Here is a 143594-nt window from a genome sequence, read left to right as displayed (position 1 = left end):
AGGGACCCATACGAGTTGGTACAAGCTGGAGAGCAGAAACTCTCCGGATGATGTGTGGGCTGCTTGCTGCCCTACGAGGAAGGGGTTGCAGGCATGGGAGCTACTCATACCATCTACTGCCGGGGCTGTCAGACCATGGCTTTCCAACAGTGGCATGTCAGGCCTCTCTTTTGGCAGACTATTGTAAATAATTTCATTTAAATAGTCTCTTGCATTTTCTTTACTTCACTCATATCTTAGAAGAACACCAAGCAGCAAAATTAGCTGGACTCTGGCCCTTGGCTGAGCACTATGCCCTTCACCTTCATGGTAAAAAGCCAGAATGTGACAAGAGCAGCACTTGTCAGTGGTGATTTTGCTCACAACTGCCTGTAACACAGCCTGGAAGCAAAGCAAATGAGTAATGACACTCCCACACCCAGATGTATAATTGACCATCGATTTATTCAGTACCAGAGGCAGGTGTGCACATCCCACACGCACAGCAGACCCCCTCAAAGCAATCTTCTCCATAGGCATGTCATCAATGTGACCACAATTTGTTTCACAAATAAGCTCGTGTTGCAAGACATAAATGCCTGCTAAGTCAGACAGTCCATCTAGCACTGTCTGCTCTCTGACACCAACAAGAAGTAGATTCCCAGAGGAAAAGGTAGGAAACATGGCAAATATTGAGTTACCTGCTTCCTGCTTATCCTATCCCAGCCTAATTCCCAGCAATTTTAGAGACTGTGAGCTACAGGTAGTGTCTGAACTATCTCATTTAGTAGTTCTCAGTGGATTTATTTTCCCTGAGTTTGTGTAAACCTGTATAGGACATGGGCCTTCACAACATCCTGCAGCGATGAGTCATGATTCAGTTATGTCTTGTGTGAACAAGTACTTCCCCTTGTTTATTTTAAAATAAATCTGTTACTTGCTCTTTTCACTGAGCACCCTTCATTTCTCGTGTATAACAATACAATGATACCCTATTGTTTCTCAGCCACCTTCTCCCCACCATTTTTGGCTGTAAAACTCTCCTGTAAAAAACTCCCTTTAATCATTCCTCATGTCCTTTCTATTTATTGCTATTCAGTCCCCCTGGTACCAGGAATCCAACAAGATCAGTGGTCTCAAATGCAATGCAATATTTTCTGCAGTACTACAGGGGCAGAATAGTCTGGTATCACCTATAAATGCCAACAAGCTTCAAATTAGACAGTAGCAGATAGATTAGACCTATGGCATGAGATACAAGCTTGCTTTCAGTGCTCATTATGGGCAGAATCAAGCTGAACAGAGGATTTATTTGGCTCTGACAGTGCCCTCATTTTGGGAGGCCACATCACATTTTCCTGGCAAGAAGGATAAGACCTTGCCTGCTTTGTGAGCTTTTTGACTGAATCCAAATTCAGACCTGTAATCCTTTCTTCCAGCCTTGTGCTTTCTGAGTAGCATACATGGATGCCTGAAGCAACATGATCCTTATGAAGTGGATCAATCACTTTATGACCCAAAGCTAAAAATAGCCATGAAAAGCTGAAAAAAAAATCCTCAAGCATATCAGTTTAGGATGGTGAACTGTGCAGGAAGACATGCCTCAGCTACTTGTAAATGCACCAGCTCTCATACTCCATTTTACTGCAATAAGTGTAACGACAGCAAAACTGAGCTCAACAGGGCTAATCATCTGAACGCTGTGTCTCCTGGCTAAAACAAACCCATCTTGACTTTGTTTTGTTCAGTAATGAATCCCTGGACAAATTAGTCCAAAGTGCAGCTCAACAGAATCTAAAGGAGATCATTGAAGCCCAGTTATCACCATCATGGCCCTGCTTTCCTTTGAGTTGCATAAATGTAAGATTTTTGAAGTTTAAGATGTGGAAATGCTATTGAAACCGCACATCTCTTTGAATTGTAACCAGAACATTCTTTGGCTCAAGTGTTTGTTGGAAGAACAGAATGAATCTCAAACAACACCAGAAATTGTTTAGGGTTATAGAAAATTAGCTAATTATCCAACATAGTGTGAGGATTTGTTCATTAGAACAAACAAATGCTTGCCATGTTTGTTGACATCTCGTGACCAGTTAACAAGCTGAAACACCCTTCTTTCAAAACAGTTTGACAATGCAATTTGAAATGAGTACGAGTCATAGGACTGACCCCATTGGATTCGTGTAAGATAAGGTTATACCAAAGGAATCTGACAGAAATGCAGAAAAAATGGCCTCCCACCATGCCCACTGCGTGCATGCCCCTGTGAGGCAGCCATTTTAACAAAGCTGGTATTTTTTCTCACTTATTAATGTTACGGCCAGGCAGACAAAAGCACATGTATAAAAGTATAAAAATATTGAAAAGTTCTAAATGCTGGTAGCTGTAGATGAGCCCTTATAATAGTGTCAGAGGTCAGGTAGCATAAAGTAATGTCCTAACGCTGATAGCCAGAGACTGACAGAGTCCAGGCCTGAAGTGTGGTAAAAGAAGAGATGGATTGAGGTTACGTTTCAGCAGCAAGGTCACAGCAGTGAGATAAGGAAATACAAGGGAATCTGCTACTCATCATAGGTTTATCTCACTGGACCACAGTGTTGCTACTTCTGATTTGCACCACTGTAAAGGTGAGATGAAGGAGTTCACCATGGCATGAGCTGTCTTGTAAATAAAATGGGATGTGTTTTACCAGCTATGCCAACACTAAGCTCCTCTTTCACCAGATAAGTGATTCCCCAGGGAGGGAAGGTCAGAAGGGATCTGCAGTGCCCAAACAGGTCTCCTGCTCCAAACAACATGGGCTTTGATGGTGAAGAGCCGTGGGCCAACCTGTGGCACAGCCTGGGCAGAACCCCAGTCCCAGAGCTGTGTCCCAGCCCTGGCCTCGGAGAAGCCATCACGACACCACAACTACAACATGCTGGTGGTTTTTACCTGGGCTGGCAAGCCACTGATGAACTCTTCACTGGAGAGCTGTTCCTGGCATCTGCTGCCAGTGGTACATAATGACTTTGTTTGTGATGGACTGGCTGTTTGGGCAAGGGTGGGATGAGTTGAGATACTGTAGTGGAGGGACAGCTAGAGATCCTCAGAAAAAAATACATGAAAATGTCTTGCTTCTACTCAGAGGGAAATAGAGTGACTAGGAACAGAGAAGTGACCTAGGAGCAGAGCCCAGATGGTTTCTTCTATAGGATGGTAAGACTCTCTCCAGAAGTGCACTGATTTCTGCAAGTCATGTTTTCCTGCCTTCTCAATTTTTCTGAGCCTTTCTATGCACTGTTAGCCTGTGGCTCTGAGCAGAGGGAGAGGAACTTTTTTGATTTAAAAAAAAAGCAAGAACAGACTCTGCCTGCTGCTGGAAACTGAGCATATCAATCCTGATCATGTTTCTGGTGAAGCTGGAACAGAGTTAAGGCCCATAAAGTAAGGCATATCCAACAAAAGCAAGCATGACTGAAATACCCTCTAATCTGAACTGAACTAGATTGGACAGAGATAAAAATGAGATGGAGTCACAGCTCCTGCTCCAACAATGGAGAAAGATGCCACGCTGGTGTTATACTTACCATAGAGACAACTGCTGCCAGCAGAGATTTTTGTTGTGTTTAGTTGTTGTCGTTCCCCAACCCCCCAACTTTCTTTGGTAGAAAGCAATTTTTTTCCTTTCTGAGTTTGGAAGTTTCTGGCCATTGACCTTTGTCTGCACATGAAGCAGTTCAGGGTCAGCTCCTGGGTGAGCAAGGGGTCAAAGGAAGGGGTATCAGAAGGATGGCTCTGCACAGCATCATTGTGAACATTTTTGAGGGACACTGAAAAACTTCCTGCTGTGTCTGGTGCGGAGCCACCACAGCCAAAGAAGATGATCTTTCCTGCAAGAGCAGAGGGTATGTCAGGGAGCTGCCAGGGAACGCTGCTCTACACACACGAGCCCTTGTACTCTCAGAAAAGAAAAAAGGGCCTTTCCCTTTATTCCTCTTTTCCACTCTCCTTGGCTGTCTCCCCTCATTTGCCCAGATGATGTGCTGGAGGGAGGAGAGATAAGAGGTACTGGATTTGTCTGGTACAGAGTTAAATTTCTTCACAGTATATTGTGTGCTTGCTGCCTGCCAGGGTTAAACCTTGACAAAGGGAAAAACAGCAGCTCCTCTCATCTCCTCCGGTACTCCCACACCCTCTCTCCCAATGTCTCCATCTCACTGCTGGAGGAAACCCCCCTGGCAGCCCCATGGGGTGGGATGAAGTGCCCCACGCCCCTGACTCACTGGGGCTGAGAGCAGCCATGCAGTAGGAAGGCTTGGAGAGGCTTATTTTTAACTCTCCTCTGAGACCTTTGCTGCTCTCACCTAAATAAAGCAAATGCTGGCTGAGAGTCCTGCTCCACCTGGGAGCTAAAATGGGGTGGAAAAACCTCCATCAGTCTACACTAAGAGTATTTTCTTTGCTTGTGAATGGCTGATGAACTGTGCAATCGTGTTGACAGGGCTATGGGAAGAACAGCTCCCCAGAAGGAGAAAGCTCTGTCAATCTGGCCCTGAACCATCAGCACAGGCTGCTGTTCAGCTGAAGAGTAGCTTTACAGGGTTTGTGCACCTTCCTCTCAAGTACACAGACCCGTGTGTTGTGTGGATAATGTCACTGAGGGGTGGTAGGGTGATGACCAAGCAGAGGTGCTCCAGGAGGTGTATTTTGCTTTCTGGTCACACCTGGGAAGCATCAATAGCAACAGCTGTGCCCAAACCACCACAGGATTGCATTGACCTAAGCATGAAGTCTGGTGAGCACAGTCGGGATGTGAACATGCAAGCAGTCCTTTGTCCACTTGGGGATTTGAGGGCTGTAGATTCAGATCTGCCAGGATTTAGATGCATCCTGGCCACTCTGGATACCACCAATGGTGCTGCCAGAATATTTGCTGTAGCTGCTAGCGATGACTGACAGCTTCACAGGGGGGTTACTCAGACCCACATGTGGTGAGGAGCTCTCTGTAGATGCATCATCAGCAGAAGGATTCATCATTAGGATTTTGCACACCTCCATAGGTTACTGCTGATGCTGGAGGGATGGAGGGCTGCAGAGCTGAGGTTTATGGGGACACAAGAGGAACTTGGTACACCTCCCCAGAGAGCACCTGCATCCAGGCCAGGCCAGGGAGATGTAGGATGCTGCCGCACCTCCAGCCAGGTCTGTGCAGACAAACTGGCCCCAGCAAGCAGCCCCGGAACTACCCACGCAAATTGTGGTGCCTTCCCACAAGATCAGAATCAATCCCTTCTGCCTTACACTGTCATCTTATTTGCTTGCTTAGCCTTTCCCTATATATCCCATAAGCAGTGCAGGGAAACTTGGTTTTTCTTTCTGGTATGGCCATGTCTATATGTGTCTGAGTAAGCTGACATTGTCCCAGCCTGAACTTTCACCATTCTAATGGCTTCAGGTTTAATCATAAAGCACTGTTATAAATAATGAATTGTGAGAGACGACATCTTCCAGTAAATCCCGCTGTGTCTGCTTATGTTTGGATCACTGCATTATGCTAAAATCAGCTGCTCATAAGCTATTAGTGTGGGGAGGCACAGAATGGATGAGGAGAAAGGGAGAGAGGCATTAATCTGCTTTGTTGGGTGATGATTAAGGGGCAGTGCTGGGGTGACTGGTTTGATGCTCAGAGCAGCCTGACTCTGCTCCATGACAAAACACTGGCAAAAAAAAGGCTCAATCCAGCAGGAGCTGGATCAGACAGTTATGTGCTCAAATCACAGTATAAGGGGGATTTAAGTTGTAAGGGACTCACCTGCTAACTCTGACAAAAGTGTAATTTGACTACTGGGTAAGGGACAGATTAACAATCAGGGGAGGAGGGAAGTGGTAAGGAACCTCAGACAGAGATCAAAGGACATCCACCTCCACTTTTACAGTGCATCCATAGGGATTTCAGGTGGGATCTGCTAACTCCACGGTGAAAATGTTGCTTATACAGCTGAAACACACCAGTTCTCAGGACCAGGGTACACAGGGATCAGCAGTAGGAGCTTGTCCTTGCTGGGAAATGTCTTACATTGTACCGACTTTTCTCTGAAAACAATGTGATGATTAGATGAGACCTGAATAGAATTAAACACAATTCAGAATACGTAGATGGGACTAACATGGCCTTCTTTGAGCAGTACCCAGAGTTTTAGTGGATTAAACCTCAAAACTCCCCTGCAAAGTAAACGTCCTACAGTTCCAGTTTATTACTGAAGAGCTGAAACACAAGAAGCTCTGGCACTGCCCAGCTCAGCTTTGCAAGACCTGCATGATGCTGACAACCAAGAATGGACCCACCTGTGGGACAGATGCTCTGTAGAGACCCAGAATGAGCCCAGGTTTTGCAGGCTGTAGGATCAGAAGCCGCATGGTTGTATCATAGCCCTGCTGTACCCCAGGGAAGCATCTACCAGAAAAGGGGGCTGAGCAGCCCTGGCCTAAAGAAACTTGTGTCTTGGGGGGTCCCTGCTCCTCTCTCTGAGCAGTATGTGCTTTGTGGTATCACGCTACCAGCCTGTCAGGCTCACTCATATCTCACATGCACACAAATGCCCTGAATCTTCTCTTTAAAAGTGGCTCAGTGGAGATCGCCACCTCCAAAGGCTTGTTTTTAGAACACCCCTGCACAGCTAGCCATGTATAATTAATGTCAATGGAAACAAAGGACTTCACAGGCTTACCCAGAAATGGACTGAATGAAAAGTCCTGCTGCTCACTACCCTGTTTTAATGAAAGTAAATGACTCCAACGAAATACTGTGCTGAGAGATCACGTGCTGGCTCCAGACTGATTCAGCACAATTCCCTGGACTCTCTCTGCCCTGCATGGCCAAGACCCCTACCAGCAACCATCCTTGCCGACGGTTGGGGGTCCAGTTCTCAGACTCTTTGTTTCCGGGATGTCCACCCTCGGTCGAGCTGTCCTGCTGCTTGGCCACCACCGAGGGGGCCCTGTCCAGGTTGGGGCTGGAGCTGTGGGTAACGCTGCAGCCATGCAAAGCAAGGAATGGATTGTGTCCCCAAACATCCCATATCCCACCCCTCTGACTTTCACTCAACTCACCCTCAGGGACCTTACATGTTATAGGAATCTGGATGGCAAATTTTCATAAGAAGCGAGTGGAAGACGAAATGTTGTCAGTGAGCAGTGCTTTTGAAATGAGAGCTCACTTTTTAAATAGCACAAGAGCTCTGACTATTTATTTACTTGTTCGGCACTCTAAATTTTTAAACAAAATCTTATTTTGACATAGAATGAAACAATTCATGGTGTTTCAAGATCATTCCTATTCTTTACTCATTTAGGTTTTGTGTGGCTCTTTCTCCTTCTCTGCTCTTCCATCCTGAATGCAATAATGGAACTGGGAGAAAAGAGGAGGAAAAAAAAAAAGTAAAGAAAACCATTACTTGTTTTATGCTTTTATTCACATTGACCCAAAATGGAAAACAGTATTTTACTGCAGATTGGAAAAATTCCATAGGGAAAAGGAAAAAAAAAAAAGAGAAACATAGATTGTTCTAATAATTTCATGGCTAGGATTGGCCCAATTTCCACCAGCGTCCAGCTCCCGAAGCCCTGGCTGAGCACACAGTGCCTGCTGATGGCTGCTGCAGAGGGTTTGTCTTTGACTCCTGCCTGCAGCGTTTCAGCCTCCAGCCAAGACAGAGAGTGCTGCAAACCCAGCATTTAACCTCTCTAACAGCTCCTCTGTCTTGGAGACACATCCTGCAAATCTTCCCTGCTTAATGTGAGTTCTTGGCCTGGCCCCCAAATATTGAGTGTTTATGGCAAAGAAAGAGCCTGTGATGGGTGATCAATTTAAGATGGTAAACAGGCTGTCAAGGACAGTTCCAGGAAATAGAATTTTTTTGAGTCATTTTTATGTGAGAACATGAGGAGGGTAAGTAGAGAAAGCTAACAAGTGTATTTGCTTGGAATTAATAACATCTGAGCGAGATACACAGGCTTCCCATTAGCTAGCAGTAAAACATCCAGGAACCCAGATTTTAGGAATGGGTGAAGAATAACAAATGCAAATGACACAGCTACTGAAGAAAATCAGTTTTTTTGGGACAGCATTCACCTGTTAAACTGGTCACCTCCTTTCAGTTCACCTAGGCACACTCCTGTTTGGGATCACATTTTATTCTCCAGTCAAACCATTCTGGGGTGGGAGAAGCCATAGCCTCAGCTGGTTAAAATCAGCAATATCCCTGTGACCACCCAAAGACAGGGGAGTTAAGGCATTTACACCTGTGGAGTCTTCCTCAGGAGATTTGCCAGATGGTCTTGGGGTGGGCAGACAGCTGGGAAAAGGTTGAGTAACAGCAAAGAGTTTCTGACCTCCTGTCCTGACCCTGGAAGTTGCACCTAGTTTAGGAAAAAATAAGAGGTAGGGCTTTTTTTCTTTCCATTTGTTTCTCTTGGTTTTTTTTTTTTTTTTTCTTTTTCACAGCGCCAGGTAAATAAGGGTTCACAATGGGCCTCTGAACCTTGCCCTACCACATCCCAGGAATGCCTGTAGTTTCCTTCACCCAATTTCATGGGACTCAACCCTTTTTGTAGGGCACAGCCCATGTCCTGGGTGTACTTCCTGGCCAGCCCTCCAGACACTGGAAAGTCAGGTCTCTCCATCACTTTTAACAGTGCTTTCTGTTTTATCCTGGGTGGGAATTTAGATCTTTGGCTTCCATGGGATTTGTGTGGCCTCTGGGTTATGCCTTAGGGCTCCTGGACTCATCTGGTTTTGCTATGGATCAGCTTAGAATGGGCAAGCTGACAACACAGCTTCTGTCGCAGGCTTTGACTAAATCTTGAAGAAAACCTAAACCAGCTCCTAATACCCCTCCCGTACTTGTTCTCTTTCTTTGCTGCATTCTTTATTCTTTTTCCCTTTGCTGTGAGTCAGTGCGGTGAGCCTGGGATGAAAGCAGCATTTAGCAGCAATGATGGGAGTGGGACAGCACTGCTGCCAGTTCACCCATAAATGGTCCTCGGACCAAAGGCTCCCCAGAGCCTGCAAGTGAGAGTCACCCCAGGACTGCAAGCTGACATGGCCTTTATAGGCTGCTCTGCTGTGTATCTGCACCTGTTTAATAAGTTGAGGATTTTGTTCAGTAATTGCTACAGTGAACGCAAGCCAGCAATAATGCAATGCAATCTTCTGACTTATTTAGCTATTTAATATTATCTCAGGGAGGTTTTTTCTGTTTGCCCTTGAACACTCTTGCTCTTATCCTGTCATCATTCTGTCTCTGGATTATTCCTTTGTCTCTAGGTCATGTTTTTCCTTTAGTCCTATGCTCCCTTATTTGCACTCAAGCGTACTGCCAATCTCCTTCACCCTGACCTTGCTTTGTACCACCTTCCACACCATCACCTCCACCAGGAACATCATCCACAAGGTGTGCTGGTAGCTCTTCCATACAACACCATCACAGCAGATCTGCACACTGCTCCTCACTCCTCTCGCTCTTTTGTGCTGTGTTTCTCCTGTACCTCCCCCTGCCTATCATCTCCTCCCATGTTCTTGGATGAGGTGGGTGAACAAAGCAGCTTCTTTGAACTCCTCATCACAATGGGACAGTAACAGAGGTTCAGAGAGGAGAAAGCCTTGGACCTCTCTGGTGACAATCGGGGTGCCCATGAAGCACAAGAAAAGCTGAGGCAAGTGCAGAGCAGTTCCTGGTCAGAATGGGTCTGTGAGTGGTGTAACGGGGGGGGCTTACTGCATGGGGTTGTGACTGCATAGTGTGCTTCACTCATCCTCGCACTTCCAGGCATAGGTTTCTTTGGCTATGAAGTAGTTGTGATAATATTCTAATCTAGTCTATTTGATTCAATTCTATCCTATTTGATCCTGTTCTTCTATGTCATGCTGCCTTGCTCATAACTTAAATACACTCATCTTGGATAAGAGCCTGCTGTCTGCTGGGCATGACCCACCCATTCCATATACTCTTGTCTGAAGTCACCTAGCAAAGCTGATAGAGAGCCAGGATTCAAATCTAGGGATCCTACACTTCAGTTCTCTGTGTCGTAGGTCTTAATATAAAGTGGCACAAAACACCTTTCCCTCAACTCTCAACTTCCTGGAATAACAAGAAAACTACTTTGAAGTCCCAGGTCACCCTTCATGCATTGCCTGCTGTGGTGATGTGTCTGCATCCCCCTGCCACTCTGGGCTGGGACCAGGAGCATCATTCAAAGCAGCAGGAGAGACTACTGCATGGACGAAAGCCCCTGGCATGGACACACAAGGGTTGTTGGAGGTTCAAAACTCATGTGTGAGTTCTGCAGGCTCAATTTGGGCAGGAAGTTTTACAAACGTGACAACTTTCCTGTGTAACTTTGTCTCTCCCAGCAGTTTATGTGTGATTCGTTCAGACATATCTTTACCCGATACTTTTCCCATTCCCTTTCAATTTGTTAGAACTAAGTTCCACTCCTTGCTCTTCCAGAGAATGAGCTTCATTTCACCAAGGCAGAAAAAAATAGATTATTTTTTTAAAAATAAATGAAAAAATAATAGTTTAATTTCTTCTCTGAGTATTATGATGACAGAAATAATCATCAACAACCCACAAGTCTGGAAGACCAGTTACTGTCACACTCAAGCCATTTACCTCTTATTTTTCTCTTTCTTTTCTATATCCTCATTTAGTCTTATAAATCATTCTTTTTACAGTCTTCTTTTCTTTGTAAACACACCACTTTTTATACCTTTTGGATCACAGAGTGGTTTAGGTGTGTATTTCTGCTTTCTTAGGTCTGAAACTGTGTATGGTCTGGTGCTTGGTATGGAGTTACGTCACAGCTAGGGGGTTTTTAGCAGCAAATTAAACAAGGATTAATTCTTCGCCTGCACATTTCTTGCAGTAATCCAGATCTGCTTATCTGTTCGGTGTGATCTGGCAAAAAATACCATGAGCTCTTGGTGTGTCTGTACAGGTAAACAGGAGCTGTAGCAAAATGGCCAGGAAGGATCAGAGGAGGTGACTCAACAGCAAAAGACTTGTAAGTGGGACATTGGTTTGGACAAGTGAAGCCCCAAGAGCTCTGAACAGGGTTAGTAATCTCAAAGGTATTTTTTTAACAGCTAGAGAGATGACTAAAGGTGTACAAGCCTTTCACGGCAACTTATTGTTTCACTGATTGCCAAAGATATAAAGTTTTGCCACAATAATAATTAGCATCCATTGGCTAAAGTTTTGGGGTTTTTTTGGGGGGAGGTTGGATAATGTCAAGGACTTCACAGAGGAGAAGTAGGGAGGAGAGTGCTTGGAAAAAGAAGTTACAAATCCCTAATCTTGTTTTACACTGCCAAGAAGATACCAGAGCATACGACCAGCCCTGGGGCCTGTGCATGGAGCTGGACTCAGAGAGCTGAGGTGCACTACCTGGTGCTAACCTCTTGCCTTCTTCTGGCCAAGCCAACTCCTGCCTCAGTTTCCCCATTTTTAAACCAGTGCTAATTATATGTTTACTCCCTTTGTGAAATACTTTGAAGCCTACTCATAGTAAATGTTACCTACAGGGCTTGGAATGGCTATTATAATGAAATTATAACCAAATTATATTTATATAATTTGTATAAACATCATCATTAACATATAATTAAAACTGCTATTAAAATTCATTTTTGCATGACTTGAGACAACACACACAACAGTTTCCAGTAAGCCAGAAAATAACAAGTTTTTTAAGTATAGAATAAAACCATCATTCATTTCAAGCTGGAGTTTTAGTGTAAACAAACCAACAAAGGAAAGCTTAAATTATAGAAAAGTACCAAAGAATCCAGGATTGTTATTATTCTATTGAGCATTTAAGTTATTCAAGCAGACATGCTTTTCAACATCGTTTTTACAAACATGTAAGAGTATGAGTAATGGAGTTCAGTCATCTGCATCAAAACTGAAGATCCAGATCAGGTTTTGTCCGTATTTTTAGTCTAAGCTCAGCATCCCTAGTTTGTAACTCAGACAGATGTGTAGACTTTTTTGAAACTGTCAAAAGGTTTGATTCTTCCTTAATTTAAGTGGCTACTGGCTGCCAGTCAGAGGAACTTTGCTCATTCCTGCTGGTTTGCAGTATAAGAACAATTCGAGCTTTGCATTAATTTGAAAGCTCTCCTAAAATTCTAACTTCCAGTAGTTGTTCAATTTAATAAAAAAACTGAAATGTAAGCCAGATTGATTTATATACAACTCATATTTCCCAGAAACATGATGTCCAAAAAGAAAAAGAAAAACATTAATATAACACAACCAATGTCAGATGCAGGACAGAGATCTTTAATGGAAGATGAAGTGAATTGCATTTCCAATTTACCAACACATCAGTCACCTTTGTTTTAGAGGCTTTGTGACATTTAATGAGTTTGTTGTTTTAATGAGGCACGGGAGGCATTAGAGAATTAGGGTTAGAGCCAGAAATGCATTTATCTGCCTGATATGCCTAATATCCATTAATTTTGGTAAGAGTGAGGCGCAAATGTTGTGTTGTGGGGTCCCTTTGCATATAGCTGTGATGCCTTTATATGTTAGAGGAACAAGGAACAAAATCCAAACTATTGCTGAAAGTGTTCAACCCCCTTTTTCTTGCATTGCTTTGACATATTCATCAAATCCCACCCCAGCAGTCCCCTCAAGTGGGTGATTTCCCTTCAAATGCCTCTCCAGCTCTCCGCCATGCCTGTGAAGAGCAGGGATGAGGATCACAGCATGGAACAGATAGTGGGACTCCTTTCCCAAATTCGCCATCTAAACCTCCCCTCTGCATCTTGTCTTCTTCATCGCCCCTCACCAGACCATACCAAGATGTTCCTTCAGCTTGCAAGCCTGGGATCTGTACAGACAAATTTGGAACAGTGAATGGGAGAAGGATGATCCCGCTCTGGTCTCTCTTTAACATGCAAAATCTTTAGTTTGTACCATGGACCATGCAGACCTCAGGGCTGAGCCTGTTCCTTCCACTGGATGTTCCCTGTAGGATCTGGGCAGCAGGTATGGTGCACATTAAACCTTCTCCAGCAGTAGAGAGAGCTCAGCTGGACTTGGCTGCAGCTCTTCAGAGCTATTTGTAACACACTTGGCTTATTTACAAAGATGCCCTCAGCTCGCCTGCCTTCAAAAGCCTCTCATTTTGTTTACAAGTGATGCTGTAAAATCACACCAGTTCTCCTGAATTCTCGATGGTGGCAACATGGTTCCCACAGTCGCAGCCCAGGGGTTGCTTCTACTCCAGGAGAAACTCATGACGTGTTTATCTCTTTGTGCTGAGACAGCTATCAACATGGTTCTGCTCTACGGCTACATGATTAGATAAATTACTGTTTTGTGGAAACTACGCCTGTGCACACTTCTAACTTGATATCTGGAGGAAAGCTAAGGCTTTATTTAGGTTACCTGATGGAAAGAGATAAAGTGCTCCATGCACTTCTTGATTAGACATGAAAGGTTTGCCACCACCTATAATTTATGACTACTGTGATGTGGTTGAAGATGTGTTGAATCCCCAAATTGAAATTGGAACTCTCCTTTGGTGGATGCTGCATAGGAGACAGGCTCTGCCACCCAGTCCCAACACATCTAAATAACCAAGAAAGTAATCAGGAGAAAGGGAGGACTGTATAGGCTGGGCTCTGAGGCAAAGCTTGACTACTGCAGAGTTCCTTAGCTCATACTGGCCTAACTCTATGGAAATTAGGAACCTGGGTATTTGAGAAGAACTTTATTCTCAGGGGCTTGCTGAAGGTCACACAGGGAACCTGGGATACAGCTGGGAAGCGAAAGAAAATGCCGAATTGTTGATCAGTGCCTGGAGCACAAGGAAATGATCTGATAATGTTCTTTATTTTGCTTTTAGAACAATTGCACGGCTGCCCAAGAAAGACGGGCAGAGGGTTCAGTTTGGCATCACTCAACTCCTGCCAGTTCTCTGTGAGAGTTTACGCTATAGGACCTATGGGTTTCCTTCTTTCTCTTATCTCTGTGGGTATCTTGGCAGCCATTAAGGCTGAGCAAGTGTTTCCAAGCTGTAATTTCTAGAAATACAGGTAATTATTTTTTGCCTTTAGTTGCTTTTGTCAGCAACAGGTGCTGTTGGAGAGTGGTACAATGGCTCGAGTGGGAGAGGTTCCAGGGAAGAAGAAGGCAAGGAGACTCCTGGGAGATCTGAAGGGCCTTGGGGTTGAGAGAGGAGTTTTTGAAGAAGGAGCAGAGAAGACTTTCACCACAGGGAAAGAGTGTGAGCAGGCAGGAACTATGCTGAAGCAAGAGGCTGTGAGTAACAACAGTTGATAAAGGCACTGCATTCTGTTGAAACCCGGTTCATTTTGCTGAAACTCAGTCAGTGGGAAGCATCACTTTGGGTCTGAGTTTCTTGTTCTCCTGTACAACTCCAAGTGAGCTCTTCACAGTGCCACTAGGTTAGTCAAGATGAATGCTTTCAAGGCTCATAGACAGAGATATCAGGTGTACCTTGAAAACAGAGAGAGGTTTTGCAAGAAGTAGGAAAAATAAAGATTTAGCATGCAAGATAAACGTGGAAGCTGCTTTAATTATAGATTCAGTGCACATTGCATTAAGGATTACTCAATGATGAGATGATCGCTCTGTCCCCGTATAACCTCATTCAAGACTGATAGGCTTGTATTTTAAACATTTGCTCTTCACTGTGCCAGATCTTAAATGGTTCTTTGCCGGTAATGCAGCTGTATCTATTCAGCAGACCTAGCTTTTTTTAGGTTATTGAAGACGCATAAAAAAGTGAACCTGCAATGCTTCAAATCTGGAATTTTAAATGCTGACTGCTTAGCCTCTCAGAGAACCTGTGGAGCAGATTCTGGACTTCTAAAGGTTAAATTCTGCAACCAAACTCCATTATGTTTTTGGCAACATCATCCGAATCTGGCTGGCTTAGTTACTGGGCTGATGAGTGCTGCATTGGCAGCCCAGCATGGTCAATGGTTTGGATCATGCCTCAAGTCTGCATTTTGGTTTGCAGTTGCTTTCCCTGGATCTCCCAAGATCTACAGGTTCTTTCTTGATAGTTGTGAAAGGACCACAGGGGATGCAAACCCACCAGGACACTAGTAAAAATGCCGAGGGGATGGTGGAAGAGTGTTGGAGACTCACCACCAAGCAGTACCTGAGTGTTTCTGTCAAACTCTCACTCATCCTGAAATGAACTTAGCTGGTTTCTTATAGGAAGAAAAAAGGCTTATGCATCTAAGACACTGTATCTGGAGTCAAAGCCACCTTTCCCAACTCCTGCGACTTCAGACAAGTAACATATCTTTTCCTTGCTCCACTCTTAGACAAAATAAGAACAACAAAATTTGCCTATGATTTGTCTCTGCCCAAAGTTAAGTCAAGAGCATCTCAGCTGGAGTCAGTGGTTTTGCAAGGGTGTAAAAACAGGTGAAATATACTGATCGGTTACACGTTTACTTAGGGTTAAGGTGTCCCTGGCTGTGTTTACACCTCGCTGTGTGTATAGTACCTGACACACTACGTCACAATCTCAGCTGGAGTCATTAGATGGTCGTATCCTATAATTAATTAACATGGCTGTGTTTATTGTTGTGCAAATATAACATTAAATTCTTCTAAGAGCAGAATATTTTTCACTTGATAGTCTCAAAACACTCTCAGAACAATCTTCTGATTTCTGCTTTAAAAATCTGTGCTTTTCACTGATCTTGTGTAAAGAAAACAGCCTTCTCCTTTGTCTCTCAATCTAGAGAATGAAGGGAAAAAAAACATTTATATGTCTTTGCGTTCCTGCCAAAGTGATTATCAGAGTCCTTAACATTTACAGCATTTTGAAGTGAATCACCAGCCTGCATCTCATCTGAGCATCTATTTTTTCCCATAATCTGCTTTTAGAGGGGCTTTTAACTGCATCAGACTTTTCTTTCCCATTAAAATGCTGTCTGGATGATTGGAAAATAGAATAGCCAGTCCTCACTGCTTAGTTTCCATAGAGAATGTCTGGAGTAAAGGTCTGTGGGATTATTCAATTACTGCAATAATGGCCTTTGACCTGGTAAAAACAATCCAAAAGACAGAATTCATCTATTGGATTATTTTTAACATTAATCATATTCTATTTAGAAATCACAGTAGAACAGTTAGGTTTCAAGACAGACTGCAAACTATTTGTATGTACTTTATTGAAGTGGCTTAAATTTTTATGTACATAGTCACATAAATTATTTCTTTAGGGATTCCCTCCCCCTGCCCCCTTTGCTAAATGTGCTTCAGACTGCAAAGCCTCCTCTCTCAGCAGCACATTACCAGCACTAAATACAACGACCGGTGTGATCTGAGCTCTCTGTGTAGATATTAAATTGCAGATAAACAAATGTTCTTGATCCTGAAACTGCAGAGGTGAGGGAAAGCAACAACACCTTTTGCTTGAGGCTGAATGGTTTGTTTCCATGGATTAAATGAAGAGCGAACAGACTCAATTCTTCCCCCCTTAACTTTGTCCACATGTCATAACCTTCCCCATGACTTCACTTCTTGCAGGACATGACTTTGGAAAAAAGTGAAACCCTGCTCTAGGAAGGACTTGTCCTTGGACAAACTCCAGGGAAAGATTCCTGGGTTCACCAACACACGCGTCATCTAGATGTGCCCCCCTAATGTCCCCCGAGCCGCTGACCACAGCCAGGGACAGTCAGTGCCACAACAGAGCCATCCCACCACCCCAACACATGGAGCTTACTGACCCACAGCCCAGGTCCTCCTGGAGAAGGAGGAAAGATACAGGGAGAGCAAAGGAGGTTGTGAATCATGTGGGGCTAAGGGTTCAAGTTCAAGTACCAGTTGAAAAACACTCACTGCTCTTGCAAACTAATATAGGATCAGACACCCTCACTGAAATTTTTGGAGCTTTTTGTTGGCGCTACGCTACACCCATAGCAAGGACACATTCAGGACACTGGCAAAACAAATAAACATTGGAAAAAGGAATTCACACAGCAGTAACGCTGGCAATGCACAGCTTCCCACACAGCCATTTCAGCAACTACAAACCACATTTGCTTGGAAACATGGTGGCTGTGAGGAAGGTACACACCTGAGCAGGAGCACAGTGGCCAGCTTCAAACGCCTTCACCCCACCATGGTAAGAAGCAGGTTTATGATTTGGCATGGGAGGCAGTGGTACCACGGGCACCAGGTTCTCCTTGGATGCCCCTGTGGAGGATCAACCACCCAGCTGATCACAGCAGGTTTGGTGGATGCCTGATGGACTTGCTCGGTACATCTTGCTGGTGGTATAACCATGTGGCCTGTTGAATACTGCGCTGATTGAGACAAAGAGATGGGAACACCCTTCCCCCTGGTGAGACCTCCCTCATGCCACTTCTGCTCATCCATCCACCTCCGCTGGCCAAACGTTGGCTGCATCTGCTGCTCCCACATCCCTGTGACCTCCATGACTCTGCATGTGCTTTAAGTGGATGTTTCTTTTGTGTTGCCTCATGCCAACATGCTCATTTCCAGGGAAAACCTCCCCATCAGGAGTATATTTGAGGGAGACGTTTACTTTCAGAAACAGTAAAATGAAACTTTCAGTGCTACAAAGGGACAGAGGTCTGCCCTGGAGCTCCTGAAGTACTAGGATCCTACAAATCCTGCAAATTGCCTGCTACAGAGCAATTGCTATACTGGAGCAAAGTAAAGACCAAAGGGATTTTAGATGCTCAGTCCCTCCTGGCTCTGCCCCAAGGCTGTCTTTCAGAAATCCATTTCAGCCTTTATTTTCAATTATTCTCTGATAAAATTTGAAAGAATGAGGAAAAAGTTTAACTTTTCTTCCCCTGAATGAAAATGAGTACTTTCTTGACAGGGGCATACCAAATAAATCATCGGTGCTCACTCTGACATCAGGATATATGGCACCCTGTGATGGGTCAGTTATAAATGGCCCAGCAGAAGAAACTATTTTGCATGGGGTGAAATCAGAAATAATTCAGTCAGAGTGGGTGACATGACTTTGCTGAGGGAAAAATGAGATGTTAGAAATGTGCTAGCTGACAGATAGCTGCTATCTGGAGGAAGAGACTGAATGCAAAGCAGTTCCCAAAAGCCCAGTTCTTCCCTGAGAGCCCTCCAGGTGCCTCCCAGCTCGCTGACAGCTTCACTGCTGCCCTGCTTGGCAGAAATGTGTGTGTGTATGTTTCTGTGTGCATGGCCAAGATGCATGTAACACAGCATCTGATGGCATCTCTTCCTTTATCAGTCAGCCTCACCACTGCTAAGCGTTGGTGCTGAGAGCAGGGAGGGGATGCTGGTGCTGCTCAGCGCCATTCCTCCAGCCAGCAGTGTGCTGAGGAGGACATCCCTGTGCTGAAGTTTTGGACCATCAGTGATTACAGCAGTCAGGGAGTGTATAGAGAACCAGCACACAGATGGGCATCACTATAGAGGTACCACGGGCATCGCTGCTGCCTCAAGAGCTCACGGTGTGCAGGAGGTGGGAGAGCAAGGTGCAGCCCAGTGTGTGGGAAGCTCAAGGAGGCGTCAGAGGAAGATTTGCACAATCTGAGGGGATACATGCACAGAGCATGGCTTTACAAAAAGGTGTTCATGCTTTACCCCCCTCAAAACGTAACAGGATGGAAAAAGCAAAGCAAACAACCTGGAAGCACACCGCAGAGCGCTGCAGGCACAAACTCCAGGGCAGAAAGGGAGAAAACAGGCCTGCAGCACCATGTCCCTGCCTGAGGAAGCGCCCCCCAGGCTTATGTGGCATAGGGAGTGAGAAAAGCAGCCGATGCACAACACCAGTGATGGCTGACACAAATCGGCAGCTGCCAGAGCCCAGGCTGAGCAACCCTGGGATGAGCCCCGTGCTTAGCTGGGGATGGTCTTCAAAACCCTGCACCTGCACAAGGGTTGTGTTGGGTGCTGCAAACCAGAGCTCTGCTCCAACCCACAGGGTGCAGGCAACACCCACAAATGGGGTCTGCCAGCCCCCCAAAAAACTTAGGGCCCCAGAGCAGCAGCCACATGCCCTCCCTCTGCCCATAGGCTGTTTTCCAAACTCAGTGCTGCAAATGACACTTCTGTCCCCAGAATTATCTTGGGACCAGGAGTTTCCAGTGCCGTGTCTTGGAGCAATGATTTTGCAGCACTTCTGCCCAGTTACCCAGCACCACAACCAGCACTTCTGGCCATCCAGCTCCTCGAAGCGGTATGCAGGTAGCTGGAAAGAAATCAACAACTCCAAGACAGGAGATGTACAGACAGATTATAAAAAAACCAAGCAAGCACACACTAGCACCGACTTCTGTAAAAGTGGTGAGAGCTTATACATCGCATTGTGTGAGCACTGCTTTTGATAGGGTTCTAATTAGGAATTTTTATTCAGTGTTGACTCTCTTTTATCAAGTCCTTGTCTGCATGAGGTTCTTCTAGGCACAGTAAAATGAGATTCATATTACCACAGTTTTGCTCCTCCAGGCATTTTCACTTCGCTTTTCCCCTCTGCAGATGAAAAGCAACACAGTAATGAGCAGCATTTTTGTAGAATATACTGCCTCCAGACACAAACTGCATTCACAATTACTTCTCCCTATGGGGAAAATAAGACAACTGAGGGCATAATGATAACAGCACCTTAACTTTGCAAGGCTGCTGCGATCTGGGAGGATCTCACGCAGTTCCAGAAAATCTGATCCTGAAGCAATAAATCATGAGAACTGGGCTCAGCATTTCCAGGAATTTTTTTTTTTTTTAATACAAACAATGGTCATACATGGACAAAGCCCAAGAGATTCTGGCTGTCATGCGTCTCCCAAGACAGCTGTGCATAAAAAAGGTGATAGATTATGAAAAATGCCCATGGATTACCATATATCCAAACAGTCTGGATTTTCCTTAAAAACTGAGTCCCTTTCTTTCATTTCCTAAATCATGGCAATCTGCTGTTGAGTAGCAAGAGGTGTGCAGGTAGAGAGTGTGGCCATTACGTGGGTAAAGTTATGATTCAAGCAGAGTAAGCGGGGCTGATCACAGCCCATAGAACTGGAATAAAACTCTTTTGTTTCCTCTGTGGCTGTGAGAGACTGGAGTTACATCCTTCTAGCTGTGGGGAGACCTGGGTGCCCATCTCTGCTCCTGGAAAACCCTTATCCCAAGTATCCTATAGTTTGCAGTTAAGGAATTACCCTGCTGCAGAGATGTTTGCCTTGTACTATGTGGTGAAGGGCTTTGTGTATGTGCCTTCTGTATTGAGAAATACAAGCTCTTTGAGAGCAGCTGGTGCCCATCCCTCTAACTTATTTTTTTCAGGGCATAGACAGTCCTGCACAAACCCAGAAAGAAATAGATGTGACGGTGGGGAATGGGGTAAGCAAGAGCTGAATGTCAGTGGCATTGCACTTTTGAATGTGCCTCAATTTCCATTATTAACCTAGCTTAAAGACAGGTGATAACAAACAGGTGCTTTGCAGTCAGATGGTACAAGCTCAGTGCCCAGGCTGTGCCCATGGTAGTAGTTTCAACTGTAGTCATGCAGGAAACATCTTAGCCTGAACTACATACAGCCCTTAGCAGGACACTGACTGTGTCTTGCATTTTTAAGAGTGAGCTGTAAAGAATGGTAGAGTGATTTAAAAAGATATATATATCTGTAAAAAATAGGAAGTCTGGCTCTCCTTATGTAATAAAATAAATATATCGAGCCTGTATGTCAACAATATACTTCAGACCAATAGGAGTTTCTGACCGGCGATTGACTCATGACAGGACACGCTGGCAGAGATGCAGAGATGGTGTATACAAATTCTGCCATCAGCAAAGCTCTGGGGGCTTTCTTTGCTCTCACACCATGTTGGTGAAAAATTTTCCAAGCTCAGGGATGGAAATTGAAGTAAGAAGGAAAAAAACAATCAATCAAACAAACAAACAGTAAGGCAGAGTGGTTTTGCTCATAAGCAGCAAGAAGGTGGTTTCAGAGGCCTGACTGTGAAAGTCTTCCCAAAATCTTCTTTCACGAGCTCTCCAATCTCCCCTCCGCTGTCTGGCTCACAGGCACTTTGCTGGCTCGATAATGAACTGTTATAAGTGAGAGTCCTGTAAATCAGATGACTCTGTAGTCATTCGATGCTTATATTTGGCGTGCTGAGTCATAAGGATGGGGATTACATCATGCCAAGTTAACCATGAAAACTGAATTACAGATGGAACAGCCAACGCCGGGGCGTGGAGGAGCTGGGCAGCCGTGGTCCTGCCCTTGCCCCAGCCGTGTTCACCATTCCTGGGGTTCTGTCCCAAATCCTTGTTCCTGGCATGAGTCTTCTTCCTGACAGGAATATCTCCTGCAAACAGTAGCTAGGACAGACTGCTACAAGACCCCAGATTACTGCTGGTCACACACCCAGGTTCAGAGCAGGGTCGGACAGGGCGTCCCAGCATGGACTTACACAGAGGACACCGTATTTTATTTTAAAACAAAAAAAACCAAATTATGTTGTTTTCCAGTGCAACATTCCCTCTTAACATCCTGTCCCTGACCCCGCCTGTTGGCTGTACACTTGCTTTCTTGAGCTGCGGCTTCATCTCTGTGATCCCTCCTTTTCTGCACCTTCATGCTCCCTGAGTTGTCCCCAGCCTCTTCTCCAGGGTCTTCTTGTCTTCATGCCCATGTGTTGCCTCTTATTTTGTGATAAATGCTAGGCAAACTTTAGACTTCCTAAAGATAGCAATCTTTATTTGACAGCTTAATGCACTAGAGAAGCCACAGTACCCTCTCTCAGCAACCCCTTTGGATAATTATAGTCACTGTTAATTACTGCCCTGTGCTGCAGCTGGATGTACCCCCTTCTCACATGGAGCTGTGGGATGTCTTTGTACCTTTGGCTGCTCAGAGTTCACAACAAAGCCACGTAGGCAAGCAGAGTGTAAACCAGCCATATTATCACCTTCATTTTCCAGAGCGGTGGGGCAGCTTAGAAAAAAGAGCATTTCACTCCATTTGTCTTGGAGTAGTCTTGCACCATAAAATAACTCAAAACTCTGCAACCTGAAACCAGAACAAAAATCCCATAACCTCGCAAAAAAGCGGTGTTATGATAAAACTATTCTGAGATTCCCAGTGAAATATTTTGCAAGTTGCCTCTGACAGAACACTCTCAACTTTCAGTTTTTCCTTCCGATTGCAGAAGGCAAAGAAACCTCAGTGCATCTGCAGCAGGGGAAAAGTGATGACTTTGGTGGTTTAGCAGTCAAGCCACTCACCTAGAGAAGGGGCACTCTGCTTCAGAAAACCATTTCCTTATTTTATGTGCTAAATGTTTAATGCAAAATGCACAACAAGGTTTGGCAGCCACCTCCATACCCTGATCACTAAATCACAGCTGTATTTGCAGCAGTGCTCTCTCTATCTGATCAGCATCTAAGTTCCTTGCTGCACAGCAGACCCGTTTTGAGCAAGAGTGATGGGAAGACCCACCGGTCCCCACTGAACTGACTGTTTAGCAAGCACGGATTTTAATCCCTTCACTCACCAAACCTGCCTCCCACACTTCTTAGACCAAAGCTCCAGTCTCTGCATAATCACTGAAGAGGAGGATTCATTTGGAAAGAACAGAAGCAACGCTGGTGAGGTCTGTGAAAGGTGTTTGTTATGTCTACACCTGCCTTCGGGAAAGGGTCTCGGTTGGTGGATCCCAGCTGGGTGTAGGTGTCTCCTTGCAATCCTGAAAAGGATGCTGGTCCCACAGGGGGACAAGTTTTCAGCTGTACTGGATGGTAATATCCCTGTGGCAATGTCAGGCACTGATAAGCAGTGTGAGGAAACCACTGCAGGTGGAAACCAGGAGATGGGCAGAGGTCAGGTGGCCAGAAGACCCTCTCAGGCTGTTGGAAGGGTCTGTGTTCAAGCACACAGTTAATGGAGTCTCTGCTTGAAGGATCAGAAGGCCCAGTGCTGGGCATGGGGCAGAGATGCCTTCACTTTCCATAGAGTAGGAGGGTGTTATTCTTTAGGGAGTCCCATTACCTCTGAGGGTACAGGAGTTGCCTTCCCTCTCACCAGCTGCTTATTCCTCCTCCAGCCATACACATGTTTCAGTTATGTGACCATTTTTGTGTTTGTAATCACATTTTGCTCACAAGCACAGTGTTTTCCTCTGGAGATCAGTACAGGAGCATCATGCGTTTGATTTTTGTTCCTATTCTCTGGAAAACAACACAGCCCACCCTGCAGTGTCTGCCCAGCCAAGGAGGAGAAAAGCCACCTCTGTGAGCCCTCCTGTCTGGCTTGTGGTCAGAGGAGATGCTGTGCATGACGGCTCCTGTTACCAGCAGTGTGGGAACTGGTCCCAAACTTTCAGGGCAGGCGATGAGCAGCAGCTGCAGCTGACCGTGTGTCCATGTGTGCTGGCAGTGTGGCTGTCCCTCCCCGTGTGCCTGGCTGGAGCCGTAAATCTCTGCAGCAGCAGCTGAGTCAGTCTCACACTTTGCCTTCACAGAGGTACAACATGTATGAAATAAGCAGCAGCAGCCCTGCTGAAAGGCTTCTGGACATGGGGACCAGGTTGAAAGCCCAGCAGGCAGCAAGATCACTTCTTCTGTGCCTCTCCTTCCCCTGGGCTTGGTGTCCCTGCTCTCCTCTGTGAGTGAACAGGGGTGAAATTCCCACAGCCATGGCCAATGCCCACCCCGCTGGGAGAGGGGATGCCTGAGCTGGGAGGAGCACAGCTCTCGCTGCCAGTGTAAGGGCTGCGTCAAACCTCCTTCAGGGCTGCAGGCTTTGGCATCTGTGCTTTTAAGCACAAAGAATAATCCTCTCCCCTCATCCGTGGGAAAGCCCCTGGGGAGGGAAGTGTTTTGCAAGCACATGGAATGCGGCAACTCCACCCAGAGAGATCAGTGGACATGTCCCCAGAGCCAACCTGAGACTGGTCTACAGCACCAATGAGCAGAAAGGTGAAATCTCTTGCACACAGGGAGCAGCTGCTGTGCTCACTGCAGACCAGACCTTGGTTCCCAGGAAGCCAAGAGCATCTTGTGCCCTGAATATCCCATCCCGTGTGAATCACGGCTCTCCCCGCTGCCCTGCAAGCTCAACAGCAACAGCTCAGTCAGATGCTACAGGGGTTGCAACACCAAAACATTCCTGCAGCACCTCTCTGCTGTCTGGGTCTAATAACAGCCCCGGGCACTGTCCCTCCTCTCTCCGCAAGCAAAGCTACTGTGCAGTATGGAAGTGCTCAGGATTTTGGAGAAGAATATCATGCGCAACTCGATCTCCCGAGGATAAGTAATTATAATGTTGTCTGTTGGTGCCTGTGGGGACCAGCAATGCATTTCTTGGCAGCATTCACATGCTGTTCAAGGCAGATTTCCTGCACAGATCCATGCGCTGGCTGTCAGCCACAGGTAGGATGGAGATGAATGTGCCCACTCAGGAAATGATAAAGGAACAGAGTGAATGTTTTTGTTTATGAAGCAGCATCATTTGGACAACTCTGAGACCCCTCTTCCAGAGACAAAGGCAAAGCATGGAAATCCTGAGGAGCTCCTAACACTGTGCCTCTTGTTGGGTCTCACTGAGTGAGCAGCGTGCATGATCTGGTTGCTGCCACAGTGGTAGCGGCATCCCAGAGCTGGCTGTGGGACAGAGCAGCCCCCTGCCCCTCTGCCACTTTCATCCCTGCCCAGAGTCCCATCTAGACCTGACCACCAGTGAGGATCTGGTATCAGCACTATTAGCCACCCTTACAAAATCATGGAAGGACACCATCATGGTGATGTTGTGTGTTCAGTGGTCCCCAGTGGGAAGGGCAGACCCCAGGTCTGTATTGGTTGAAGTTCCAATGCTGAGAACTCTTGTCACCTCAGAAGAGGAGTCCCGAGCATGAACAAGTTTTTGACCTGATACCTTAATCACCAGACAGTTTTATCTCACAGTAGCACTTGCTCTGGAAGCTGTAATGAAGATTTACCTGAGGTGTTACAGATATTTCTATAATCCTCAGTCACAGAGGATGTCTTCTAATTAACTCGGATGTTAACTTTCACCAGTTTTTTGTTCACTAGTCTATTAGTATTCTGACTTACTGGGTGCTTTTTGCCAGCTGATAAGCACAGGTTGAGAGTAAAGTGCACACACAGCATAACAAACCCATCATCCTTCCCTGCCTGGTCACTGAGGAATCACTGTGGCTGCACAAACAGTGCATGCAAGGAGCCAGCAGAAGAAGATGTCAGTCAGCTAGCACTCAAAAGAGCCTTAATTTGTTGTCATCTCCTGAGTGGTCTCTTTGGGAATCTGACTGACAGGGAAGGAAGATGCCCACAGGGATGGTGATCTACTTGTTATGAACTCATCTCTGTAAAAGTGAAAGTTTTTCCTTTACAAAGCCAACCTTAGGGAATCAGGGGAATGATCTTGGCATGGATGAAGCTGAGAGAGAGAGCAGATGAAACAAAGACTAATGGAGTGGCGAGCATTACACAAGTGTCATGTAAGTCTGCACTGGATAGAGAAGACCCATTAGCAAAGATGGACTGGACAGATTTCAGCACTGGGGAAAAACTGGGGCTAAAAGGCCTTTCTCATGTGGAAGATTCCTTTGCAGAAAAGAGTCATGGATGAGCTTTACAAATCAGGTATCCTCCAAGCCTGCAAGCTCTGGAGCGGGGTGTCTGGCAACACAAAAAGAAGAGATGCCCACCTGCTGAATCAAGTGCCTGAGACAGGAGAAAAATGAGTTATCCTTATAACTGGACAAGCCAGAGTATGCAGTATTTCTTACAAAAATGAAATTATGATATAGCTGACATTGATATATTTCACTTGGAAATATTCAGATACATTTTAATGAACCTTTCAAATGTTTTTTTATAGACCACTAAGAGTCTTTCTGGGTAAAACATTGAGACATTACACCTGATTGTCTCAAATAAGAGGCCTGAAATTGAATATATTTTACTAGGAATATCTATACTGCACTTTTGCATTAGTATAGTTTGATGACAGTGAAGGAGACTAAACCTGGCTTAAGCTGTTTCCATGGTTTAGACCAGTGAAATCTCTTCTGTCCAAGCCTTCATCTCTGCCTAAAGGCTTATCAGGAGGAGGATAAAACAGAAAGCAGAGCAGGGACTTTTATAAAGGGCACAAAGAGTAGTAGTAGAAAATTCTCCAAATCAATAGAAATTCTCCAAAAAATAATAATAAAAAAAAAGCTGAAGCAGAGATGGCCCAGTTACATCAGAAGCCAAAGCTGATATCCTTACAAATAATAACCATGGAGAGAATCAGTCTCTACAGGTCTTGTCCAGTCCTCTGTTAGCCTGAGTCAGATGCTGAACTGCATTGAAAAGTCCAGTATCTAAATTTCTCTGAACAGCTAGAGAAAAATCAGCAGTGTAAACAGCTGGGCCAAATTTTCTTAGACCAGCTCCATTTTCATGCATCTGGACTGTGCAAGCTGAAGGACAGTGCACCTGGGCTCCTCCTGTTGCAGAAGGGCTGCAGCAGAAACCATGTGGTGTCTCATGTGTTCACTTTGGATACTGCATGTGCACAGCTCCAGCAGCTGAACAGCTCATGGACATATATAAAAAGGAGAAAGGGCGAAACTGAGAAGGTCTTTTATTTTGGGCAAAATATTTTCATGGTTTGTATCTGTTTTTTTTTTTTTTTCTGTACACATTTATTAGCTTTGTCTGCCTGTAGGAACAGTTTCAGGCAACTTCTAAGCTTTATTATAAGTTCTCTGTTCTGTTCTTGTAGTATTGCTAAAAGCAGAAAGACTATAGGATGGCAGAAATGAATGAGACTCACTTGGCTCCAGTGAACTTTGTTGCCTTGCTTTTCATATCGCATTCATGCCAGAAAAGGTTTGCACATCTGAGACAACTGCAGTTCCCTAAGCAGATTTTTACCTTGGGGATGTGACTGGCTGGATGTTACTGGCAGAGGAGATTGTACAACTCGGCAGATCCCAAATCACAAAAGTCAGGTGGGAGAAGTCACTGCAACTTGTCCACACCACATAGACTAAAACATCTGATTGTCTAGAAAGTTAAGTAAAACATCCTAGAAATAAAGCGCAGAGGCAAATACAACTAATAAGGCAATAGGTAATTCAGTTGCAGGATGCTGCACGTTCTCAAACAGCTGAACCGGTCAGAGCATAAATCTAAGCAGAAGACATGTGGCAAATAAGAATGGGCGCCCTTCAGGAGATCATCGAAGTGGAGGGGGGAGGCTGGGGATGGTCTAGGTGGACCCTCTGTTGGACATGGCAGTGTGAACATGTTTCTCAGGACAATTCAGCTCCCCACTGGCCCCAATAGACCTCAGTGAAAAAACCTGCCACCCATTTTCCCTTTTTACCCATAGAGTGGCAGCACCATCTGACCAGTAAACAGTGACTGAAGATCAGTGCTAAAGAGCCAAGGAACCCCAATAAGGAAGGAAGAAGGGAAGGAGTTGAGGGGGATCTGGTCCCATGGAAATGAAGGAGTTTCTCCCACTTTAGAAATGTACCATTGCAGAGCAGCTGGAGGGCTGGAGAAGACAGTGCAAGTCTCACACAGCCGGGGCAACTGAGAACAGATGCTGGTGGCTGATCAGCCTTTCTCCAGCTCCACGTTTCAAAGGTAATAGCTGTGTTCCCCATGTTTTGCCCATGTATTTGAGGATCAGGGAGGCATTTGGCCCCATTAACCTTTCAGTGGTATGAAAGCTGCCAAGCAACAGGACAGCTGGAATTCTTCCTCTTGTACATACTGTTACTGACCTACAGCAAAGTCATCTGAACATGCTGGTGTGTGGAGAGGTGGTGAGGGCTGACCCAGCCAACACTTGGAGAAATTGCTCAGGATACCTCCAGGAAGTAGATTTATAGACCAAACTCTCTGGTAGTATTTCTAATTTTTGACAAGACTATGGTGTTATTGTGCAGCTGCAAATTGACCATCTGGGTGAGGAGATCAGGTGCACCACAGCCAACACCAGCCAACAGCCAGTCTATGCCCTGCTCATGCGCTGCCATTGTGCTCCTGCCTTACTCCTACAATGCTGAGGAAATGAGGTGTGCTGGGCCAGAGCAATAAATCTCACTGGAAGACCCTTACCCAAGAAACAAACTACAGCACATGTTCAGAGAAGGACATTTTTAACAAGGAGCCCAATTACTATTTCTATCCAGTAACCACATACAGAAAGAAGAGACGCACAAGTGTCACGGAGACACCCCAAAGTCAGTTTTAGGTGGACAACAAGTTCCAAAACAGACTTTATGCTGGCTGGAAAAGTGCAGCCAATAAACCAACTAAAAACAGGGTTTATACAATTAGTTAGCACTCCAACAACATAAAATACAGGTTCAGATATCAGTTGAGGAGATTATTGGGGTACAGCAAAATAAGAATAATGAGGATCCACAGTGTGCACACGTACACTCACAAGAAACAAACCAGAGCCCTTTGACTCCAGGGTACCCACAAGAAATAATCACTTGCCTGGGTTAGGCAAGGACTCATTCAAGGATATAGCCAGTAAATTGCCACTCACCCAGATGAGGAGGTGAGGTGCTCTCAATCCTGGGAAACCTCCTTAGATGGCGTCCCAGTCTAAGGAGAGGGCTCCAGTTCACAGACCCGCTGCTCTGAGAAGGTCACTCCAAATGGGGCGTTTGGTGGCAACCCTGTTTTATAGTCTGGTCAGATTTGGCTGTGGGCATTACAACATGGTCCAGAAGCTTTGCAGCTTCTCTGGGCACCTCCTCTGCTAACAACCCTGTCAAATGACTCAGAGTCCTGTTAAGGACATGGTCAATTGACCAAGGGTCCCACCCCTCCTGTCCCACCAGCTGGTGGAAGTGAAGTCACCCTGCCCCATGGTAGGAGAGGATGTGATGATCAACACCTTGGTACCACCCTAGGTGTGTACGTGGGGACAGGCACAGTGGGTCACAAAAAGTGCTAAAAGAGCCATCAGCTGCCCCATTGAAGGCTTCAGATTGCAGGGGGATGTGCAACTGCCACAACAAGCTCCTTTGAGGAGCTGACTTCACAGGTGCTTCAGTGTTCGGAAAACTTGAACTGAAATGGAAAGAGGAAATCAAACAAAAGAAGTCGGAATGAATGTAGAAAAAAATAAACATACAGCTCAGAACAATTCCAATCTACCCGTTATTCAAATTGTCAAGATCCAGAACAGATGTGCTGACCCAACTTTAACGATGTAAAAGTGAAACCTCCTTGGTGAGGTTCAGTTGTCCAAATGTAGGCAAGTGGTGCTCTCTGAGATTACCAGGGCATCCTGCCTTGCCTCATTTAGCCTCTCTGGAAGGGGACAGGTTTATCCTGGGTCCTGTGTTGGATCTGCCAGCCCCATGCAGATGTCTAGGGACCCTAAAGTGGCTTGGTGGGTGTCGTGGTTGAGACGGACAAACGACATGGACCACGTTCTTCCAGGATGAAAGTAGTAGATGCCATTTATTGCCACAAGTGCATTTTTATACAGTTTTACCAATTCATGTGTCTCTTCACTATTGGTTACAAGTTACAGCAGTAACATCTCATTGGTTAATTTTGCTATCATCAGTGTTACTCTTCTACTCCCTTCTCTCTCATGGGTACATCCTTAACATCTCCGGGTACTCCTTTACTCCCATCTTTCTCACGGGTAGGCCTTCATATCTTCAAGGCTAATTTCTGTTCCCATGCCCTCTGTCGGGGAATCCACGGACCCACCGTAGTCCCCCACAGGTGGGCACCATGCACCCTTGCACATACAAGGAAACAGAGAAGATGGGCTGAACCCATCCTTGGGGCTCCTTGTCCAGACATGGAGAGCTGTGTGTGTTCAACACCTGGCACTGGACATAGAGGAGGAATCTCCCCTCAGAGGTGCATTTCTCTTCCCAGGCACTGTACAAAGATCCTTGAAAATTAACTGACACTCTACATTCTTAGAAAACTAAAGACACTTAATTTATTCCCTTCCTTAGTCATGCAAACATGCTCCCTCCAATAACTCACTTTTGGGTCTTTGTAGAGTCAGTGGGAAACAAAGGTCCAGAAATAGCACACCACCAACCTCCTTCTGATACGTAGTGACTTCACCTTGCTCTGGGACATTGCTCAGTTGGTGGCCAACTCAGTCTGGTCTAGGGTACTAAAATCATGAAAAGCAGCAAAAGGATGCAGAACAGCATGGCTGCACAGCAGATGGAAGCAGACTCCCTGGACAGGCATTTTCCCAATCCAACCCACTTGCAGGAGGGGCTGCTCTTCCCCCACCACAAGCCTTCTAGGGTATAAAATGCCAGGAGAAAGGTCTGGCATTGTCTTTTTCATCTTATTCTTACTTGCAGCCTCCAAGGGAGAGTTAGCACATTGCAATTGCTTTACCCTGTTCTTCCATTACCTGTCAATGTTTCCTTGACAGGCTTGCCCTGAGGCCATCAGTCCTAGCTGCCAGTCCTGCGGGCACCTCCACCTGGCTAAACAGAATGAGCAACGGAGAGAGGTCATTTTCAGAGAATGAGACATTTGGATTATGCTAAGGAAGGGCATGCTCAGAACACTTCAGCATTAGTTCTGTTCACAGGCTGAAAATGCTTGCAAAGAGCTGCAGAAAGGCTGGGAAGAGCCCATAGAGGACAAGCCAAGCTCTGGCTCTGTGCAGATTCGCTGATAGGTCTCTCTGTGTAGTTGTGCAGTTACAACAAACCAGCAGCAAAGCTCCAGGTAGCTGGCACATGCAAACTAAATGCACTGGAGTCCACTAATTGCAGGTGTCTATGTGCTGTGCCATTTCCAAGTCTTGGTCCCTTCCATCAGTGCCTCAGACAACCCCAGGTATCTGCAGCAACAGCCACTGTGGTGACTTCTGGTCCAAAGGCAAGCAGCTGCTGATTTCTCGCCACTTCCTTCATGAAAGGGCTGTCACTTTTTCTTCATCTGCGTTCAGTATGACTCAACCTGATGGAGTGTGTTCACAGAGCTTTCATAATGTCCTCAAGAAAAAATGCTTTCCAGGCCCTATGCTGCTCTTTATTCATATCTTCGGTTCTTCTGAGGTAAGGAAGACGTGGAACCAAACCCTCACCCTCTCAAAACAGACTGAGAACTGAACCCAGACCATCAGCATGCCAGGAGAGTGCTCCATGGACTGAGTGGCTGTGGTAAGAGCGGGTACCATCCTAAACCACTGCAGGTGGAAAACCCCAAACCTGCTAGTGTGGATGAAGCATGCTCCAAGGACACCTAAGAAAACATCTCTGGAGATTCAGTGGCTCAGCAGGCTCAGGAGTCTGGCTGGACTTAACTTCTGCCACAGGACACCACAGGGCACACAAGGAACAGGTCCAATCTCTTGGGCAACAGAAATGAGGTACCTGCAGAGTGCATTTGTGTTCGGCATTAGACAGCAGCCTAAACAGGGAGCTGCAGTGATTGGCAGCACATTGCTGAACTAATTTCTGCACAAATCATGCTTCGATCTCTGAAACCTCATTTTAATCTAGTGTCCAGTTATGGGTCACTTCTTGGTCTTGCCTTGCTTCTTCCTGTGCCACATGGTGGCATATTGGTGCATTCCTTAGCCTGCAAACTTTCTACGCTCTGCAGGAATTCACTAGCGATATCAGAGGCAAAAATAAAGCTAACTAAGAAAAGATCTGCTACAAGAAGAATGTGTCTTTGTAGGTGCAAACGCATGATTGAAATGAGTAAATAAGGGGTATCTTCCAGCTGAGCTGCTCTTCTGTGAGAGTGTGTATGTATGCATGTATGCTTGCATCTGCATTTTTACTCAAACTGTTATAATCTTTGCTAGACATTTTACTATGTTCAACAGCATAATTTTAAAGGTCTGTCAACAGTGGAAAACAACACATGGTTTTTATTCCTCTGCTGCACTAAGAATAATTCGTTTGTCAGATGCCACACCTCTCTCCTGATCAGCTGGTTCTGCAAATAGAGAGAAACTACATCCTATGCAAACAGAGAATCCCTGAGTCACCTCTCAATCTTCTGATTCATCTTCTCCATATTCAAGCAGTGACGAGCTGGGGGGCTTTGGACTGGCTCTGCGATTCAAGGATTTATGCCATCACACATAAGCAGCAGAATAAAAAGCTCAGGAATATAATACTCTAGTAAAATGTTTATCAACTGCCACTACTGCTCCTACCCAAGTGGTGCCCCAATAGGCTGTGCTGAGATGATGAATATCCCATTTTCATGTCCCGTTGAGATCCAGGTGGGTATAAGGGACTTACACAAACAGAGCAGTTGTGATCTTACACTACCATCCTATAGAGAAGGCTGTGTCTGCTGTCATCTCCTGATCCTCTGCAGTAGCTCAACTCATCACGTGCATCTACAGTCCCACAGACACCTACGGTGGCATTCCTCTCACCTAGCTGTAGGTAACTGAAGTGCAGGTGTCCACACTTAAGCTTGTTATCTGGGCTCCCAGGGCAGTTCAAGGAGCCAAGGATCTACAATTGTGGAACCAAGACTGTAGGTTGCATGGTCCATACAGACAGTGAAGTGCACAGTCCCTTAACAGCCACGTATGGCTGGATGACTATAGCCCTTTGACTACAATGGGATACAGACTTTGAGCTTTCATTCTGTAGACATCTGAAACAATGGAAGTTGAACCCTAGCCTCAGAAGTCCACAGGCCCTACTTCTGGTAGGAGTTAAATCTCCTATGATCTTTGAGGCACCAAATCCCCACAATCCTGGCTGGGCCCTGCTAACTGGTGTCACAGGGGTTATGCTTAGCAAAATGAGGTAAGAGATAGGTATGACCTAAGCTGAGTGCCAGAAGCAGTACAGCCACATGTGTTGCCCTCCATGCCATAAATTCCAAGGAAGCCAACCCTTTCATGAAGCCTCAAAGTTCTTTCCTTTCCTGTGTTCCTTACCAATACCACTGCAATGCTCACAATCAGAAGACAGGGGTGATGGTATGGGCTAATTCTCTGCCTTTGTAGCAGCACTTGCCTCCTGGCTCACACTGGTTTATCTCATTTTCTGCTTAGCTCCCACTAGCGTCAGGGAAACCTGTCCCATTGATCTCCATGGGCAGTGGATTGGACCTAATGCACATTCTTGCACAGCAACAGTTTTTGGCCCCAAGCCTGGCTGCATGCGGAACAGGCAGTATGATTTCCATATTCTGCAAAAATTACTGATGAAAGGCATAGAGGAGCTTTTGGATTTCTTTGTCTGATATGCATTGCATAAATGTCTGAGCATTATCATAACACAGAAAAGCTACATATAATTTACATCTTGCTTTTTTTCATCCTTGATGGTGGTAAGTAGCTGCCCACGAATTGAAGTTCAGTTCCAGGATGTGTCCCAAGCCCCTTCATTTGTTGGGTGTCCAGAGTTTAAGACTGTGATTTTAAGCATTGACAGAACAGTGGGATCCCTTCTGCTGGCTTCAGGGGAATTTGGATCAGGCCCTGCCTTGCAGGGAAGCAAAAATCCCAGGGTCTGTTCCCCCTTCTTGCACGCCTCTGTGCGTTCTCCTAGGGAAGCATGCAGAAACCTGCCTTGCCATTTTTCAGTCCTGTTCTCCCCAGGGCTCTCTTGGCTCTCTCCATCACTGGGAGGATGCTCCGCTCTCCGTGTCAGCTTGCCCTCTTGACTGGAGCTCGGGGAGTGCAGCAGCCAATCGGGCAGCCAGGCAGCCCGGGCATCCTTCATCAGTCTCCTTAAGTGTATTTGGGCTCTGTTAGGAGCATCCACATCACTCCTTTTCTCTCTCTGCAATGACCTGAAGCTCCAGATCTGCAAGCAGTGATCAGCCAGGCATAATGCAATGCAGGGCAGCCCAGAATGATCTGGTTGGCATCCAAGGATGTATATTCACCGAGAGGCTAAGGGAGTGTGTCAGCATTTAGTTTCAGTCTAGCTGCACTTTTCCTGCAGCACAGAATCACAAAGTCTCCATCTTCTCCTCTGGATTGGGACTGGTTCTGCACTGGGATCCTCTGAAAAGACAAAGTTTTCCTCTCTTGTTATTGCTGTACCACCATAACCTACCAAGATGTGTGACTGCTTTCATCTAGTTCTTCCTAACTGGCCAGGATCTCCAGCCAGTGGTGGGCTTACATTTTCTATACTTTTCTGTATTCTGCTTCTGCTTTTCTGTGCTCTGCTCGCTGCGATACAACCTCCGAGGCAAACCCTGCAGCTTCTAGGGTGTGGCTTTCTCTGATGCTGCATGAATCAGATAAGGAAAAATAGAGTTAAGAAAAGCTTGTCGTTACCTCCTCTAAACTTTCCTAGGTGCCTGCATTGTGTTGAAGCTAAGCTTAAGGAAGCCTTTGACTTTGTATACAAATTAAATTCAATTGTGTCTCAATTAACTGTTTCAGGTTGCATGCCTTAATTCACACGCTTGCCCTTCATTTCTCACAGTGATTGGGAAGTGCCTAGCAGGATGCAGTGCATGAAACAATCTACTCGACATTTACAATAGCTAAAATCTGTGCTGTGTAGTGAACGTTCACCGTGTCCTGTCTCTGTATTTGATCTGTTGACTGAACAATACAGCACTCTGGAGGAAGGGGTTTTTTTCCCCTGTGTTTCCCTACTGCAGAACAGAAGGAAATCAGCAATTTAACTTCTTTTTTTTTTTTTAAAGGGGAAAATATACATATTTTAATATAAAATAGTGCTGAAGCAGAACAGTGATGATTGGAGGAATGAGTCAAAAGAGTAATGTAAACCAGCTCTTAGTTGGTAGAAGCATATCAATAAATTACAAATCTGCTATTTAGTTTATGCACAGATTAGTCTGTTTTAAAATAAGCAACTAGTAGTCATAAGGTTTTGTCTATAAAAATGCCAAGAATCTAAAATTTCTACAGTATTTTTTTCCCTAAAATACACAAATTCTATGTTTATCTACGTTCTGCAATAAATTTACTCACTATTTATTCTGGAAAAAGAAATTATAATATACAAAACACAGTCTGTAAACATTTTGATACCCTAAAAGTTGAGAGCTTTTTAAAAAAATGTGCCTGATTGTTTCTGCTTTTCTTTTGTAAATAGTTACGGATTATATTTTCCACAACAATGGGAAGTCAGAAACTACTTTTCAGACTCCCAGTCATACAAAGTAGCATCTTATTGCTTAAGTTGCCTTGCTGAAATCAGAGACAACTCCAGGAATAAGTCACTTCTCTCTACCCAATGAAAAGATACAGTCCAACCCTCTGCTCATTACCTGGTATTTAGATTCAGTAATTGAATTGATATAAGGTTATGATAAATATATTAGGACTACACCCAGGTAGTAATTTAAAATGATTTACTCAAATATATTCAATATAAGTTTGGGGGGACAGAATACATTTAATAAATGTGAGTTTTCAGTAGTATGATTCTCCTGACGTTTGTCTGCCTGCACGGGTTTACTTGTTTAGCAAACAAACTAATTTTATGGCTCTGATTTTTTCAACATCGGAGACATAGTTGGGACTTCTAGGTGCTACCTAACAGAAACAAATAAAACCACAACACTAACAGAACACTTCACATAGCCACCCTCCACGCTTTCCCAACTCTTTAGCACCACTTTTTTTTTTCCCCTAAAGAAACAAAACTCTACCATGCCACGAACATGGGTGGTTATCTCTCTGGTACCTGTTTTATGGTGATGCGAGAGGATGCTGCACTGGGTCATGGGTGGTGGCAGCATCTCCTGCACCAGGTCATGTCACAGCACCAACCAGACCCAGTTCTTGACCAGCGAGGTGCAGAGCAGGAGTGGGGCTGTGACAACGACAAGAAGAACTGTGCTGGGAAAGTACATGGCAGGGAAAGGCAGTTGCATGTCAAACTTGACTGGCATCTGTTTTCCAAACAGTTATTGCTGATGTTTCTTGACAACGCGTTATCATCCTCAGAGGTCAGGGCGCGGCAGGGAAAAGCAGGTCTGTTTTTCTCAGGCAGGTAGCCTGGCTGGCTGCCCGGGGCGTGTGATGAGTGTTTGAGACAGCCTGCCAAGTGCAGGAGCAAGAAAGGAGGAATATCAGCACGGTGATGAGGCAGGCTCATCCGAAAAAGGGTGGGGAAACCACACGATGAATCCCACATCAAGAAGTGCAAATTAAATCCTTTGTTTCCTCCACAGCATGGAAGGAAAGCTTGTTAAAAATAGGTTTGTTTCGTAAGCTGCTGTCTCTGTTGCCTATATTCGTCTGGCCTTGCTTTAGCTGACTGTCATGATGACACAGGTGAGAAACAGATAAACGAAAATTTGCCAGTTTTCTTCATTAGACAGGCAAGCACAAGCATGCACTCCGATCTGGCATCTGGAGGATGCCGGGAGCATTTTGCAGTTGTTGATGAACACCAATACAACGTTTTTTATGGATTATTTTTGAGTCAGAACAACAAATAAATAGGAGAAGAGAATGTCTACATCAGCAAACTCTGGTAACTGGCCAAATCCCAAAATAAAAAGGTCTTTCTAGCACAGAAGTTTTGTAAACCTGTTCTTTACCTTGTTTGGGGTGTGATCTAAATCCACAGAAATTAATGGCAGTCTTTAAAACACCCTGTTCAGCAAGACACTTGAGCAAGTTTGTATGGCCTCCTGATTGCCACACGATTGGAGTACAGGGTCAAAGCAAAATGTCCATTTTAGGACTTCGCAGAATGGGCACTTGAAATTCAAGGTTGTTGCTTCTCAGGTGCCGTGTTCATCTTTGCAGTGTGTGAATATATAATCATAGAGTCATAGAATGTCCTGAGCTGGAGGGGACCCACAAGGATAGTGAAATAGCACACAAGTGGGTTCCTGAGATCAGCCAGAGCTGTGAAAATCTGTGGGCAGGACTCCATTGCCAGTTGTGATGACCAAAAGCCACTAAAAACACAGTGATATCCCTTCTCTTCCGTTCTTATCTGCAATGCAAAAGGCACGGCGAAGGTTGGGTGTCCATTCTGTCTTGCGAGCTGCTGAGCACGGCCCACAAATTTTGTAGATCTAAAACAAAATGCCAGCTGAGCTACATTTTTTCTTTGAAATATTTTCTTGATCTGTTTGTCTACGAGCTGCAACAGCATCTATTCCAGCCACATTATGAGACAGAGACAAACAAAAGCCAGACTCCAAGCTCGGGTGAGGAACACCCTCCTTGACTCCCAGGAGAGGCTCTGATCTGACATGCCAGTATATTTCATTTCCCCTCCTTTTACTTCTCTCAGGGCATATGATGCTAAAATGACACAAGCCAGTTCAGTTTTGGCAGACACGTCAGAGTGTCAAACTCACTGTCCAGCAATGTTTCCCAAATAGACGCTACTTCTACCCATGGTAACACCAAAATAACTGTGGTGCCAGCACACACTGAAAGGGAATCTGATTCATCTGGCTCTGGCAGAGAGCTCCCTGCCAGCACCCTGAGTCAGGCTCAGTAAATTGCATCCCTCTGGCTTCTCTCCCTTCTCCCTCCCTCCAGAGTTTTTATTTTTGGTTGGTACTTTCACACTTCTATTTCCAATGGGTACGCACTGGCCCTTTGGTGACATATGAGCACCAAGCAGAAAAGAAACATCAGTATGACAGTCCCACAGGCCACAAGGGTTTCTTTGTCCATCCACTGTGCAATAAAGTGCATTGCTGTTATCCATCTAACTACAAGAACTGAGGATGGTATGTACCCATTAGAGGCATAGCACATTGTGTTTGCCACAGTCTCTTATTCATGAGAGGAATGGACATGCCCTAGGAGCAAACCAAAACCAGCTGAGAAATGTGATTTTTTTCTTTACTGCTGCATTTCAAAACTTCAAGGAGGAGGAAGAATTAACAGAGATCTCGAGTCAGCTTTGGTAGAGCGTTCCTCCCTGAGCAATTTGGACTCATGATGCGTTTGCTCAGTGATTCACGTGTCATCTGTTTCTGTCCAAGCCACTCTGGCTGCAACAGCCTCTCTTGTCAGGGCCCTCGTTGCTGTGCGAGAGGTGGAGGAATGCAAAGCAAAGGCCGGGGAGAGCCCCCGCCGGTGAGGGCCCTGGGACTGCTGCTGTTGCTGCTCCCTCTGGTGAGGTCTGCTGCTGCTGGAGATAAATGACACCCTCGGTTCGATGAGACTCGCTGCCAAGACAAACAATCAACCAAACACCCAGGCTGGGCTGTATAGAGGAGCAGCTGCAAAATAAAACAGGATCTGTGCTTGCAGCACATGTGGTCACCCAGAGCTGGTGTCCTGTGCAGATGGACCTCACAGGTCCTGGGAGCACAGCACTGTGCACCCTCATCCACGTCACAACCCCATTCCCAGCGCGTCCTTCCTATAGCATCTGCTAGCACAGCCACCATGGGTAACCCAAACCTGTGGGATGCTCAGGGCTGCATTATTTAGCAGTGGGATATCCCCATGGATTTTTGGTTGGCAGTGAGGTTGCAGAAGGGTTATTTTCACCCTGATCTGACTTAGGGTGCACCTTTGGGGATGGTGTGGCAGTGAGGAGGTACAGGAGAGGGGATAATGAGAAGCTAAGGCCTGTGATGCTGTCAAAAAAAAGGCACACAGAGCTGGTCTTCTCTATCAGGGAGCTTCCTCCACTCTGGCTGGCCCATGCTAGAACCCGTTCATCCTGGGAAATTTAGGCCACCAATCTATCAGACATCAAGGATAGCCATCTCTCAAAGACACATCCCTGTCTTTATGTCAACACAGACAGATAGATAATTGTATTAGGTTACGAGACACAGATGAGTTTTAAAGTGCCTAGAAGATCTTTAACCCTATGTACTTACTAGTAGTAGATCCTACTACTAAATAGTAGTACCTATGTACCAAAACCTACCGGCCTAACACCATCATTTTGTGTTGAAGTGTCTTTGGGGCCATAAGGGTTGCACAAGCATAACTTTTCATTCCGGTTTCTCCATTTGTTTCTTCCGCTACTAACTCTGCCAGCTTATGTGCCTGCACAGAGGTTTGCCATGAAGATACCAGCCATGTCTGAGGTTAGAGTAATTAGTCCTGGCTGGGTTTGTGAGGTTTTCTTTAGTACAATTGCATCATTAGATTTCTATCAGTGTGAGTTCCTCTGTCAGAATAGGCTGGAAAAAAAGATGTTCAGTTAATAAAACCACTGTGGGAGAAATATCAGTAATCTTATGCTGGTAAATTAATTGTAAATTATAGCATGGACTCTTATCTGCATTTAATGCTGTGTTCATAAAATACACAAGAGAGAAGAAACAGAACTGCTTCATCTGTCTTTCACTACTACATGGCTTTCTATCTCATCTCAACACAAACTTTTTTTAACAAAACACACAGCTGGGATGGACTGGCAGATGAGCCCAGTGTGACAGATGACGAACACCTATGCACCAAGAAAATAAGGGGAAACAGCCCTATGACCTTCACCCTTTTCTTAGGGGACAGAAGGCAGATGCACTGCACAATCTGGGAAGTTTTCCAAACTCGCTATTTTTTTTTTTCAAAGTTCATGACACACAACATGAAGCAGAATACTTTGAGCAACTGTGGCATCACACATTCAGGAGAAGTGCTGTGAATGTGGATGAATACTGAACAGATCATGCTCCCCACAGTTTTCTTTTCAAGGTTTGACAGTATTAAAGCAGTGCTCAGTTTGCACTGATGATCAACACCTGTAAATCCCTTTGGGGCTCAGCAGTGACATGAAAGGCGTAAATGAACCTCAGGTTCCCAAGGGATCAGGAAGCTGCTGCCATGGGTTGGAAGTGGAATTGTGGTAGCCCCCAGTGAAGCCAATGCTGCATGCAATGGTTTGTCCCAGACATTCACATTCAAGTTTCCTCTGCCCCTATTTAACAAAACAACAAGAAAGAATTCTTCCACTAACCCCAAATTCAATACAACTGTTCCATGGAAAAGACCCAGAGATTCTGTGCCACCCGTTTTCGCTGTGGGATCAATGTTCTGGCAGGACCGGGACAAGAGATGGCGACTCTTCTGTTGACTCCTGTCACTGACTGTGAGCTAATAGAATAAATGGGGGATTTTACCACAAAGCCAGGTTGGACCCTTGATAAGTGCCTTTGAGACCATCGCTCCCTGAAAAATTAATACCCTCACCCTGAAAATTAACACCTGTGTCTTTATTTGTCTCCTATATTTAATTAATGGCTGTAAAGCATCTGGAGAAGGTTGGAGCAGGCAAATTGTGCAACTTAACTCTAAGTCTGATGATTAGTATCACCATTCCCAGACAACAGTCTCTCTTTGATATTGGGAGCAACAGAGAGAAAGATGCTGACGACAGTGACATTGGTTTCGGCTCTAGTTGTTGGAACATACAGTCATCTCATATCTTATAATCCAAATGACACCAGCAGATTTGTTCTAGATTCACACCAGTGTAACTGGAAAAGGTAGTTGGTCATTGTAAATGGGAGTTAGAGCAAAGACTAGGAAAAGAAAAAGCACTGGAACAGGAGGTGTGGAAAAAGGTGAGTCTCAGCAGCAAGGTGTGAAGGAGCTGGATCTCAGACTTGTGAAGGACAGAGCAAATGGTTTTCTGGCTCAACAGTCAGATTTTCTGATCCTTTACCAGTTATTCTCTGAATTACAGAGAAGGCCAACAACCTGATGAGAAGAGATAAGCAGGGCTGGACTCCAGTCCCAACACAGATGAGGAGGAGCAGGAGAAAAATACGAGACTTGGAGAGCCATGCAAACCCTGCATCACCAGAAAGGCAGCAGTAGCATTAAAGGGGAGGAGGAAGAAAACAGCCTAGGAAAGCTTTGCCACGAATGATCATGAAATTTTATGTCAAGCAACCTATAAACAATGTCAGAGAGAAGCTAAATAACAAAACTTTTCTTGTCTCCCTCCCTTTCCCTTTCTGTCCTGTCTTAATCCAGAGTGACCTTAGCAAAACAGCACAAGAATAGTTGGGCTCCACCTAATTCAGTCTAAAGATAACTTACCTCCTTCCTACCCTGTTTCCATTTCTTTGCTTGACTTGTGTCATGTTTGTCTCTTACACTCCGATCTCTGCCCTGTGCCACAGCAGGAGTGAGTAGGGGAAGGAGAAATGTTAACCTTTTCCTTGATAAGCAGAAAATGACTGATATGGGGGGAAGCAGGGTGCCTTTGCTTGGCCACTGAATTAGGCAAGCAGAGGAAAAGCTGCCATTTGCATGCCGCTATCCTAATTTCACAAGGGAAAAAATTCATTACAGAGAATATGCTCCTCGCCACCATCAATCCTGCAATTTAACTGAACTTTAGCAAAATATTTGCTGGGTTATGTAATAGAGATGGATTACAACAGCCTGCCACGTGGCTGAAAACTGCAGTTTTAACTCCTGGACAGACTGCCTTGTGATAGGTAAAGATCAGCAACCCCATGGGGATGTGAAAATAGTCCACCTCGGAAAAACCTCTAAAACACAATTTGAGGGTTCATCTGGTAGGACTACTGCAAACACCTTAGGCCACTTTTCTTCCTGATCTTCTTCAGTGTATGAAATCCTTCTGTCTGTCTCTTCACCTCTCCTCCCAAGCAGTCTTAGAGCAGTTCCTTCCATTCCCCAGGTGCCTCTTGCTCAGGCTTCCCACCCTTCCTGGCTGCTGAGGACCACTTGGAGATGTTCCCTCACAGCCAATGAATGTGTAGTGTCATCCTGTCTTTATGTTGCAGCCACCCTTCTGCAACTGCAGGTGTTAGTTACCTCACTATTACCTTAATTCAGTGACCTTTAATAGGGCTAGGAGCAGAGATGTGGTAGTGCGGGGCACTGCAGAAACCAAGGCATGAACCCTACTATGGTCATTAACCCCAAGCCACCACATCTTCTCTGAGATTGTTACATACATGAGATGGATGAATCTGCCATATGCAGAGCAGCACCTTCATTTTTCAGCATAGCTACAGCTTAGGCGTTAAAGTTTCTCGACATCCGATCAGCTATTATTCGGGCGGCACTTAAAAACTGGAGAGGCTGAGTATTGTAGCTAATTAACTGGGCCAGAAAGACACAAAGAAATTTTGAAACAGAAGAGAAAACAAACAAAGCCTTGGCGAGCATTCAAAGGCAAGGCAGACTGGCTGCAATTCACTGCTCAACATGCGGAGAAGTTCTCAAAGGCTTACAGAAACATGAGTGAAGTGAGTTGGCTTTGGGAAGACCTAGACTCACATGATGCAAGGCGGGGTTTGGAGCCAAAGCCGCCCCATCCGCCCCGCCCTGGGACCTGAGCCCATGAATGACCCGAAGCGCCTCATTCATCACAGTGGGGACAGCTGTCAGCTGGGAGACCAAGACCAAGACCTGCCCACAGCTTCCAGGTAGGAGTTTGCTTCTCACAGCTTGGCTGCCGTGTCTTGTCTCATGCTGCCTTGCAATTGCTCCTGCAGTTGTACAGGAGGAGAGATGCGTGGTGCCCTTGAAAAGATACAGTTTCTAGCTTCTCTGAGCACGTATCACATCGAGAGCTTCTACCTGTGTGTTAGGTCTCTTCTCTCTCTTTTCCCTAGCTGCTGGGGTTTGAAGATCTTGCTGGATGTGTGCTAAGGTGATAAACTGGTTTTATTTCCATTCTCCTGATGTTGCTGTCGTGACAAAGGAAAGTAGGATCCCCCCGTCCTGACAGAGCAACCTGCATGCCGCTGTGCCATGTACATTTGCTTTCTTTACAAACGCCTGAAAAATAGAGAGTGGCAAGGAACTTCTTGAAATGGTTATGAATCATTGAACTTAACTGGCACCCACCCAGGCCCCCAGATGGGAGAAGAGGAGCTTTTTCTAAGCCCTTCCCACATTCTTGTGCAAATAGAAGGGATGAATGATTGCCATCCTCAATGCCAGACAGTTTTCTGGGCCAAATTCACAAGTTTAAGAAAGCCAAGGGGAACTGAAATTGGTGCAGCTCTCCTTTCCTTCCGCTTCTCGCAATGACTATATTTCATATGTTCAGATCCTTCTGGGATTGCCTAGACTGACTTTGTGTGATTATTTTCATCCTTGGATTAAAAAGGCCAAATATGTAAGCTGGATTTCAGCTTGCTGAGATCTTATTTTACACCGTATTTTGTACCCCTGACATGTACATTACACAGCAGCAGATTGGATTTAAGTAGTTTTTTTCAGAATAAAACTCTGTCTTTGCTTGAAGATGTCAACTTTCTAGTAATTCTTGCTGCTCTGTCTTGTATGAATGCATCAAAGGATCATGGAAAAATCTTAGATCAGGCATCTACCCACTCTAACTTTCTAGTAAACACTGTCTGATGCCCCTTCAGACTTAGAGCATGCATACATTGCTCTGCCTAGGGATCAGGGGGAAGGTGCGACTTGGTGCAAAAGCCTAACTAACTGTTCTTGTCCTTCATTGCTTCTGATCACCGATGAGATGTGCAGATTCATGGATGTGCCTAAACCTGGAGGATATCCTTATTCTCAAATTAAATGGGGAACAACACTGATTGAGATTAAAGACAAGACAATACAAAGGCTGTGGAACCCCCCAAGAAGGAGCAGTGGCTTTGAAATCAGCTTTTAGTAGCCTTGTTAGATGTTAGTAGATACAGAAGAAAGGGTGGACTTTCAGTGTATCACACTATGGGAAGTCCTGAGTCCATCTTTGTGGAGTGGTGCAGTATTTATGTGTTATGAAGTGTTTAACAAGTTCCATCCGCCACCAGGTCAGGGTCAACAGGTGCAGTCAAAATTAACAACAATATTTTTGATGGGCACCACCTTTCCTTCTGCTGGCAAAGTACCACTTACAAGCTTAAATCTTTCATGGTGGAAAACTATTAGCTGAGCAGCCAGAGATTTCCAGGCTTTCCAGGGAAATAACAATAGTTTTGAACTCTCAAACTGTGGCTCCACCCTACATCGGTCTTTCTTAACTTTTGCTGTGAACACTCGCAGTCTAAAATCGGAATTGTGTTGCTTGACCATCACTGGAGACATCTTGGCTATAATACTATTTCTAGTATTAATATATGTTCAAAGTCTCCCTCTAGGTTCTTCCCCATGATCTCATGTGCTAGAGGATTTCTGAAATGCAGCTGTGATGCATGAGGGGCAAATCTTAGCTACATTCCTTGAGAGCACTGTTTCTCACCAGACCCATCCCTCCAAGACTCCCTTCCTCCTTGCTCCACAAAATAAATTCCACCTTCTTGTGCACTGCTGACATCTGTCTCCAAGAGCTCAGAAGGTTTCCACCATGCTCCTTGATCAGTCCATGTGAACATGTGCTCTCCTTGGCCAAGCTTTGACTAGGGCCAGCCTGTACCTGAGCCAGCATGGTGTTACAGTAATGCCCATCATAGTTTTTGTCCCATGTCTCTCCTTTCCAGCTCTACAATCTGCAGGATTGTTACCAGGCAGGAGCGGACCTGCTGCCAACCCCTCCTGCTCCATGAAATGGGTCTTTCCTGTAGGGATACATTCTGTCCAGAAACAGAGAAGTTTTAAGGGGAAAAAACATAGCCACTGAACTAAGGTAGCTAAGAAAATCTTGTGGTTGTTGGGAAGGAACGGCTGCTTCAGACTTCTGTCTCTCTTATATTGGCTTTATCAAAAGTACATACCCTATTGCCTCACCATCCTGGCTCTGGCACTGCTCTCTTGCTCTGCCTATTGTTTGGTCAGTCTGATCTTCATAAAGTGAATCTTTCTTAAACTCATGGTCTGTCTTGCTGGTAAGGCTCTAGATAACATTTTGCAGGACGACTTTTTCCCTTTTGCAGATCACTGGGTGATGACTGTGAGCCTTGTGCTGCTGGTTCTCAAACCTGCTCTGGTTTGTAGGCACCCCATGGGCTCTTCTGCACTGCTGCTCTGTTATAATGCGTTCCTTTCTTAAAAGACAAAAGCTTCCACAGATTAAAAATGTGTAAACTAAGAAAATGGAAGATAAATGCTGTACCTGAAACTAATATGTTTTTCAAGCTGTCTTTTCTCGCTAAACTTCTTTCCATGCAGTTACCCAGGACCAGTTTCTTCATGCCCTTGCTGATCTATCTCACAGCCCTTGGTTCTCCTCTCCCCAAGTTTACTGGAAAGTTAGGTGGGCACTACAGAGTGAAAATAAATCTTCAAATCTGTTGCTGGCATCTGCATTCTCCTGCCTTCCTCCAAATCAGTGCAGGGAGTTAGATTTGCAGCTCAGTTGAGATTTAGGCATTCGAGAAGCTGTAAATAAAGCATTGTTCAAACTTGTCTGCAATATGCATGGTTATCTGGATTTGCTGATTTTGCACTATGCCTATGCTGCTGTTTAAAAGTGAGTTGACTTCCCTGTCTCATCTCTTCCTGGATAGCGTGGCTTACATTATAAACCTCCTCATGGATTTCTAATAACTTTATTATGGAGTGTTCACATACAACACTTTTTGGTTGATTTCAGTGTCTGTGAGATATGGATAGATTTTTCACAGAGACCACACATAATATGGTGATAAAACTGACTAACTGCACAGTTGGGATGTTTCATTCCTTCATTTCTTTGCCAGTTGTAAAGTTTCAGGTTGTTGCCCTCCAAGGGCTTCTGGTTTTCTGTGGTGCATGATCAGTTTGGAAATGGAGATGGTTAACTGGTCCTTCATTTCTCTCTGAAGGATCTTCAAGGTAGGAATAAAGATCAAAATCCAGGAGAGGAAATTCATTATTTCCCCTCAGAGAAAAGAAAAAAAAATCCATTTCTTTTTGTGTGTTGATTTTATATCTGAATAGAAATTGTGTTTCATTTGCTTTTCCCTGTTGAAATTTCACCGTTCAGCAGAGGTATGAGAGGGGCTTTTGCAGCAAAGAGTGAGCAGGTACTCAGGAAAGACAACCCACAGCCTTTCTGCTGTGATTCCTTGGCAAAATAGACTATAGAAATAGTCTAAAACAGGGAAAGAATAACCCTAGGACACAACACTGTGGATGTGTTTCCAGAATTAGTCTTGGAACTGGAAATGCTGAATGCAAGGCAAAGAGAAAGCTGTCTCTGAAGGGGTCATGCTGGAAATTCTGCGCACCTGATCTGAGGCGCTCAGTCCCTCCAGCTCCCCCCTGCTCAAAAATGAGAGTGAATGAGGAACCCTCCAAACCCAGTGTAACCAGAGAGGAGGCAGCACAACACAGTTAGATCAAATCTGGTTAATTGCTGTTGTTGTGTTGTTGTTTTTACATGCTAGGCCAAATCTGCTCTGCCATCTTATCCACATGCTCAAGGGAACAGAACATAATTGCACCTCCCTCTGCCATTAGAGAGGGCTGAAAGGCACCTGGGGAAACAGATCTGGTGGACCAAGCCTCACCCAGGGTGTGGGTGCTGGTTTTATCCATGTATTTTTCAGGACTGAGAGACAGACAAATATAGTTATTAATGAGCTAAATTATTAGCCCCTGTAGTTGTACTTAATTCTACAGAACTACAGACCTACACTCAGTGAGGCCCATTTTCCACACAGCATGAATCACTTGCTCATTTTTTGTGCTCACTAGTTTCACATTTTAATTTTCCATTCCTCTGGCTTTCCCCATGTGCATGAATAATGGACCATTTATAACACAACAACAATATCAGAGCGTGTGATTATGGCTTCAGCCCATGTAATCCCTTCAGACAGTTCGCAGAGCACGAACGCATTTTCTTTGCGCTGCAGATAAAACCCCTGTCGTGCGAAGCCACATCCTATTTCCACAAAGAAAACAGAAGGGGTTGCCAGCCTGGCAGCTTCCCTCCTCTGACACTCGAAATAGCTCTCAGGAGCTGAGTCATGAAGCGGAGCCCGGAATAACGGGTGATTCCTTTAACTCAGGGACAATAAGCAGCTGTATTAACAATTACAGATGGAATTGGGCTTCGGGCAGCAGTTTATGATAAAACATGTTGAGCCCTTCTATCACTGTAAATAAATGCCTGGGTGAACTTTATTTGAATGCAGCTTAATAAGGCTGTGTAATGGAGCTTTATTCTGTTGCGTGGTGGGCTAAGCCTGCTGCAGGGAGCTGTGACAACTCCAGTGGGTTGTTGCGCATACACAACCCTGAGGACTGAACCCACCATATTCTCACATGGAGCTGCTGGCCCTGTGCTGGATATCGGCACATTCAGCATCCTTACCTCTCATGGATGCTGCTTTAAGAATAACTTCTTTCTTTTCATGCATCCACAGACCTTCATTAAGGACTAACAGATCAGATTTAGGCATGTGAGAGTTGCTAATTGCAGTTCTGCTCTTTTATTTCCTTATCATACATTTTCCTCTGTCATGTATTTGTTGAATATTTGGAAAAGGAATAGTTTCCTGAAAGCAGGGTTTTGAACTTGGAAATCTGTAGGGTCAGCGCTGCTTAATCGAGTGACTCTATACAGAGGGTACAGTCAGCATAGGTGATGAATCACATGTCTATTCAATGTGAAATGGGAAACCTTCACAGGGCTGCTTGTGAGCTGTCACACGCGTTTGTTGCCTGAGTCACTTCCATTACTCAGAAATGAAGGCTGGGATGCAGGACGTGGGTCTGCCCAGGCAGGACCCTGGTCCAGGCAGGATCCTGCAGCTGCCAGTGGGGCTCGGAGGGAGCTTGGGACCATGTGAGTGGGAAGGATGGCATAGGTGATGCCATAGGGAGCACTACAGACATCTATTTTAGTTCCTTCAGCAAGAGCTTAGCAATGACTAAAAAATACGTTTGAACAACTCCCCAGTAACTTCTGTCTGACCTATTTATTCATAGGAATACTCATTTTAAATGAGAAACTTTAAAGGAGACTTCTTCCCATTTTGTAAAAATAAAAGTGTTTAAACAAAGCTAACATAATTAAGCTAACAAAGCATGATGTAGAAAACAGCAAAGCTGCATCCCTTCTAACTTCTTTTTTTGCTGTTGTATTTTTTCACTGGTCAACCTAGGTACATCTTGGGATACTTTAATCAATAACTTAATTTTACATATTTTCTTATTAAAAAAAAAAAAAAAGCTAAACTACTAGTACTTCTTGATTTAGCTTTCTAAAGGAACATTGTGGAAAAAGTCTTTAAAATTCAGTTTTCCTCTTATTTTCTAAATATTTCTGAAAAATTTTTGAAGAAAAGGAAAACTAGAGTATTTTTCTTTACAAGCAAAGAAAGACTGAAAACACAAGCAGTCATGTGAGATAACAGATAATGGTTGAATAGGAATCACTACTGACTGGTTTGTTGTGCTCCCAGAAAAGGCGCTCTTCCCTGGTCCTGATCTGCTGCCCATTTTGGGCTCTGCGGTCTTTTTTCTCAGTCCATGTTCATGGAGTTGGCATCAGAAACGGGGAATACTTTTACTGTCAAAACTCCACAATATATACTACCTCTCCTCCTAAAACAATGTGAATTACTTGCTCTCATTTAATCGATTCCTATCTATGGGCAAACGCAGCCAGAACCAACACAACACTTGTGCTGTGCAAGACTCAACAGCAACTTTGTTTACCATTAGCATCATTATCAAATTAGGAGGAATTTGTTATTGCACATTGGGTTTGTTTGTTCAACCGAGTGGTTGGCAGCTGAACTCAAAGACATTAGCACAGTGGTGGGAAAGGTTTTTTCAGTATGTCACTGGTACCAGAGCTCCTTCCTTCCCTCTGCTCCACACAAATGCTACCTTGCTGCTGAGTACTTCATCAGAACCTGAATAAGTCATACGGATCAAGCTGGTTTTCTCTGCTGACAGCATCAAATACTGTCAAGATTCAATTTCTGGATGCATGTCAAGGAGTCACGCAGCTTCAGCGCTAACCATCAGTAATATTTTACTCTTTTCTGGCACTAGCCTGCTGAAAGGCAGCATGAAGTATTTCTCACCCTTAACTGACGTTGGTTCCTATTGTTCCCTCTCCTGTTCAGAGGGAGTAAGTTAGGAACGAAGCATTAGAGGGCTCAACCTTGCCCCTATTAAAGTCAAGGGTAAAGCTCCAGCTGATTTCAGTGAGAGTAAATAAGATGAAAAAGCCCGAATATACAAAGTGCCAAGATGCCAGGGTGCACATTCCAAGAGGGAATGAATGTCGTTAATGCCCAAAAATTTCATTGCAGTTTTGAGGATGCTGAGAACTGCACAGGATGAAGTCAACACTGCACCACAAATGCATGGTGAAAGGAACAGTCTTTTTCTTATTCCCTCTTGGCTGCCCTTTCCCACAGGTTTCCTTTCTGGGGCACCAGCAAGCCAGTTCAGCTGAGTAAGCTGCAGTACAGGAATCAGATAACTGTGAAGATTATCTGATTTTATTTAGCCTGTACTGCTGGCTTTTCCCTTTCTAAGGGAAGGCTGACGTGTAATGGGATGTAGAGCTTTGAGGTGAATTTCATGTTACTGGGAAATCAATCTCATCTCTGCAAGGAAGCCGGAGACTTTGCAGCCGCAGATTGAATTAACCCAATATATTTCCATCTCTCATGAGTGTTGTTTACACAGCACAAGCCAGTCCAGAGCAGTGAATGGTATATTTAAAACAAGGTCCTCTAACATTTGGATCCACCCCATCACTCGACTTAACAGATACTTGATACCGATCAAGTGACTCACTTCATGAAGAAATAAACCCAGCTGTGTTGCCGACCTCTGATGGCAAACAGTGAGCCCCATTGTCATCTGCTGAGTCCTTTCCCTGTCCCAGCCCACACACCCTGAAGATGCTCATGGAATCGGTAGCACAGCAGCAGCACAGGCCATGTTTTTCCATGGTGCTGTGTGCCAGCCGCAGGCACACAGCAAAGCCCTCTGCACCTGAAATGCTCAGTTTAATCCCCAGATTCCCTGTATGCCTGCAATGAAGGGGCAAAACTGGGTGATCATTCATGATCTGGAGGTAAACAGTTTATTTTTTAGCAAGACTGGAGGTGGTGCTTGTTTATTCCCAGTTTGAGGGAGCTACACCTATTTTTCCCATTCAACTGTGTTTCTTTCCTTGTGCCCAATGGTAGCGTTTGCCAGAAAGAAAATAAAAGGGCGGGGAGAGGGAGTGTCTCACTGGGAATCATATCCACAGTTGGAAATAGGCTTTGTCATAAACCCTGATCATACAAGCTGCCACAAAAAGCAGGAGTTTATACCTCTCCATACAGTGACTGGTAAAAAGGAAAAAGACCCCAAAAAACCATAATGAAGCAACCAAAATGTGTTTTGTTGTAACAGCTGAAAACCTACGCTTTTTCCAGTGGTGAGCTACTACATGAAAAGCTTATGCTTGCCTTTTATCAATGTCTGCTTTTTATATGAGATCTAGAAACATCAGTGGCAACACCCTTTAACTTCAAGCAAGTGTCTCGATCAAACCCGACAAACGTCACACAAAGATTCTTAAAAGTACTGTTCTCTTCAGAAATATCCAACTCAGTAGCCAGCCGCTTGAAAACAAATAGCTTGTGAATCTTATATTCACAGCTTGACAGGCCTTAGGGTTTTATTTCCTCGTTTTCTGAACTGAAGAAAAATGACCAACTTGGTGATAACTAGAAGTATCAAAACTGTGGCAACAAAAGGGCTTAGGACAGCATAATGACATTGCAGAAAGAGAAATAATTTGGTTCCAATCATTATTTTTTCAGATACTTGAGTGTTATCACCTAGTATAATACAATCAGGTTATTTGTAAGTAATTAATACCCATCTTTCCAGCTTGAAAAAATGCTCTTATTCTCATGGCATCAGCTATTTGTCACTAATATTCACTCTTCAGGGAGGAGTCTGGTTCTCCTTTATATCCAATAGGTTTTGAAATAGTAAAATAATAAATGCCAAGGGTCAGCCAGCTCTGAACTCCAGTTGAGCAGAGAATTAAAAACAGAAGAGAGAAGGGGATGAGATTGTTGGGGGCAACACGGAGTAAATATTAACTTTTAATTAAAGTCTGTCATAGCACAGAGCCTGCAGACAGGCAGAGGAGGGGACGTTGATGGTTGGGTGACCCATGGGGCCGGGGTGTGCGAGGAGCTCTGCAGCGGAAGGAAAGCAGCAGGCCCACAAGAAACACGTTTTTCTGCAATTCCTGTACAGCCCTTGCTAATTACCATAGTTTCCCCCCAGGTCTGTGGCCATGGTTGCGTTGGTCTTTGGTCTGGCTGGGTACTTTTTTCTTGTTCATTCTGCCCAGGCTATTTTGGCTGCGGAAGGTCAATGCCAGCACTGTCGGGGCCAGTGGAAACACATTTGGGGGACAAAGAGATGGAGCATATGCCCCAGGACAAAGTAAAAGAAGCTGTCCAGTGTGAATTAGTTTCCTTTTTCTTCTCCTCCTGTTAGTGAAAGGATTGGTCTTGGAAATATCCCATTTTTTTTCATGTCTAAATAATGCTTTCTCTGTTGTTGGTGAGGTTTTTTATTTATGCTTGTTCTGGATCAGCATTTTTAGCTTCCTTATATTTTTTTCGTCAGCTAGAATATTAACCACTAAAGTGAAAAAATATGTGTTTAGGAGTCTCAGAAGAGAATATTCAATTTTCTGAAAATATGTGGCTCTTCCCTGTGTTTGTTTGGACTATCTTCCCTTGAGTTTGGCTTTTACAACTCCATCTCTAGATACTGTGGAACTGACATTTATCTTCACAAAGGAAAAACCATTGAAGCTTACTGTTCATGCAGCATGCAGGTAGTGTTGATAGAACCTACTGAGAGCAGGTAGACACTGGAACCTCTTGAGTAAATTCTCAGATTAAAAGATTATAAAGAACACAAGACTAATCTATTTGAAGGGTAGATTCCAGTTAGGTTGCAAGATATGTGAATGATACCCATTCATTTTTTTTGAGGGGGGAATTCATCTGAATTCACTAACTTCAGAATGAAGTCTTTGAGTCCAACACTGAGGCTTCTTAAAAGAGGCAGTGATAAAACCTCATTTCCATACCTGTCTCTCTCTCTGCTTATGAAGTTATATGCCTACCTGCAGCTGGAAGAGCTTTATGCAAAACTTGTTGAAGCAAATAAATCAAATTAATGGGTTATATATTGCGAAAGAGATGAAATTCTGAGGAAGTGTGTGTGGCTGGCTAGTGTACCTTTTTAGTTTAAACTAAATGATTGTAAAATATCTAAATATATACTTTTCCATTTCTTAACAAAATGTGGAGTCCTGGGAGACAAAGTATAGGAGGTGTCTGTAAATTGGTGATTAATGTTATATTTATCTGCCTCTGGGTTTGATCTGAGAGTTGGTGACCAGATCCCTCCACAGCTGTCTCATTGCTAGTCTAACATTCAGTTCCGTCTATTCCTCTGCATCTTCTGTTCACACTGATCTTGACTTTCCCTTCCTTTTTCTTTCTTCTGTGGCTCTTTCTCTTTGCATCCCATTTCTCTTAAATATGGAGATCCTAAATTTTTTAACTCCTTTCTGAATTGTGCTGAAAAAGTTTGCATTCTGTAACTGTTCTTCTCTGCTACCCAGGCTTGTCTACATGTGGAACTTTGTGACCTCATATTTTTCCCGAAAATATCTAAAGATTAATAATTGTTAAAGTTAAAAATAATAGAAATTATCACCCTTGCATCCTCCAAAATAAACCACAGGAATTTATGTTTCATAGCATGGTTTACTATAATCTCAGTGAACATTTTGTCTCCCTCTCTTTGAACCAAAGAAAACACAAGAAAATTCCCATTGTTTTTCATCTCATTTCTCAATTACTAGTAAAGCAGCACATCCTTATGTGCAGCCTAATATCAGTCCATTCACAGGTCAGGATGTGAATAACACTAATAAAAGAAAGCTTGTGTCATTCGATTGTGTGTTCTCAGCCTTACCTGTGAACTGAGGAACGAAAACAAAGTTGTAATATAAGGAGCTAAGAAACAGGGTTAGAGGTTGGATAGAAAGTGTGAGATACAAAGGTGCTCCCTGGCAAGGCAATAGAGCACAGAGGAACTTCAAATATTGCCTCAGCATAGTTCAAAGAGTTTCTCTTTTGATATTTAGACTTCTATCAAGAAGAGTAAACACAAGGACTCTTTGGAGTACGCCCACTGAATAAGTCATCTCTATTGTGCTGGAATCATTTGGAGAAGTGGAAATTATCAGTTCGGTAGCATTATTTTAATGGCCTAATAGGCAGGTAGTTGATTCAATAACTATTTAGAAATAAACCTAGTGAGCATTATGCATTCGTGTCAGTCAAATAATGTTAAAATAATTTCATATTCACAGAACTCTACCATACTGGCTGACAAGAGGGAAGATTTTAGACTTGAAGTTATGTGGGGATAGAGCTCCAACACAGAAGTTGCATTCACTGGAGTTACAGCAGCAGGACACTGCTCAAACGTTAGGGCTTACATGTTCAGTTCTGACACAAAGCTGAAAAAATGCCAGTGACAATAAACCTAGATTTACCAATACCTTGAAAAAGAATATAGTCATTTCTTCCAGGTTTATGGAAAAGCAATGTGGGCTTTAAAAATTCTTAAAAGATCTAAACGATGCCCATCAATATATTCATCAAAGACAGCTGTAATAAAGCACTGGATGGGGATTGACCACCGTGGTCTGTGCTCTGCTGAAGTGCTGCTGCATGCACTGCAGGCTCAGAGGCAGGAGCCAGATTTCTGCATCCCAGTGAGCTGTCTCTACATGAAAACACCGTGTCAGGTGGGGCTTCTTGTTTTGCATGTCTGTTTCTAAAAGTATATGATGCTTGTCAGGATAATGTTGAAAAATGGTTCAGAATGGCTGGACCTCACTATAGTCCTGAGGACTGAGCAGAGAAACGGCGATGACAGCAGAGAAAGCAAAAAACTAGCTAACTGTTAGAAATCTTGCTCCTCTCCCAGCCATCGCGCTTTACCAATGACCTCTTCTCAAGAGGTATTTATTGCTTCTGGTCACCTCTATCCTTGAGGTAGCTGTGGCAAGTCTTGCTTGAAATATGTTACCTTGAGGAGTCTCACATCCCCTGTGCTGGCACAGTCCCAACACCTGGTCTCCATCCTTCGCTGCCGCACCTCCCTGCATTGCCTACAGCCAACCCATTTTTTCTTTCTTGATGTGGATGCCACACTCACAGGAAGACAGAGGTTGTGTCTGAACTGCATAGTGCCTCACAAAGCATTTACATTAATTGTATATAATTATATAATTATACTGTGTATATATAGCATATATACAGTATATAATAATATAATAAAAATGCACGTTTTAGGAGCCACTAGCCAGTTCATATGCAAACTGTATATTAACGAGATAAAATTACACATTTTATTTCTAAATTATGCTCTATAGGTGATCTTATATAATTAATACATAATATACAATTACATATAATGGTATGCAGCAATTACACTAAAAATAATTTCAGAATTGGCTTTAATATAAATACTGAGTTCCGTTAAGAGTGACTTTTCACAAATGCCTGTGTTAAGTATCCACAGAGGATGGGAGCAGAGCTGCACGCTCAGTTTTCACTGTCAAATTTCCATGCACCCTTTGTAGAAATGGTGGGTGCTCGTTCCAAAGCTGGGTCCAGAAAGCAAACATCTGCAGAGTTTCGGGTACTGAAACATAGTCAGAGGCAGCACATCCCCAGCAGAACATTTGCTCTGACACAAAATGAGGCTGCTCCATAAATGCAGGGGTTTTCCTTCAGCTGGTGTGGTTTTTACCTGTTTGGGTTCTGCCTTGGTGCATTGGCAAAGCAGTTGGAGTGATTGCAGGACACTCCCAGGGCTGCTTATGTGTTGTTTGCATTTTGCACCCTCTCTCACCTCATACCTACCTGACAGCATGCAAACGAGCAGCCGGATGCTTCTGTGAAACAAGGAAGTGCCGACTGAAATCTGTTGCTGTGATTTCTTTAAAGCTTCAGTGAGGAGGGATCAGAGAAATTCCTCAGAGAGGGAAGAATCAGCTGTATCACAGAGTTTTTTCCTTTGCAGGGGGTGGAGAAATGGAAATAGGTGAGAGGAAGGGCTGGGAATTTTAATAAATCCATTTCTACTGGCACTAAGCAGCTTTCTTCATGTGTTAGTATCACGACACACTGCAAGGCAGCTTGGAGCACACCGGCACTCCCACGCTACAAGTCTTGATAACACTTCCTTTGGTGTAAGGTCTGTCAACTCAGCATTCAGGCTTTTTGGGGAAAGAATTAAGCAGCTGATCAAAAATGACAAGGAAAAATTAACTTAAAGAGGACACTAGAACAGCCTTGAAACCCGTTTGAACCATGTTGTTGTGACAGCTTGCATCCTGTGTGTGTGCATGCTTGCACGAGAATTTATTGATACGTATAATGCTAATTGCCCACTTGTGTCCCGAAGCCAGGGTGGGAATGAATTTCAGGAAAAGACATGTTTGTTTTGCACGGGCGCCCACATCCCATATACTTTCAGTCCTGAGGAAATTACCCCGTATCTCCACCCTGTGTACGCTCGTGCCTGTAGCTGGAGGCAGCAAGCGGGGAGAAGACGGGGAGCACCCAGAAACACATGTACCCCCATTCCTCCACGTTCCACGGTGTGGAAAGCCTGACCAGCAACACACCCCAGCTCTGACCGCTGCTCCCGCCTCGGCTGAAGCCGTACAGCTGTTGCCTGGTAGAGAAAGGGATTGAATTTCACGGGCTGTGAGATCTGCGACAGCCCTCCTTGGCTTGGGGATAGCAACAAGCCTCACCCAGGCTTAGCCATCCCCTTTCTGCCCGGAGAGGAACGCCCCGGTCGACATAGAAGGAAAATTGTTTGCTGAATTTCTGCACAGCCCTCCTTCCAATTGCCAGAGAGAGAGGGGGAGTGAGAAAGAGTGAGAGTTCAAGGCAGGCTCTGCACTGGTGTTCTGGGCTATTTCAACTTCAGGGCAACTTTAGAGAACTTCAGTTATTTTTGGTAAGTTTTTTTGTTTGTTTGTTTGTTTGTTTGTTTAAAAAAACTTCCTCTCCTTTCCCCTCTTTTTTTTTTTGGTCTTTTTAGTCCCTGATGCAAATTGTACAAGTTTGCAGTAGATGATGGGCTTTTGTAAATTGCAAAGAGATGTGGGCATGTGCATTTCACATCCTTTGATACAGAAACTGGACTTTCTGATTATAAAGACATCATGTTCCCAGCTTCTGTACTTGATAAGTGAAACCTGAAGACGCTGCAGGCTGAGTGATACTGCTGGGGAAAAGTACGGCCAGAACTTCAGCCAAGGTGCGTTCCACCTGGTGCAAAGCTTTGTCTCTTTCTTTTATAAGGGAAGAAGAGAAATCAGGGATGAACAAATGTGTTCAGCCTGCTAAAAGGTTTCTGATCTACATTTTCAATGCAGGGGTTTCAAGCTTGTGCTCTAAACCTCCCAAAGCTTTCAGGGGGATTTTGGTTATCAGTCCTGTACACACCCCTCCATTCAGTAATCTTTGTTCCAGATCATGCATGTTATTTTTCTTACTTCCTCTGTCTGTATACTTAAGTCATCATATGATCTCAATGATAGCAAAATTCTTTCGTACTACAAAGAGCCATAGTCGCAGTTGTTGCAATGAATTGCAAGGTGCAAACTGCAATTTAATTATTGTGAAGTTTGAAGTTGATTTCTGATGAATTTGGGTCTTCTTTTATGTGTTTTCCCCGTAGATACGTTTGGATTTTTATAGTATCTGTGCTTCTACAAGAGGAATTCTGTTTGTGTGGATATTATATCTCAATAGATACCACTTGCCATATATATATCATAATGTACTGACTTGGCACTAGGATCTCTGTATGTTAGTGGTATTTGAGACTAAGGTTAACCTTGATGCATTTAAGCAACAGATTCATAGCCCTGTCAGTAGAAGTGGGATCCTGTATGTGGTCGCTGCAAGGCAGCTGAGGTTAGTTCACAAAAATGCCAGGAAATTTTTCTGTCCACCTGTCAAGGTTCTTTGCCCCATCCACATACCTGTTTCTGAACACATCAATACAGATGTTTGGAACGAGGGTTTCTATCTGTAGCCACCTGTAGAAAGAATGAAAACTACATGTTCTCAAAGCTTTGATAGAAAAGAGAAAAAACATTGCTCACATGAGAAAACACCAAAAGTTTGCCCCTCTACAGCAAAAACAACCATTCTTCTTTATAATTTATGAAAGAAACAAAGTTGAACGGTGACTGTTAAGGGATACAGTACTTAGCTTATTATCACCTGTTGCATGCACAAGAGAAAACTTTTAAGTATTTCCTTACTGTATCTCTTGCTATAACAGAGAAAAACTATAAGAAATTTTGCAGATCCAAGCAAATTAGAGAAAAAGTAGCTTACAACAGTCCAAAATGTATCCTAACATAGGTCAAAAGTCCAGCATGAAAAAGTTTCAGATGTTTGACAGCACAGGAAAACATACCACCTCTCAGAATGTATTGGGGTTTATTAGCTGTGTTTAAAAATGAAAAGTGTGACTAGAACTTTTAATTGCAGTAACTCTATAACAATGGAGTTAACAACAACTCCTCAGCAACAAACTCAAAACTATAAATCTGCATGAGGCACTCTGCGGTGCTGACACGTTCCATGGTGGCTGTAGCTTTTCTGTGAAGCATGTAGATTTGTTAGTGAAAATTGCATTTTACTATCTTTGGTGTGGCACTCTCATAAAGTAAACTCTACTATTAGATTACAAGCCTTGTGTAAATTTCAAACTGAAGCCGGTTTGACTCTAGTCAGTGCTCGTAAGCAATCCATCGAGGATGGCTGCCTTCCAGACTCTGCTACAGCGAGTGTTAACATCTTTTCAGCCGAACAGGGCAGCGGTAACTTCTAGCACAGATCAGCCAGGGGTTTGGACATGGCGCGCATTTTCTGCTTTTAATTGTCTTGGACGCTGTATTCACAAATATGAGGTCAACGTGCCTCTATTCGCTTTTGGCTGTACTTGAAGCTCATCACTGAAACAAAATCCAACAGCCTGTAATACTTGGTCAGGAGAATAGCTGTGAGCTGAGTTAACCTCCTGTTGACTTTAGGGGGTTCAGCACCCCGTGCTTGGAGACAACCTTCTCCGGGCAGCCACGCCAGGAGTTCCACGGGCACTTTACTTCACGTTGTCAGTGTGAGTGGAGGGAGCAGGACATACAGCATTGGGACCTTACCGAGGTATCACGTCTTCTGTGAAGCCACAGGAATGTATATTCCCTCGGTTTAAACCTCTAAGCATGCACAGGGCTTTGCATTTTTTTCCTTGAGTTTTCTACTAGGGCAAAGAAGTCAGTTCTTCCTGTGCAAGTGTAAAACACTGAGGGTTTTAAGAAATATTTTTTTCTAGGATTCCTCACAGCAGGAGACCTAAATGATAGGAATATAAGGCAGTGTATTTGAAAGGCGTAAACATTACTGGCTTATATTCTGAGTAAATATTTGAGTAAATAGATTTAATCTGTTTTTTACATCTAGCTATTTTTGCGTCCCGTAACATCTCTCACATCAGGAAGCAACAAAATATGCACCGGAAAAATCAGGGTTTCCACCACTAGAGAAACATTTCACTGTGTCTCTGGGCTCCGTGTTGCAGGTTCAATCCAAACCAGTAAGACTGCGAAAGGCCTCGACATTAGCCCTGCTCTGAACGAGGAGAGGACCTGGCCCTTTGCGCCGGCACAGACAGGCGAGCAAGGGTGAGCTTTTGCTTTCAGGCTGTTTGTCACATGCCTGAGCCTTAGTGAGCTAAAAACCTGTTTTCCTGACACCATCATCTAAAAAGTACTGCCTTTCCTGCTTCCAATCTGCCTAGCAGGCTTTTACCTCCAAAGCCAAGTGGTGGAGCAGCACTGAGTGACTTAGGGGATTCATCATCTCCTGATTGAGCTAAGATTAAACCCTACCAAGATTAGTAGTCAGCTCTCCACATATAACAGAAATCAAGACAACACTTTTGTGACAAGTAAGATGCTTTGTCTGTGTTTAAACCCCATGCAGGAGAATTACGGCTACGCCTAGGGAAATACGTTTGCTTATCTCACTCCAGATTTTAATGTAAAGGCTGGAATTCATTATTTTATGTTGGAAAGCAATATTTCAGGCTAGGAGAGGACCTTTCATGTACTAATTCCTTTTTGCCAATGTTTTTACTTCTCACTGATGTTTTCACTTCCTGAAAGGAGGCCATGGGTAGCCATGTATATAGAAGCAACCACTGACTTACTGCAGAGGTCTGCAGGTCTGCGGTTTTCTTTCAGAGAAGGGCAACCCATGGGTTCACCATCCAAACGTGACCAAACATGTAGTCCAGAGTGGCTGGAGTAAGTCAAAATATGTTAAGGTTATTATGACACGTAAGTAATAAATAAGCCAAGGTAACTGATAGGGAACCTGTCTGCTCCCATGGCACAGGGATGGCAGCTCTGCAGGGAGCGAGTCCCAGGTCATGGTAACAGCCCAAATCCCAGCGAAATTCCACAAAGCAGGAATGCAAGCTCCTGAGGAAGAGCAGGCACCGAGCCCACTTCATCTGCCCGATAAAGATAACAGTGTCTTCAGAGGGAAAAGTTATCTGTTTTTCAAAAACACAAACAAGGAGATAAGGTTTATATGATTTCCAAGCCTGCTGATAAACGCTTGAGACTCCAAAGACGTAGTAACTGTTCTTCACTCTTGGGCAAATGTTATTTGTTCTCTGTAGTTAAAAGAACAAACACCACTTGATTTTGATAGCAGTGGGCTGTGCCTGACGTTTGCAGAGTCAAGGGAGCAGCTGTTATCCATGCAACCATCTGATTTTAAATACCTTTCTACCTGCCCACGGGTCCCCCAGCTCTACCCCTTGAAGAGTGATATGTTTGTGGACTCAGTCAAACAGCACTGAAAAGCCAAGGTTCCAAGCTGCACATATTTCTTCACATTTCTACAAGTCCAAACTAAATAGTCTAATAAACTGCCATAGATATAAGATCTTCCATCTTGCAGTGAGCCCCAAATACTCACATATTTTATTAGTCCAAACAGCTCTATTTTTCCTAAATATTCCATGCTCTGTACCAGCCCCAGAAAACTAATGTCATTCAGCTTTCCACAGGTCACCTCTTCATTTACCTGCTGTGTGGTTTGCCCCAGCATCCAGCCTTTTGACTGTCAGCCGGGCACAATGCTCCACTTTTCCCTGAAAATAAGTACATGCAGGAACTTTTTCTTGTCTCATGTCATTCACATTTTAATCCAAAGAACCATCTTTAGCAGAGTTACTTGAAGGAGTGAATTCCAAAATGGAAATTTTAGAATGAGTAAGATACTCAAAGGACATGCATGCAGGAGCAAAGATTAGAGTTTGGTAGTGAATGGGATAGTAAATTTTCTACGCAGCAAGAGCTGCTTTAGCTGATATTTGCATCATATTCTGAAGGGGAAAAATGTCTAAGTGGGATTACTCATTGTTATTTTGAAAAATAGTTAGAAATCAGCTTTTGGTGAGCCTCAACTTGGTCAGCAGCTCTCCCTCAGATCAGAGAACTATACAGAAGGTTGGCTTGTTTTTCGTTTGAAGTATATGTGGGTTTATTATTAGTCAAAGATCTGTGAAACTATCACGAGAAAACTAGTGGTTTTGACTGCTGATATTTCCTGCTGTGAGCTGTGCTTTCTCTATTTCTACTTCCAAAATCAGCTGAAAGCAAATAATTTACAAGAACACAAAAATGTCATTAAGCATTCCCCAAATATTTTCATATATGTCAGAGGTGATCTGATTTGTGTTTTAGTGAAAAGTTACACTGATTTTTATATGAACTATGTCCTCACACTCCTTAACATTGACTTTTTCACATAATGGGCTTGATTATGAGAAAAAAAATTCTTTGTGCAACAAATAGCTCAGACAACTCAGTGCCTAATTAAAGTAACCAGTTAGTCAGAGCCCATTTTGGAGGCAAAGTGGGCATTTTCACATGAGAATGACTACATGTAGCATTTGTACTCATGATGGTGGATGGATACAAAGGCAAATGATGTGTTCAGTTCTTATGCTAACTTATTAATCGGGCTTCCCATGAACAGACAGCACTGGAGTGGTTTGAAGGATAATAGAATGAGTCTCTGCTATAACTATCTTCTTTGGGGGCATGTGTTGGACATATTGACTATATAAGTGGTATAAACCAGACTTTTGAAAGGTATTTCACATACAAGTATTTATAAGGGGACACTTCTGTGATTTATAGAGACGAATGGAGGCAGGACCCCCATAGAAGTGTTATGAAAGAAATGCATTTAGTAATGGCACTGGGATTGTACCTCTATATTTGGATTATACGTCCAGAGTGGTTTTAACAACTGCTTCAGTCAGTCTAACAGGAATCTGTAAATGAAATGGTTTGGATAAGATAGCAGGGGAAATCCTGGTTTTCTTTTTAAAATTATCCTTTCTCATAGATTAAAAAGAAGCTTTTGGATAACTGTACCGGGTTATGCCAGGAAAGCTCATCACAAAGATGAGGGGGTTAATTCCATAATTGTAATGTATACATTGCATGCTTCACCAATCAAATATATAAACTGTATTTATTCTAAGTAAACCTTAAAGCCCAGAGAATAAGCCTAACACTTGCAGATAATTTCAAGAATGAATGTAATCTCTCCTAAATAATACCAGCTTGTTTCTTAGTAAGAAAACAGTGTACTCGGTGCATGTGACAACAAATCATCCCTGGGTCTTATGGTGAGGAGATCACAGCAGCTGTCAGGAGTCTCTGAGGAGCCCAAGCAAACTGTCCACAGCACATTTTCCTAGGAGCTCTGCCCTCCTTCTCTCTCTTTCTCCCTCCTTTTGCTTTGCTACTGTGGATGAACAGTCTCAGTCCTGTAGAACTGCTCACATCTCAACCACGTGGCCAGACGTGCTCCATGGGGCTCCTCCTGAAGAACTCGACCGTTGTTCCTCTTCTGCTGCTGATGAGTACAGCAGGACAAGGAGCATGCCTGGGCGTGTGGACGTGGGGTATTCAGAGACCCAGCTGCTCAGAGGGCACTGGAAAATACAACGTGGCAGGACTTCAGTGACTGTAGTAGGGAGAATCTGGTAGTACACATGTTGTTTGAGGGCAGCAGTTTTGTCACTTCAGGGCCAGCACCCATAGCTACACGTGTCATCAGAATTTACTGTACATCCAGCCAGTACCTGGCAAGATGACATCCCAGTCAACCTGTGGGCTGTGGAGCATGTACAAATGTAGAAACATCTCTCTTGATTTAAAAAATGATGCAACCCCTCTCATTCAGTGTAGGATCATGACTTGCCCAGGAGGCAACTGCACAACTGCACATAGCAGCAACAGGGAAGGCTGCGGTGGGCAGATGGCAGAGCAGATGGTTGATGCAGGTCGATGGTTGAGCAGGTGGGGTGTTTGCATGCTGCAAATGGTGCTCAGCCTGGCAGCATGATGCTGACAGGGGCATTCAGGGCACCCATCACTGCAGAGGCACAAGGTGCTCTGAAACAGAGAGGCTGAAGTAGCTGAGTCAGATTATCTTGTTGGATGTGGACCATAGCTGATTGCAAGGCTTGGGTATGAAAACTTGTGGCAAAAATCTGTTTTTCTACTTTCAGTTTCTAGAGTTGTGTTGTTTTTTTGTTTGTTTGTTTGTTTGGTTGGTTGTTTGTTTGTTTTTTTTTCTGAATAGAAGTTTTAATCAATCCAGCACCCATAAAGGAAGCTTGTGATGGGTCCACCTTGAAGTCCTTTGCAGGTTGGTATCTCTGGGTCAGTCTGCCCATGAAAAGCAGCATTGAGAGAAGATACCCTGGCAGAAAGACAGGTTTGGGATCAGAGGAGCCCACAGCATGTCCCACTGCCATAGCCCATTGCCAGCACCTCAGCAAGACTGCCTGAAGGTGTCTGCAAACCCTCATGATGGAGCCAAGGACAACCCCAGAACAGGGACAAGAGTGAATGGCAGGGAAAGAAAACCAATTATTTTGTTTCTTTCTCAAGGGCACTGAGAGAACAGCCAGAAGGGCCACAAACACATGTCCAGCCACACAACAGCAAAACCAACCCAGTGTGGGTGAGAAAACCCCATGCAGCACAACCCCTTTCTTGGCCCCGTGGGCAACCACAGCCTTTCCAGCCCAGGGGAAACAGTTTGTAGATGTAATTGCATCAGACTCAGGCACTGTGGTGCTGTATTAGCACATAAACAGTGAGAAACATGGCAGCCCTTGCACTGGGCAGCGTGTTTGGGGTGTTTCTGCTGACTGCTGCCGCTGCCATTCTCAGCTGTGTTTTGTTAATTTATTTGCACTCCTTTGTGTTTGGGGCTTGTTGCTGGTCCACAATCAGTCTCTGCCTAGCTTTGAAAAATCGGGGGTGGAGCCAGCAGATCTCCACCCTGCCCTGTGATAGGGACTTTGCAATGCTCTCCCAAGTTGTGACATGTACCACAAACCGGTCCTCTGCCAGCAGTCCTCTGTGTGTGGAACTGCAGGTAAATCCAGGTGCTGCATGGACACCTCTGCACTGTCGCACTCTTATTTCAGGGCCTGGGCTGACAAAAGTCAGGCCCCTGGGCAGCACACACAGATACAGACCCTGAGCCTGGACCTCGGACTTTCATTTGCTTCAGAGCAAATGAGGGCAAGAAAGCCATGGAAAGAAGAATTTTCCTCTTCCCACAAATCCTCCTCTTTTAAAGGCCTAGTAAGGGACAGAGAGGGCAGGAAAATCATCATCCTCTAATCCAGAACAGGAGCTGACTGTCACACCAGCACAAACAGACCACGCAAACTCCTCCACTAACTCTGTTCTTGCGAGGAGACAGAGATGGACTGCGATAAGGTTTTGGCTCTTGTAGACACTTGGAACTACATGCGAGGCCAGCCAGAGCCTGTGTGCTCAGGGGAAGGGAGCTGGACCTTGCCAAGTTGGCACTGACAAATCGCAGCAAGGAGCAATGTCCTTAACCTGGCTGCAATAGCTCTCAGGAGATGGAGTGAGAGTTTCCTGCTTAGCAGGGACTTTGCAGAAGGCAATGTCTCTGGGATGAAGGCAGACTCCAGTCTGTCCATCTTGCTGTTGTTGCACAAAAATTGCACAACGCAGACATGTTTGTCAAGACTTATTTTTGTCGTTGATTGTTGCTGCAGTGTGGTGGCAGGTTAAGGTCCCCAACGTGTTAAGTGATATATAACCATATACCCGGATATGCCTCAGAGGACTCACAAGCTTTGTGTCAAGCTAGTCGAGCAAAACAGAGGTGGCAGCAATGAGGAAATAGTGGAAACACAGTTTTATAAAGAAAGAAGGAAAGCTTTTTTAGGCTGCATTTTGGTTTGTTTCATTGTCTAGAACATCTCAGAAATTCTCAGTCATAAAAACATCCCTGTTGGCTGGAGCAGAGCTGTGGATGCAGTTACCCAGCATGCGGGTTTGTGCAGAGTGCTCGTGGTGGAGGCACATAGCACGACCAGGCATGAGCCCTGTGGTCTTGCTGTGTGAGGGATCTCCTGCTGCCGTCCTGCGGAGGGGCCGAGACCTCTGCTTGGAGACCTGAATGCAAAATCTCGCTCTGAAAACATATGTTTGTTTTCTACTCAAGAAAAATGAGGGAGGTCTGCAAAGAAGAGTTAAGTATTTCAGGCAATCCGCAGCTGCTGAAGTTTTTGTTCCCACTGTCATGCCCCTCGGGTGTCTGGGTGAGGGAAGGATACACTGTGCAATGCTTCGTTTCTTTTTAACTTCTGTCCAGCTCCTCTGAAGTGCCCATCGGGAGCCAGAGCAACACATGGCAGTGGAGCTGTAGCAACAGCAGCACAGCACCTCCGACTCGCAGACGGATTCTTATGATGACAGGCAGGAAAAACGGAGTGGCATTTGCCTTGAGGGTGAAAAGAAAAGGCAAGTAAGAAGGTGTGCAGCCACTCAGAGACCTGGACTCACCTTGGGCTGACAGCAGTAAAGATATTTTGCTGACAGGACATGATGTATTCCCATGGAAATGAGATTTACATTGCTTTTGGAAAATACATTGAAGTGGCCTTCCACACAGACACCATAGATAGCTTAATGAGCAAATCTTAAATATTTGGACACTTGATTCATAAAACAAAATAATGGAAAATTAATGTTAGTTAAACTTCAGTCTTCAAGCCAATCTGAACAGATTAAATGCAAGAACCATCCTGACAGAGCTTCCTGTCTTTGACCGCAGCAAGAAAAAAATATAGAGACTTGTTTTAAATCAATACTTACAAAAATCATGATGCAGTATTTTATTTTTTAAATAGTAGTAGATCATTCTGTTCACTGGCTGAGTTGCAACAGTAGTATTTTTGTAATTAGTGGTTCTTTGCAAAGTCATGAAATATATATATACACAATGCATATCTATATAAAAGTAATATGAGCTTAGATGAGTTTTGCACTGATAGGCTAGTTGGCAAAGAAAACGCTTTTAGTTGTCCATTAGGGCTGGATTCAATAGAAATTTTGGCTGATTTCACTGCAAGCCTTGGAAACCCTCAGAGTATTCAAGGCTTAGGCAGTCAGATGCCTGCTTTAATTTCTATTGACAAAGGAAAAGGAGGGATGAGTAAATGTAAAACATTTCCTTCCAGCATTGAGCTAAGAGAGGCAGCATGGTGCAGGGAGGAGGTGGAATCCAGGACATCTGGGTTGTATTTATTACTGACTCTGCTGCCAAACTTGCTTTGTGACTTTGAGCAGGTCTTATTTTATTCTATTTTATTTTTCCTTTTCTACTTTTCTGTGCAGCAGGGAGAGCTCACCTGCACTCATATGGTGCTCTGGGAATGTGCAGGGACTTTCTTGGGGGACCGTGATCAAATGCCGCAGCTGCCCACCTGGCGTATTCATATGCACCAGGCAATGTCGGGGTGATCTTGTACCCCAGAGTGTACAAGAGGGGTAGTTATACCCTTTGAGAGCACAAATAGAAAAATGCACTGCACTTGCATAAATACATGCCTGTAAGTACTAGTAACCAATGCCTTCTGCTACTACAGATCAGAAAGTCATTCAGAACAGGAGTTGGGTTGGCAACCTTTTTCACCTATATTTATGACCTCTTATCTCATTTACTACACTACTCACAGGGAACAGCATTTGATTTGGGGATAAGTCACAGGAAATGAGGTAGTTATTTTGCAATGGACTCCATATGGTGCTTCCAGTGCCCAAAGAAGTTCTCAGGTTCTCAATGTGGAGGAAAGAAGCCTGGCAACTTTTTTTTTAACTTTTCTGTAAGATGCATTTTCTGCCAAATGTGAAGAACTGAAAAAGCACGTGAAAGTAAAGGGACAGTCGTATATGATCTTCTGCATGTCACCAGCAATTGCACTCTTGTCCACAAGAGATATTTAGGTTATAACTGGAAAATTTCTGGCTATATCTTATTTGCCTTTGTTTTTCACTTTGTACAACAACTATGCCTTAATGGTATTTGCTGTGTACACCAATTTAATTCAAGGCTAACCTACAAAACACATTTTTTTCTAGAAGTATTTACTCTCACAAGGAGGCAGGCATGATTACTGTGTGCAATGCCATGTGCTCTGCTGGGTTTTATAAGATGGAACCCAAACTGATCTCAGTACATATCACAGTGTGGATTACAAGATGCATGCAAGGTATCATGTCAAGGATCTGTTTCATTGAGGCCAATGGATGTCTTGCTTGATTAGGTACAGAATGAAACCTCAGTACTTCAGGATTTGATCCTGTGGCACTAAATGACCAGCAGGTATCGTCTGAATTCTACAGATTTTTGTGAGCTTCCATTTATGACACAGTCTTGGGTCAAGATGTCTTCCATGAACAGCCCCTCAGAAATACCTGGAACACTAAAGCTTGATCAGATCTCCCTCTTCACAAAGCTGTATATAATCCCAAAACTTTCTGCTGACTATTGGGACAGGTAATGGAAGAACTTGCCACAAATTGTGATAATCATTTGCATTTATGCACAGTACAAATCTATGAATAAAGATGCAATATGCAGCCTAGAGCCAGAGTAATTAATATCAATAGAAAACATTGATATAAACGATCTGTATCTACATGCTATACAGCAATACTTCCCTTTGTTTTTTTCACCCATAAAGAAAAGAGGATATTAAGAATAATGGGGCAACACTTGTATAAATTTGGCTTGGCGTAGTAGAGCTTTGTTGTAAGCTATCTTAGTTTAGGCATCACTTTAGCTGTATTGATTTTCCCTCCTCTGCAGGGTACATAATGTGTTCTTCTTCTCACTGTAACATATTGGGCAGCCTGAATCAGCCAAGTGACTGGGCTGCAAAACACCTGGGTTCAACCTCTGGTTTGGTGTGTGGTGCGGTCACATCGCTTCTGTCTCTACATCCCACTGTCTCTCTGTCCATCCTCCTCTCCCTTTGGCTCTCTCATTAGTTTGACAGAAAGGTCTTTGGGGCCAGCATTGTTCTTCACTGTGTGTTTGTACAGCATAATGAGGTGTCAGTCTTGGGACAGGCTTCTGGAAACTACCAAAGCATAAATTGTAATAGAAATTAATTAAGTGAATACCACTGTCCAAGATGTCAAGGCAGAGTGTAAAAATTATCTTGAGTAAAGTGGTCTGAATGTTTTAAAGTGTGATCCAAAGCTTCTCCAGACTTCAGAAGCTTAAATCCATCCCTTAACATGCAGCCAGGACTTCCTGCAATGTTCTCTAGTTCTGCAGAGCCAACTTTGCAATGTGAAATAAAAGCTGTAGTTGAATCATCATGGGTTAAAGCCGGTTATTCCCACAGTTCCCATTTCCTAATGTTTTCTACTCATGATGTTCTTCACTTTTAATGATCATGGTAACTCATGCCAAAAACGGTGTTTCCTATCATGTTCTCCTCACATTGTGTATTGTGGTTGATTTTTTTTTTCTAGTCCATATTTTCAATCCCCAGAGAGCTAAGGTTAGTCATAAACATGCTTTTGGCTATCAGATTCATGTGTGGTTTGCTATAGCAACAAACAAAAGCATTAGTCAGAAACTGGCATGAAGCTATAAACACATATTTTTTTGTGATATTACCCAGAGTTAGCTTAATTTATGTGGTACACTGTTGCCACAGAACTGCATCGTAGTCAGGCTATTGTGCTTGTTGAATAGGAACTTCATAGAAAACCCAGAGAAATAAGCAAGTCTGTTTACTGATGTTGTCATCTGAAGATCACAAGCCAAATTCTGCTATTGCACTGATATAAATCCCGCTGAACTCCTTCAGAATGTACATTTAGATCAGATTACAAAATCTGAACCTATATCTACTGAATAAGAGGAAAATTATCATAAATCAAATAAACACTCACTTTGCCTTTGCTGTTTTCACCTCCATAACTTTACTGCAGCAAAATAATTAGAGGTTGGCGTTATCAGATTGTGGGAGATGGTTTAAAGTCACTGCCAACACACTTGGAGAACATTATCTGCAGCATGGCAGGGAGAGCAAGGCTTGGTTAAAGATTGTCATCCTCCACATGTGCCGATGCAGCCCTGGGAAGGTGCAGTTCGTGGAGCCGGTGTCTGTCCAGCCGATCTGGGGATGGGGAGGAGCAGCTCGTGCAGCAAGTGCTGGCTTTTCCTGGGGAGCTGGCTGGGTTTGTACAGCATTCACTGGAATCCCACAGCGAGACAGATACTGGTCCCTGAGCCAGCTAGTTTAAAGGTTGCCCTGCAAACTCTACAGAAGTGGTGGTTTTTGCCTAGGCAGAGGAGGCACTTTCCTGTTCATGCTTTATTCCAACCATTTGCCTTCTCTTCATTGCACCTTTTCAGGAATATGAACCCTAGTATTTTTTGACAGCTGCATTTAATAAAAAATGCATGCATGAAAAATGTGTTTTCCAGTATTCCTGAGGTGGCACCACTCAGCAAGAACTTAAACTTCCATAGAAATTGTTCAGATGCCTTTTCAGACCATTCATTTCAGACATATAGCTGTGAAGTGTTTGTGACCTTCCCTGCTGCAGAGGTGTGCAGAGTAACATATAAGTAATATACGCATGTGTCAAAAGATAAGAGTAACAAAACCCTCAGAGCCTTCTTGTACCTACCAGTCCTGTTGTTTTCAACTGGATCAATGGCTCCAGCTGCAAAGGATAATCCCACAGCAACATGTAGTTTGCACAAGCACACAGATGCCCTCTGAGAATGGGCCTTTGAAATCCAAGGATCCAGCACCAAGCATTGATCAAGCTATATTTCAAAAACAAAGACCTGTTTTCCCTAACCGAACCCATGAGTGGAAGAACATGCCCCAGGAGATCCTACATTTTAGCCTTCGCCCTGTTCACTGTGCTTTGTGTAGCATTGTTGGTTCTGGGTCCTGTGCACTTCAGACCCTGACCCTAGTGTCTTTTCAAAAACTTTGAAGATAGTCTTACTGTAGTAGATTTACCTGATGCAGAAGTGTAAAGGGACCTGTTTTTCAGACAGCGGTTCATGACGGAGGACTTACTCCAGACTATGCCTGGATTGTCTTCACGCTTTTTCCCTCTGTGCCCAGTTGCATCAAGCCCTGCATTGAAAGATGTCAAACATTTAAATTCTCTGAACACAGGAGAGGTCTGGATGCTTGTCTTCTACATAATGCAGCCCAGCACTTTTCTGTCTCTCTTACGCCCTTTTGGTCAAATGGGGACAGACGTTCCTCGTAAGAATGTTCAAAGCATAATTATTATGTGGTGTTCAAAGTGTTTGTAATTAAGAAAAAGGAAATTATGCTCTCAGTGTACTTGTGGAATGCTGTCAAACTCACCTCAACAGCACTACTTAGCGCAAATATTTCAGCCGTTGCTATTGACTTCCTAGTTCATGGGGCACTTTGGGGCTGCAGTATCTAAAAATGTCACAATAAGATGGTAGTGGAGTGTTTTGCTTGTTGACACCTCAAAAACAGCAGACAGGATAATTTCATGGAAGCGACTGTTGTCTTTCTCTGGCTTTATTGACTGTAAGCTGTGTATGGTGGTGGGGAAAGGAGCACAAATGCACCTTCTTTAGGAGAAAGCAACACTCTGCTGCAGATGGTGAACTGCAGCTTACATACAAAGCAGAGTCCTCACTGCAGCTGCTGGATGAGACAGGGTACAAGAGAGCATAAGTAGTAAAACACCATTGCTTTTAAAGTACTCTTTACAAACATTTGCAGAAAAAATTACAGATGGATTGAGGGGCATCTCCAGGTGCCTCCTGTTTTATCCTCTTGCACTCAAACACTGCACTGCTCCACAAAGCGAGGTGGTCATTGCCATTCTGCAAGGTGGGGACAAGCCATGGGATTGTCCTCATGCTGCACAGATGTAAATGACTCTGAAGAAGCCACCTGAGAGAATAATCAGATCTGCTTGCAGTAGATCTCAAAGGCTGTAACTGAAGCCCTGGGGTTTTCATTTTCCTTGTATGAGTTTTGTATTAGTACAAGACTGTTGATTTCAGTAGACCCTTTGATCTAGCTAAAGGGCAAAATGTAATTTAATCTCCCTTATACATTGATCTGATTCTAGCACAGCTGTTCATTGAGAAAAAATGCTACCATGTGCCTTCAAAAGGAATGTATCCTGTTTTAACTGAGTTTAAAACATTGTAACCTGTGTGTGACTAGATCATTATGATAAGGAAACAGTTACTCATTTCCAGAAGATATCATTATTTTTTTATTACAGAGAGGCTCTGAATGTTTGGAACTGTTATGAATCATCCTTAGGGTTGATAATCAAATCCAAGAAATAGTCCTCTTGGTGCTTTCAAACAACTCCACCCATCTCAATTCATTCACCAGTTCCTAGATGGATGAACTGCAGTGTAGTTACTTCCTTGCTATTTGAGGCTTTAATCAAAAAGAAATCCATAACTGTAGTAATGCGCCTTTAAAAATATCATTTTTCCCTATAGTTTATACTAGTCTCTGTGAAACATAAAACTGAAATCTATTTCCTTAACTAAACTGTGTTTTCCTCTAATCTATTAGGCAAGCATGCTGGTTTGTTATTTTTGGGTGCCTCGGAACCAGCTAGATGGTGCAGAGGGGAAAAATGAGCACTGAATCATTTAAAAAACACATGCAAAGATTCAAATAATTGTTTCACAAAAATACGATGCAAAGAAAGTTAATTACTTTCAGTTTTCTATTTCTATAACTTAACGTGCACTTAAACCCCCATTGTTTTTCAGTCTCACGTATCTGATTATTTCTAATTTCAAATAAAGATGGAGTCCACAAATTTAGTTTGTAATAGAAGATAGTTATCAGATGTCGAGTTTAGAAAATGCTAAGGCAAAGTGTACACGTGCTAGGGAAAGACTTTCAAAAAAGAGGTGAAAACCAATGAAATTAAGTAAGGATACAATATTTTTGAAAATAATTTGTAGGTCACGTGTTGAATTATTTTGAAATCTGACTTTTTTTGGCTTGAAACCACAGTTTGTAGTCCATTTGTTCAGGTTTCAATTGCATTGATATGAACAGAAATAGGCTACTTAATTTATTAATTTGATTAAATGGATTAATTTATCTGTAAATGAGGTTTTATGCCTTTGTAAACCCACAGTCTGCATGTAGAAATTGTCTCAAATTTTTAAAGGGATTCTCACTCCACATAAAAAAAAACAAAAACAAGAGAGAAAGTGAGCAGTGCCAAATGCTGTTTTGCTACCATCAGTGTTTATTGACAGAAAAGATTTTTATCTTAATAAAGTGAAGGAACTGCTAACTTTATCTTTGATGTAAAGTATTTTCCCATAATAATTTTCTGTCACCTTTATCCCATATCTCTTGTATTACATAGGCATTAAGGAATTTAAAAGCTTAAGAGATATTTTCTTCTGTGACAATCTACATCCAAACAAGTTGCCCAGGGAACTTTCTCTCGCACTGAAAACCTGTTTCCACTGGCAGATATTTATATAAAAGCCCCCATAAAAGGTTGTGGAAAAGCTACAAGGTTTTTGCTGCATTCATGTTTGGAGAGGGGCTGTGCCCAGCATACCAGAGAGACGTGCAAAGTAACATCACTCCATTAATATTGGTACATCTGGGCACTTAATTCAGCACTGAATTTTACTGGTGGAGTAAGAGATATGAAAAATCTTTCTAGACCATAGGGATCTTTAATGTGAAATATATATATAGATGTGTGTGTGTGTGTATATATATATATGTTTATAGTTATATAAACATATAATTTTTTTATGGTGCATTGATTTTGATAAGGATGATTTTAAGCAGTAGTTTCGCAGAGCAGTTTGGACTGAAAAATCTGTTTCTAATTTGAAGTGGTAAATGCCATTTATATAAAGCCTGCGCTGAGCTTTTTGCATAATGTTAGTAGATCCTCTGTTCTTAAGACCTATTCTTAGGGGACAAATGTGCTCTCTACCAAAAGCACCAAGAATTAACATCCTCCTTCAATGTGTCAGAGAGAGAACAAGGAGCAGTCAGCTTATCCCACTACCTCTCCAGGTCAATACTGGACTACCTTAAGAGGGAGCTTGGGCTCTCCAGTGCTGCCAATCAAGCCTATAGGGACAGAATGATCACTTTTAGTACATGTATTCATTTGATTAATTTCTGAATCTGAGCAGGGGTGTGCTTTGGCAGTAGAACAAGCAACGTGCTCTGGGAGAGGCCTGGATTCTTGGGGGGATGAATCAGCAAGGAGAAGGAATGCAGGAAAGTTAATTTTAATGAGCTTTATGGGCCTTATCTGCAATAGGCACCCACCTGCCTCCGCTTCTAGGCAAGTCACGGTAAGAGCTGAGTTCACAGCTATGTAACAGGAAGACAGCAGGAATCAATTGCCTCTCGCTCTGAGAGGAAGACAGCTTTGTGTTTGATTTCCTACTCTAGTTTTATAGGTGAATGGGTTTCTTTCAGGTGGAAAAAATCTGCAATGTGCCTGATCAATAGATTGGATAACCAGATAACCACAGGTTAGTTCCTACTGGGGTTTCTGAAACTGGTAAACTAATAAGCAAGTGAGAGCACTCCAGTTGCAACATGCCCATGAAGACCTTCTTAAAATCCAGATCATCCAGACAGACAGTGACACCCTGGGAGATTTTAGCTGGGCATCCATGCAACTATTAACAGCACTGGTAGAGACTCAATCACAAGTAAGGGCAGTATATCCCAAGAGATATAATTGTTGAGAGTCCCAGGAGATAAAACTGTTGAGGATCACAGTGGATCAGACCAGTCTTTATTGCTTAATTTGGCTATGAATCTCTAACTTGCTTTTGCCCTGTTCAAAAGGGTGGTAAGCAATTTTAGTTCATTTGGACAATTGCTAAAACGTTATTCTCTTCCCTTACTGACTTTGTGAGAACAGAGGCCCTGCAGTCCTTGAAAAAGATCATAATTCATAATTATCAGAGAGGGTCCTATTTTTGCACCATCATCACAATAATTATATACCAGAACACCGTGGGAATTCATGCAGGAAGTAAAACACATTGGAAACCCATTCTGTCACATAAAACCTGAGAGAGAGGAAAATTCCTGCCTAACACAATCAAACCTAGGCACAGAACGGGACATTACACCTGCCCTCTAGGCAATCGTTAAACCCAAACTACAGAGATGATGCAGAACTTGTACTTCTGAGACAGAACCATTGGATAGGGGAAAATAGCACTGACTCTCTGGCAGTCTAGCTGGTGCCATGAGCATTTCTCCAGCTGTCTTTTTCACCCTGCCAACTGCAGCTATATTTTAGCTAGCAAAAGGAGGGATGGACCAGGAGAGGCAAATTCAGATATCAGCTACTGCTACCTGCTTTTGCTGTCTCTTTTGGACATCACTCTAGTCATGTTCTCACAACACACTTTGGCCAAGAGCTTATTCTCAAACATTGTGTTACTCCTGTGAAACACTATTCTTTCACAGTAACAGGTGAAATACCGGACTAATATTTTAGTAAATATTTCATTCTCGTACCAGAAGATTTGTGTGGATCTGGCCAAATTACCTTCCCTATATAATCAAGTAACAAAAAAGTGGTAATAGCTGGATGAAACTCATTAACCCAGCATCTGGGAAATTTCAATTTGACAACTGAAAAAAAAGAAGTCCCCTGTGCTTTTCATGTTTAAATATGACTCAAGCTGAGAAAGTCTGTGCAGAGCCTCACCAGAGTGATTTATTCTCATGCTCTGAAATGTCCTATGGATTCTATTAGGTTTATCTTTACAATCAGAGGAAAGATGGACCACTGTAAAAATAAAGAACTCCTTTCTGATCTGTCTCATTAAAGTTTTTGCTCCTATTTTTGAGTGTGAGTAAGCATGCTTTTAATACTTTTTAATCTGTGGACAGAGCTTATCAATAAACACACTCACAGGAAAGCCATTCACTCTCCTTTTCATCTGGGGCTGTTAGTTTCTCTTTTTATGGTAGTGTTTATATCTGTTCTTCGTTGCCAGTGCTCTTCCCTGATATTCGTCAACCTGTGGAAAATGCTCCATAAAATCCTACAGAGCACAGTATGGTCTGTAAAAAACCTTAATTCCCTACGCATTTCTCTACTTGGATGTACTTTGCAGTGCAGAGTACTATTCCTTCTTATAAAAGTAGGAGCAAACTTTATGAACAGATCTCTGGCTGGGAGAGGAGAATTATGATTGTAATGTATGTGTATTTTCTGTTTTCAGAAGGTTTTGAGATCTGAAGGCTTTTAATGAAGTATTCATAACTGCCGACAAGGGCAGCTTAACATACCAAGGCATTGAATCAAAACATCTTGTTCATGCCTTGAATGGAAGGAAACTATTCACACGTTGGTTGTTTGGGAGTAGCTGCTCCTCTAGCTCTGCTATGCTGTGAGTCCCTGCTTTTGGCTCCGAAGTCTGAGCTACATTCATCATGGCACAAGTATGCAGCTCCGTGACAGAGTGCAGCCAGGGGGCATTACCAAACCGAACGCAAAACAAAGGCGGGAGTATAGCTTAAACACGGGCCTAGCTGGTTCTGACAGCACCCTGCAGATAATTAGGCCTGTTCAACTCCTTTAGCAGCAAAATCTTTATCTTTGTCCCACAGACCAGTCCTTTGTCTTCATCCCACAGAAATAGTCAGGGAGACCAGAATTTCAGAGTCTGGTGGGGAGGGTCCTACTCCCAGCACAGGACAGAGGGGAAACACAAAAGGGAACGTGCTATTCCTCGCTTTATCACTTTTTCTGAAGCAGAACGGCTGCTTTTTCTGCTGTGGCAAGAGCTGACAAGCTGGTTTGTCTAGGTGGAGCTCCTGAGTGCCCTCGCTGTCTCTCTGGCAGGGGTTCAAGTGAAGTAACGTCGCATTCCTGTGATGGAGGGCTGGCAGAGGAGGCTGACTCCTCCGTGACATTGCTCCGGCATCTTCCTGTTGTCACGTATCCTGCCCAGATCGAGTGACAGCCACGGCATTCCCACTGCGGTCCTGCCGTACCACAGAGCCCTGCCCAGCAGTTGTTGTAACTCAGCCTGTGCGATCTTGCAGGACAATGGAATGAATCCAGGTCTGTGGAATGTGCTAGGAAACCTCCATAGAAGATGAACCTGTTGATTTTTCACTGATGGTTTTCCCTAGTGTAGTTGGAGCCCTTACTGGGAATGCCATGGGCCTGCTGGAGCTCATGATCCAACCTACATGGACTGTGCAAGAGTCTGTGCCATGAGTTGTGCTTCAAACCTCCTGAGAGTTTCCTCAAGGAACACAGTGCATGGATAAAAGAAGTTATTTGCAGATGATTTCAGATGCTTATCTTTTCCAACTCATTCTCCAGGATCATTTTCCTCAGAGCCAGCTTGCTTGCAAGGACATGACTCCTGCACCAAAGTGCCCAGGAGGATTTGGGTGGTGGGGATGATTGCTCTGAGCTGCTACAGCCAAACCCCTCACACTGAGCAGCCCTGATGCACTCATCTGCTCCTAGTTAGTTTTATTCACGGTCTTTACACTTAACCTTGGCATTTACACTTAAAGACATTCACAGCTGAACACAAGGTATGGTGTTATATCAGATGGTCTTTGCTGTGTAGACTCCAGACAGCAGCTTTGGACGTCAAATCTGCCATGGTTTGTTCCTTTTTAACAATACACCTTCAAGCATTACCAAGTCACTGGGTTCTTAGTCCTCTTTGATGTAGCATTAAGTCACTGCTTCAATTTTTAATTTGAGCTGAATTAAAAAACTCTGGGGGCAACAAAGAGAAAAAGTGAAACATTTCAGGCCACTGATGATATTGGGTATCTATGTTTGTGCTTGTACGTATCATTTGCACAACTTTTTTAGCACAGGAATCAGCAATTCATGTCTCTCCAAGCCAATTGGTGCAGTTAGCAGAACACAAAGGTTTGCTTGTGGATTCGGAGATGTTTAGCACAGCTGATTTTGGAAGGTGGTGAAAATAGTTCTTTAAGTGACAAAAATTCATGTTTGTATCCAGAAAATGATAGCTGAGATGGAGAAGGTGGTCCTTTTGCTGTCATCATAACTTTGTGAGGCCTTTTCAAAAAATCTGATTTAGGCTATTTTTCAGTCACGGCAGCTTTAAGGAAAATAAAGAATGGAATAGCTTAAATGCTGATGACACTGCCTGGCTGAAGTGACATTTTAATTAGCTGATTGTTCTACATTTATTCGTCAGCCTCTAGTCTTCTGGGATATCCTGGGAAACCCAAAGAGCCCACTGCAGGGTGCATTCATGTAATAACTCATCAAAATAATAGACAGTGGATTCAGATGGGTATAAAAAGACAGCACACAAGGAAACTGAAACAAGCAAAAAGTTTGAATTGCTGACATTTTGCCCATAACCTTGTACGGAAAAATTTCTGTTAGTAAACTGAAGTCAGATGAACTTACCTATCTGAAAAACTGCTCTTGAGAGGCCAAGACAAATGCCAAGCATGTGTATAACATTCCTGTTATCAAGTGCTTTCCTGAACTGGGACCTACCATTTTAAATATTCTAAGTATTCTAAATATTCTCTATTTCAAATATAAGAAGTGAATCAGAAGGAGCTGAGGGGCTACACACCAGCAGTGCTCAGGTGGCTGTGAGAGCTCTGAGGGAAGAAAAGGAATCCCAGTAATGGTGATACCTGCAAGAGAGGGAGAACAAGCTGTGGGAAAAAAAAATCAGGCACACTATCCATTTTGAGAAAGTTATTTCATTTAAAGATTAGGTCTTAAATCTACATTAAAAAAAAAAAAAAAAAAAGGGATGGGGAATTTAATTTTAAAATTAGGGATTTAATTTAAAAAATAGGAGGCATTCTGGAGCAGTGCATTATCAGTGACTAGGCACACATGCGTGAGAAGGAACAGGCCCATGACAAGATGCCTGGGGGTGCGGGGACAGACAGACAGATCCACAGGTACAGACGGCTGCAGGACGAGGGGTCTGATACAGGCGCCAGCTGAAGCTGTCCATGACAGCAGTGACACGCAGCCTTATTCACAATGACACAGAAGCACATGAGGGAGCACCACGAAATCTGCTGATGTACATGTGTTAATTCTTTTCTGGGTCAAACGCGGTGCCAATAATGACATTGATATTAACTTTTTATTGTTGCTGTTTGTCTTGCAATTATTCACTCCTCCTTCTCCTTATTAATTACACAAACCAGGTTGTGTGCTTCACACTGTCAGAAAAGACCTGAGCAAAAGATGTCCCAGCTGTGCCCACGTTAAGTCACGAGTCTTCTAATGGGCAGTGGACTCAAAGCTGCTCATTTCCACAATACTGCACAAACAGGACTGTGTGCTTCCTATCATAGCTGAGAAACGGTAAACAGCAAATGCCAAAATCCTAGTAAAGAAAAGGCATGTTATGACCTCCATACAGTAACAAATATATAAGTGAGTAAAGCATGCAAATTTTCACCTGTGGACAGATGTTTAACACAGACCAAGTTTCTGTCTGTTCAGAAAAGCTGGTTGTTGGAGTGAAGTTAGATAATTCATGCCAATCAGTACATGGCAAGAAGAAACCTCTTCTCTTGGTGAAGATATTACCTGAGAATCAGGAATATTTAACCTGCATCTTTGTAAAAAAAAAATGTGCATTGCAAGTATTGCTACTCTTGTCAGTTTTAACTGATCTGCATTAAAATCCCAGGAAAAGCAACACGACAGCACAAAAAATAATAAAATAAAATAAAATAAAATAAAATAAAATAAAATAAAATAAAATAAAATAAAATAAAATAAAATAAAATAATAAAATAAAATAAAATAAAATAAAATAAAATAAAATAAAATAAAGCCACTTCTAGTGGGAAATATAATACCTAAGAAGTTGATGCAAGGGGAAGTTATATGCTTAAAGGTAACAGCAGAATACTTAAATTCACTACATTCAAATGCAAACATAACTTTAGTATAAAATCTTAATAGACAGAAAGCCCAAATCTAAGAATTATAGAGAAGGGATATAATTTGTAAGCAAGGAAGCTAGGATGATCAGCAAATGATGTTATAAATTTTTTAATGTAATCTTCAGTATTGTCGTTTGCTGTTTTATTTGATATTAAAGTTTACAGTTTATGGTAATTTTATATGCTAGTGTCTCAATTAAAGCTAGGTTTGTCTTTAGTTTACACAGCACACTAAAGCACAACTGACTTGAATTCAATGACATTGTCATTCTTTAAATTTATCAGAATTTCTCAAATATGGGTTTGAAGACTGTTACCCACCAAATATGAATACCAAAAAACCAATCTGGTTTTATGTTTTTTGGTTTTATCCAAAACAGTCCAGCTGGGTTGGTAGATTATAGATGTTTTTTCAGTTGCATTAAAAAAAAAATACAATTTTCAGTCATGATATGAAAATGTTACAGCCTATATAACTCCTACTGCCTACTTGCAAAAAATTCCTTTGTTCTGAAGTCTGTTCAGTGGCTATTAAAGTAGTCGCTGATGTAAATTCCATCTTGTTTATGAAAACATTTTGAACAAAGCATTGGTTGTCCAGAGTTTATAAAAAAGTTAAAACTTATAAAATGTTGGCATCACTACTATTTGGGGCATGAGAATGACATGCATATAAATCATAGTTTATTGGCACACTCTTTTACACACAGAAAGAAGACTTTGCTGAAAATGGAATTCATTGATGTATTGTAGTACTCTTCTTTTATAGATTTGTTCTTAATGTATTCTGAACTGGAAAAAAATCCAAAGCAAATCTTAGTCTGCAGTAGGAATCAGAGGCACACGAAGTTTTCATGACATGGGTTGACTATGATAGAGGGGCAGAGTTTGGGGAAATTGAGGTGGATGCAAAGGCCTCAGTGTGAAGCTTTGGGAGGGAAGGACGTTTGTGTAGCTGATGTCCCCCCATGTAATCTCACCCAAATCTCTATTAGCCCTGGCAACAGTAGTCTGTCACTCCATTTTGCAGGAAAAACTGTCACCATTTAGGAAAGGTAACAGTTTCCTAAAGGCTTTCCCAGGAGGACTCTGTCACTTCCTGCCCATCATGAGGTAGGTGAAAGAGGCCTTTTATGCTGACAGATTTTCCTCTTAACAGCAGGAGATTTTTTTCTGGTGACATTTTGACAAACCTTGATCTGCAACCGCTCTGACAAGGACAAGGAAGCAATCACCTTCCAGTACTTGACCAAGCACGTGAAGTCACCCTTGTGCCTCATAACACCTCTGCTTTGCTTGATCAACGGCTGGTGAAAAATAAGAAACTTCTCTTCTGGTCCAGGCGTATATGAGATGTCATCCAGATCAGGTCTAGCTCTCAACATCCACATTGAACAAGACTTTACAGTGTCGTTTGTCATTTTAAAGTGCCATCAGTATGAGAAGTAGGTGTTCAGGTCTCACTATGGGAAGTGATCTAATTCTCTTGGATTTTCTGAGTAGCCCAGTCTTAGCAACAGGAAGATTTTGAAGGTGTTGGTCACCTAATCATTCGAAGCATCCTTTGTTTAAAATGTCTGGTTTTAAAAGTTTCATATCTGTTAGACCCTGTAGGATAGCAGCAGTATCTTAAGACTCAAAGGATATGTCTCACTGGATGGTGAAAAATCAACGGCACAAACTATACAGGACCAGTCAAGTCCCAAGAACAAAACACCCATACTTGTGTTGCTTCAGGTCTAGACAACTAAAATGTCACTGAAGTTACACCAGAGTAAAACAAGAGAAACAACAGTGAACCAGCCTAAGAATTCTCCTAGATAATTCTTTCCTTTTTCTTTTCCAGTAGCAAAATTATTGGCAGTCGCCAAGGATCAATGCTGTAATTAGCCTTTAAGTGCTGCACTGAAGAGCAAATGCTCTAGCAATCCAAGCAATATTCTGTTAAGTCATTCTGCTGGACAGCAGGGCTTGTGGGTGGGATTCTCCCAAGTGAAAAATATGGCAATTCCACAAGACTAAGTCCTTACTATTTCTTGGAATTTTAGTAACAGCCATAAAATTCTCTGTTGGCACCTGAATCTTTAGAAGCACAAAGCGAATTAAACAATCAAGCCTCAGTCCTGCAGCTTTTCTCCTCATCTGATGCTTATTAAAATACATGTGGTGAGGAGCTTCATGGATGGATTCCAGAATTTTCCAGCAGAAATGCCCCAAATCAGGCTCATAAATCCACATCTGAATTTTTTAACATGGTTATACTTATTTTCCAATTTTCTTGAGCTTCTGAAAATTGAAAATGCTAGGGCTTTGGAAAAAAAAAAAAAATCAAGCCAATTTATGCAGGTCTTTTATCTGAATTAGGGTCTGCATTAAGACCATTTTCTGGAATTGTCCTTTGTAGGCATCAGGACTCTGAAGGCTAAAGGAGGCATGGTCTGCCAGTCCTGATGTGTTCTGAGTTGATCCTAGCTCTCTGGAGATAAAATACCACAGGAGACTTGACTAAGATGATGTACATATGGCTAATGATGATGCCTTCTATTCTACAAAGTTTGGAAGCTTTTCCCAGAGACTGATACGGGATATTCCCACTGGAAGCACCCTATTGCCATTCACCTTAATAAAGTGGCCTGTCACTGATTCCATGGCGTAACTCTTTCAAGACTGTACTAAATAAATTTATCTTCAAAAAACTCAAGGAAAAAAATAAATGTAGCAGATCAGAAAGCTATGAATAAAGGCTAGCAAAATCACAGCCATTTTAAGAAGAGCTTGGCAACTTGTGTCAGAGTGATTGCACACATGCATAAGTTGTGCCAGCTTGTCTGCACACACAGCACGTAATATCCACATCCAGAAATGTTGTGTTCCAGTCTGAGGATTCTTCATTTAAAGTAGACAATGAATGAGTTGCACAGTTCTGCTTGTGGTTGTCTTCTCTAGTGTTCGAGCATATTTTTAAGCCAAAGAATCTGTTTAGGAGAGACAAAAATATGTATACTAATGGCAGTTGCAGAACTGGGTGTGAGAGAGCTAGACAGTCCAGTGGCTTGAAAGAAATGGAGCATGGAGACAGGAAAGAGACGTAAGTTATAATACCAGGATAAGGACTTGTGCATGCATGAGAATAGCCTGGTCATCACAGAATGTGTAATTCAGCCACACTGTCCTCTACTGGCTAAGCCTGGATCTCTGAAAACAATGATGTATTCATGCTGTTTTCATTCTTCGGTGCCCAGTTTAAGACATTTCAACAGAATCACTTTCAAACAGACCATCTCCTTCAACCTATCTCTCTCCACCCTGAATACTTCCAAAAACCAAGAAAGCAGAGTCTTTATGACTATCAAACCTTCATGATTTTTACTCTCTGACTCTGTCTTAAGACCTTTGTCAAAGGCATGGAAGAGTTTTGAGATGGGGAATTTTAACTGATTTATTGCCAATTAATGGACTTTTAATTACTGATTCTGACAGTAAAAATTTTAAAAAACAAAACCACTTAGGGAAAAACATCTCAGCTCCCCTCTGTACACCTCTCCTTCCCTCTTTCTGGTCTCCAGTCCCCTCACTGTGGGCTACACTCAGTCCCTTTGGGGAGGCATGAGCTGCTGTGGGACATGGAGGGTCAGCATATGGTGGATGCTTTTCCTTTTCCACTGCTCTCTTTGTACTCAGTTGCCCCAGGGTGGCTTCCTACACCAGCCACCGACTCATCAGAGTCAAGCCTCCTCCTCTCCACCCTTGCTGAGGTAGCTTTTCTTCCTCTGGCCCCTCCTCAAGATCCTATTCTGCTCCAGCATTTCTCCTGCTCTACCATATCTTTCCTTCTGCTCTGGTGTGGTTTTCTCTGTCTTTCTTCTCCTCCGCTAGTGATGTTGTCTCTTTTTCTCTGCATTTATCACTTTTCTTAACCACAGTTTCTCAGATGTACCAGAAACTCCTCCGATCAGAGCAGCCTTTATATTTCTGGACATAAATATTTCTGGTATATTTGAAAAGAGCAACCTGATGAAATCTGAGATAAGGAACGTGAATGACAGTAGGTCTTTCTATGGCCAACCCTGCACATATTCCCTGGGCGTGCTGCTCTGGAGGGCTTCAGTTTGCCATCTGGCTGCTCTGTGCCCTGTATAGCTCCCATGGACACCAACAACCTGTTTGCTGCTTGCAGGTTCTGGACGACAGCTGAGACCGGCCGAGCCTCCAGGAGATGGTGATGCTGATGCAGATGCAGAGGATGAAGATTCTGTGAGGTTTTTTTAGAGCTGTTTTTTTGGGGATGGGGGTTTGACAGTTACCTTGTTAAAATGGGATCTTAAGTATTTTATTTATAGCTGGGTCTTGCTGATAATTCTTTTTCCCCCATCAAAAATGTGGTATTTCTGCTTGGGATTGTCCTGCCAGCTCAAAAGCCAGAATGATGCTTCGATATCAAGTGACCTGCTCTTTGTCATGATTCGCCAGCATGAGTTTAATACCAAGACTTAGCAAATTATTACATGGCTATTGACTGCAGTAACTTTTCTTTAAAGCTTTGGCTGGTTTAGGTTCCCTATCACCAAGAAGGAAGCAAGCCAAGTGCTTGTCAGCAAAAATTCCTGTTGGGACTCTTCCATGATTTGCTTGGTTATAGATGGCAATAAAGTTTGAAGCCACAGGATGCAAAGGTTAGGTGTGTAAATAAAGCAGGGAAGGGAATTTTTATTGCCTTTTAAAATTATTACAAATAGAGTTGTCAGAAATTTTAGTCTATTCAGTCCATAGATGCATACAATTCATAAAGAAAACAAAAATCAGTATATCACTGTTTTAATTTCCCAGGAGTCTGCTCCTTGTGTTCTTGAGTAACATCCTTAAATGAGGATTGTATTTGTTCTCAATCTAAGGAAAGAGTTATTTGTTATTCTACATCTGCCATTACTAATGAAAGATCTGTACACAAAAAGAAACTATACCTAAGTAGAAAAATTTTCCAAAAAAAATGGGTCACTGTTTAATTGTGAATGTTCCTTTCACACCACTCATTTCTTTGCCACAGGTTAATGAAGTGGCAGTAGAAGACATCCGTCCAAGGCCACAAGGATCCTCTCCAGTTTATGAATATTCCATAGAAGAAGGATATTCAAAGGCAAGACACTGAGTTTTCATGCAGGCATGGTTTTACCAAGTTGATTCAAGAGATTTGAGCTCCTGCAACTAGCTGAGACTGTTATGTCATGTAGCAGGATGTTATTGCAGACATATCGTCTTCTTGTCCCCACCAAAATGAGGGCCATGTTCATTGGTGGTTTTATATTCTGCTGGACTTGTTGGTCATGTTCTTGTTTCCTGGGAAAAAATGCATTTCACTTCATTCCTTAAAGGACCTGAAGCAGAGTGTCAACAAATGACATTTCATTTCCTATTAAAATAGTTAACTGGCTTGAATCTAACTAACATGTATTTCAAAATCACCTGTATCTCTTGATAATTCCAAGTTAAAGATTAAATCGGTACAGTCACGTTAACATAAGCAGGTAACAGTTTTAAATTCATTCTGAATTCAAATAAAAGATAAAAATATATGTTCACAAAGGTGAAAGAATGAGAAATGTGCTACTTGAGCAACAGACAGAAAAGCTCCTTACATCTCAATACACTTGGTCTCTGGTGTTCATTTCATGCAAATTTTGGTACAATACAGGGAGGCCTCGGCATCTAATTTACTATTGCGAATAATATGGTTAAATCATTCATGTTGCAGATTGCACTTGTAGATCCTGATTTTGCTTTGTTGCCATTAAAGCAAGCCTCAGTTCTTAGTCTAAACCGGGGATTTTAACTGATGTAGGACTTTTGTTGTACTTTACAATAACCTGACTTCTGAACACTAAGTTGTTGCAAATTATTTTTCAGCTTCAAGAAGAAAACAAAAAATATTCTACAGACAAATCAAAACAGAGTCATCCACAGGTCAGTTTAAAAGCTCATCATAGTTTTAGGCATGTGGCTTGCAAAACATATACGTCTCTTACAACAAACAGATGTGGATGGGTGGACAGAGGGAAGGACAAATCGGCAAAGAATTGCTTTGTACTTGTTTTAACCAAGAATTTCACAAATTGCCTAGTTGTGGCACGAGCATGAGCGATTACTTGTCCTATTTGGGGTCCTTCCATAATTCTTTTTAGCGTTCTTTAGCCTTCTCTGGTTTGAGTACAATACAGCATTAGCTCTTAGTCTGACTTTTCTGGCCCATTGACTCTAATTCAAGTGCTTAACATCTTCATAGAAAATACAATCTCTCAGCTCTCAAAGTTCCCATATGTTTCACATATTAAAATTATAACCTACTTTCCCTATGGCCCCAATTCAGCATAGCCCTAACACATTTCTAATTTAGAACAGAATCAAACCAAAACTGAAGAAGTATATTCTCTATTTTAGGTAATCTTTCTTGAGCCACTGAAAATATACTTGAGAAGACTCTTTTTTTTTTTATTGTAGAACAATGTAGAACACTTTGATACAAATGAATTAAAATTATAAATGCACACTGTTTTCTACATCTAGGAGACAATGGAAGTGACCCTGAAAACAGAAGTGGAAGCTGGTGCCAGTGGTTTTAGTGTGATGGGTGGAGGAAATGAAGGGCTATATATCAAAAAAGTACTTAAGGAATCTCCTGCTTCAAAAATATTTAGTCTGAGAGAAGGTACAGTCTGTATTTCTGTTTTGTTTGGTTTTGGGTTTTTTTGTTGTTTGTTTTTTTTTTTTTTAATATACCTTAAAATAATCAGGTATGTAGCTGTGTGTGTATATAGATACCTACATGATCTGTCATCTCTTTAGGTAATATAAATAGTAGGTCCCAAACCAATTAATACTATGTGTGACCTTGACCTTTCCACATTAATAATTTCAAAGATCAGTTTCTTAAACAATAATTAAACGTGATTTTTTCTATTATTTAAAAAAAAAAATCTATTTTTCACTGATACAATGAAAAAGATACATAGAAAGTAGTGTGTACACAACTAAAATTAAAAAAAAACCTGAACTCATAACATTGATGAAGAACCTGCCTTCAATTCTTTCAAAAATAGTACGACACAAAAACTACAATAAATAATGATTTAAACAAAACTTGAAAGTTCCAAGTCTAAATACTGAAAAATATTATAAAAAACTTAGTTACTGTCAGGGTGGTCAGACTGGAGCAGGTTTTCTAGAGAGTTTGTGGGGTCACCATCCTTGGAAATATTCAGAACCTGACTGCACACAGATGTGAGCAACTGGCTGTAGTTGACCTTACCCTGAGCAGGATAGTTCGAGTAGATGATCTTCAAAGGTCCTTTCCAGTCTTAACTAGTCTGCAATTTTTATTATGTGAACATCATTTTATATTTTAAATAAATGAGATACCATTTTTTAAATTATTAAACTTTAATACAACATAATTTGAAAAACTGCAAGATAACACAAACTAATTAAAATGATGTCTGATTCCACTTGCAGGTGATCAACTTCTAAGTGCTACAATATTTTTCGATAATATCAAATATGAAGATGCACTCAAGATTCTCCAATATTCTGAGCCATACAGAGTCCAATTCAGCCTCAAAAGAAAAATTACTGCGAAAGAAGAGCTAGAACACATTCACTCTACAGCCCAGTATAAAAAGGAAAGAATAAGTCAGGTAAATATTTGATTAAGTTACAAAATTTGGATAACTCTGTAGTTGAGATCACACCATTGCCAAGGGAAGATGTTCCAAGCCAATCTGATCAGCAACTGAGTGGCAGATCTTGGTGCAGGGACAGATTTTCTGAGGCAGGGGAATGCCAGGGCAGCAGTGAGACCCACCAGGAGCCAGCAGCTCTCACGGGAGATGCTGACAAGATGTGGGCTTTGCCCAGGTAATGATGACCATGCCTATAAAAAGCTGCCTAGAGAGCACCAGACACCAGGAGCACTTGTCAACAGAATGGACATATAGAGCGGGACATGGCAGTTCATGCAGAAGGGTGCAGTCACCCTACCAGGTCAAGAGATCAGCTCAATTGGTGTTCATCACCACTTCAGAAGTAGCCTTACTATGGTGTACTATGCCCTTTCAGTACTTAAAAGGGGTCTGTAAGAAAGATAGGGGCAGATGTTTTAGAAGGGCCTGTTATGATAGGACAAGGGATAATGGTTTTAAACTAAAAGAGGGGAGATTCAGGCTGGACATGAGGAAGAAATTTTTAACAATGAAAGTTGGTATAACACTGGCCCAGGTTGCCCAGAGAGGTGGTGGATGTCCAGTCCCTGGAAACACTCAAGGCCGGGCTGGATGGGCCTCTGAGCAACCTAATCTGGGTGAAGATGTCCCTGCTCATGGCAGGAGGTTGGACTAGATGACCTTTGAAGGTCCCTTCCAACCCAAACAATTCTGTGATTCTATGATCCTATGATAATGTACTGTGTGGAAATAGACAAGAAAATACACACTTGTGTCTTCTGAAGACTTAGATATGTCTCTTCATGAAGAGACAGAAATCCCAAACATTATTTGCAGCTTTATAAACATCCTGAGCAAGACTACAGATTTTGTATAAAGCCACAACATTGCTTTAGGATAGAAAATAATTCTTCTCTAGTGAGTCAGCACTTTTTTGGTTGAGTGTCCACTGATACAATAGAACAGGCTTGGATAAGCTCTGAAATGTTTATATTAAATATTTTCCAAAATGTGAAATATTAGTAAATATTTTTCTCAAAGGCTCATCAATTAAATTTGCTCTTAAAAATATGTGTCTAATGACTTATACCTACATAGACGTGATCTGCTCATAGTTCTCCATCACATTCACAACTGTTTTTCTCTTCATATACATATATAATATATATATTTGTACAGACATATATAGATACATACAGAAACCTGTATTTGCTGCAATGTTTTGCAAATAATATAAAGCTGCAGAAATCCACATATTACAGTTACATAATCCATTTATTTTATGTAATTTCTGCTCGAATTATATATACCTTTTCAGGAATTTTTTATATAAAAAGTAGATACTGTGAATAAAAGGAACTACACATTTTATATTATGTATTTTATTTTGTGTTGCATCTATATTTAGTTTAATTTTAATTTTCTGACTGTTCTTTGTTCTTTCAGGAAAAGGAACTCAGTGAGAGCATTCCTGAAGAAACACTGCATGTGTCAGGAAAAGCTATTTCAGAAGAAGACAGGGAAACACTAATTGTAAACCAAAGGGTAGGAAGAAGCAAGCGACCTAAAAAAGATCGGTTATCATGGCCAAAATTCCAGTCAATTAAAAATAAAAAGATACTGGGGCACAGAAGATCTCATAGTACATCAGATGCATATGAGCCTGCTATACAGGACATTTCTCCTACAAGCACAGACACCGAGTCTCAATTCCAACAAGAAGTCCATACCAAAGAAAAAAAAGGAAGCCAAAAGAAACTGAAGTTCCCTAGCATTGGATTCAAAATGCACAGATCCAAACCAGAAACACAAGACAAGCAAAAAAAAGAAATAAAAACTACACTATTATCTGAAAGAGAAAAAATAGGTGAAGAAGATATCAGCCTGGAAAATCCCGAAATACTAACTGTTGAATATACCACATCTCCTGCCTATGAAATAAAAACAGACGAATTCCATGACATTTTAACAAAAGACTTAAAAGATATGAAAAATGGTGTCCCATCTCATACTAAAAAATGCCCTGAAGTTGAAATAAGCATTAAAAAAGAAAAGGACAAGATATCAACTGCAAAATTTACTGTACCTGAAGAACCACCTATATCAACACAGATTTCAAAGCCCAGCTTAGAAACACCTGATCTGAATGAAAGCCCAACTAAAAAATCACTGCAATCCTCAACAAAATCCCAAAAAAAGAAACAGAAAAGAATAGGAGATAAAACAGAAGGAGAAAGTGAAATTAACATAGGCATGATGGGTGACACAGCACAAAAATCTATACAGGTAAAAGGTCTAGAAATAGGCACTGCTAAAGCAGAATTACACACAATACCTGACACACTGGAACTAGGAGAAAAACAAGCAGAAGAAGACATAAAAATACTAATGACTCAAAAAACAAAAATGGGGGCTTTAATGCCCAAAATAAAAGAGCTGGAGACTGAAAACACCAAACCAGGAAGTGATGTTCCACATTCAGTACCAGAAACAGCAGCTGATGAAAGTTCAGAGGATGGCAGGAAATTGGATGTGAAAACTCATATGCCTGATGCAGAATCAGAAGCAACTACTTGGAAAATACAAATGCCGTCATTCAAAATGGACAAAACACTTAGAGCTGACATGAAAATACAAAAAGAAGAAAACACTTCTGAATCAGAAGATAACAAAAAAAAGACACAGGCAGAAGAAGAAGGTATGTACACAAATGATAAGACGTTGAAGATGGACATGATGATGAAGAGAGCAGAAAAGGACACTGAAGGAAAAGAGAGCAAATTCAGACTGCCAAAGTTTAAAATGCCTACATTTACCTGGGCAATGACAAAGGATGAGAGAGGACAAAATGAAAATCAGGTAGGTGAAAAGGAAGGAAGAGCAACATTACTAGAAAAAGGTGAAAAACCTTCCTCCATGGAAAATCATTTGGATGAGACAGAAAGAAACATAATAAGACAAATTGATCATGAAATAAAAAAGGAAGAATTCAGTATAACATCAGACAAAAAAGAAGAAATATCTAAAATGGTGACAAACACAGAAGAAAGCCTCGTCGTGGAACCAAAGTCTGACGTGCCCGGCGCCAAGGCCGAAGAGGCCGGCTGGAAGGTGGAGAAGCCCTCCCTCAAAATGCCCAAAGCTGACATCAAAGCTCCCAAGGTGGACATCAGCCTCCCGTCCGTGGACGTCACCCTTCCCAAGGCCAGCGTCGACCTGCAGGCGCCCGAGGCATCCCTCACCCTGGAAGGGGAAGCCAAAGCCCCAGAGAAGGAGGCCACAAAGACCAAGGACGGCAAGTTCAAGATGCCCAAGTTCGGCATGCCTTCCTTTGGCTGGTCCAGCAGCAGAGAGGCCAAGGCCACCGTGGCCGCTGATGCGGACGTCAGCCTCAAGGAGCCCCAAGTGACGGTGCCCTCGGGAACCGCCGAAGTCGACGTGACCCTGCCGGCGGCCGACATCCAAGCGCCCGCCGTGGAGGTGACCGTCGAGACGGCCGCCGCAGGAGAGGGCGAGAAAGGTCGATTCAAGATGCCCGACGTCAAGATGCCCAGCGTCAAGCTGCCCAAAGTCAAAGCTCCGCACGTGCAGGTCAGCCTGCCCAAGGCGGAGGTCTCCCTGCCCAAAGCCCAGGCCGAAGTCCAGGAGGGCGAAGTCGCCCTGCAGGGCCCTGATGCCGAAGGCAGCCTGGAGGTGGCTGCCGGCAAAGTGGAGGGCGGTGGCATGAAAATACACATGCCCAAAGTCAAGGTGCCCAGCGTGGCCTTCTCCAAGCCGACCGTCAAGGCTCCCAAAGTGGAGGCGGACGTCAGCCTGCCCAAAGTCGACGCCAGCCTCCCAGAGGCTGAGCTCAAAGCCGGCGACGCCGACATCAGCATCGCGGCCCCCGACGTCAAGCTGCCCTCCGTCGAAGGCTCCCTGGAGCTCCAGGCGCCCGACGTAGACCTCAAAGTGCCCTCTGGCGAAGGCTCCCTTGAGGGAGCCGAGCTGGAAGCCACGGGCCTGAAAGGGAAGCTGAAGCTGCCCAAGTTTGACAAGCCCAAATTCGGAGTGTCGCCTCCCAAGGTGGAAGGGCTGGAAGGCGAGGTCAGCCTGCCCAGCGCAGACGTCGACATGCCCTCCGCCACCGTGACGGCCGCAGCCGACGTCCCCGGCGCCAAGGCCGAAGGGGCCGGCTGGAAGGTGGAGAAGCCCTCCCTCAAAATGCCCAAAGCTGACATCAAAGCTCCCAAGGTGGACATCAGCCTCCCGTCCGTGGACGTCACCCTTCCCAAGGCCAGCGTCGACCTGCAGGCGCCCGAGGCATCCCTCACCCTGGAAGGGGAAGCCAAAGCCCCAGAGAAGGAGGCCACGAAGACCAAGGACGGCAAGTTCAAGATGCCCAAGTTCGGCATGCCTTCCTTTGGCTGGTCCAGCAGCAGAGAGGCCAAGGCCACCGTGGCCGCTGATGCGGACGTCAGCCTCAAAGAGCCCCAAGTGACGGTGCCCTCGGGAACCGCTGAAGTCGACGTGACCCTGCCGGCGGCCGACATCCAAGCGCCCGCCGTGGAGGTGACCGTCGAGACGGCCGCCGCAGGAGAGGGCGAGAAAGGTCGATTCAAGATGCCCGACGTCAAGATGCCCAGCGTCAAGCTGCCCAAAGTCAAAGCTCCGCACGTGCAGGTCAGCCTGCCCAAGGCGGAGGTCTCCCTGCCCAAAGCCCAGGCCGAAGTCCAGGAGGGCGAAGTCGCCCTGCAGGGCCCCGATGCCGAAGGCGGCCTGGAGGTGGCTGCCGGCAAAGTGGAGGGCGGTGGCATGAAAATACACATGCCCAAAGTCAAGGTGCCCAGCGTGGCCTTCTCCAAGCCGACCGTCAAGGCTCCCAAAGTGGAGGCGGACGTCAGCCTGCCCAAAGTCGACGCCAGCCTCCCAGAGGCTGAGCTCAAAGCCGGCGACGCCGACATCAGCATCGCAGCCCCCGACGTCAAGCTGCCCTCCGTCGAAGGCTCCCTGGAGCTCCAGGCGCCCGACGTAGACCTCAAAGTGCCCTCTGGCGAAGGCTCCCTTGAGGGAGCCGAGCTGGAAGCCACGGGCCTGAAAGGGAAGCTGAAGCTGCCCAAGTTTGACAAGCCCAAATTCGGAGTGTCGCCTCCCAAGGTGGAAGGGCTGGAAGGCGAGGTCAGCCTGCCCAGCGCAGACGTCGACATGCCCTCCGCCACCGTGACGGCCGCAGCCGACGTCCCCGGCGCCAAGGCCGAAGGGGCCGGCTGGAAGGTGGAGAAGCCCTCCCTCAAAATGCCCAAAGCTGACATCAAAGCTCCCAAGGTGGACATCAGCCTCCCGTCCGTGGACGTCACCCTTCCCAAGGCCAGCGTCGACCTGCAGGCGCCCGAGGCATCCCTCACCCTGGAAGGGGAAGCCAAAGCCCCAGAGAAGGAGGCCACAAAGACCAAGGACGGCAAGTTCAAGATGCCCAAGTTCGGCATGCCTTCCTTTGGCTGGTCCAGCAGCAGAGAGGCCAAGGCCACCGTGGCCGCTGATGCGGACGTCAGCCTCAAGGAGCCCCAAGTGACGGTGCCCTCGGGAACCGCCGAAGTCGACGTGACCCTGCCGGCGGCCGACATCCAAGCGCCCGCCGTGGAGGTGACCGTCGAGACGGCCGCCGCAGGAGAGGGCGAGAAAGGTCGATTCAAGATGCCCGACGTCAAGATGCCCAGCGTCAAGCTGCCCAAAGTCAAAGCTCCGCACGTGCAGGTCAGCCTGCCCAAGGCGGAGGTCTCCCTGCCCAAAGCCCAGGCCGAAGTCCAGGAGGGCGAAGTCGCCCTGCAGGGCCCCGATGCCGAAGGCGGCCTGGAGGTGGCTGCCGGCAAAGTGGAGGGCGGTGGCATGAAAATACACATGCCCAAAGTCAAGGTGCCCAGCGTGGCCTTCTCCAAGCCGACCGTCAAGGCTCCCAAAGTGGAGGCGGACGTCAGCCTGCCCAAAGTCGACGCCAGCCTCCCAGAGGCTGAGCTCAAAGCCGGCGACGCCGACATCAGCATCGCGGCCCCCGACGTCAAGCTGCCCTCCGTCGAAGGCTCCCTGGAGCTCCAGGCGCCCGACGTAGACCTCAAAGTGCCCTCTGGCGAAGGCTCCCTTGAGGGAGCCGAGCTGGAAGCCACGGGCCTGAAAGGGAAGCTGAAGCTGCCCAAGTTTGACAAGCCCAAATTCGGAGTGTCGCCTCCCAAGGTGGAAGGGCTGGAAGGCGAGGTCAGCCTGCCCAGCGCAGATGTCGACATGCCCTCCGCCACCGTGACGGCCACAGCCGACGTCCCCGGCGCCAAGGCCGAAGGGGCCGGCTGGAAGGTGGAGAAGCCCTCCCTCAAAATGCCCAAAGCTGACATCAAAGCTCCCAAGGTGGACATCAGCCTCCCGTCCGTGGACGTCACCCTTCCCAAGGCCAGCGTCAACCTGCAGGCGCCCGAGGCATCCCTCACCCTGGAAGGGGAAGCCAAAGCCCCAGAGAAGGAGGCCACAAAGACCAAGGACGGCAAGTTCAAGATGCCCAAGTTCGGCATGCCTTCCTTTGGCTGGTCCAGCAGCAGAGAGGCCAAGGCCACCGTGGCCGCTGATGCGGACGTCAGCCTCAAGGAGCCCCAAGTGACGGTGCCCTCGGGAACCGCCGAAGTCGACGTGACCCTGCCGGCGGCCGACATCCAAGCGCCCGCCGTGGAGGTGACCGTCGAGACGGCCGCCGCAGGAGAGGGCGAGAAAGGTCGATTCAAGATGCCCGACGTCAAGATGCCCAGCGTCAAGCTGCCCAAAGTCAAAGCTCCGCACGTGCAGGTCAGCCTGCCCAAGGCGGAGGTCTCCCTGCCCAAAGCCCAGGCCGAAGTCCAGGAGGGCGAAGTCGCCCTGCAGGGCCCCGATGCCGAAGGCGGCCTGGAGGTGGCTGCCGGCAAAGTGGAGGGCGGTGGCATGAAAATACACATGCCCAAAGTCAAGGTGCCCGGCGTGGCCTTCTCCAAGCCGACCGTCAAGGCTCCCAAAGTGGAGGCGGACGTCAGCCTGCCCAAAGTCGACGCCAGCCTCCCAGAGGCTGAGCTCAAAGCCGGCGACGCCGACATCAGCATCGCGGCCCCCGACGTCAAGCTGCCCTCCGTCGAAGGCTCCCTGGAGCTCCAGGCGCCCGACGTAGACCTCAAAGTGCCCTCTGGCGAAGGCTCCCTTGAGGGAGCCGAGCTGGAAGCCACGGGCCTGAAAGGGAAGCTGAAGCTGCCCAAGTTTGACAAGCCCAAATTCGGAGTGTCGCCTCCCAAGGTGGAAGGGCTGGAAGGCGAGGTCAGCCTGCCCAGCGCAGACGTCGACATGCCCTCCGCCACCGTGACGGCCGCAGCCGACGTCCCCGGCGCCAAGGCCGAAGGGGCCGGCTGGAAGGTGGAGAAGCCCTCCCTCAAAATGCCCAAAGCTGACATCAAAGCTCCCAAGGTGGACATCAGCCTCCCGTCCGTGGACGTCACCCTTCCCAAGGCCAGCGTCAACCTGCAGGCGCCCGAGGCATCCCTCACCCTGGAAGGGGAAGCCAAAGCCCCAGAGAAGGAGGCCACAAAGACCAAGGACGGCAAGTTCAAGATGCCCAAGTTCGGCATGCCTTCCTTTGGCTGGTCCAGCAGCAGAGAGGCCAAGGCCACCGTGGCCGCTGATGCGGACGTCAGCCTCAAGGAGCCCCAAGTGACGGTGCCCTCGGGAACCGCCGAAGTCGACGTGACCCTGCCGGCGGCCGACATCCAAGCGCCCGCCGTGGAGGTGACCGTCGAGACGGCCGCCGCAGGAGAGGGCGAGAAAGGTCGATTCAAGATGCCCGACGTCAAGATGCCCAGCGTCAAGCTGCCCAAAGTCAAAGCTCCGCACGTGCAGGTCAGCCTGCCCAAGGCGGAGGTCTCCCTGCCCAAAGCCCAGGCCGAAGTCCAGGAGGGCGAAGTCGCCCTGCAGGGCCCCGATGCCGAAGGCGGCCTGGAGGTGGCTGCCGGCAAAGTGGAGGGCGGTGGCATGAAAATACACATGCCCAAAGTCAAGGTGCCCAGCGTGGCCTTCTCCAAGCCGACCGTCAAGGCTCCCAAAGTGGAGGCGGACGTCAGCCTGCCCAAAGTCGACGCCAGCCTCCCAGAGGCTGAGCTCAAAGCCGGCGACGCCGACATCAGCATCGCGGCCCCCGACGTCAAGCTGCCCTCCGTCGAAGGCTCCCTGGAGCTCCAGGCGCCCGACGTAGACCTCAAAGTGCCCTCTGGCGAAGGCTCCCTTGAGGGAGCCGAGCTGGAAGCCACGGGCCTGAAAGGGAAGCTGAAGCTGCCCAAGTTTGACAAGCCCAAATTCGGAGTGTCGCCTCCCAAGGTGGAAGGGCTGGAAGGCGAGGTCAGCCTGCCCAGCGCAGACGTCGACATGCCCTCCGCCACCGTGACGGCCGCAGCCGACGTCCCCGGCGCCAAGGCCGAAGGGGCCGGCTGGAAGGTGGAGAAGCCCTCCCTCAAAATGCCCAAAGCTGACATCAAAGCTCCCAAGGTGGACATCAGCCTCCCGTCCGTGGACGTCACCCTTCCCAAGGCCAGCGTCGACCTGCAGGCGCCCGAGGCATCCCTCACCCTGGAAGGGGAAGCCAAAGCCCCAGAGAAGGAGGCCACAAAGACCAAGGACGGCAAGTTCAAGATGCCCAAGTTCGGCATGCCTTCCTTTGGCTGGTCCAGCAGCAGAGAGGCCAAGGCCACCGTGGCCGCTGATGCGGACGTCAGCCTCAAGGAGCCCCAAGTGACGGTGCCCTCGGGAACCGCCGAAGTCGACGTGACCCTGCCGGCGGCCGACATCCAAGCGCCCGCCGTGGAGGTGACCGTCGAGACGGCCGCCGCAGGAGAGGGCGAGAAAGGTCGATTCAAGATGCCCGACGTCAAGATGCCCAGCGTCAAGCTGCCCAAAGTCAAAGCTCCGCACGTGCAGGTCAGCCTGCCCAAGGCGGAGGTCTCCCTGCCCAAAGCCCAGGCCGAAGTCCAGGAGGGCGAAGTCGCCCTGCAGGGCCCCGATGCCGAAGGCGGCCTGGAGGTGGCTGCCGGCAAAGTGGAGGGCGGTGGCATGAAAATACACATGCCCAAAGTCAAGGTGCCCAGCGTGGCCTTCTCCAAGCCGACCGTCAAGGCTCCCAAAGTGGAGGCGGACGTCAGCCTGCCCAAAGTCGACGCCAGCCTCCCAGAGGCTGAGCTCAAAGCCGGCGATGCCGACATCAGCATCGCGGCCCCCGACGTCAAGCTGCCCTCCGTCGAAGGCTCCCTGGAGCTCCAGGCGCCCGACGTAGACCTCAAAGTGCCCTCTGGCGAAGGCTCCCTTGAGGGAGCCGAGCTGGAAGCCACGGGCCTGAAAGGGAAGCTGAAGCTGCCCAAGTTTGACAAGCCCAAATTCGGAGTGTCGCCTCCCAAGGTGGAAGGGCTGGAAGGCGAGGTCAGCCGGCCCAGCGCAGACGTCGACATGCCCTCCGCCACCGTGACGGCCGCAGCCGACGTCCCCGGCGCCAAGGCCGAAGGGGCCGGCTGGAAGGTGGAGAAGCCCTCCCTCAAAATGCCCAAAGCTGACATCAAAGCTCCCAAGGTGGACATCAGCCTCCCGTCCGTGGACGTCACCATTCCCAAGGCCAGCGTCGACCTGCAGGCGCCCGAGGCATCCCTCACCCTGGAAGGGGAAGCCAAAGCCCCAGAGAAGGAAGCCACAAAGACCAAGGACGGCAAGTTCAAGATGCCCAAGTTCGGCATGCCTTCCTTTGGCTGGTCCAGCAGCAGAGAGGCCAAGGCCACCGTGGCCGCTGATGCGGACGTCAGCCTCAAGGAGCCCCAAGTGACGGTGCCCTCGGGAACCGCCGAAGTCGACGTGACCCTGCCGGCGGCCGACATCCAAGCGCCCGCCGTGGAGGTGACCGTCGAGACGGCCGCCGCAGGAGAGGGCGAGAAAGGTCGATTCAAGATGCCCGACGTCAAGATGCCCAGCGTCAAGCTGCCCAAAGTCAAAGCTCCGCACGTGCAGGTCAGCCTGCCCAAGGCGGAGGTCTCCCTGCCCAAAGCCCAGGCCGAAGTCCAGGAGGGCGAAGTCGCCCTGCAGGGCCCCGATGCCGAAGGCGGCCTGGAGGTGGCTGCCGGCAAAGTGGAGGGCGGTGGCATGAAAATACACATGCCCAAAGTCAAGGTGCCCAGCGTGGCCTTCTCCAAGCCGACCGTCAAGGCTCCCAAAGTGGAGGCGGACGTCAGCCTGCCCAAAGTCGACGCCAGCCTCCCAGAGGCTGAGCTCAAAGCCGGCGACGCCGACATCAGCATCGCGGCCCCCGACGTCAAGCTGCCCTCCGTCGAAGGCTCCCTGGAGCTCCAGGCGCCCGACGTAGACCTCAAAGTGCCCTCTGGCGAAGGCTCCCTTGAGGGAGCCGAGCTGGAAGCCACGGGCCTGAAAGGGAAGCTGAAGCTGCCCAAGTTTGACAAGCCCAAATTCGGAGTGTCGCCTCCCAAGGTGGAAGGGCTGGAAAGCGAGGTCAGCCGGCCCAGCGCAGACGTCGACATGCCCTCCGCCACCGTGACGGCCGCAGCCGACGTCCCCGGCGCCAAGGCCGAAGGGGCCGGCTGGAAGGTGGAGAAGCCCTCCCTCAAAATGCCCAAAGCTGACATCAAAGCTCCCAAGGTGGACATCAGCCTCCCGTCCGTGGACGTCACCCTTCCCAAGGCCAGCGTCGACCTGCAGGCACCCGAGGCATCCCTCACCCTGGAAGGGGAAGCCAAAGCCCCAGAGAAGGAGGCCACAAAGACCAAGGACGGCAAGTTCAAGATGCCCAAGTTCGGCATGACTTCCTTTGGCTGGTCCAGCAGCAGAGAGGCCAAGGCCACCGTGGCCGCTGATGCGGACGTCAGCCTCAAGGAGCCCCAAGTGACGGTGCCCTCGGGAACCGCCGAAGTCGACGTGACCCTGCCGGCGGCCGACATCCAAGCGCCCGCCGTGGAGGTGACCGTCGAGACGGCCGCCGCAGGAGAGGGCGAGAAAGGTCGATTCAAGATGCCCGACGTCAAGATGCCCAGCGTCAAGCTGCCCAAAGTCAAAGCTCCGCACGTGCAGGTCAGCCTGCCCAAGGCGGAGGTCTCCCTGCCCAAAGCCCAGGCCGAAGTCCAGGAGGGCGAAGTCGCCCTGCAGGGCCCCGATGCCGAAGGCGGCCTGGAGGTGGCTGCCGGCAAAGTGGAGGGCGGTGGCATGAAAATACACATGCCCAAAGTCAAGGTGCCCAGCGTGGCCTTCTCCAAGCCGACCGTCAAGGCTCCCAAAGTGGAGGCGGACGTCAGCCTGCCCAAAGTCGACGCCAGCCTCCCAGAGGCTGAGCTCAAAGCCGGCGACGCCGACATCAGCATCGCGGCCCCCGACGTCAAGCTGCCCTCCGACGAAGGCTCCCTGGAGCTCCAGGCGCCCGACGTAGACCTCAAAGTGCCCTCTGGCGAAGGCTCCCTTGAGGGAGCCGAGCTGGAAGCCACGGGCCTGAAAGGGAAGCTGAAGCTGCCCAAGTTTGACAAGCCCAAATTCGGAGTGTCGCCTCCCAAGGTGGAAGGGCTGGAAGGCGAGGTCAGCCGGCCCAGCGCAGACGTCGACATGCCCTCCGCCACCGTGACGGCCTCAGCCAACGTCCCCGGCGCCGAGGCCGAAGGGGCCGGCTGGAAGGTGGAGAAGCCCTCCCTCAAAATGCCCAAAGCTGACATCAAAGCTCCCAAGGTGGACATCAGCCTCCCGTCCGTGGACGTCACCCTTCCCAAGGCCAGCGTCGACCTGCAGGCGCCCGAGGCATCCCTCACCCTGGAAGGGGAAGCCAAAGCCCCAGAGAAGGAGGCCACAAAGACCAAGGACGGCAAGTTCAAGATGCCCAAGTTCGGCATGCCTTCCTTTGGCTGGTCCAGCAGCAGAGAGGCCAAGGCCACCGTGGCCGCTGATGCGGACGTCAGCCTCAAGGAGCCCCAAGTGACGGTGCCCTCGGGAACCGCCGAAGTCGACGTGACCCTGCCGGCGGCCGACATCCAAGCGCCCGCCGTGGAGGTGACCGTCGAGACGGCCGCCGCAGGAGAGGGCGAGAAAGGTCGATTCAAGATGCCCGACGTCAAGATGCCCAGCGTCAAGCTGCCCAAAGTCAAAGCTCCGCACGTGCAGGTCAGCCTGCCCAAGGCGGAGGTCTCCCTGCCCAAAGCCCAGGCCGAAGTCCAGGAGGGCGAAGTCGCCCTGCAGGGCCCCGATGCCGAAGGCGGCCTGGAGGTGGCTGCCGGCAAAGTGGAGGGCGGTGGCATGAAAATACACATGCCCAAAGTCAAGGTGCCCGGCGTGGCCTTCTCCAAGCCGACCGTCAAGGCTCCCAAAGTGGAGGCGGACGTCAGCCTGCCCAAAGTCGACGCCAGCCTCCCAGAGGCTGAGCTCAAAGCCGGCGACGCCGACATCAGCATCGCGGCCCCCGACGTCAAGCTGCCCTCCGTCGAAGGCTCCCTGGAGCTCCAGGCGCCCGACGTAGACCTCAAAGTGCCCTCTGGCGAAGGCTCCCTTGAGGGAGCCGAGCTGGAAGCCACGGGCCTGAAAGGGAAGCTGAAGCTGCCCAAGTTTGACAAGCCCAAATTCGGAGTGTCGCCTCCCAAGGTGGAAGGGCTGGAAGGCGAGGTCAGCCTGCCCAGCGCAGACGTCGACATGCCCTCCGCCACCGTGACGGCCGCAGCCGACGTCCCCGGCGCCAAGGCCGAAGGGGCCGGCTGGAAGGTGGAGAAGCCCTCCCTCAAAATGCCCAAAGCTGACATCAAAGCTCCCAAGGTGGACATCAGCCTCCCGTCCGTGGACGTCACCCTTCCCAAGGCCAGCGTCAACCTGCAGGCGCCCGAGGCATCCCTCACCCTGGAAGGGGAAGCCAAAGCCCCAGAGAAGGAGGCCACAAAGACCAAGGACGGCAAGTTCAAGATGCCCAAGTTCGGCATGCCTTCCTTTGGCTGGTCCAGCAGCAGAGAGGCCAAGGCCACCGTGGCCGCTGATGCGGACGTCAGCCTCAAGGAGCCCCAAGTGACGGTGCCCTCGGGAACCGCCGAAGTCGACGTGACCCTGCCGGCGGCCGACATCCAAGCGCCCGCCGTGGAGGTGACCGTCGAGACGGCCGCCGCAGGAGAGGGCGAGAAAGGTCGATTCAAGATGCCCGACGTCAAGATGCCCAGCGTCAAGCTGCCCAAAGTCAAAGCTCCGCACGTGCAGGTCAGCCTGCCCAAGGCGGAGGTCTCCCTGCCCAAAGCCCAGGCCGAAGTCCAGGAGGGCGAAGTCGCCCTGCAGGGCCCCGATGCCGAAGGCGGCCTGGAGGTGGCTGCCGGCAAAGTGGAGGGCGGTGGCATGAAAATACACATGCCCAAAGTCAAGGTGCCCAGCGTGGCCTTCTCCAAGCCGACCGTCAAGGCTCCCAAAGTGGAGGCGGACGTCAGCCTGCCCAAAGTCGACGCCAGCCTCCCAGAGGCTGAGCTCAAAGCCGGCGACGCCGACATCAGCATCGCGGCCCCCGACGTCAAGCTGCCCTCCGTCGAAGGCTCCCTGGAGCTCCAGGCGCCCGACGTAGACCTCAAAGTGCCCTCTGGCGAAGGCTCCCTTGAGGGAGCCGAGCTGGAAGCCACGGGCCTGAAAGGGAAGCTGAAGCTGCCCAAGTTTGACAAGCCCAAATTCGGAGTGTCGCCTCCCAAGGTGGAAGGGCTGGAAGGCGAGGTCAGCCTGCCCAGCGCAGACGTCGACATGCCCTCCGCCACCGTGACGGCCGCAGCCGACGTCCCCGGCGCCAAGGCCGAAGGGGCCGGCTGGAAGGTGGAGAAGCCCTCCCTCAAAATGCCCAAAGCTGACATCAAAGCTCCCAAGGTGGACATCAGCCTCCCGTCCGTGGACGTCACCCTTCCCAAGGCCAGCGTCGACCTGCAGGCGCCCGAGGCATCCCTCACCCTGGAAGGGGAAGCCAAAGCCCCAGAGAAGGAGGCCACAAAGACCAAGGACGGCAAGTTCAAGATGCCCAAGTTCGGCATGCCTTCCTTTGGCTGGTCCAGCAGCAGAGAGGCCAAGGCCACCGTGGCCGCTGATGCGGACGTCAGCCTCAAGGAGCCCCAAGTGACGGTGCCCTCGGGAACCGCCGAAGTCGACGTGACCCTGCCGGCGGCCGACATCCAAGCGCCCGCCGTGGAGGTGACCGTCGAGACGGCCGCCGCAGGAGAGGGCGAGAAAGGTCGATTCAAGATGCCCGACGTCAAGATGCCCAGCGTCAAGCTGCCCAAAGTCAAAGCTCCGCACGTGCAGGTCAGCCTGCCCAAGGCGGAGGTCTCCCTGCCCAAAGCCCAGGCCGAAGTCCAGGAGGGCGAAGTCGCCCTGCAGGGCCCCGATGCCGAAGGCGGCCTGGAGGTGGCTGCCGGCAAAGTGGAGGGCGGTGGCATGAAAATACACATGCCCAAAGTCAAGGTGCCCAGCGTGGCCTTCTCCAAGCCGACCGTCAAGGCTCCCAAAGTGGAGGCGGACGTCAGCCTGCCCAAAGTCGACGCCAGCCTCCCAGAGGCTGAGCTCAAAGCCGGCGATGCCGACATCAGCATCGCGGCCCCCGACGTCAAGCTGCCCTCCGTCGAAGGCTCCCTGGAGCTCCAGGCGCCCGACGTAGACCTCAAAGTGCCCTCTGGCGAAGGCTCCCTTGAGGGAGCCGAGCTGGAAGCCACGGGCCTGAAAGGGAAGCTGAAGCTGCCCAAGTTTGACAAGCCCAAATTCGGAGTGTCGCCTCCCAAGGTGGAAGGGCTGGAAGGCGAGGTCAGCCGGCCCAGCGCAGACGTCGACATGCCCTCCGCCACCGTGACGGCCGCAGCCGACGTCCCCGGCGCCAAGGCCGAAGGGGCCGGCTGGAAGGTGGAGAAGCCCTCCCTCAAAATGCCCAAAGCTGACATCAAAGCTCCCAAGGTGGACATCAGCCTCCCGTCCGTGGACGTCACCATTCCCAAGGCCAGCGTCGACCTGCAGGCGCCCGAGGCATCCCTCACCCTGGAAGGGGAAGCCAAAGCCCCAGAGAAGGAAGCCACAAAGACCAAGGACGGCAAGTTCAAGATGCCCAAGTTCGGCATGCCTTCCTTTGGCTGGTCCAGCAGCAGAGAGGCCAAGGCCACCGTGGCCGCTGATGCGGACGTCAGCCTCAAGGAGCCCCAAGTGACGGTGCCCTCGGGAACCGCCGAAGTCGACGTGACCCTGCCGGCGGCCGACATCCAAGCGCCCGCCGTGGAGGTGACCGTCGAGACGGCCGCCGCAGGAGAGGGCGAGAAAGGTCGATTCAAGATGCCCGACGTCAAGATGCCCAGCGTCAAGCTGCCCAAAGTCAAAGCTCCGCACGTGCAGGTCAGCCTGCCCAAGGCGGAGGTCTCCCTGCCCAAAGCCCAGGCCGAAGTCCAGGAGGGCGAAGTCGCCCTGCAGGGCCCCGATGCCGAAGGCGGCCTGGAGGTGGCTGCCGGCAAAGTGGAGGGCGGTGGCATGAAAATACACATGCCCAAAGTCAAGGTGCCCAGCGTGGCCTTCTCCAAGCCGACCGTCAAGGCTCCCAAAGTGGAGGCGGACGTCAGCCTGCCCAAAGTCGACGCCAGCCTCCCAGAGGCTGAGCTCAAAGCCGGCGACGCCGACATCAGCATCGCGGCCCCCGACGTCAAGCTGCCCTCCGTCGAAGGCTCCCTGGAGCTCCAGGCGCCCGACGTAGACCTCAAAGTGCCCTCTGGCGAAGGCTCCCTTGAGGGAGCCGAGCTGGAAGCCACGGGCCTGAAAGGGAAGCTGAAGCTGCCCAAGTTTGACAAGCCCAAATTCGGAGTGTCGCCTCCCAAGGTGGAAGGGCTGGAAAGCGAGGTCAGCCGGCCCAGCGCAGACGTCGACATGCCCTCCGCCACCGTGACGGCCGCAGCCGACGTCCCCGGCGCCAAGGCCGAAGGGGCCGGCTGGAAGGTGGAGAAGCCCTCCCTCAAAATGCCCAAAGCTGACATCAAAGCTCCCAAGGTGGACATCAGCCTCCCGTCCGTGGACGTCACCCTTCCCAAGGCCAGCGTCGACCTGCAGGCACCCGAGGCATCCCTCACCCTGGAAGGGGAAGCCAAAGCCCCAGAGAAGGAGGCCACAAAGACCAAGGACGGCAAGTTCAAGATGCCCAAGTTCGGCATGACTTCCTTTGGCTGGTCCAGCAGCAGAGAGGCCAAGGCCACCGTGGCCGCTGATGCGGACGTCAGCCTCAAGGAGCCCCAAGTGACGGTGCCCTCGGGAACCGCCGAAGTCGACGTGACCCTGCCGGCGGCCGACATCCAAGCGCCCGCCGTGGAGGTGACCGTCGAGACGGCCGCCGCAGGAGAGGGCGAGAAAGGTCGATTCAAGATGCCCGACGTCAAGATGCCCAGCGTCAAGCTGCCCAAAGTCAAAGCTCCGCACGTGCAGGTCAGCCTGCCCAAGGCGGAGGTCTCCCTGCCCAAAGCCCAGGCCGAAGTCCAGGAGGGCGAAGTCGCCCTGCAGGGCCCCGATGCCGAAGGCGGCCTGGAGGTGGCTGCCGGCAAAGTGGAGGGCGGTGGCATGAAAATACACATGCCCAAAGTCAAGGTGCCCAGCGTGGCCTTCTCCAAGCCGACCGTCAAGGCTCCCAAAGTGGAGGCGGACGTCAGCCTGCCCAAAGTCGACGCCAGCCTCCCAGAGGCTGAGCTCAAAGCCGGCGACGCCGACATCAGCATCGCGGCCCCCGACGTCAAGCTGCCCTCCGACGAAGGCTCCCTGGAGCTCCAGGCGCCCGACGTAGACCTCAAAGTGCCCTCTGGCGAAGGCTCCCTTGAGGGAGCCGAGCTGGAAGCCACGGGCCTGAAAGGGAAGCTGAAGCTGCCCAAGTTTGACAAGCCCAAATTCGGAGTGTCGCCTCCCAAGGTGGAAGGGCTGGAAGGCGAGGTCAGCCGGCCCAGCGCAGACGTCGACATGCCCTCCGCCACCGTGACGGCCTCAGCCAACGTCCCCGGCGCCGAGGCCGAAGGGGCCGGCTGGAAGGTGGAGAAGCCCTCCCTCAAAATGCCCAAAGCTGACATCAAAGCTCCCAAGGTGGACATCAGCCTCCCGTCCGTGGACGTCACCCTTCCCAAGGCCAGCGTCGACCTGCAGGCGCCCGAGGCATCCCTCACCCTGGAAGGGGAAGCCAAAGCCCCAGAGAAGGAGGCCACAAAGACCAAGGACGGCAAGTTCAAGATGCCCAAGTTCGGCATGCCTTCCTTTGGCTGGTCCAGCAGCAGAGAGGCCAAGGCCACCGTGGCCGCTGATGCGGACGTCAGCCTCAAGGAGCCCCAAGTGACGGTGCCCTCGGGAACCGCCGAAGTCGACGTGACCCTGCCGGCGGCCGACATCCAAGCGCCCGCCGTGGAGGTGACCGTCGAGACGGCCGCCGCAGGAGAGGGCGAGAAAGGTCGATTCAAGATGCCCGACGTCAAGATGCCCAGCGTCAAGCTGCCCAAAGTCAAAGCTCCGCACGTGCAGGTCAGCCTGCCCAAGGCGGAGGTCTCCCTGCCCAAAGCCCAGGCCGAAGTCCAGGAGGGCGAAGTCGCCCTGCAGGGCCCCGATGCCGAAGGCGGCCTGGAGGTGGCTGCCGGCAAAGTGGAGGGCGGTGGCATGAAAATACACATGCCCAAAGTCAAGGTGCCCAGCGTGGCCTTCTCCAAGCCGACCGTCAAGGCTCCCAAAGTGGAGGCGGACGTCAGCCTGCCCAAAGTCGACGCCAGCCTCCCAGAGGCTGAGCTCAAAGCCGGCGACGCCGACATCAGCATCGCGGCCCCCGACGTCAAGCTGCCCTCCGTCGAAGGCTCCCTGGAGCTCCAGGCGCCCGACGTAGACCTCAAAGTGCCCTCTGGCGAAGGCTCCCTTGAGGGAGCCGAGCTGGAAGCCACGGGCCTGAAAGGGAAGCTGAAGCTGCCCAAGTTTGACAAGCCCAAATTCGGAGTGTCGCCTCCCAAGGTGGAAGGGCTGGAAGGCGAGGTCAGCCTGCCCAGCGCAGACGTCGACATGCCCTCCGCCACCGTGACGGCCGCAGCCGACGTCCCCGGCGCCAAGGCCGAAGGGGCCGGCTGGAAGGTGGAGAAGCCCTCCCTCAAAATGCCCAAAGCTGACATCAAAGCTCCCAAGGTGGACATCAGCCTCCCGTCCGTGGACGTCACCCTTCCCAAGGCCAGCGTCGACCTGCAGGCGCCCGAGGCATCCCTCACCCTGGAAGGGGAAGCCAAAGCCCCAGAGAAGGAGGCCACAAAGACCAAGGACGGCAAGTTCAAGATGCCCAAGTTCGGCATGCCTTCCTTTGGCTGGTCCAGCAGCAGAGAGGCCAAGGCCACCGTGGCCGCTGATGCGGACGTCAGCCTCAAGGAGCCCCAAGTGACGGTGCCCTCGGGAACCGCCGAAGTCGACGTGACCCTGCCGGCGGCCGACATCCAAGCGCCCGCCGTGGAGGTGACCGTCGAGACGGCCGCCGCAGGAGAGGGCGAGAAAGGTCGATTCAAGATGCCCGACGTCAAGATGCCCAGCGTCAAGCTGCCCAAAGTCAAAGCTCCGCACGTGCAGGTCAGCCTGCCCAAGGCGGAGGTCTCCCTGCCCAAAGCCCAGGCCGAAGTCCAGGAGGGCGAAGTCGCCCTGCAGGGCCCCGATGCCGAAGGCGGCCTGGAGGTGGCTGCCGGCAAAGTGGAGGGCGGTGGCATGAAAATACACATGCCCAAAGTCAAGGTGCCCAGCGTGGCCTTCTCCAAGCCGACCGTCAAGGCTCCCAAAGTGGAGGCGGACGTCAGCCTGCCCAAAGTCGACGCCAGCCTCCCAGAGGCTGAGCTCAAAGCCGGCGACGCCGACATCAGCATCGCGGCCCCCGACGTCAAGCTGCCCTCCGTCGAAGGCTCCCTGGAGCTCCAGGCGCCCGACGTAGACCTCAAAGTGCCCTCTGGCGAAGGCTCCCTTGAGGGAGCCGAGCTGGAAGCCACGGGCCTGAAAGGGAAGCTGAAGCTGCCCAAGTTTGACAAGCCCAAATTCGGAGTGTCGCCTCCCAAGGTGGAAGGGCTGGAAAGCGAGGTCAGCCGGCCCAGCGCAGACGTCGACATGCCCTCCGCCACCGTGACGGCCGCAGCCGACGTCCCCGGCGCCGAGGCCGAAGGGGCCGGCTGGAAGGTGGAGAAGCCCTCCCTCAAAATGCCCAAAGCTGACATCAAAGCTCCCAAGGTGGACATCAGCCTCCCGTCCGTGGACGTCACCCTTCCCAAGGCCAGCGTCGACCTGCAGGCGCCCGAGGCATCCCTCACCCTGGAAGGGGAAGCCAAAGCCCCAGAGAAGGAGGCCACAAAGACCAAGGACGGCAAGTTCAAGATGCCCAAGTTCGGCATGCCTTCCTTTGGCTGGTCCAGCAGCAGAGAGGCCAAGGCCACCGTGGCCGCTGATGCGGACGTCAGCCTCAAGGAGCCCCAAGTGACGGTGCCCTCGGGAACCGCCGAAGTCGACGTGACCCTGCCGGCGGCCGACATCCAAGCGCCCACCGTGGAGGTGACCGTCGAGACGGCCGCCGCAGGAGAGGGCGAGAAAGGTCGATTCAAGATGCCCGACGTCAAGATGCCCAGCGTCAAGCTGCCCAAAGTCAAAGCTCCGCACGTGCAGGTCAGCCTGCCCAAGGCGGAGGTCTCCCTGCCCAAAGCCCAGGCCGAAGTCCAGGAGGGCGAAGTCGCCCTGCAGGGCCCCGATGCCGAAGGCGGCCTGGAGGTGGCTGCCGGCAAAGTGGAGGGCGGTGGCATGAAAATACACATGCCCAAAGTCAAGGTGCCCAGCGTGGCCTTCTCCAAGCCGACCGTCAAGGCTCCCAAAGTGGAGGCGGACGTCAGCCTGCCCAAAGTCGACGCCAGCCTCCCAGAGGCTGAGCTCAAAGCCGGCGACGCCGACATCAGCATCGCGGCCCCCGACGTCAAGCTGCCCTCCGACGAAGGCTCCCTGGAGCTCCAGGCGCCCGACGTAGACCTCAAAGTGCCCTCTGGCGAAGGCTCCCTTGAGGGAGCCGAGCTGGAAGCCACGGGCCTGAAAGGGAAGCTGAAGCTGCCCAAGTTTGACAAGCCCAAATTCGGAGTGTCGCCTCCCAAGGTGGAAGGGCTGGAAGGCGAGGTCAGCCGGCCCAGCGCAGACGTCGACATGCCCTCCGCCACCGTGACGGCCTCAGCCGACGTCCCCGGCGCCGAGGCCGAAGGGGCCGGCTGGAAGGTGGAGAAGCCCTCCCTCAAAATGCCCAAAGCTGACATCAAAGCTCCCAAGGTGGACATCAGCCTCCCGTCCGTGGACGTCACCCTTCCCAAGGCCAGCGTCGACCTGCAGGCGCCCGAGGCATCCCTCACCCTGGAAGGGGAAGCCAAAGCCCCAGAGAAGGAGGCCACAAAGACCAAGGACGGCAAGTTCAAGATGCCCAAGTTCGGCATGCCTTCCTTTGGCTGGTCCAGCAGCAGAGAGGCCAAGGCCACCGTGGCCGCTGATGCGGACGTCAGCCTCAAGGAGCCCCAAGTGACGGTGCCCTCGGGAACCGCCGAAGTCGACGTGACCCTGCCGGCGGCCGACATCCAAGCGCCCGCCGTGGAGGTGACCGTCGAGACGGCCGCCGCAGGAGAGGGCGAGAAAGGTCGATTCAAGATGCCCGACGTCAAGATGCCCAGCGTCAAGCTGCCCAAAGTCAAAGCTCCGCACGTGCAGGTCAGCCTGCCCAAGGCGGAGGTCTCCCTGCCCAAAGCCCAGGCCGAAGTCCAGGAGGGCGAAGTCGCCCTGCAGGGCCCCGATGCCGAAGGCGGCCTGGAGGTGGCTGCCGGCAAAGTGGAGGGCGGTGGCATGAAAATACACATGCCCAAAGTCAAGGTGCCCAGCGTGGCCTTCTCCAAGCCGACCGTCAAGGCTCCCAAAGTGGAGGCGGATGTCAGCCTGCCCAAAGTCGACGCCAGCCTCCCAGAGGCTGAGCTCAAAGCCGGCGACGCCGACATCAGCATCGCGGCCCCCGACGTCAAGCTGCCCTCCGTCGAAGGCTCCCTGGAGCTCCAGGCGCCCGACGTAGACCTCAAAGTGCCCTCTGGCGAAGGCTCCCTTGAGGGAGCCGAGCTGGAAGCCACGGGCCTGAAAGGGAAGCTGAAGCTGCCCAAGTTTGACAAGCCCAAATTCGGAGTGTCGCCTCCCAAGGTGGAAGGGCTGGAAGGCGAGGTCAGCCTGCCCAGCGCAGACGTCGACATGCCCTCCGCCACCGTGACGGCCGCAGCCGACGTCCCCGGCGCCAAGGCCGAAGGGGCCGGCTGGAAGGTGGAGAAGCCCTCCCTCAAAATGCCCAAAGCTGACATCAAAGCTCCCAAGGTGGACATCAGCCTCCCGTCCGTGGACGTCACCCTTCCCAAGGCCAGCGTCGACCTGCAGGCGCCCGAGGCATCCCTCACCCTGGAAGGGGAAGCCAAAGCCCCAGAGAAGGAGGCCACAAAGACCAAGGACGGCAAGTTCAAGATGCCCAAGTTCGGCATGCCTTCCTTTGGCTGGTCCAGCAGCAGAGAGGCCAGGGCCACCGTGGCCGCTGATGCGGACGTCAGCCTCAAGGAGCCCCAAGTGACGGTGCCCTCGGGAACCGCCGAAGTCGACGTGACCCTGCCGGCGGCCGACATCCAAGCGCCCGCCGTGGAGGTGACCGTCGAGACGGCCGCCGCAGGAGAGGGCGAGAAAGGTCGATTCAAGATGCCCGACGTCAAGATGCCCAGCGTCAAGCTGCCCAAAGTCAAAGCTCCGCACGTGCAGGTCAGCCTGCCCAAGGCGGAGGTCTCCCTGCCCAAAGCCCAGGCCGAAGTCCAGGAGGGCGAAGTCGCCCTGCAGGGCCCCGATGCCGAAGGCGGCCTGGAGGTGGCTGCCGGCAAAGTGGAGGGCGGTGGCATGAAAATACACATGCCCAAAGTCAAGGTGCCCAGCGTGGCCTTCTCCAAGCCGACCGTCAAGGCCCCCAAAGTGGAGGCGGACGTCAGCCTGCCCAAAGTCGACGCCAGCCTCCCAGAGGCTGAGCTCAAAGCCGGCGACGCCGACATCAGCATCGCGGCCCCCGACGTCAAGCTGCCCTCCGTCGAAGGCTCCCTGGAGCTCCAGGCGCCCGACGTAGACCTCAAAGTGCCCTCTGGCGAAGGCTCCCTTGAGGGAGCCGAGCTGGAAGCCACGGGCCTGAAAGGGAAGCTGAAGCTGCCCAAGTTTGACAAGCCCAAATTCGGAGTGTCGCCTCCCAAGGTGGAAGGGCTGGAAGGCGAGGTCAGCCTGCCCAGCGCAGACGTCGACATGCCCTCCGCCACCGTGACGGCCGCAGCCGACGTCCCCGGCGCCAAGGCCGAAGGGGCCGGCTGGAAGGTGGAGAAGCCCTCCCTCAAAATGCCCAAAGCTGACATCAAAGCTCCCAAGGTGGACATCAGCCTCCCGTCCGTGGACGTCACCCTTCCCAAGGCCAGCGTCGACCTGCAGGCGCCCGAGGCATCCCTCACCCTGGAAGGGGAAGCCAAAGCCCCAGAGAAGGAGGCCACAAAGACCAAGGACGGCAAGTTCAAGATGCCCAAGTTCGGCATGCCTTCCTTTGGCTGGTCCAGCAGCAGAGAGGCCAAGGCCACCGTGGCCGCTGATGCGGACGTCAGCCTCAAGGAGCCCCAAGTGACGGTGCCCTCGGGAACCGCCGAAGTCGACGTGACCCTGCCGGCGGCCGACATCCAAGCGCCCGCCGTGGAGGTGACCGTCGAGACGGCCGCCGCAGGAGAGGGCGAGAAAGGTCGATTCAAGATGCCCGACGTCAAGATGCCCAGCGTCAAGCTGCCCAAAGTCAAAGCTCCGCACGTGCAGGTCAGCCTGCCCAAGGCGGAGGTCTCCCTGCCCAAAGCCCAGGCCGAAGTCCAGGAGGGCGAAGTCGCCCTGCAGGGCCCCGATGCCGAAGGCGGCCTGGAGGTGGCTGCCGGCAAAGTGGAGGGCGGTGGCATGAAAATACACATGCCCAAAGTCAAGGTGCCCAGCGTGGCCTTCTCCAAGCCGACCGTCAAGGCTCCCAAAGTGGAGGTGGACGTCAGCCCGCCCAAAGTCGACGCCAGCCTCCCAGAGGCTGAGCTCAAAGCCGGCGATGCCGACATCAGCATCGCGGCCCCCGACGTCAAGCTGCCCTCCGTCGAAGGCTCCCTGGAGCTCCAGGCGCCCGACGTAGACCTCAAAGTGCCCTCTGGCGAAGGCTCCCTTGAGGGAGCCGAGCTGGAAGCCACGGGCCTGAAAGGGAAGCTGAAGCTGCCCAAGTTTGACAAGCCCAAATTCGGAGTGTCGCCTCCCAAGGTGGAAGGGCTGGAAGGCGAGGTCAGCCTGCCCAGCGCAGACGTCGACATGCCCTCCGCCACCGTGACGGCCGCAGCCGACGTCCCCGGCGCCAAGGCCGAAGGGGCCGGCTGGAAGGTGGAGAAGCCCTCCCTCAAAATGCCCAAAGCTGACATCAAAGCTCCCAAGGTGGACATCAGCCTCCCGTCCGTGGACGTCACCCTTCCCAAGGCCAGCGTCGACCTGCAGGCGCCCGAGGCATCCCTCACCCTGGAAGGGGAAGCCAAAGCCCCAGAGAAGGAGGCCACAAAGACCAAGGACGGCAAGTTCAAGATGCCCAAGTTCGGCATGCCTTCCTTTGGCTGGTCCAGCAGCAGAGAGGCCAAGGCCACCGTGGCCGCTGATGCGGACGTCAGCCTCAAGGAGCCCCAAGTGACGGTGCCCTCGGGAACCGCCGAAGTCGACGTGACCCTGCCGGCGGCCGACATCCAAGCGCCCGCCGTGGAGGTGACCGTCGAGACGGCCGCCGCAGGAGAGGGCGAGAAAGGTCGATTCAAGATGCCCGACGTCAAGATGCCCAGCGTCAAGCTGCCCAAAGTCAAAGCTCCGCACGTGCAGGTCAGCCTGCCCAAGGCGGAGGTCTCCCTGCCCAAAGCCCAGGCCGAAGTCCAGGAGGGCGAAGTCGCCCTGCAGGGCCCCGATGCCGAAGGCGGCCTGGAGGTGGCTGCCGGCAAAGTGGAGGGCGGTGGCATGAAAATACACATGCCCAAAGTCAAGGTGCCCAGCGTGGCCTTCTCCAAGCCGACCGTCAAGGCTCCCAAAGTGGAGGTGGACGTCAGCCCGCCCAAAGTCGACGCCAGCCTCCCAGAGGCTGAGCTCAAAGCCGGCGATGCCGACATCAGCATCGCGGCCCCCGACGTCAAGCTGCCCTCCGTCGAAGGCTCCCTGGAGCTCCAGGCGCCCGACGTAGACCTCAAAGTGCCCTCTGGCGAAGGCTCCCTTGAGGGAGCCGAGCTGGAAGCCACAGGCCTGAAAGGGAAGCTGAAGCTGCCCAAGTTTGACAAGCCCAAATTCGGAGTGTCGCCTCCCAAGGTGGAAGGGCTGGAAGGCGAGGTCAGCCTGCCCAGCGCAGACGTCGACATGCCCTCCGCCACCGTGACGGCCGCAGCCGACATCCTTGGCGCCAAGGCCGAAGGGGCCGGCTGGAAGGTGGAGAAGCCCTCCCTCAAAATGCCCAAAGCTGACATCAAAGCTCCCAAGGTGGACATCAGCCTCCCGTCCGTGGACGTCACCCTTCCCAAGGCCAGCGTCGACCTGCAGGCGCCCGAGGCATCCCTCACCCTGGAAGGGGAAGCCAAAGCCCCAGAGAAGGAGGCCACAAAGACCAAGGACGGCAAGTTCAAGATGCCCAAGTTCGGCATGCCTTCCTTTGGCTGGTCCAGCAGCAGAGAGGCCAAGGCCACCGTGGCTGCTGATGCGGACGTCAGCCTCATGGAGCCCCAAGTGACGGTGTCCTCGGGAACCGCCGAAGTCGACGTGACCCTGCCAGCGGCTGACATTCAACCACCTTCTTTTGAAGTTGTCATAGATTCTTCTGGAAAAGGCGATGACTTGGTTAAAACAAAATCTTCTATATTTAAAATCCCGAAGGTTTCACTTTCTAAAAGTTCCAAAGCTGAGATGCTGAGTCCGTCTGCTGTTGATGTTTCTCTGTCAGAAAACGTTTGTTGTTCTGTAGCAGAGGAATCTCCTGCTGTTGTTTCAGGCAGCACTGAATCTAAGGTTCTTCTTGACAATAAGGGAGATAGTGCCTCTAAAAATACTAAATTCAGAATTCCTAGCTTGGGTTTCTCCAAAGTTGATATCAGTTCTTCTAAAATTGAACAGGAATCTCCATTACCAAAAGGGGTTATTACTCTTACTAAATATAAAATTAATGTAGCAGAATGTGAATCAACAGTATCATCTCTTGCTGATGAGAATCTTTCAGTAACAGATTTTGAATTTGTAAATGAAGATGGTTCTTTGGAACAAGGAACTCTGAAGCCAGGAGTTAAAACACCAGCTGCTGAAATATCTTTACATGATACAGAGATTACAGTTAAAATTCCTAAATTTCGAAAACCAAAATTTGGAATTTCTTGGTCTAAGGGAAAACCATCAGAAACTGATGTTGGTTCCAAAGTGGAATCTGAAATTTCCAAGGGTAGAATAACATCTTATATGACTGATGCTGATATTGAAAAAACAACTTCAAGCCTTGATGCTGAATTAGATGTAAATATTCACAAGCTTGAATCTGTTCTGGATGCACCAAAGCTGGATGTCAGTCTCCCATTAATGGAAGTTACCACGCCAAAATTAGAAGTGGATATTCGTGGCCCAGATATAGAGTGTAAGGCAGAACAGGAAGTAGTTTCAGGAGAGAAAGACAATGAGGAGAAAGAAAACAAATTTAAAACATCAAAATTCAAACTACCTTCATTTAGTTGGTCGCCAAAGAAAGAAGCTGTTGCTCCTTCTGAAGATGAGGGACATCAGGAAGAACTCACCTCAGATATTCAGATAATTGAAGGCTCCCTTGAGGTGAAGAGTCCTGACACAAGTGTTGAAAGAACACCCAGTGAAATTGCTGTGGGTGATGTAGAAACAAAAATTGAAGGTCCTGAAGGGAAAATAAAAATGCCTAAATTCCATATCCCAAAGTTGGGAATTACACATTCAAAAGGGAAAGTTTCAGAAAAGGATGTAAGCAAATCCAAATCAGAAGTCAAGGTTCCCCAACTAAAAGCAACAGTAGAAATAGCTGACATTGCTGTTGAAGCACTAAATTTGGAGGTGGCATGTGGTGCAGGAACAGAAACTTACAGTCCTAAAATCAAAATGACCAAAGATGACAATAAGGCATCAGAGGCTGATCTTCACCTCCCATCAACTGACATTTCTATTCCAAAACCAGACAGTGATATTCAAGATTTAGAGGCAGGACTAAAAATCAAAGGGGAAATAAAGCAAGATGGAGAGGGAGAAGAGAAAGAAGGACATTTCAAAATGCCAAAATTTAAACTTCCGTCCTTCAGTTGGTCACCAAAGAAGGAAGCAAGTGTTAAACCAGATTCCGCAGCAAATTTGGAGGATCCTAAACTTGTTACAGTGTCAGCCAGTATAGACACAGAAGTGAGAGGAACTGCAACTGATGATCAAGGTACTGGACCAGCCCTTGATCTGGAAATATCTGCAGGAAAAGGTGAACAAAAAAGTCCAATTAAAAAGCCTCAATTCGTCATGCCTAAAATTTCACTCTCCAAGATCAAGGTTCCTAAATCTCAGACACATTCACCAAAAGTTGAAGCTGATGCTTCTGTTCCTAAAACAGAAAGAGAGGCTGATGATTCAATACAGATACCTGATATAGAAAGAAGTCATTCCAAAAGGACAGAAGAAGGGGCACAAATAAGCATTAAACTGGATGATGTTAAGATCCCTACTGTGGACTTTTCCAAAAAAGAAACGGGAGCTTTCCAGACTGAAATGGGAGTCAGCTCAGCAAAGATTGAAGCTGCTCTGCCTTCCTCAGAAGGGAGTTTTCAACAGGTTGTCCTAAAATCAAGTTCTACCAATGAAGATACCATCCAAAAAACAGGTATTAAGTTACACAAAGGAGAAGCTTCAGTTGAACTGAGGAGCCCTGAAATAGCAACAGAAATATCATCAGTTGTGGATGAAAGAAAGATGAAATTGGAAGGTCCTGAAGGGAAGATTAAAATGCCCAAATTTCAGAAGCCAAAGTTTGGAATCTCCCTAACAAAAGGGAAGGGCCCAGAAACAGAGGTCAGGTCTCCAAAAATAGAAGCTGAGCTACCCCAGCTAAAAACGACAAACGAAATTGCTGACATTGTTGTGGGAGTTCCAGCATCAGAACTTACATCTGATATGTCAGATCCCAGATTAGGTGTTTGTAAGACAAAAACACCCCAAGTTCCGACAGCTGGCATTGAAGCTCCAAAGGGAGACATAAGCCCCAAGTCTAAACAGATGACAGAGGGAGCTATTGAGAGCCTTGAGGAGAAAGAAATCAAATTAAAAGAACATGAAATAAAAGCTGAAGAAGTTCAGACAGAAGAACATCAGGGGTGGTTCAAAATGCCAAAATTCAGAATGCCTACATTTGGAAGGACATCCTTAAAGGAAAAAAAAGGTGATGCTGATCCTGAAAAAAGTATGGAAAAAGCTCGGACAGGCATTCCCTCTGCTGAAGTACAAACTGAAACAAGTGTTCCTGAAAATACCTTCTCATTACCACATGCACTTGCTGAAATTACTATTGGAAAAGAAGGGATTCCAAAATTAGGGGATACTGTGATGAGTTCTGATGTTAGCTTGCCAAAGGTGGAAGGAGATACTCCATTATCTGCAGAAGTAACAGATAGTAAAGTGAATATTCCAAAAACTGAAACTTATGCAGACATAGTTAAACGTGGTACTGAAGGACAAACAATGCACGCTTCAGAATTCACAGCGTCTTCAGCAGAATTGTCTAAATCATACGTAAGTACTTCAGAAATTACTGATGACAACAGCTTAACAAATAGGTTTCCTACCTGTACTCTGACTCTTGAAGAGCAAAAAGTCAAATCACAGGATATGAAAGTCCCAAAGGTAGAAAGTTCCACTAAGCTAGAGACTTCAGGAGCAGGATGTAAACCATCAGCAGCTGAAATTACTCTGAAAGCAACACTAGAGAAAATAGATGTTAGCCTTCCAAGGGAAGTGCTAGATATTCAAAATCAAGAGCCAGGAAAGATAAAGGCTGAGATGAAAACTATAGGAAAGGACAGCGAAGGAAGCGAATTAAAAAGACCTACATGTGAATGGTCTACAACAAAGGGATCAGAAGAGGGTGCTTATGTTACAGCTAAACTGGAAGATCTGAAGGTAGAAGTTCCAACACTGAAGATGGATGTTAAAATTGCCAGAGTAGATCCTGAAATGAAATTTCAAGTGAAAACTGTTGAAAAGGACATGTCTGCAGGGGTGGAAGTGCAAGTAGAAGATGGAGCAGAAACAAGTAAAATTAAAATACACAAGTTTAAGATTTCAAAGTTCGGAGTGTTGCATTCAGAAGTGAAGGATTTTGAAAATGATATCAATTTGCCAAAGTCAGGAGCTGATTCAGTATCTAAAACTGAACCAGGCACAGCAGAAATGCAGTTTCAAAAATCAGAAGGATCTGTTGGCCTGAAAAGTCCAGCTCTAGATCATGTGGAAGCATCTGACAGAATAACAATGGAAACAGTAGACAAATCACAGGGTGGCCCAGAAGTAAATATAAAATTTCCCAAACTAAAAATACCAAGATTCACTTTCAAAGCTCTCCCAACTGAAGCTGATGTTTCAGTGTCAACAGTGGTAACAGATCCAAAGGGATCTAGTGCTGACATTGAAGTAGTGCAACTGCAAGCAAGCTCTGCTGTACCTGAAGGAACACCAGAGGCTCTAGAGGGTGGCATTCAAAAAGCAAAAAGCAAAATTCTCACACTGACAGAACCTGACATTAAAACAGCACAGATGACTACTACCATAGAGTCCTCCCTTTCAAATGCAAGACAAGACGTTCATTGGTCATATATAGACGGCCAAGAAGTGAGTGAGAAAGTAGAACCTGAACATGTTGCTATTGAAAGGTGTGAGATTTACACTACTGAAATACTGAAAGAATCAGAGATTCTCTCATCAGAAGTCAAAACTGCTAGTTTGGGATTCTCATTGCTCAAGGTAAAGTTACCTGAATCACATAGCAACTTAGAGGTGCTAGTCCAGCAGCCATTGTCAACAGAAGCTGATTCAGTGAGCAAACCTAAAGGTGCTGATGAAAGCTTTGGAGTAGCAGCACAGAGGACTGGCAGTGCTGAACTTAAACTATCTGACAAACTACATGGTGGGCCTGAAGAATCTAGTGGAGAAATAAGTTTGCCAAAGTTAAAAACACTTGCTGTTGAAGTAAAGCCTTCCAGTAAACTTGAAGAGAGTTGTTCTGATAAGTCACCAGAAGGAATAACTGCAGGTCCTCTCTCTAAGGATGTGGATGTAGCTGAAGGACTAGAAGATGAAAAAAAAGACATAGCAAATGAAAAAGAGAAGACTGATAGTAAAAGATCTCCTGGAAGATTCAAATTTTGGGTTCCAAGTATTGGCTTTTCATCTTCCGGTGATGAAACAAGCACAGATGCAAAAATAGAAGTAAAAAAGTCAGTTCCAGAAGATGTGAAACCTTCTGACACATTAGATAATGATTCTTCTAAGCAAACTGAAAAAACTGGATGGTTTAGATTTCCCAAGCTTGGTTTCACATCTCCTTCCAAAAAGGCTAAGACTGTTGCCAAAGAAGAGGTGGGTCATAAAGAGGGAAGAATCTCAGATGAAGACAGCCCGTCAGATAGACCTGATGTATTTTTTGATGCCCAAGAAAGCTTATCACCTAAAGAAACAACAGAGGGTGAAAATGTTGAAAGTGGTGTGGCCTCACCCAGTGTTCCAGTTTCTCGAACCATCGTGACATCTTCAGCAAGAACTGAACTAATCTTGTTGGAAGAAGGAAAAGGTAGTCAACCTGGAGATAAAACCAAATGAAGACTGTCTTTTCTCATACCTCAATGAAAATCTACATGTACAGAAAAGAATGTTTTCTTAATGCTCTCATAACTGAATATTAAACAAACCCCCAAGCTGATATTCATTTAAACAGCTGAAGAGAATTTACCACATTTAAATTTTCAGTACATGGATGTGCTGTACTCTGTGCTAGTAAAAATACTGATTTCTTCAAATCTACCCCAAAGGCAGCAATTACTACAGGTACTGAGGAGCCCTTATTCTTTAGAAAAGTCTGAAAAGATACCTGAACCACGAAAGTAAGCCATGGAAAAACTCCATGATAGCAAAAAGACTTGTTAAATAGGCTTCTCAAAACCACACTGATTATGTTTAGACTCGGGATTGTTTCCAGGATTGGGTATAAACTAGTACTACGAGAAATATACTTACGTGTTTAGATTTTGGACATTTCTGACTTACTTTTGCTTTCTTATTAAAATATTTTTTTTTTACTTTTTTCTTTTTTTTTTTTCCAGCTAAGGTAATATGTGTATTCCACAAGCATTTTGAAATGCAAAATAAAACCAAAATACTAGTGTAGAGAGACTAATGCTTTACCTCTTCCTCTCTTCTAATTTTTTATTGTTGTGGTGGGTCATATTTAGCCTTAAAAGAATTAAACAAACAAACAAAAAATACAAGAGAATAAATTCAAGATCGAAACCTATATAACTAATTCACAGTTTTAAGATACGAAAATAAAACATGATGATGAAGAATAATTATGAAAATGTGGATAAATAAATTTTAATGTATATATTTACTGGATAGTTAAATGCACAGAACGATCTGCCACACTGGTGGAATTGCTTCAAAGATTTTCTGGAAAAGGAGATGTATATAATTATTTGCTTCTTTGTTTATATTAGTGCTTCTCTCAAGTGCACAACAAAAACCAGAGTGCATATGCGACAGCCTTCACATGTATCATTAAAACACTGTCTGTATTCTTAATTCACAATAAACTCACCATAGGAATAATAACTGGAGTAGCGTGAGTTACTGATAGTGCTGTTAGTATTTTCTGATTCTGAAAATCCCAGCTTACATTTGCAAAAGTTTTGAATATACCCCACTAACTACTGAAGTGGCTGTTTAATGACAGCACAGTTTCTAAATACGGTGCTAATGGAGACTTTCCACTCATTACAGTTCTGAGTTTTATAGATTTGCATATGCAGACAATGCTTCGGTACAGTAGTTTTCTCATCCTGTGTTTTCTTTCTCCATATTCTACTTAGCACAAGGAAAGCAGACACAGCAAAACCTTTAGAAACTGGGTAGTAAAGGAAGTGTATGTGGTTGTCTGTCTGCAGCCTGAGATGTTCTTCATTTCTGTATCTTTGTGATAGGCTTAAACATTCTAAAGAGAACTCTAATTATCCCTGAAGAGACTGTTCACACAGGTGTTAGGCACGTATCATTTATTTGGATCATGTAACATTTCCCTGCAGTTTCCCTAAGTGTGAAAGTTATTGTCTGATAGACCCCAAATTACCACATCAGACAGCAACAGCATGTACCAGGACTGGGGAAAGTGTTGTGATCAAGACAGAAAAATTGAGTCTAGAAAGTGGTAGTGCATGTAATAAAGGACATCCCATTCTAACAGCAGCTCACACCTGCCTGCAAAGCAGCTTTTGCATAAAATGTTTCTTGGGTAATATCCATTTGCTTAAACCCACAAAAAGGAATCTGCCTGGACAGTAGTGAATGTAGGAGTCTGTTGCAAATATGACAGAATCAAGTAAATTAATACTGATGTCTGAGACAGTAATGACCACAAAGAAATAATCACTACAAAGTTTTTAAAAGATGAATGAAATAGTTAAAGGAAGATCAGTAGAGAAAAGAAGCAGCAATGAAATCTTCTTCCAAATAGGCTACTGTCAGCTTCAGAAAAAAATGAAGGTTAGCAGAAGAGCAACCAGGTTGACAAGGTATTACTCAAGGATCTGACCACAATAGCTGAGAACAGAGCTCAAAAATGTGCAAGGAACACAGACACAGACCTGCAGAACATAGACATTTTGTCAACAGGGTAATTCTGACCCCATCTGCATACTTAATTTGAGATGCTCAGGTTGTTCGACTGCAGTAGCTTGTCTTGATTGCTGCTACTTATTTTTTAACTTCTGAAAAAGTGGGATGCTCAATTAAACATCTATGTGCAGTTACCAGTCAAGCAAACATACAGCTGTAATTTGACATGCAAAAGAAGGTATAAATGCATTAAAAAGAGCGTCTATTACAGGCCACCAGATCAGGGTGAGGAAGTTGATGAGGCCTTCTACAGACAGCTGAGAGCAGCCTCACTGTCACAGGCCCTGGTTGTGGTGGGGTATTTTAACTTCCCTGATGTTTGTTGGAAGGACTACTCGGCCGGCCAGCCGCAGTCTAAGAGGTTCCTCCAGTGCCTTGATGATAACTTTCTGTTGCAAATACTGGAGGAGCCAACTAGAAGAGGTGTATTGCTGGACCTCATCCTCACTAACAAGGAGGGTCTGGTTGAAGCGGTAACGGTTGAGGGCTACCTTGGTTGCAGCAACTATGAGATGGTGGAGTTCAGGATCTCATGTGGTAGGAGCAGGATAGCAAGCAGAATTGCAACCCTGGATTTCAGCAAAGCAAACTTTGGCCTTTTCAGGCAATTGCTAAGGGAAATCTCATGGGCAAGGCTGCTTGAAGGTAAATGGGCCCAAGATAGTTGGTTAGTGTTCAGGGACTGTTTCTACCAGGCAAAAGATCAGAGCATCCCAACACGTAGGAAGTCAAAGAAGGGAGCCAGGAGATCTGCGTGGTTAAACAGGGAGCTGCTGCGCAAGCTCAAGGGGAAGAAGAGAGTTCATAGATCATGGAAGGAGGGGTTGGCAACTGGGGAGAATATAAGGCTGTTGTCAGAGGGTGTAGGGAGGCAACTAGGAAAGCTAAGGCCTCCTTAGTATTAAACCCGGCGAGAGGGGTCAAGTACAACAGGAAGAGCTTTTTCAAATACGTGGCAGATGAAACTAACACCAGAGGCAATGTAGACCCACTGATGAACGAGGTGGGTGCCCTGGTGACAGAAGATACAGAGAAGGCAGAGTTACTGAATGCCTTCTTTGTCTCTGTCTACTCTGCAGGAGGCTGTCCTGAGGAGCCCCATACCACTGAGGCCCCAGAGGAAGGCAGGACAATGGAGGAGTTTGCCTCAGTTGATGAGGACTGGGTTAGGGAGCAGTTAAGCAATCTGGACGTCCATAAATCCATGGGTCCGGATGGGATGCATCCGCAGGTGCTGAGGGAGCTGGCTGAGGTCATTGCTGGATCGCTCTCCATCATCTTTGCCAAGTCTTGGGAAACAGGAGAGGTGCCTGGGGACTGGAGGAAAGCAAATGTCACTCCAGTCTTCAAAAAGGGCAAGAAGGAGGACCCAGGTAACTCTAGACCGGTCAGCCTCACCTCCATCCCTGCGAAACTGATGGAATGACTTATCCTTGGTGCCATCTCAAGGCATACCAGGAATAAGAGGTTCATTAGAGGCAGTCAACATGGCTTCACCAAAGGGAAGTCATGCTTGACCAACCTCATTGACTTTCATCAGGACATAACAAGATGGATGGGTGATGGCAGAGCAGTGGACGTGGTCTACCTTGACTTGAGTAAGGCATTTGACACAGTCTCCCACAGCATCCTCACAGCTAAACTGGGGGAGTGTGATCTGAATGAACGGGTAGTGAGGTGGGCTGCAAACTGACTGAAGGGAAGAAGCCAGAGAGTCATGGTCAATGGGGTGGAATCGAGTTGGAGGCCTGTATCTAGCACAGTGCCTCAAGGGTTGGTGTTGGGGCCTATATTATTCAATGTATTCATCGATGATTTGGATGAGGGAATAGAGTGTACTATCAGCAAGTTTGCCAGCGACACCAAGCTGGGAGGAGTGACTGACACTCCAGAAGGCTGTGCTGCCATCCAGAGACCTGGACAGGCTGGAGAGTTGAGCAGGGAAAAATGTAATGAAATATAACAAGGGAAAGTGTAGAGTCTTACCTCTGGGTAGGAACAACCCCAGGTTCCAGTATAAGTTGGGAAATGACCTATTAGAGAGTAGCGTAGGGGAAAGGGATCTGGGACAGCAGGATGACCATGAGCCAGCACTGTGCCCTTGTGGCCAGGAAGTCCCATGGCATCCTGGGGTGTATTAGAAGGGGGGTGGTTAGTAGATCGAGAGAGGTTCTCCGTCCCCTCTACTCTGCCCTGGTGAGACCACATCTGGAATATTGTGTCCAGTTCTGGGCCCCTCAGTTCAAGAAGGACAGGGAACTGCTGGGGAGAGTCCAGCGCAGGGCCACAAAGATGACAAAGGGAGTGGAGCATCTCCCGTGTGAGGAAAGGCTGAGGGAGCTGGGTCTCTTTAGCTTGGAGAAGAGAAGACTGAGGGGTGACCTCATTAATGTTTACAGATATATAATGGGTGAGTGTCACAAAGAAGGAACCAGGCTCTTCTCAGTGACAACCAATGATAGGACAAGGGGCAATGGGTACAAACTGGAACACAAAAGGTTCCACTTAAATTTGAGAAGAAACTTCTTCACAGTGAGGGTGACAGACACTGGAACAGACTGCCCAGGGAGGTTGTGGAGTCTCCTACTCTGGAGTAATTGAAGACCTGTCTGAACACCTTCCTGTGTAACCTCATCTGGGTGTTCCTGCTCCGGCAGAGGGATTGGACTGGATGATCTTTCGAGGTCCCTTCCAATCCCTAGCATTCTGTGATTCTGATATAGAGACACTCCCACCACAGTAATTTCTTGCATTAATACATGAATACATATTTATTGGTTGATAATTTTGATGTTAGATTTGAAACAGGACCTCTTATATATCCAAAGGCAAGATAGCCAAAATTAATCCCAAATGAGATACTACATATGAATAGGATAGAATAGAATAGAGTAGAAAATAGAATGTTTCAGTTGGAAGGGTCCTCCAACCATCATCAAATCCAGCTGCCTGATGACTTCAGGGCTGACCAAAAGTTAAAGCATGTTATTAAGGGTGTTGTCCAAATGTCTCTTAAACACTGAGAGGTTTGGGGCATTGACTGCCTCTCAAAGGAACCTGTTGTAGTGTTTGACCATTTAATAAATGCTTCCTAAATGCCTGAACCTCCCCCAATGCAGCTTTGAACCTTTCCCATGTGTCCTATCGCTGGGTCCCAGGAAGAAGATCTCAGCAACTCCCTCCCGACTTCCCAGCCTCAAGAAGCTGCAGAGAGAGATGAGGTCTGTGTGTCAGTGCCCATGAAAGAAGAGCTGTCTTCCAGGGATTATAGAGTTATGTATGACTGTCAAAAAATAAATGGCATAAATGGTAGATGAAGTTTTCTGAGTACCTGGATGAAAGCAAAAAGACAGGGTTTATCTGGCACAACTGGGAAAGGAAAATCCTAGGTAATGGGAGAAAACAATTGAAAATAGATAACACTAAAGTTTTCGTAACAAACTGGTGTACAGCCAGGTGACCTTGTAGTCCTTTCTGAATTCATAAACCTATGGAGCCAGCGAGGTTCTGTCTGGCTGTCATCAGCATTGCTGTCAGCAGCGTGGTGGTTGCCAGGCACTGCACCAAACCCAGGCTGCTGCAGCTCTGCATGGAAAACACCCAGGTAAAGCAGGACTTCAGTTGTACTCCATCCTAACACAGGTACATGAGATGAGCTGATCAGAGGACAGCATCCATGCTCGAGATCCAAACCAGCAACATTTTCTAGAACATGAATAAATCAATACTGAGAAAAATTTGAGCTGCCTACAACCAAACTAGAAAATTAATCCAAAAATAATAAACATATACTAACAAATACTATTGGAGGCCCCAGCTTATATTTGGCACAGTCCTTAACTTGAAGAAATCACAAGCTAAATAAAAAGGTGAGCAACAGATGGGTGGATAAGGATTATTATTAACCCTGTTTCATAAATGCAAAAGTTCTAAGATACTGGAAGCCTGGCTATAATTTACACAGTGTTCTACCTTCTTAACAGAGAACAAGTAAATTAGAATCAAGCTATGAAGTGGCTTAAAACCAGGGAAATAAACTCAAGTTCCTCTTAGATTCAGTTCACTGTCATAATAGTAAACCTCCCCTTCGTAGGTGGAGGAAAAACAACAGGTGATGCCAGTAAAGGAAATATGAGTCTCAAAAGTATCAATTTTTCCTTCATAAGCTGAACCTTACCACACATGAGTTTTGTTTTGCCAGAACACAGGTCTCCCAGTTTGCCAGAATCTCTGTCCCACTGAGCAACCTAACCAGCACTGTCAGATTTGCGCTCACAGGAAGTAGTTTTCTTACTCCTGCAATAGCCAATCCCTCCCAGTGAAAACATAGCTTCGAGTGCCATCTAGAGGAACACACTCTTCTGCAGATAATAGTTTTGTCGGTAAAAGATGTAACTTCTCAAAAGGATGTTAAAACTGATCCACCGTTCACATGTGCTCATTGCACGGGGAAAGATCTGTCTGATGTCATTCTTGCATGCAAGTATTAGTACAGAGCGTGGTCAGATGTATTTGTTGGTGCAAGAAAATAAACCTGTGAAATGGAGCTAGTGAAAACCAGCTGGGGAAGTTCTACTTTGCCAGAAAAATTAATTACTGAATGCAAATCTCAAAATATTAAGCAGCCTCTAGAAAGAAAGTAGGAGAGCACTAAAAGCACCTGTATCTTCCTCAATATGTTTGCACACATGTGAATACTCAAAAATTTCAGTGTTATCTGTAAATGTAACTATGTCTAAAAATCTGCATTAGTAGCAACAAGCATTGATTTGTAGCAATAGATAAAACAAACCAAGGAATCTTGGTAGTGTCTGGAAGAGAAAGTTAAGGAACAGCCTTGAAACCAAAAAATGCAAACTTGATTGAGATCATCTCCAAAAGACTTCATGGGGAAGGGGCATTATTTGTATGGGGATTTGTGTGTATTCACAAAGATGTGAATCAGTCCGTACACAGATGATCACGAAAGGTCCCTTTGTCAGGGCAGAGATTCAAAAGCAGCAAAACACTTCCTCTGGAGGATGGGGAGGTTGCACCATGATGGGGAAGCCCGTGCTCCTGCTACTCAGGGCTGTGTCTGAGAACACAGATGATGGCCACAGAGCCAAACTGCAACTGAATGAGGCCCTGCCAGGACAGGAGTGAAGCCACGAGCTGCCACAAGCCTTTTGGGGCTGGAGAGGTCCTCTGTGCTTTCACAGCTCTGAGGTGGAGTGCCAGGAAAAGGGGTGTGCTGACCCTTCTGTGGAGCCGTGCTCTGGGCTTCCACCTTGGGCTCTCTCACCTCCGCTGTACATCAGTCTCAAAGCAAAAAGTCCTCTTTGTGATTCCATTTCCAGTGTCAGGCAAAGTCGCCTGCCAGCTGCAAGAGGCCGCAGAGCCTGAGCCTGTTGTCATTTGCACTGTTCCATGGCTGGACCATGTCCTGCTTTCCTTTCCTGACAATTCGGAGCACCACCCAGGGCAGTGCCATGATGCAGTGGCAGATAAGGACATCAGGTACCAGGTGGTTCAGGTGCCGCCAGACACATGGTATGAATTTTGGGGCTGTCATATGCAGGGACAGGAGCTGGACTCGATGGTCCTTGTGGGTGTCTTCCACCTCAGGACGCTCTATATTTCTCTGAGGTTTACAGTCCCGATGTGATTACAGAAGAGAAGGTGGCCCAGAGACACAGTGCTGGCCAGGGTCAGCACTAGGACAGATCGAAAGGAGTAAGGAGGCTCCCCAGGGACTGTCCACAGGGTAGGTGGGACACCTTTGCCACTCCAGCACCCAGGAGCAGCTTTGCCCCGCTCCCTCCAGCCTGGTTGCTGCATAAGGCCAATGCACAGGCACCCAAATATCCCCGGACATGCAGGGACATGAGCTGGAAGCTGGTCCCAAGATTTAAATCTGAGGCATTTAACTCTAGCAACCAGCCTCAACACTTAAATACAGGTATTTCCCTGTTTCTGTAATTCCTAAATGATTTTAAAAACCTGCCCTCTCTGCTGTAGGTGATTACTTACATGGCTGAAATCTTAAAGTGGCCAGGAGTGTATTAAAAAATGCTTAAACACATGTAATCAAACACTGTTAATGGAACATTAAGGATGAAATATATATATCTTATATAGCGTCTTATCTTAAGAATAAAATAGCACAGCAATAATGATCTGCATCTCTAATGCATTAAGATCCAGTTGTATCTTCCATATTTGCTTTAATATCAGACAGGTTGTCATATGATGCTGTATTCATTTCATTTACTCTGGGATGAGGTGATCACACAACAAAGGAAATGTCACACACTGACTAATGGTTTTGCTGGTAGACTCAACTATGAGAAGCTCTCATGTCATCAAACAATGTGGACGCCACAAGGAAACAATTTCTCTGACAACATCATAAAGAAGAAAGCTCATTGTTTTCCATGGGGAACAAGATTCAAAATTTTTTTTTGTTTCTGTTTAAAACGTATATTTCAAACCACCTCAGAATCTGCCCCTCCAGTTACAGTCTTTCTGTCCCTGCACATCTTCCAGATTTACTGCGTATTCAGAATTCCAGTCTCGCTCAAAAAGGTTTTTTAATTGTTCCTGGATAGGCAGTTGTCTTCTTTGCAAGCTGGTCAAATTTTGTTTGATAATTAATCCCACGCCAGCTGTATTAATGAAGTAATCTTCTGACCAATTAGAAGTCCCTATACAATGAAAAAGTAGCAAATTAGAAAGCATTCATTTCCCAGTGTTCTGTTTGATCTCCACGCTTGCTAAGTTCACATTGCCTGGCTTTGCTGATTTGCTGTACAACTGCAAATCTCATTAGGACCAACGGAGCAGCAAAAATCAGGTCACCCCCTTCTTATTCCAGACCTCAGGTTTCAGAAAGTCAGTATTAACTGCAGCCCTGAAGCTTCATAACCTGATTCCTTACAGCCTGTGAGAGAGATGCACAAATCTGCTCATTATAAATACAAGAATGGAGTGTATATTAAGAGAGGTAAAAACCAGTGTTTGGTGTGGCTTTTTGTGTTTCAAGAAAACAAATCCTTAATGGACTTAATTATCTTTATCTGTTAGAGGAAAATAAGAGAAACTGGACCCTTGATCAATAAATCCTCAGGAGCTGTTCTGAGCTCAGCATGCAATGCCAGCTTTTAAACCAGGCAAAGCTGGAAATCCAGCTGTAGACGTTGTCTAAGGTTCTCTCCAAAACTACCACAATTCAGAAAATCAAACACTGTGAAAAAAATTACACATTTTAGCCCTTAGCACTTCTCCTGGTGTTCACCTTAGCCAGAAAAATCTGCAATCAATTTCAGAAAGTGCTTAGGCATGAAAACAAATTACTTGCATATCTGCCATCAAACACAACTCATTCAGAAACAAGTTCTATTAAAGGCAGTTGGAGCTGCAAGTCCTCAGCCCTTTGTAAGATTGGGGTATTTGCTGGTTTGCATTGCTTGGAGCATGAGCTGACTGAAATGACAGAGCCCTTTTACATTCCCTTTTTCAAGGGATCCTAATAAAAGAGTGAAAAATAAACACCATCCTGACTTTTAGGAATTGAGCAGCAATTGAAATTACTGTTTCCTTATTTCCATTCCTAGAGTTCTGTTCGACAAACAGTGCGTGGAATTAATTCCTCCCTGCAAGTTCTTTTTATTAAAGCACGATAATGTTATATACTAGAGCATCAGCTATCACTGCATCATTCTGAGCACACAGCCTGTGAAATTCCCACTGTGCTTGTCACAGGCTGTGCACTCAGACCTGTCATGCTCCGCTCTTAATGGTTCACAGTCATATGAAATAATCTCTCACTGAACTTGACCTACATTATTTTCTGCCCTTCACGTCTTACTTCTTTACCCAGGGCAGACATTCTGATAAAGCCATATATTTTGATATGTTTATTTACTTTACGGCAGCCCATCCTATCTCAGTCTTAGTCCTGTAGATGTGAAGACACTGTAATTGTTTTGAATCATGGAATACGTACCAATATAGGCTACTTTATCAGTGACCATGTATTTGTTGTGATTCACTCTTGCATGAGGAATATTTGTGTGATTCAGAACTGGAACAATGAAGAGTTTCTGGATGGAGAGAAATTGCAAACGTAAATAGAAATAACAGAGTGAGGAACAGACTGAATAATTGGGCAAGGCAGTGTTTCTACACTTTCAAAAAATAGAAGAGTACAGAAGGAAGAGAATATTCCACACACTGTTATTAAATGTACCATAAAAGAGATTTTTACTCTTATCCAAGAAAACTAACAAATAGTACTTCCAGTATACATAAAATTGGATAAGCAATTGAGATCAGATAAGGATAATGTTTGCTTCACAATGTTCCATTAGTAGCACAGCTATTATCATTACAGGGCAGACAATTAAATGCCATTTTAGGCAGCTGTTTAATAGATCTGCATTTACCACTGATTGCTGCTCTTATTTTGTGCTAAAATAGGCTGATCACAGACATGAGAGGTACTGCAGGCAACAATAATGCCTAACTTTTTGTGTTAAAATCTACATCTCTCTTTTTTTTTTTTTTTTGGTAAAAAACATTCCTCCTTCTGTGACTTTTCTCTGTGGTAGTAACTGCATCGTATTGGGAGCTCCCACATCACACTCACTCCACTTGATGTGTTCCAGCCTAGTGCCTATGGCCTGTGTGTAATAATGAGTGTTCAAAAATGAGTCGAATTGAGTAGGCAGTCAGCAGAGCTCCCAATTTGTAAAAAACGGATGGTAATTAGAGCCATTTAAGATACTTCATACAGGAAAAGGTCTATGAGAAGAGCACTAAGTTGTCATATAAAATGTTACTGTCACGGTGCTCAGCAAAAGCAACTGCCTGGATAATGTCACAAATGTTGCAGAAAAGCAAATCCCTCAATATCACTAGTAGCTTGCAATAGGTGTTTCGTCAAAGATTATCTCTTGGGCCCTATTTTCTCAAGGACTCAAACCAGCCACCACAATGATGGAAATGATCTGCTACTCTAAAGCCTTATATTTGCACATGCAGCTGGCAACTTAGACTCAAAAATCAGCTGTCTTCCCAAAATCAGGTTACTTATCCTACCACGTCAACACTGATGTGGGCATGTGGGTTGTTGAGAGCACGTAGGGACCTCAAATAGTAGAGCATGGCTGGGTCAGAGTGGGTCCAGCAGCTGACCAGGAGTCGGATTTGTACTCTGTAGTTGAAAGCTGCACGTCTCAGGGCATCATCGATGGCTGACCAGTATCTAGAGGAAAACAGGTAGGTGGAAAAAGGGATATTTTTGAAACAGTTCACTAGAAAGCTGTGTCAATAAACTGAGAGTACAAGTGATGCCATCTACAGATGGGATGGATCTCTGAAGTCTAGTAAGAGGAGTACTTGTGCCTTAACTGGAGATATAAATAAAATTTCTCCCTTCTACCCAACCAGTTCTTTCCACAGTGTGTTTTGAGACCTCCAGTCTCTGCAAAATTGGGTTGAAATTGATCAAAAAGTTTAAAGCTCGATAAAGTGCATGTACACAGACACACATCCAGCATGGTGCCATAATGCTCCTTTCCTTAGGAAACTTAAAATAACAGTAACAACTCCAATGTAAAACCAGATCATACAGCACAAAGTAAAAAGGACAGTGCAGAGCTCAGGGGAAAGCCTAAAACCCATTTTACAGAATATGGCCACTGCAGCATCCTGGAGACCTTTTCTAGCATCCGCAGTGGTCCTGTGCCATCAGCCAGTGTGGAGAGGCTCTGTTTCTCCCCATCCCTCCCAGCCCCCGAGGCGACAAACACAGCCGGGATCTCATGAACATGGGGTTGTACAACATCCTGACACGCTGGCAGTAGCTTAGGGAATTTTTTTTAACATCCTTCACCCAACTACACAACACTAAGAGCTGAACAACGTCCATCCCAGGACCAGTAACTCCAAAGGCCCACGTAGCATGTTCATTCTGTAGATCCTGAGAAATACTGCATGGAGAAAGACACGCGTCTCCAGTACGGATTGGAGGACTGGTACAGAGAGAGGTCTGTCTTTTGCTAACAGTCCCATGAGCAAGGATGAATTAATTTGCCTAACTTATTCCTCTTGGTCTTACGTACAAAGGTCTGAATTCTCAAGTCCTCCTTCACACATCATCCTATCATGATCAACAGACCAGCCATGTGCTTTCAGGTTCAGGCTGACTTGTAGGTCCTGAAAAACTCAGGAAAAAAACTGCTATTCAGAAATGCTATTTTTTAACAGTTCACATTTTTCAAATGTATCAGTTTTTAGTTGATTAACACTCAGGCGTTAAGACAGTGGCTTTGTTCCCTCTGCCTCAGCTGTTGGAGAAACCTAACCTGAACTAATCAGCCTCAATTCATTACACTACAGCTGGTTGCTGTGGAGATCGCCGAGGCCCTGTGACACCTTCCCTGGGCCTTTCAAACTCCTGTTTGCATCTGATCAGGCCTTAGATGTCACAAACGGTGGATTAAGGCTTCAGATGAAGAATGAGGAGTATTAACACACTCATTCCTAAGGGGAAAAAGAGACTTTCTGTGAATCTATTCTTAGCTAAAATGAGGAGATGAGAAACCCAGAAATTCAACCGTACAACGCAGAAACTGAAAATCCTCTAAGCTGTTTGATTTGTTAAAAATATCCTACAAGTGGAAGCTACTCTTTGAGATTTTGTTTCAAGGACAGTGATTTTATCTGTGTCTATCTATTCTCCTACACTCTTGCTGCTAACACATACATGCCCAGCTGAACAACAGAGGTTTTACACAGTCGTGCCACAGAACATGATACATGATATAATTCCGGCTGAAAGGCAACCTAGAGGTCATCCTATTCTTTACAAGCCATGTTGTACATTATTATTTTCCTTGAACCTTTTTCTCAATCAGATTGTTCAGGTGATTGGAAAACTCAGAAAAGTTATAAGCAGATAATACTCAGAGCACTTGGTTGCATGTAAATATCCTAATTCAAGCATATCTAAGAGGATTTGGAGTCTTAGTGGTCACCCCATGGCTCACTAATTTTTTCTGTTACTTGCATTTGGGTTGATGTGCAGAGTTTTCATTATTCTACTCTGACCTTGGGCAGCCCACTGGGACCATGGCAGTGACCCACCACAGAATTTCATCACTCCAGATCACCACTGCCACCTTCTCTTTGAGAGCTGCTGCTACCTGCTCCCAGCACACTTCAGGAACTTGAATGTGCTTAGATGGAATTATTAACAAAAAAAGAAAATAAAAGCCCAGAAGTTTATTTTAGAGACTGTTTCAGTTACCATTGCAGAGGCTGGCAAGGACAGTTAAGAATCAGCCTCCAAACTATGAGTCAAGTATGTCAAACAGGCAGTAGAGGCAGAAGTCAAGCACCTTCAGAAGTAAAGAACAGAAAGAAACAGGAGAAGAAGAGGGCAGTAAAGCAATATTTCCTCTGAAAATTCTGATGTCAGATAAATTTCTGCTGTTCCCATTCTTCTCTCTATTGATAGAGCTGGTCTGTTCTATTTTGAACAGAGCTGTACCTGACTGTCACTAGTTTGGCACTTAACAGTTTTCTGGCTATGTGATGAACACAGGAGACTGCTGGCAAAGCACATGGGCAGTATTGGAAACCATCCTTCCTGTAGCATCGGTGTCTGCACAGTCTATGAGGCAGTCATGAATGCAGAGAAAAGCCTCAGTTCTCTTCACTCTGAATGTTTTCATTGCAGAAGTGGAGGAATAATACATTTTTCCTTTAAATAGTGCAGTAAACTGATTTGCTCAGAATTAAAATTGTACCTTTCTGGATGAATGAAACGGCTGGTAGGGAAATATTCCATAACAGAAACATAGACAAATTTCTGTGCCTCACTGATAGTATTGATTATAGCTAAGAGGTCATGGGTGCGACCTTTTGGACAGAATGCTGGAGGAGAAGCCTGTAAAAAGGAAAATACACGGGTCAGTGATCTCATCCTTTTTCTATCAGATTGTGATTCATCTCCATTCAGATCTGTTCAGTTTTTACTACAATAGCATGAAGCATTCAAGGTGAACTTATTCCTCATGTCTTTCATGTCCTACTGGGTCAGGTACTTATTGATATATTGAGCCCAGAAGTGATTAAAGGAGACCTGCACCCCATCCTTGCCATATTACCTGATAGCTCAAGCTGGGTCAACTCTTTTTGCTTAAGTGGTTCTAGAAAAACCTGTTAAATTACCCAATTGGAGCACAAGCAACTGAGGACTGCTGAAGAAACTTTTCTCATCAATGCTTAAACACAGCTTACGGTGTATCTTGTTATTTTTAAACATACTTACAGAAAAATAGGCTTTTGTCAGGATTCCATTAAATTCTACTTCCAGAGGATGGTGCTTGTTAATGTGGGTAGAATAATTAAGGGGCCAAGGGGATGGGATGGTAGCGTTAGCATGTCCAAGATCCCAGTAAGTACTAAATGTTTTCCAGAGGTCTTTGGCTAAGCAGCTGCAGTTGTGTATCACAGCACCAAACTCTTTCACCTGTGAAGAAGAGCAAGCTATGTCACAGCCTCAGAGAGAGCCACCTCCAGGGCTTTTTTGCTGTTTATCCCACTCTGACAATATTTTACATCGTTATCATTTTTCTCTGTTATGTCCTAGGACATTAATTTTCCCCCCGATTTATGAATATGCAGCAGCAGAGCTTACCTGAGATAAAGATCTCCAGTCCATATTTGCACTACCAATATATATGTGTTTCATGTCTACAATCCAGAATTTGCTATGCAACACTCCTCCTGTCAAATGTTCAAAATCAATCTTTTTTACATGAGCCCCTGACAAAAGATGAGAAGGGGAAAAAATAGTTTAGTTACAGCATGGAGAGGGTAATCTATGCAGCTCCCCTGAGAGCCAGAACATGTCTGGATGTCTAATACTTGCACCCAGTAAAAACTACCAAAATTCATAAGCACCCGTTCCTGGGAATACAGTAACTTGCAAAAATATACAAAATGTGAACTTTCAGGAAAATCCTTAAGGGTATGACAACATACAGAGACATCATGAACCACTTAACAAGTAGTGCTTGTCCTGTGAACACATGTAAGCACCATGTCAGAATAGTCCTGGGAGATCAGTTTATCTCAAATGCTTTTTGGCAGCACTGAAGTTCTGAGTGCATCACCGAAGTAAGATAATTACCTTTTTCCTCTAAAAGCTCAAGGTCAGTTGAATTTGTAGCCAAAGTTGGCACACTTGCTGCGACAAACACGGAGACGTTCTCTGCAAGTAATCTCTCAAACCTCTTCAGAATATCTTCACCCTGTGTGGTACATTGTTTGTTATTTTTTATATTTTTTTATAAAACATTTAGTAAGATATATGCAAGCACAGTGTTACTAATGGATGCTTCCTTTGAAGAACCCCAACACGAGGAAGGTCAGAATTTTCACCTGTTTCAGGAGTGTTTCAAGTAGAGAAAAAAGGGAACAAAGATTCTGACACAATGTATGAATCAAAGCTTATTTTCTATCACCTCATGCTATTAGATATAAGATTTTAAAGCACGACCATAAACACCCCAGACTTCAAAGGTGAATGTCCTAATGAAGATCAGCTGTTGGATGCTGGTGCTCAACAGGTACACTGCATCATTTCTCCCTGAGGACAAAAGTAATAAAGTCTGTCCTACACTGAGCTGTTCCTTTAGCAGAGACAGGGCTCAGCCTTACATCTGTCACTTTTACTTCTTCTCATGTGGCAGAAATGATTCACCTGGGGAGGAAGATGAGGAGAGGACAGCGAGGAAGGTGTACCAACAGGGAGGCAGAGCCTCAGCCTACAGTAATGATTAGGCCATCATCTGGTCTGTCAGCAAATAAACAGGGTCGCCTTTTCCCTTCTGCTTTTCACTGCAGTCCCCAGCCCATACTGTCACCTAGACCCTGCTCAGGATTGCCAAGGATGCTGGCACCTGCCACATGCCAAAGGAGTGCCAAAGGGCAATTAGACATGACGGACAGTCAGAAGGAGAACGTGTGTCATGTCCACTATCATTTGCTTTTGGTGGTGGAGTCAGAGGGGCCCAGAGAAAGCCTGGCTGCACAGGCTGCCCATGAGGTCAGCCCTGCAAAGGACAGGGAGTGTCCTAATCTGCTGTCAAACAGCATGGTTCATGGACACCTGCAAAATCAGTGAATGCAGATGTTGTGTCTGTACATGGAGGAGAAGCGGCCTCTGAAGCAGTCAGAAGCCCAGCAGACTCTGCTTCCTGACTGTTCCAACTAGTCAGTGGGATCTGGCATCTTCCCTTGTGTATCTGGGATCCTGTAGGTTCTCCAGCCATGCCACCGGCTGCCCCAACCACAGGCTGACCATCTGCTGGGTAACCATGTGCAGTTTTAAGATTGACCTCTGGGATGCTCTTAAAACACAGCATGGAAATATTCAGAGACCCAGATGAAATCTAACTTCACTGGAGGAGGAAAGCTGGTGTGCTGCTTCAGATCAGCACAGAAAACTTTCTGGGTTTGCAGGAAGAATCAAGCAGTGCCTCTGGGAGACAGATCACACAGTCAATCAGCCATCTGCCACAAGTACATGAGATACACAACCATAGATCTGCTTGTAACTGATTTCCTCCTACCTGCTTGGAAGATGAATCATTGACACTGATATCCTTCCCAGTAAGAGACCAATAGTAGGAAGCCACGTGAATTTTTTCCTGGGCTATATCAAGGAGTCTCATCCAGGCTTGGTACAAGGGTTTGGCCGCAGTGCTATTTATCTCAAAAGCTAAGTCATAAGGAACATTTTCCACAAGTTCAAAGCTGCAATGGCAATTGTATATCATGAAGCAAACAACTATGACCCAAGCAGGAAACCAAGCACGTGTCATCATGTACAGTTGGCCATTTTGAACATCAGCCAAGTTGGAAAAACAATCTTGGAGTACTCTGTATCCCTGTTTTTTATAGCCGAGCATATATATATACACTGTCCTCTCAGCTCCAGCAAAATGGCTTCTCACTAGCCATTCTGAGCTTTGAATTTTACCACCCTAAAGACGAGGAGAAAAGTAACCCCTCTTGGGGTTGGGTGTTGGTTTGATACCCTCTGCACCCTCTGTCAGAACAAGCAGCCACTGCCTCCTCCAGCCTCAGAGAGCAGGTTTGCTCAGGGGAGACTGGGGCAGAGGCTCTGCAGAGGCTGCCCGCCGGTCCCCACTGCTGCCACCAAGGGAGGATGCTGGAGGTGGTGGAGCAGCCCTCCTAACCGGCCGATACCTGACAGGCAACTACTACTGACCCAATGCCTAAACAATACCCCCACTTTTCCCAAATTAGTGGTACTTTATCATTTTTTATGCAATGGGAAGAGAACAAAAGCCATGCTGATGTTGTCAGCATTGTAACTATGTCTCCATTGGGCGTGGTTTACCTGCAGGAATCATTGGACCTCCTGGTGTCCTCCTCAACTATTGTGGCTCCTGGGAGACCTCTATAGAGTCCTTCTTCCTCCTCCATTTCTTCATAAATGCTGACAAATCCTTTTTCTCCTTTAGGATCAACTATGCTGTCCACTCTCATGAAGTAAACAGCCATCAGGACAACAAGACCAAATATCAAAATTGCCCATAAGATTTGAAACTGGAACAGAATCAAATATAAGAGTTATGTGATCACCAGGTCACCAATACACCAGTTAATGGATGACTACGTGTTGCAGATGAGTAAATCACAATCATTGAATAATAGTTCTACTTTCAGCTACTGGCAGACAGTATTCTTAGATACACCACTGAAAGTGAGAACCATGAGCTATGCAGGAGTTGATTTATATGAGGACCGTTATTTGAGTTTTATTTTAATTTTTTATATGCCAACATATCAAAAACCTGATTTTGCTTTTTTTGGCTGTTTTTTGGTTTGCTATTTGATTTGGCTGTTGATTGGTTTGACATTTATTAGTTTTACTTTAGCAAAAGAAAAACGGGCATTCAACAACATTTCTACCAAAATCAAACCAAGGAAACCTGTAACACAAGATCAGCTGTGGGATCAAGACCAGCACTACCATAAAGAGGAAGTTCATGAAGTCAGGGCAGAAAAAACAGGTCTGGAAGTGTTAGAAGCAGAAGGACATTTTGTGGTTTCAGAACATGTTCTGGTTTTGTCTTTTAACTTAAACCTGACTTCAGTGAAACTACACAAACCTCATTTGGCTGTGTAGTGAGTGAATAGCATTTCCTTGTCTTTCTAGTGTGGTGAGTTAGCTTCATTGCCGTTTTTCTGTACTTGTTTTTGTTTCCTTGTTTGTTTTCCTCAATGTAGGTGAAAAAATAAAACAGCCTGGCCACCTGGTATATCCAAATCTGAAGTGTGGTCATTCACATGCTGAAACATACAGCACCAGGCTATCTATGTTGATGTATATTGAGGAGGAAAAAAGAGCCACCAGTGCAGATCCATTTCCCCCCAGCAGTTGCTCTGTCTGGCTCCTGATGGCAATTTTTGGGAGCTGGGAACATCCACCACCCTGTGATAGGCAACATGCACTTCAGAGCTGAGCTTTGGAACCTCCAGGCAGGAGAACTGAGTCCGGGAGTGCTCGTGGGGCTGTAGCTATAAATGTGAGCTCCCAAAAGGGTGCATGTGAAGCTTGCACGGAAACCAGTTGCCTCTGAAAGTATCTGTTTCAGTTTCTATGCAGACAAAGTTTCTTCCTTTTCATTTTCTCTGCTTTTCTCAAGATCTACAGTGCTGCCATCCATTTCAGGCAGTGATTTAAATGAGAAAAATGTTTTTAAACTGACTAGCTACTTGAATTTTTGCCCTCTGGATTGTTCTCCCTCTCCTTGATAGCAAAACAAAATCCCACCAATTTTTAACAGTTCTGCACTTCATTCTGTGATCATGTTTTAGAAGACTTAAAATACCACACATGTTTTAGAAGACATTTCTAAGGTAAAAGAGATCTATTTTTAAGCCATATCTTGCTGTCTACAAATATCTGAAAGGAGGTTGTAGCATGGAGGGTGTTGGTCTGTTCTCCCAAGTAACAAGTGATAGGATGAGAGGAAATGGCCTCAAGTTGCACCAGGGGAGGTTCAGATTGGATATTAGGAAAAAATTCTTCACAGAAAGGGTTGTCAGACATTGGAACAGGCTGCCCAGGGAAGTGGTGGAGTCACCATCCCTGGAGGTGTTTGAAAGGCGTTTAGACGAGGTTCTTAGGGACATGGTTTAGTGCTAGAGTTAATTTATGGTTGAACTCAATGATCCTAAGTGTGTCTTTCAAATGAAATTATTCTATAATCCTATGATTTTGGCTGTCACCATGCTGTACATTGTGATATCCAGGTGATCTAGGCATGCTGAATAAATAAATAAATGCTGTGCTAATGGTGGAAGAGAGGTTATTTGTATAAGCAAGGTCTGCTGTCCTGAGCCAGGGCTGCAGGATTAGGCCCTACATTGCCCCTTCTTGGCAGGGTTTGATCAGTCTGTCCGATAAATCAATGAGGGTTTTGTCACTCGTTCACAAACAGGATTGAATCCTACATGGGTTTCTAAAACAGGCAGTAAAATCATTCCTAATCTGTTATTTATTTTCAGAAATGTCAGTGTAATCTTAATCTTTGTAAGGAAATGTAGTGTATCCCAATAATTACCGTTTTGACGTCCTTTTGATTGTTCATGCTTAATTTCATGTTGGAAGACTCATTAAACATCAGGGGGGGTTTAAGGTTTTTTTCACAATCTGAAAAACAGAAATGTATGCAAGGGGAAAAATAAAGCTTTATGGCAACATTTGTATAATGCCAGTTACAGACTAAAAATGCAAGTTACTGCCATTGCTTTATATAGTGCTCTCAGATTTAAATAGAGATCTTTGCAACACCCTCGCAATATCATAGTTCTTGAGTGACATTAACAAACTACAAATGAGAGGAAGACACAGATCCCTGAAGTTTTTCCCTGGTCCTGTCTACACACAAAAATCACTGCAGTAATTAATGTGTAAACAACTGCATCGCTGCCTCTTCAAGTTACCCTCCAATACCCGCTTTTGTCCTGTTGCAAGCTAACACATCTGCCAACAAGCAGTAATTAAGCAGAGAAGCCGTGGGTGACAGTTTACAGCATCAATGTCAACCTGTGTGTGACTCTATTGGGCTCCTGCTCTCTTGTTCTTGATGTGAGTTGTCTTCAACATCGGTGTCTCTTCCAGAAAGGACTCTGTTAAGGGGACACAGACAAGGCAGAAACCTAAACATCTCTTCTCCCCTATTGCAACCATGACCCTGAGTACTAAATTAACTTATTTTCCTCCTCTGACGGTATTGCTCCAATCTTGTGTTATCACCAGCAGAGGCAGCCACAAGAAACAATACCAAAATGTGCCCAAACTCACAGGAGATGGTAGGGCAGGGGTAGCTGGCTGCTTGCACTATTCTGCCTTCTCAAAAGGTCAAATCAAGAACTTCACACATGCGTCATGAATAATTCCTGCGCCAGTAGAGGTGAATTTACCCCATTGGTGCCAGCTGTTCTTTTTCATGCTCAGAAGCAAGAAGCACGTCCTGGAATACGATAGATTTTCAAAAATGGTACTAGATGATACGACCACCTGTCCAGCCCCCAAACTACCACTTCCTACCCCTGAGCCACTGGGTGTTTGTGGCCTGAAGGATGAACGTGCTGTAGTAGTGTCAGACATGCAGTTGCTCTGTGGGTGGCCACACTTGAACAAGTTTTAGGCAGGAAGGATCCTGCCAGGCTTGTCCCATCCATCTTGCCATATGTTCAGTTATTGTCACCTGAACTGGATGGGCTCATGGCGCCTGTCCTCCCACACCAGTAAGGCAGCATGACCACATGTGTCCATGTTGTGTCCAGCTCCTGCCCACTCCACCTTTCTGTGTGGATGCTGTGACCCCATGGAACAGGCAGGATTTGGACAGAGCATGGACACAGCCCCCCAGGATTCTTGTGGGACCCGACTCACAACAACTAGTGGGACTGAACCAGAGAGGTGGAGGATGCATTGGGAGATAAGGGAGGTAGGTCTAAAATAGTGACTTGAGGAGCGTGAAAAAAGAGGACCCAAGGTAAAAGAGCAGACAAAGGAGAACGAAGAAGGTGGAAAGAGAATAAAAGGTATGAACAGTAATGCTTAAAAGCATTTTAGAGCTGCAGAGGTTAAAGCTAAGTTTCCATTTCAAGGTCTGCTTGTTAATATTATCAGCTGTACTCAGCGGACCAGGCCCTGCTTTCCAAGGCAGTTTTACTCATACTTTTCACTGGTGCTTCCTTTTGCTGCTCCCAGATCTAGATGCAAGGTTTTACATGAGAACCAGCTATAAATACGGCAGGTAAACCTGCATTCTCCCAGGTCTGAGGAAACTGAGCTGCTGCCAGCAGTGAGAGACAGTTGGCCATTCCCTGGGAAACCCCTGAAATCCCAGTTCATGCTTTAAGTACAGTACAAAGATGCAGTGCCTCACCCCAAAATGCCCACAGCCCAAGCAGAGGAGGGAGATATAACACACCATGCAGAGAAAGCTGTGTGACAGCAACACATCATTGCCACACCTTGAGAGAAAGTGGTCAAATACCAATCCAGAAAATTTAGAGTGAAGAAAAGGAGAGAGTGAAAGAGAAGAGAATCATATAATAGTTTGGACTGTGAGGGACCTTCAAAGCTCATCCAGTCCAACCCCTGCCATGAGCAGGGACATCTTCACCCAGATCAGGTTGCTCAGAACCCCGTCCAGCCTGGCCTGGGATGTCTCCAGGGATGGGGCATCCACCACCTCTCTGGGCAACCTGGGAGAGGGTCTCACAACCCTCTAGCTTAAACGATTTACTCATGTCTAGCCTAAATTTACCCTCCTTTAGTTTAAAACCATTATCCTGCTGTAACAGGCCCTGCTAAAAAGTCTGACTCTATCTTTCTTAGAGGTCCCTTTTAAGTACTGAAAGAAATGAGGTCTTCCCTGGGCCTCCTCTTCTCCAGACTGAACAACCCCAGCTCTCTCGGCCTGTCCTCCCAGCAGAGCTGTTCCAGCCTCTGATCACTTCTGTAGCTCCTCTGGCCCCTCTCCAACAGCTCCATGTGTGTCCTGTGCTGAGAGCTCCAGAGCTGGATGCAGAACTCCAGGTGGGGTCTCACCAGAGCAGAGTAGAGGGGCAGAATCACCTCCCTTGACCTGGTAATCACACCTCTAAGGCTATGGAGTTTGGTAGGAAACTGAGGCAAGGGGGTTTTAAAGGAAGAGGAAAAAAGCAGCTGAAAAACAACCACAGCTGCCCTTCAGCCCAGGCCAGGAGAGTGCAGTGAGGGAGCAGGTCTCACTCCAGCTCGCTGCTTTGGCCATAGCTGTCCCAACCTACCTGTAACAAACAGCCCCCCAGCTGTTCTCATCACAGAATCAGAGCCTGAGACATGTCTTGTCCCTCTGGCCCCAAAGCTAAAGTGCTCCCCACAATACATTCAGCTACCCAAGCAGTGTCTTGGTGAGGAACTGCAGCTGTAGTGCACTTACAGCCACGTGATGGCTTTGGAAGGACAGAACTCATGAGAAACAACTTGTTTCAGTTCTCTTTTTCAGAAACAGTTACAACATGGCTTCAAAAAGCAGTGTTTCTCTTGAAATATGAGGGCAAAAAGATTTCATCTGCACCATAGTAGAGTCATCTACCTTTTGGTCCAAAGTCCTTCTTAATATTTTTGGTCAGTGATGGGTTACATTCCCAGCTGCTTTGTAGAAGTGATGAGAACTGTACTAAAATATGCAGTTTAATTTTCAAGACAAAAAACCTCACAGACTCAGTGAGAATTCTTAAAAATAACATTGTAGCTAGGCAGTAATTAACTGTGGCTCCCTCTAAGCTTCCAGCCTTTACTAACTGCCAGTTTCAATGACTAAACTTCATCCAAGAGCAATAAATACAAGCGCTACTTAGCATTGCTTCACAGACTGGAACACAAGCTAGCACCACAATCTGCTGAGTACACACTGGAGACTGTTGTTTATAACATTAGGCTGCTTTCTCCCTGCCCCCAAAATCACTTTTAGTAGCCCTTTTCTCCATCAGCATCATGCTGTTTCAGATTTCTGATTTCAAACACAAGGATGAGACTTTTCACTGTATGAAATCCTCCCCAGGAGCTGTTTGAAACTCCCCAGATGAGCAAAGTGCATTGATCTCTCCATGACCACCCCCCAACACTCTCAAGATGATGACAAGTGAACTTACCACCCTGGAAGATCTCCTCCTGCGTGGCTGTCCTACCGTAGCCTGATGTTACTCCCAACTCTACTCACCAAGAGGTAGCATACATGCTTTTCATCAGCAGATTTATTTCAGAGTCTTCTGGTTTTTTCCTCTTCCTGCTGCAGATTACTTCCTCTTAAACACTGAGTTTCACAACACACACTGACAGAGAGAAACTCAAGTCATCATCTAGTTGTTGCTACCCACTTCTTAGACTTCACATCCTGATCTCCACCTATTTGGGATAACTTTCTGCAGAGCTGGACCTGGCTCAAACTCTGTTGAAGGGCCAAGTTCCCATCATCATCAGTGGTCAGAGCCTTTTCAGTTCTAGAAGACACTGGTTGAAAGGACCACTCAGCTTTCAGTGAAGTTGGTGTCCCAGCCACGGCAGCAACACCACTGCTTCATTCTTAATCCACCAGCAGCTTAATTTTATCCCAAGGAACAAACCCTCTAAAACTGCCTCTCTACCCAGTTCCTCTTGCGACCACTCTCCTGCCCAGATATCCTTGGACAGACATAGGAGAGTAAACTAGTTCCTTTGAAATTATACAGCTTTCCTCTTAAATAAATGGTATGTGGAATTTGCAGTGACATTGTTGAGGGAGACGGTTATATGCAATGTTAAGTTTGAGACAGCTTCTAAGAAATTATGTCTTCTGTAGAAATCTAAAGGCTGCACTTCAGTCGATGCAGCTCAATGTGCTGCTGTTATTCTCCAGGCAGTCCCTCGATCCTGTTGAACCAAAGGATGCAGTTCCCTAGCTTAGTACCTGAGAAGGGCTGCTGTAGGGAGAAAAACAATGGAGAGACAACTGAGAGCCAACAAGGATCGCAAGGCTTTATCAAACTTTGTGTTAAGCTGCTGAAGATGGGAAAGTAAGAAGAGCCAGAGGATGGGTGACATAGGGAAGAAAGAGGCCTTTGTCTGGGAATCTGAAGGTGTCATGAATTCCCTGCTTCCCCTAGGAGTAAAACATAAGCACTAACTCAGTGAAGGCCAAAAGTGAGAGAAAATAAGGTAGTTGAGCAGATAGGATGCCTGTCTGACCAGCCAGCTCTCTCCTGAATTTAGTGCTGTACACACATCTCCTGTCACTGGGGCCACCCCAAATCTCTATTAAAACACATCTTAAAAACCAGGCAAGGGTTAATGCCATCCCTTCAGACTCCAGTTACCAGAAAGCTGAAGGCAGGATCCTGCTAGACCGAGGCTTCATCTGCAGTCGGGGAAGAGAAGCAACTCCAGCAAGCCACCGTGCTAAAGGTCCAAATATCCTCTGGGAAGTGTCCCTGTTCCCCGGCTGACTCCAGAGGCTGAGCATCCAAACTCAGTGTTTCAGCTGAGAGCCCTATGAGTTGAAGCCCATGCATGTGCTGTACGTGCCAGCAAACTCAGCAAGGAGCTGCCGCCCTCTGTTTATCTGCAGGACTGAAATCCCAGCATGAACCGCGCTGATACAAATCGCAAAAGCTCTCACCAACTTCAGTGAGTTCAGGATCAGACCACACAAGCAGCAGCACGTTTGTTTGAAGTTCAGGACTTATCGTTTGTTGCTCCAATATCACTAGTTCTGTTCAAACTGGCAGAAGCCGGGTCCTGCCAGGGGGGACAGCAGCTTCCAGAAAGTGGAATTACATTTCTTCTCCTCCTTGGCAGCTCTTTAACCACTTTACAGCTTTGATTAATCTCATCATCCTCCTTCTCTCCAGCTTGCAAAAGCCTGGCTTATCTGATCTCACATACCAGCCCAACATCAACTACGCATTTTTGATCCCACAAGCAGTGGTGTAGCTCTGAGGGTTTAAGGATGGAAGTGGGTTTGTGGGGAGAATTGGGAAGAACATGGTTTATTTGACCAATTCATGCAATCGGAGAGAGGAAACCAAAAAAGACTGCCAAGTTTCAGGGCAAACAAGTAATCTCTTTTATTCCTCCTCTTCCCCGTCTCTCAGACAAGGCCCCTTCTACCAGTTGCTCTGGTTGACTTGCCGCCTTCCCACACACACAGCAAATACATTTCTCACCGTAAAGCTGGATGTCACACTGTGGTTAACATCCTCCCTCTAGAAAGTATGATTGGGCTCCAGTTTGTTAGAACGGTACGTTAAAATATACCGTGAAAGATCTTTTAATGCCTATGTGGGAGGTTTGCTAAGAAGAAACTGCACATTAACACATTCTCATTTCCAAGAGCTAACAATAGACAAGAATGTCACTGTGACTGCAGAGACTACTACAAAACTACACTTTCCAATTTCAAGAGGACTGGGCGGCTGGGCTCCCAACACCAGCAGAAGGGTGGGAGGCAGGAACAGGCAGGGTCCTTACGCTTGAAAAGAAAAATGTTCTATTTATACTTTGTGCCAAAAGTCTGTATATCAAATGAGCTGCGGAAAAATAAATAGAGAAAAGTCATTTCAGGACAAGAATTGAGAAGTGATTCAGCCAACAAGCCTAGAGAAAATTTCAAAGTCTAAACAAAATTGTGATCCTTTTGTTTGGAAATATTGTTAAAGATTTACTCAATTTCCACTTTTTAAAAAAAATAAAAAATGAACTAAAACATTTAAGCATAGACTTGAAACATTTAAATTGAACTATTTTAACACTTACTTGGAATAATTTTGTTCAACCTAAAATTAAATGCTTGTCAGCTGTATTTTGTTTTGAAAATATTTCAATTGAAAAAAAAAATAAAAACAAACAAAACCCCCACCCACACAAAACCCACAACAAACACAAAACCAAAACAAACCAAACCAAGAAAATTGCAGTGATTTGCATAGCTCAAGTGATTGCAGAGAGCCTGTTACCATCTCAGTTTTGTCACTCCTCACGTGGCACTCACACCTGGGAGAGATGACCTACAGTTACGAGGAAAAGCTTTGGCAAGTGCTGCCTGGCTTGAATGCATGTGACTTCGTGTTACAAAAATCACATTATTTCTCTCTGATTATACAAAGCACCTGCCAAGCCCGATGCAACCACTACCTTCACATCCTCCTGAAGATAAAGAACATCTCTCTTGCTTGCACAGAGGTTGCTTTGCCTGTGGTGAAGGTGTGTTGTGGGCCGTGTCACAACCCATCCGCTTCCATCCAGCCCAGCTACCAGTGTCTAGGGAGAGATCCACTCCCCGGGAGAAACCTTCCACCCAGAGACCTGCTATCTGCGGTTATGGATGTGCTAAGGCCACAGGTCCTCTTGCTGAAACCCAGTTTCACTTGTAACTCTGCATCTTTCCCTGTCTACAAAGTGTCCCCAGGTGGCAGGCAGATGCCACATTTTGGGTTTGTATTTTTTTTCCCCCTTCCCATGGCTCCTGTGAGTTGGGTGTTGCCAGAGGCAGAAGCGTTACTGTTGAGCAAACCTTTTCTGGCACTTGCTCTTTTGGTAAGTACAGCATTTTCAGTAATTTCCGTTCAGAGGAAGAACAAAAAGCTGAAGGAGTGTAGAGCTCTAGTGAGAACTATTTCCCTATGTTCATTTTTGTTGCCTTCCCTTGCTCAGCCCATGCCATTCAGAGACCTAAGATATCAATGCATTAAAACAAATAACTTTTTCTAGATGAAGCGTGCTCTGCTGCACACGTGTTCTCTGCAAAGCTGCATCCAAAGGGGTACAGCCCCACAGTCAAACCACCCTCTGCTACCCCATGACAAGCCCATCACACCAGTAAGAGCTGAGACCAGCAGAGCTTTGCTCTTCCAACACTCCACAAACGCCCTTGTTGAAAGAGGCTCCACACCACTGCATGGGCAGGACCCATCGCTCAAAGGTCTACCAGTAGATCTTCACGTGATATCAAAAATGAGGACCTGTCTCTCCAATGACTTTAAAGCTCCGAGGAAGAATCCCACGAACCTTGCTCAAGGCAACACCTTCTGGTGTTCACTTCTGCATACACGGAACATCAGGCTCTGTATCTCCCACTGCAGATGAGGACGTGGAAGAGCTGGGCAGGACGTCAGCTGAACACTCAGCAGGAAGACATATAGAGATTATTACCTTCGCCATCTATCCTTCATTTTTAAATTCTGCCAGAGAGCATTTTCATTATGTTTCAAACAGTTTTGGCCACAGTTCTACTACCTCTTGTGTTTATGCAGCTGGACCATTAAAAATTACTGAAATGGATGCACTACTGCTTTCTGAAGGGCATTTTGCAGAGCATCCCAACTCCAGGACCACTCCACAGTGCTGGGGAACTCATGGAGAGGCAACACAGTCAGTGTGCAACCCAGTCCCAGATTTTAGAGAACAGAGAAAACCTTCCCTGCAGC

The 143594-nt window shown here is 46.3% G+C and overlaps 2 protein-coding genes across 4 annotated transcripts; one reads left to right on the top strand and one right to left on the bottom strand.

The window, feature by feature from the left end:
• The first annotated feature begins 55686 nt into the window (after window positions 1–55686).
• Window positions 55687–116981, top strand: AHNAK2 (AHNAK nucleoprotein 2). Its single transcript, XM_071808624.1, has 8 exons — window positions 55687–55857; window positions 82490–82566; window positions 83357–83446; window positions 84214–84270; window positions 84871–85012; window positions 85816–85997; window positions 87468–97623; window positions 97660–116981. Exons 5-8 carry the CDS (start codon window positions 84877–84879, stop codon window positions 115971–115973), a joined length of 28788 nt encoding a protein of 9595 aa, XP_071664725.1. The 5' UTR covers window positions 55687–55857; window positions 82490–82566; window positions 83357–83446; window positions 84214–84270; window positions 84871–84876; the 3' UTR covers window positions 115974–116981.
• A 7240-nt stretch (window positions 116982–124221) lies between these two features.
• Window positions 124222–139441, bottom strand: PLD4 (phospholipase D family member 4). Of its 3 annotated transcripts, none has more exons than XM_065839377.2 (12): window positions 139287–139441; window positions 136180–136262; window positions 135695–135783; window positions 133462–133670; window positions 132668–132851; window positions 131224–131344; window positions 130729–130856; window positions 130360–130560; window positions 129836–129975; window positions 127122–127287; window positions 126028–126124; window positions 124222–124726 (listed from the first exon to the last, which is right to left on the bottom strand). In XM_065839377.2, exons 3-12 carry the CDS (start codon window positions 135752–135754, stop codon window positions 124518–124520), a joined length of 1515 nt encoding a protein of 504 aa, XP_065695449.1. In that variant the 5' UTR covers window positions 135755–135783; window positions 136180–136262; window positions 139287–139441; the 3' UTR covers window positions 124222–124517. The 3 variants fall into 3 exon arrangements, with proteins under 3 accessions (XP_065695449.1, XP_071665820.1, XP_065695448.1); XM_071809719.1 differs by lacking the exon at window positions 139287–139441 and adding an exon at window positions 138420–138436; XM_065839376.2 differs by lacking the exon at window positions 136180–136262.
• Window positions 139442–143594: the final 4153 nt, after the last annotated feature.

This window comes from Patagioenas fasciata, chromosome 5, assembly GCF_037038585.1.
Source record: "Patagioenas fasciata isolate bPatFas1 chromosome 5, bPatFas1.hap1, whole genome shotgun sequence".
Classification (NCBI taxonomy): Eukaryota; Metazoa; Chordata; class Aves; order Columbiformes; family Columbidae; genus Patagioenas; species Patagioenas fasciata.
This window is presented reverse-complemented; position numbering and strand designations above follow the sequence as displayed.

Coding starts and splice junctions, on each gene's coding strand:
- AHNAK2 (XM_071808624.1), top strand. CDS start 84,877: ATGGAAGTGACCCTGAAAACAGAAGTGGAAGCTGGTGCCAGTGGTTTT. Junction 85,013..85,815: donor AATATTTAGTCTGAGAGAAG/GTACAGTCTGTA, acceptor TTCCACTTGCAG/GTGATCAACTTCTAAGTGCT. Junction 97,624..97,659: donor GGTCAGCCGGCCCAGCGCAG/ACGTCGACATGC, acceptor TGACGGCCTCAG/CCAACGTCCCCGGCGCCGAG.
- PLD4 (XM_065839377.2), bottom strand. CDS start 135,754: ATGTTTAATGAGTCTTCCAACATGAAATTAAGCATGAACAATCAAAAG. Junction 133,671..135,694: donor ATCAAAAGGACGTCAAAACG/GTAATTATTGGG, acceptor ATTCTGTTCCAG/TTTCAAATCTTATGGGCAAT. Junction 131,345..132,667: donor ATGATTCATCTTCCAAGCAG/GTAGGAGGAAAT, acceptor TGTACCACACAG/GGTGAAGATATTCTGAAGAG.